At 49.4% G+C, this 144,179-nt stretch overlaps 2 protein-coding genes and 1 pseudogene across 4 annotated transcripts in view; 1 reads left to right on the forward strand and 2 right to left on the reverse strand.

Annotated features, from left to right (window-relative positions):
• The window catches only part of Cdh4 (cadherin 4), a 479,197-nt gene extending 447,156 nt beyond the window's left edge, over positions 1–32,041 (forward strand). The window contains 9 exon segments of the mRNA NM_001419540.1: positions 6,352–6,489; positions 13,992–14,177; positions 18,118–18,371; positions 18,957–19,099; positions 21,442–21,675; positions 23,533–23,766; positions 25,780–25,919; positions 26,634–26,798; positions 28,457–32,041. Coding sequence (NP_001406469.1) covers positions 6,352–6,489; positions 13,992–14,177; positions 18,118–18,371; positions 18,957–19,099; positions 21,442–21,675; positions 23,533–23,766; positions 25,780–25,919; positions 26,634–26,798; positions 28,457–28,663 — 1,701 coding nt within the window. The 3' untranslated portion in view covers positions 28,664–32,041.
• A 14,602-nt stretch (positions 32,042–46,643) lies between these two features.
• Positions 46,644–111,909, reverse strand: Taf4 (TATA-box binding protein associated factor 4). Of its 3 annotated transcripts, none has more exons than XM_087654430.1 (16): positions 111,576–111,863; positions 110,628–111,500; positions 73,711–73,871; positions 72,530–72,649; positions 70,047–70,166; positions 69,205–69,327; positions 67,131–67,220; positions 66,518–66,727; positions 63,819–63,966; positions 60,056–60,170; positions 58,039–58,208; positions 57,604–57,734; positions 56,628–56,753; positions 55,722–55,778; positions 55,056–55,175; positions 46,644–48,070 (listed from the first exon to the last, which is right to left on the reverse strand). In XM_087654430.1, the coding sequence occupies exons 1-16, from the start codon at positions 111,850–111,852 to the stop codon at positions 47,903–47,905; spliced, it is 3,009 nt and encodes a 1,002-aa protein (XP_087510556.1). In that variant the 5' UTR covers positions 111,853–111,863; the 3' UTR covers positions 46,644–47,902.
• Positions 111,910–128,067: 16,158 nt separating this feature from the next.
• Positions 128,068–128,217, reverse strand: LOC120102111 (U2 spliceosomal RNA; annotated as a pseudogene).
• Between the last annotated feature and the right edge of the window lie 15,962 nt (positions 128,218–144,179).

Consider the following 144,179-nt stretch of genomic DNA (forward strand, 5'->3'; position numbering starts at 1 on the left):
CAGACCTCTTCCTTCAAGGACTACCAGAAGTGGCCTTCAGAGGCATGGGGTCAAGGAGACTACCATGGATGCCAAGGAAGAGATAGGAACATCCACAATGTGACCTTCATTAACCTCTAAGCACGAAGGGATGGTGACAGATCCAGACAGGTTGGTCTCAGTCCCCAGATCAGGGTCTTCCTGGGCTCTGACAAGCAGCAGGGCAGAGCATAGCTTAGCTCAGGATCACCCAGTCACAGCCCACAAGCCAAGTACAACCTGTGCCTGCTTTGTAAGTTGCACCGGCACATAGCCATACATACACACACCTCCCTGTACCCATCCACAATGTCCCTCCATCGGTCCGGACACCGAGACCTTTCTTGACTTTCCCTGTGGCAATCACCAGATATTGGGTGCAGAGTGGCCAGAGCAGCCCCAGGGAGTCCACATCACCTGTTGCAGCAGGGCGTTCTTCCGTGTGGAGACTCCACAGCCCCCACTTGTTCAGATCTGAGGTCTCAGACAGGCAGCCAGAGACGACAGCCGCAGCCACAGATGGATGCTGTGTCTATTGGTTATCTCTGAACTTTGCCAGTGTTTAACCAGGAGGCTTTGTACACAAATCCTCTGGATCCTTCTAAAGCGCGGGCTCTCGCCTCTCAGCATTCTTCTCTGGAGGGACTGGGAGGCCAGGAACTGCCTGAGCCCAAATGTCTACAACCTCTGTCCCCCTGACACCACCCCCTGGCTAGCTGCACCGGGCATCGCGTGTTTACCACTGTTTGCGTCTGAGGAGGAGTAAAGGAAAGAGTGTCAGAGCAGCACCATGATCCCAACCTGAAGCAGAAAGGAAGGTGTCCTTTTGGTGACAAGTGTCTAGGCCACAGTTTCCGTGGTTTCCAATTTCCCATGCATTCAGACAGGCCCACCCTTCCGGTCTCACCCCAGATACCACACAGCAGGTAACACCTGTTCACACCTCCATCTGCCCTTTTGGTCCCTCGAGCTTCCTGTACAGACGCACACGTGACCACACTCATCTTCTCCTGTGCACACACACATGTGACCATCCTGTACACATATGTGACCATCCTGTGCGCACGCACACGCACACACACATACACACATGTGACCACCCTCATCTCCTGTACACACACACATGTGACCATCTTATACACATGTGTATACACACACATGTGACCAACTTCATCTTCTCCTGTGCACACACACACACACACACATGTGACCACGCTCATCTTCTCTATCCTTTCATGGTTTTACATCTTGCTCTGACTAATACTAGACCTGTCTTTTGATAACTCTATACCCTCAAAACTGCACTCCCCAAACTTCCTGGAGTGTGTGCGCATGCGCGCGCACACACACACACACACGCACGCACACACACGCACACACACACACACACACGCAAACAACCACATGCACATACACACATATGCTCACATGCACAAATACAGATGCACATGCACATACATACATACATGCACAGGTGTGTGCACACATGAATACACACACACACACACACACACACACACACACATCCCACCTCCCCCAGGACCTTAGTACGAACTATTCTCTCTGCCTGCCACAGTCCTCTCCAAGCATATTAAGTGGAGGTTTTTACTTCAGTTAGCAGCACATGACTACCACCCTCTGTCCATGGGCACAGACATTGCCATGATCTGAAGTGACCGTTTTCCCTTATTTACTGCTTGCTTCCTTCCTTGGAGCACTGCTTCTCGAACAATGCCCCCCTTGGGACACTACTACACTGCGGTATCTGCGATTGCTCCTAACACCCCATGGGCAGTCTATGGACACTGCCCAGTGCTCGCATAGAGCATGGGACACTGGGCAGCAGAGAGGTCCCCATTCAGAATGACCTGTCCTAGAGTCAACCTTGGAAAGACAGGAACCCCAGGAGTGGCTCACAGGCTTCAGGAGGAGAATGAAGAGGAAAGTGAAGGGCGGCAGTGTGCAGCCTGTGGTTTGAGTCAGCAGCCTGGAGGCAGCGCCTGAGAGCCAGCGGGGTGGCCAGAAAGGTCTGAGAAGGACTCCTCAGCTCTCCCTGCTTCGAGCAGGGTCATTCCTGCCACTCTAGCCTCCTTCCTATGTCATGGGTGGTGCTCAATGGAGAAGAGAGGTAGACAACATGGCTGAGAGCAGAGCGAAGCAGCTGACTCCACCCTGTGCCAAGCCTGAGGCTTGCTAGGCTGCCGGCTCCCCACCGGCAGCGGCAGTGGGGAGGAGGGGCCGTGTGCACCCCACTGAGAAGAGCTGCATTCTCTCTGCTTTTGATGCAGCAGAAAGAGCTGCCTGCTGGAAGGGGATGGGAGGGAAGCCCACTCGTGTGTCATAAAGGCAGTGCCAGGAGCAGGTGGCAGGTCTAGGCAGTAGGAGCCCCCAAGTGGTTCCGTAGCACACCACCCTTCCCCCAGACAGTGGAGGCAGAGAGTTACCACCCCAGGCTGGAGCAAGCAATGCTGAAGTCTGAGCAAGGAATGCATCTTTTGACTCAGCAGCTGGGAGCTGAAGTTTAAAGATTTATTTTTATTGGTTTTGTGTGTGTGTGTGTGTGTGTGTGTGTGTGTGCGCGCAAGGGAGAGAGAAACAGAGACAGAGAGACAGAGACAGACAGAGACAGAGACAGACAGAGACAGAGACAGACAGACAGACAGAGGCAGAGACAGAGATAGAGAGAGAGACAGAGACAGAGAGAGAGACAGAGACAGAGAGAGACAGAGATAGAGAGACAGAGAGAGACAGAGACAGAGAGAGACAGAGACAGAGAGAGACAGAGAGAGAGAGACAGAGAGAGACAGAGACAGAGAGAGACAGAGACAGAGAGAGACAGAGACAGAGAGAGACAGAGACAGAGAGAGACAGAGAGAGACAGAGACAGAGAGAGACAGAGACAGAGAGAGCAGGCCCACAGAGGCCAGATGAGTTCAATCCCTGGAAGAATCAAACTCAGGTCCTCTGCAAGAGCAGCACACACTCTGAACCACTGAGCCATTTTTCCAGCTCCAGAACCTGGTTTTTACTCACATCCTCGAGTGAGGATGCTCGGGAAGCCCAAATCTCAGGGACTAGGACAGTCAGTGGAGGTTTGCCCAAGACCCAGGCCCTTGGAAGCCACCCTTTCTGGGAGCTCTGCTGTCAGTGTTGACTGCATATGGCCAAGTCCTCGTCACCAAGCATTCATCCACCTGGGCACCCGGTGAGGTGCACATATCTTTCCCCACTCCACCCCAGGCAAGGAAAGCCCCAGCATTAGGACAGGGCAAAGCACTCTGCCACACCGTGGGGCAATGCTGCTCAGTGGTCTGCGCACACATGCATCACCTTATCCTGGCACCGGATGCAGAAGTAGAGCGACCCACAGACAGGCAGGAATGCTCCATGACTGGATTCAGCCTGATGAGGCCCTGTGGAAGCCTGGGAACTCTAACCACGTCTCCCAGCAGCCCCGCAACCACGGAGGACAATGAGCACAGAGGCCCCTTGGGCTCCCAGGAGACAGAGCGGTCCATGAGAACAGTGCTGTGTAGCCCCTTCCACGATGTCCCAAGGCCAAGGTCTGCAACCTATGAAGGCTTCCACAGGCAGCAGTGGTGTGGGGGGAGGAATGCATGCAGCCCGCTGAGGAGAGCTGCACTTTCTCAGGGGCAGTCTTCTAGTGCCAGCACCTTAAGCTGTGAGGCACACGCTGTGAGGTTCACCCACATACTGCAGTCAGCTCACCCAGGGCTACATCTGCCTAGGTCCCAGGCACTTTCATCACCCTGGGGAGAAGCCATACAGCGCTGGTGCCCCATCTACCCCCATAGGGAGCCTCTATCTGTGGGCTCGCCTGATGCAGACACATCGCCTTTGTAAAGACATCCTTGTGATTTTTCTGGACCTGGCTCATTTTCATCAGGCTCCGAGGTTCGTCTGGGCATAGCGGGTGTCGAAATGCTATTCCTTTTCAAGGCTGGGTGATACTCCACCATGTGGACACACTATGTTTCAAGTACTCTCCATGGGCTACTTGACCTTTGTGGGCGGTGCTATGTGCGCACTGGTGGGTGCCGTTCGTGTAGACACCTGTTTTTAGCCTTTGGATCCACACCCAAGAGTGGGGTTTCTGGGTTGCCTGCCAACTCTAGGTCCAACTTTTCACAGTTTCCACAGCGCCCTTGGACGCCCCTGCCCCACAGCTGGCCCTGCAAACCCCCTCACCTCACTCTCAAGCACAGAGCAGTCTCTAGATGGTGAGCAACAAAAGAGCAGCCTCAGCTACTCCACTTCTCAGTGGGGCAGGGGTCCAACAGTAGCCAGTGGGAAAGTCCAAAAGTATCAACCCTTGACCGGCACAGAACAGCCCTGAGCCTGAGACGGTCCCGAGACCCTCTCTGAAGGGCCAGCATGGCTTTGACCTCAGTGGATGATGAAGGGATTGAGGGAATGTCTGGGCTCTCGGCCTCAATTTATATCCCCCCTACTGACTGCCTGCTAGGATCAGAGAGCCCAGAATAAGTAGGAGGTTTGTCTTGTGGGTGAGGCAGTCTCAGCGTTTACTGGGGCAGCGCCTCAGGGGAAGTTGGGAGCTCCCAGCTATGGCTCAGCCTGACCTAGAGAGTGCAGCTAGCTGGGCAACAGTCCAGGGTGGCAAGGGACTCTGCCTGCCTACAGGGACACGCTGTGGAATCTTTGCTACTTTCTAGGGCAGGCCGACTGATGCATTATTGATGGGTGTTCTGCAGAATCTGCATGCTGGGCTGCAGGGATGCAGATGAAGGCCCCAGGGATGGCCGTTCTGGTTACCTTCCTGCTCTCTAACTTGAAAATGGTTGGATCACTTTTTATTGAATCCACTGGAACTCCACTGCTGATACTGGGGCCAGGTCTGGGAGCACGTGCCCTGTTCTCTATACCTAATGGGAGCTAAGGAAGGGGTGCCACAGGAAAGCAGTTGGCCAATAGGGATGAGCCCGAACATAGTGTGCCAACTGTACCCCACAGCTCCTTCTGTCTCTATGGAGGGGTAATTCAGGGGTAGAGGCTGCCAAACTCGGGTCCACAAGGACTCAGAGGCGGGTGGTAGACTCCAAGCATGGCTGGCCTGCTCCAGCTGTGATAAGCCAGGCTTCTAGGTTCCTGCAGTATTTCTCTCATCTTGCTGGACTAGCTTCCCTCCCACGGTCCTGCTGTCCAGAAGCAAGCCCAGCTCTCCCTCTAGTGGTGAGCTGCTGTACACACGCATGCACAGTACACACGTGAACCTACAGGTATGTACACACCTATGAATATATGCATAGATACGCACACAGGCGCACACATATTCCAACAGGCATTCGTGTGCACACATGCACGCGCATGTGTTCGTATATAAACATATATGTTAGAGAGAGGGATGCTGGTAGGCAGAGGGATGCATGGTTGGGTGGAGGGATGACCGATGGATAGGGAAATCCAGCTAGCTGCACTCTCCAGGTCAGGCTGAGCCCATGGCTGGGAGCTCCCAGCTTCTTCTCAGGCGCTGCCCCAGTAAGCAGGTGCTGCTTATGATTCTCTCAGAGCCAACGTCTGGAGCTCACACACACTTCCCTGAGTCATGTGATGAGAACTGGCCTCTCAGGAGAGCAGGAGTAGAGATTTAAGTCATCTGGAGGACATTCCAGAATGGTCCTTTCCACCCTGCCCCTCAGCAATGCCAGTGGGAAGTGGGCAGGGTCCCCACAGAGCTGCCCCCTGCTGGTCAGAGGCTGTCACTCCCACAGCATGCTGCCCCCTGGTCAAGAAGGGCACGTGATTCCAGTGCCTCTGCCTCTCAGTGAAGGCTGTAAGCAGAGGGGTCACGTGACTCTCTGGGTGCAGGCAGTGGGGGGGGGGGCGTCACATGACTCCAGCAGTACCTGATACAACGTATCACTATCCTTGGCTTGCCTTTCACAGACCACACCCGCGTCCAGGTGCTCACTGCTCCTTCACTGTGGAGCTTGTGAGCCCAAACCGCTGTGTCTTGTGTTTGCTAGCTTGTCGCTTGTCCCCTGACTCCAGTTCTAGCTGTCAGTTCAGCTCTGCATCAACAGTGGCATCTCTTACCCTGGCACCTTACAGACTGTCTTCTCTGTCACACTGAAGACTGTGCAGGTTCCTCTGAACCCTGACCTGCCCTTTCTGCCCTAACTAAAAGTGACTGAGAAACAGACATGGCCACAGCCTCCTTCTGACCGCCAGGCAACCGCAGGTTCCCACAGCTCCGGGGAGTCCCAGGCAGCCTGTGCCAAGGACGAACCCACTGGGAAAGCCTGTATTCCCCATATACTGAACTGAGACTGACACACTGTCTGTCCCCTCCAGAAAGTCCAGCAGTACACGGTCATCGTCCAGGCCACTGACATGGAAGGAAACCTTAATTATGGTCTCTCGAACACGGCCACGGCCATCATCACGGTGACAGACGTAAATGACAACCCTCCAGAATTCACCACCAGCACAGTGAGTACTCAGGTTCTCACAGAGATGCCAGCCCTAAGCTGTAATCCTCAGGCACTTCCCTCTCTCTCCGTGAGGGCTGGGGTGGGGGAGGAACTGGGAGGATCATGGGGAGCAAGTATCAAGGCACAGGTGACACATAAAGTGCCAGCCACTTCTAGTGGGAAAGAATCCTGTGGAGAAGGCCCTAGGAAGTTAGGAGTATGCTGTGTCCCAAGATTAAGTGACAGCTGATACATTGCTGGTGCCTTTGTAAAGTCTAGGGAAGCCGACTAATCAGGCTACCACAGCATTTGGAGAGGCTTGTGTGACTGCATCAGGTACCTGACTGGGAGACACCCACCTGGACCTTAGCTCTTGGCATGTGTGCCCTTGAAGCAAGGGTCCCTTTCTACCTTGGTCCTCAGTGGACAGGGGCTAGTCCCTTGTGGTTCCCATTAGCAGACAGGGAAACTGGAAAAGACTGGCTACAACACTGGACACTGGGACATCAGAGGTCAAGAGTCCTTGCTGAGCATGTCTACCCAACTATGGTATAGAAAGGCCACTGTGGACCTCCAGTCATGGGCCAGAGGAACAGACCCGCCATCCCACCCCACCCCGGGAGGGAAGACTCTAGAGACAGAACTGTAAATCACGTGACCCCCATTTCTCCTGGATCCCCATGGAACAGCCATGTGGCAGGGAGGGTCCCTACCTGTGAGACCCTTAGGCTCTCTTAGTGTGCAACAGACATAATAACCACTTCCGGATCTCCCAGCATTCTGTGGGGCCCTGGTTTCAGCCATCTCTCCCTCTGTATACCAGCATCTGCCTCCAGGACTCCCAATTCCATGGATGTGACCAATTCTGTGACCCAAACACTCTGTGAGCACACAGTCCAGTCCATCCCTGAAGAGATGGCAGGCTACAGGCTAGGGTGTGCCATGGAGAAGGTCAGAAGGCCAGGACATGGGATTCCAGGCACACAGACGACAGGGAGCAGCTAGGACTGAACCCCGATAGTGGCTGCTACAAAGGAGAGGAGAGAAGTTGCCTAGATTCAAGAGCCTGTCCCCATCCTGTTCTCTTGGACCACAGCGCCATCTAGTGGCCAAAGAGTAGATGACTGACAGCCAGAGTGGTTCAGGTCCCCTGCAGACTGATGCGAGTCCTGTCTGTCCCTCCCCACAAGCAACAGGTACAGGAGAAGGTTTGGCCAGTTGGCTCAACCTAGAGAAGCACTGGTGTTCCAGCCAGGGAGTCCTTGAGAAAGCTGGAGGGGCCTCTCTCTGGGTTCAGTCTGTTTGCTCTCCCTCTAGACATGAAGAAAGGCCAGTCAGACTCTAGGGAAACAGCCACTGACCCTGACATGCATGTGACAGCCCTGGCACAGACATCCTCTGCTCTGGGCCTGGATGGACAGGCCTCTAGAGGGCTTGCTGAGCAGAGCTCAGTGTGACAACCACCTTCTGTGACAGTGCAGGAACTCTCAGCTGTCAGGTTAGTGACAGGCCCAGACTGGGGCCACCCCTGGTCTAGACCATGCCTTGCCACAGCCACCACAGGAGGGCAGGGAGCTCACCCAGAGTAGCCTTGTCAGCTGAGCCAGCACCACACTCAGACACAAACCCACTGCCTTAACTAGACTTCAATGGCTGTGGTAAAACACCAGGACACACTCTGACCGCGGTGCATCGTAAAGGGCATAAACTCAAGGTGGGAGCTGAAGCATGGAGCCCCAGTCAAGTGCCATGGAGGGATACTGCTTTTGGCTTGCCTCTCGTGGCTTGCTCAGTTTGCTTTCTTACACCACTTACCAGGGAGCACCGGTCCCCCAGGAGGTGGCACTGCCCAAAGTGGACTGAGCCCTCCCACGCCAAGAAAATGGCCCCACAGACTTGCCTATGGGTAATATGGTGGGGGCGTTTTCTCCACTGAGGTTCTTATTCCTAAATAACTCTAGCTTGTGTTAAATTGGCAAGTAATAACAAAAATAAAATAGAAACAATGCCCGAGCCAGGCATTGGTGCCTTGGGTCCTGGCATTGTCATACAGAGAGCTGAGACCCTTTGCTAAGTTAGGGCTACCTGTGCTCCCAGGGATATACCCTTCTGCCCATACCAGACTGCTGGAGCACAGATATCAGGGTGCAGAAACCACACGACTCTCCCAACCTCTGGACCCCCACACCTACCCTCGGGGGCAGCCTTTGGATGGTATGGTCGCCATGAGAACCAGAGGGAAGCCAAGAGTGCAGCTTTGGGCTCCTTCCCAGCAGAGGAGATGGCACACCACAGCGGCATGAACGGCTTTGAGGAGCACTCCTTGGGAGGAGGGTGTTCCTCACACACCGATGGTGCAGGGAGGACCCAGCCTGCCTCCCAATCCCACCATGAGCCCCAGCCATGCCACATCACTCACTCCAAAGAGCACTGAGAAGGCTGTACTGGTCAGAAAGGACAGGAGACCCCCAGATGCCTTGGCTCAGAGATAGACAGAGAGCCAAGAAGCCCCACTCCTGTGTCAAGTAGATAAATCCCATCTCAGACTATCTGTGAGATTGTCTGAGGTCAAATTTAGCAGGGCCCAAGCTGGCAGCTCGGACTCCAAGGTGAGGCTCCTGCACCTCCTAGGCCCCTGCCCAGACCCTACAGTGGTGCCTGAGGAGGACCGCAGTGAGAAAGCACCCTCCCTGGTAGCTCCAAGGGAATTTCTTTCACCCTCCTGAAGATGGACCAGTTCCACCCATGGTTCTGAGCCCTGTCTGGCCTGGACCACCGCACACAATCTAACTGAACTCCATCTCCTTCGTTATGTGTGAGCCACCCCGGCAGCCCCCACGCCATCTGTGAGAAGTACATGAGCTTTGGAGAGAACAGCGGCCTTCCTGCTGGGGCACAGAAGAAACCATTCCGAGGCAGCCAGCACTGTTGCTACAAACAGGCAGCTGGTGGCTCACACCGGAACCTAAATGTGGAGTGTAACGGTGTGAAGTTCATTCCAGGGGTTGGTCCCGCCTCCGTGCAACCCATGAGGAAAGGTAGAGACCTCTGGCTCCCTGGAATGCGGAGGGTAAGGAGGGACAAGCAGGTGGCAGTCTGAAGTCCCGTGACGATAGGACACTTCTCCACACCAAGCTCACACCTCCTCTACAGCACAAGCTCCACAGACTTCTGTTCATACTCGGGCTCCTGGTGGCCCTGGCCAGGACACCATCCAGAGTAGTGCCAGGCAGGTACCCAGAAACACTGTCTCTGCTTCAGAGTAGGTTGGCCACACAGCACACACGGGCTATTTTTGTGAAGCTTAATCAAGAACAATCAGGCAAAGCTAAAGAGATGCAGGTATTTGCCAGCTCCGGATCCTACTCCCAAGTGTTAATTAAAAATTATTTTTCTCCTTGCTCTCGTGCAGCTGCAGTGCCCCCTAGAGGACAGAGCTCATAACGCATGCAGGGCCACCCTACCACCATCACTCCCCCACTGGAGCAACAACCCTCAGCCCATGCATGCCCTAGAAGCCTCCAACCTGCCTCCTGCACAGACCCCTATGGGCACAAAGGATCCCTGAGACCCAGCAACCCTATGTGGCCTTCCTCTAAGCCTTGCCCCGCCCTTACATAGCCACCCTCTAGCTACTCTTGATCCCTTCTTGCTGTGTGGCCTTGTGATGTCCAGACCTCTGTGAGCCCAGAAGACCTGTCCATGTTTTACACTCATGTATGATTGATGCCAAGACGGGGGCATAGCTGGTTCTAAGAAGCTCACACCTGAACAATAAGCATGATATGACAATAAGGGTGTTTGCTATTTGCCTGTACAAGATGATCTGTCCCTTCATAGGAGTTAACACCCAGTTAAGTGATTGAAAGAGGGTTAGGTCATGGTGTTCTCATAGGTCACCTCCCAGCCTGACAAGGGACAGCATATAGAAGGGCAGTGAGCCTCTGAAGAGCTCTTGGCACACATATGGTATTGGCTCTCTGTCCCTATGACAATGATGTCATTGGTACACAAAGAGGAAACCTCTGTTTTGGCTCATGTTTTCAGAGGGTCCCATCCATGGTCACTGTGAACCTGTGTGTATTTGGGCAGCAAATCATGGTGGGGAGCATGAAGAAGAAACTGCCAGGAAGCAAAGACAGAGACAAGAAAAGGCCAGGGTCTCCACAGCCCCCTCAGCGGCACAACTCTATCCTGATCTGACTCCCTCCCACTATCCCATACCTACCCTAGTTTCCACTATGCCCCTAACACTGCATAGTCTAGACACCAGGTCTTCAACACCTGGGAATTCAGAAAACTCTTACCCAAACCAGGTAGGTAGCAATCAGAGGCAGATGGCTCACTTATCACAGCGGAAATTATTTCCCCAGAAGCAGAAGTCCACTGAACTTCAAAGCCAAGGACCTGTAACTGTGGCCTCCAAGGTTTTGAGGTTCTTGCAGAAACATCTACCCCAATAACCAGGAGTATAGCATATGCTGTCCTCTGGAACCATCTACCTGCCTGAGAAGGCTACTCTAGGGTTAGATTTGGGCTAACCTGGGAACCTTCCATGATCTAGCCAAATGGGGCAGTGGCATCTGCCAGCCTCTCATCCTAGCAGCAAGCACTATGGCCAACCTCTAAAAGCCCTGAGTTCTCAGCTTTTCAACTAAGCATGGAAACTCAGGAGGAGAGAGATATTTTGATCCGGCACAAGTTCCTAGGACTTAAAATTTAGCATCTTAAATAGGTGGATGGGAGTGGGAGCATCTTCACAGAAGTAGGGGATAAAGGGAGAGAGCGGAAAGGGGATAATATTTGAAATGTAAATACATGAAATATCCAATAAAAAATTGGAATAGACTCTGCCCTTACACTCAGGCACAGACCATAAATCATTAATTGGGTGCTATTTCTTCATGCTCTGAGGTGATGGCCACAGGGTTGAGCCCAGAGCTTGCATCCCTAACCACCCAGTTTCACCTACACTCCCTCAACCCTCCCTCCAGGGTCCACCCTCAGACAGCGGAGGCCTCCAGTGCCCCTGAAGAACCCCACAGACAGGTCAGAATACAGTGAACCAGACCCAGGCCCTGCCTAGGAGAGGAGCCTGGTTTGAAGGCAGAGATGCAGGTGGCTCACAGGAGAAGGGTACCCAAGAATAGGGCACACAAGTCACCCCTCAGCCTGGAACCAAGACTTCAAGGTCTGTGTCCAGAAGTACTTTATGCTCTTTTGGGTCCCTGGGTCCCCACCTGGCCAAGCAGTGTGTGAAGGTGAAGGCACTAGGTTGGAAGAAGGAAGCAAACCAAGGTACCCAGTGTCATCCTGGCTACCCACTAACCAGCTGCTGGCCAGGGACCATCCCAGAGCCCACCATAACACCAGTTCCCATTTGTTCTTACCTCATTGAGCCTGCCAGGCCTGTGTACCCACCTAGATGTCTGCAACTTGATAGCCTCAGGCTCACAGATGTATCAATGGTTACATCTGTAACTATTGTTATGGTTACATCTGTAACGATTGTTATAGTTACATCTGTAACTATGATTTCACGTGTATTGTAACACATATGTTACAATAATGAAACAGTTTATCAGTGGTGAAAGAAACCAGCCTCCAAGTGGATTTAGAATCTGGAACCTAGGGTTCTTTCTGAACAGATCCCAGCAGAATTTGTTTTACTGTCGTGGCTAGAGATGCCCACTTTTGGAAAGCACGTGAGGGAATCTGGACATTCTTGAAGATCTGGGAAAACCTCTCAGTCTAAATGGACACTGGAAATCTGGCCTACAAGAGAACATCTCTCCTAGAACCTGAAAAGTCCTGGATTTAGAGGCACCAAGGAGACACACATTTGGGTGTGTTTATAAAGGAGTTCCCAGTGGGGGTTTGACTAAGAAAAAAGCCACCTTGAATGTGGGCAATGCCATCGATGCTGGGCTGGAGACAGCAAGGGCACCAGCATCCATCTTTCCTCTGCTTCCTGACTACAGATGCAAGGTGACCAGCAGCCTCCACAACTTACTGGCCATGATGACCTGAACTTTCAAACTGTGACCCAAAATAAACTCATCCTTCCTTACGTTGCTTTTGTTAGGTACTTAGCCACAGCAGTAAGGAAAATAACTAATACACCCTTAATGTGTGTGCCACTGGGGACTACTCTTCACAAGGATGTCACACAGGCTGGGTTAGGACAACCTCCAGCCTCATGCTGACATCTCTTGAGACAAGGTTACAGGCTGAGATGCTGGGGCTAAGAGCCTCAACACATAAATTTGGGTGACATGGCTCTGCCTTCAACACTGCCTCTGAGCACCTGTGATCTTCCTCCAAGGAAAACTCCCCATATCATGGGGTGCAGACCCTCAGACACTAAGGTAACCCTATTGCTGATGTGGACTGTTGGTGTCAGGAGGAGAGACAGGTCACCAGCAATGACAGCCTCACCCAGCCACCCAGGAGCCCAGTAAGGAAGCCAGACACTGGACATATGTGGTCACGACTCAGGTCTGCTGTTCTCTCTGGGACTGCCCTGTGCCCCTCTGTGCTGAATGGTGACAGATTTGAAAGTAGGGTTTCATCTCCTAGAATCCTCTGGAAACCAGCTGTGCCCCACTTACTTCTCTTGAACTCCCCTCCTAGTGCTTCCTGGCGGGGGGGGGGGGGGATCCTTCTGCAGCCTCAGGCCTCTTTTCTCCAAGGTAGCTGGGCTGAACGTGGCTTGAAAATCAAAGGAAGACGGCTTTACAGCAACCCTTCGCTTCCATCTATTGTTCCAGTGAAAGGCAGGAAGAGGAAGGTTCCAGAACTGCACTGGGGAGCACTGTAGGGATATCCTTTAGGATCCGTACAGTGGGTTCCCATCTGATCCTGAATGGATGCGACAATTATTTATCTTGCTCTAAGGTGAATTGCAAGACAACAGAGCATGTGTGCTCAGAACTTCCGAGCACAGAGCCTAGAAGCCAGCCTCAGCAGCGGGCCACAGTTGGCAGGGAGCACTTGAATTCCTAGAGCAGACACCCTCTCCCCCACCCCAAGGGGCATTCGTAGGTGCACACTCCAACCTCACTGTGCCTTAACATCAGAGAGGTGCGGGATCATTGGCCACAGTGGCTGACCCCAAGCCACCTGGGGCAGTGACTAGATGGTAGGAGGAGCCAGGGCACACTTCTCTCAGGAGCCTCTTGCAGCTGCTACTCCTAGACTCCTGCTCTTCCCACTCTCCATCATGTATCCCTCCTGGCTACTTGCCATCAATTCTCCGTGCACATGAGAAAAGCGTGAGCATAGGGAGAGCAAGAGCTAGCTTCACGATGAGGCTGTCCTGGGTAGATAGATGGGTGCAGACTGGAGCAGACGCTCGAGAAGCCAGGGCTATCCCCCTGCACAGTGAACAGCGGCTGCCCCATCCCCGTCCACCTAGGTCATCCATCGAGAGCAGAGACCCTGATGCTTGCCAGTGTTGGCAGGGAGTCTGGCTCCCCAGGCTCCATATGAGGTCCTAATGTTCTTTCTTGCACTCTGCAGTTTGCAGGAGAGGTCCCCGAAAACCGTATAGAGACAGTAGTGGCCAACCTCACAGTGATGGACCGAGACCAGCCCCACTCACCCAACTGGAATGCTGTCTACCGAATCATAAGTGGAGACCCCTCCGGGCACTTCAGTGTCCGCACAGACCCTGTGACCAATGAGGGCATGGTCACCGTGGTGAAGGTAGGTGGCTGCTGCCTACACATTCCCTGGTTTGGGAACACGAATGTCTGCTGGCTATCAGGACCAAGGATCAAACCCTTTGGAGACGGCCTCCCCAGTGTCTCTCCTAACTCAGGCTGACCTCAAATTTGTGCAGCCGAGGCTGGCCTCAAACTCCTGATCTTCCTGACTCCAATCTCACCAACCATTCTCCACCGGGAATGGAAAAATCCTGGCCTTCTCCTGTGAACAAAACTCCCCTTCTCGTGAGACCATGCACACACCCTGACATACGGTGCAGGAGGATGTGCTGTGACCCTCTTCTTCCACTTGAGGCTAGGGCCTACCTCTCCAATGTGCACTTAAGCCTCCCTTTTGGGCCAAGGGTCATTGAGGAGGGCACCTTAGTGAATATGTCCAGCACCCTAATTGAAACTGTCACTGCAAGTTTTTCTGTCAGTTTCCACATTATAGGTGTAGTTTATCTTACCTGCCTGCGGGTTTTATTGGCCAAAGTCTTTCTAGAAGGACTGGTGACAAGATTTTTTTTAGTACATCATATACAATGTGATTCTGTGTCCCACAAGGACATGAGCCAATAAACACAGAGAGACCTTTCCCTCCACAGTTTTAGGAAGCAGCCCATTAAAGCAGACTGGCCTGGCCTCTTCCTGAGGCTCCCAGGAGGGGCTGCAGGCATCGGCAGGCATTGGTTCTGCAAGAGGAAGACCTTGCCATGGTGTGGTGCCAGTTCTCGGGCCTTGGTGGCACCTGGAGTTTAAGTACAGAAGAACCAAGACTAGGCTTGGGGGAGGTTCACCTTGTCTGGCCTAGAAGCCTCCGTGAGACCTTTCAAAGGGAAGGGTGAAGGTTACTCTGCCCTGGGTGCCTTGAGAGACTTGCAGCCAGCTCAGGTAGCTGCAGGTCCAGCCAGGTGAGCCTGTGGGCACAGGTACCACCTATAAAAATGCACCTGTGTAGTGTCCGGTGACACGGTACAAATCGGGGAAGAGGTAGAGCAAGGGAGAAGAGACCAGTTCATTCCCTGACTGTACAGGAAAACTCACCGGCCATACCTGGGCCTAGGGAGTCGGAGGCACAGTCTCAGCCATGCTCCATGTCCAGTGACAGCTGGACACCGTCATGTGCCATGGAGAGGTGAGATCATACTCAGAACTTGTATATCCACTTCTCCTTCAAGCAAGTATAAAAACCAGGTTTGGGGAGAGGGAGGGCTCACCAAGGTCACCGTCAAGGAGCCAGCATTGTCTCTGCCACCCGCTCTAGAGCCTTCAAGATTCAGTGCCTCTCTTTCCTTCCCAGGCCCAGTGGCCGTATTGATTACCTAGTTTGTAATTCCTGTCCATGCATAGATAATACTCGGCATAGTGGCAGCCCTGGGCACCAATGACAGGTGCTTACGAAATCCAGAGGGAGGCCGGGTTCTGACTTCCTTAGCCATAGACCCAGGGGTCAGACCCAACACAAGGGTTAACATCTGAAGATGGAAGGCTGAAGTGGGAAGCTGGCTCCACCAGGAAAGCTCTTCCCCCTAATGGAGTTCATGAAGACTCAGGCAAACCTACAGGAAGGGGCAGTGAGTCACATGGCCTGCGGCAGGAATCCCCCAGTCACTGTCAGGCTTCACTTCTGCCTACCTTTGCACTGTTGGAGAAGTTGAGTCGTTCGGCTGTGGTTGATCCCACATTGGGATCTGATGGCATCTGAGCCAGTGTCCTAGGCCTGTTCTCTGGAGCTTCCTTTGAGGAAATTAGCCAGGAAGGTCCTTCAAGGAGAGACTGGTAACTGGAGAGCTGTGTTATGCAGCCGTATTGCTTATGGTCATTAAGGTGTGACAGCCTGCTCCTCCCACAGAATAACAGCAAGCCTCTCTGGGTGGTACACTGAGTTCTGCATCATCCATCTGCTGATGGTAACTCAGGGTCCCAGTCTATTCTCACAAGGGCCACTCTCAGAACCACTGTCTAGCACTCGCCTAAGTTCCAACCAGGTGCTTTTCTCAACATCAGGGGCACAGAAGCACTGTAGTACTATCTACCCCAGGCTCCCGTACCTGCTGCCTTCAGAACCTGTGACCAGAAGCAGCAGGGTCTTTGCAGATGTAACAGTGTTGAAGGTCTTAAGGTTTGAGTTGAGTCTGGACTATCTGGGTCAGCCCAATGCAACCTCAGAAGTCTTTAAAAGAGGGAATGAAGTTCAGGGAGTGTTTGTGTCTTTTTTTTTTTTTTTTTTTTTTTTTTTTTTTTTTTTTGGTTCTTGTTTTCTGAGCTGGGGACCGAACCCAGGACCTTGCGCTTCCTAGGCAAGGGCTCTACCACTGAGCTAAATCCCCAACCCCAGGGAGTGTCTTAGTTAAAGGTTCTGTTGTTGTGATTAAAAACAGAGCTGGAGGGGCTGGGGATTTAGCTCAGTGGTAGAGCGCTTACCTAGGAAGCGCAAGGCCCTGGGTTCGGTCCCCAGCTCCGGAAAAAAAAAAAAAAAAAAAAAAAAAAAACAGAGCTGGAGCGATGGCTCGGCAGTTAAAAGCACTTGCTGCTCTTCAAAAGGTCTTGAGCTCAATTCCCAGCAACCACACAACCATCTGTAATGGGATCTGATGCCCTCTTTTGGCACGCAGGTGTACATGCAGAGAGAGCACTCATAAAATAAATCTGAAACAAACATGTTTCGCCTTACATGTCCCAAGCATGATCTATCGTGGAGGGAAGTCAGGATAAGAACCTGGAGACAGGAGCAGATGTGGTAGAAACGCTGCTTACTGGCTAGCCCGGGTTGCTTAGTCGCACTTGCCCCGGGTGGCCCCGCCCACAGAGAGCCAGGCCCCTCCCACATCATTCACCAATGAGGAAGGAGCACCACAGCCCAACCCGGTGGCAGCTTTTCTTCAGCTAAGGTGCCCTTTCCTGAAAGGACTCTAGCTTGTGTCCACCTAAAACTAACCAGCACGAAGGAAGAGCAAGGTGTGACGGCAGAGGTAGAAGCAGTTGGAGGCAGGAAGCTACATGTGGCTCTGAAAAGGGACCGGACCCCACAAACCCCTCTCCAGAGTGGACATGTATGAGACAGGAGTCACCACTGGTCTCACTGTCGGACTCTAGCCCATTTTACTTCTGCCCCCAGAACTGCATTTAAGTTACTTTAAGTCTCCCACTGAGGACACAAAATCAGCAACAAGTACAAGGATATGTTGAAGGAGTAAAAAAGCTTAAATGTTGCTGTTCGGCTCTGGTTTGGACTTTTGAGACAGCCTCCCGGTGTATTCCAGGCTGACCTCAAGCTTGCAGCCCTCCTGTCTCGCCTCCTGACTGCTAGGATTGCAGGCCTGTACCACTGCATCCAGCAGAAACTAACTTTTGTTTGGTTGGGGGTGGGGGAAGACGTGTGCTACTCCCACAGGAGGCAGTTAGAGGACAGCTTGCAGGGCCAGTGGTCTCCTCCAACCTTCTGGGTTCTGGGGATCAAACTCATCCTCAGGAACGGCGGCAGATGCCTTTGCTCACTGACCCATCGTGGCCACCCTAAAACCAATCAACCTTTGGCCACCATTGCTGTCAACTCTCAAGACCCTCAGCTCACTTGTGCCAGCCCACAGGGTAACTAAGGCATACTTGAGAATTCCTGAAGCGGGGCATGGAGACCACACATCGGTAATCCCAACACCCAGGAAGCTAAGGCAGAAAGATCGATCCCCCAAGAAACCCAGTTTCTGCCTCATCAGAGTGTGGTGTGGGGCTACTAGCTAGAGACCATTTACCCCAACCCCTCTCCTCTCTCATTGGTCAGAAGCTAGAAGAAGCCAGAGGCAAGAGTCTGCTGTAAAGGGACAGTGGAAACCAGGCTACCATATAAAGCAGGGCAGGGAGAATCTGAGAGACCGAGCAGTGGGAATGGCCAGCCCCACCACTGTAGGACGCTCCCGTTAACCTGTCCCTTCTTCCAGGCAGTGGACTATGAGCTGAACCGTGCCTTCATGCTGACCATAATGGTGTCCAACCAGGCGCCCCTGGCCAGCGGGATCCAGATGTCCTTCCAGTCCACAGCGGGGGTAACCATCTCTGTCACCGATGTCAACGAAGCCCCCTACTTCCCCTCCAACCATAAACTGATCCGCCTGGAAGAGGGTGTGCCTGCCGGGACGGCTCTCACCACTTTTTCTGCAGTGGACCCTGACCGGTTCATGCAGCAAGCCGTGAGGTGAGTCTTCAGCACAGCCTGGCCCTATCTGACCCTCAAGCAGGATCCAGTCCTATGTACCACACAGAAGAGTCCCAGAATGCCCAGAAAAGCCTGAAAACCAGGAAACCCAGTAGAGAGAGGAGGATGGGGTACCATGTCCAGACCTGAGGTGTTGGCTTATTTAGAGGCAACCCTCCCCAGAGAATCAGCCAATAGGATAGCCTTGGGCATCATTGACCAGTGTCACCATCTCCAGGCTGACAAGTTAGACTGAAGCCAGGGCAGGTCATGGCTTCCCTGACAGCAGCAAGTGACTTGAGCAAACTGCTTAGCGTCTCTGTACCCCAGATACCCATCCACCTGCAAAATGGAGGTGATGTGGGAACAGCCTTCTGGAGTCCTCCAGAATCTGAGACCGCCCACCACAGGGACATGAGCCACTGCTGTGGCCTGTGCCTCTGTGGAAGGGGCACAGAGGTGCATGAAACCTTTGAGCACTCTGGGAGGACAGAAATGCCACTGGGCTATGGATGCTGTACCCAGGATGCTGGCTGGGAGAAGAACACTGAGACCTTGACCTTGCTTCTGGTTTCCTGTCCATAGGTACTCGAAACTGTCTGATCCCGCCAACTGGCTGCACATCAACACATCCAATGGGCAGATCACCACAGCCGCAGTCCTGGACCGAGAGTCCCTCTATACCAAGAACAATGTATATGAGGCCACCTTCCTGGCTGCTGACAATGGTAAGTCCCACTCCAGCAGCAGTGTCCTGGGGTTGTGGGCAAGGGAGGGTGCTCCTGAGGGAGGCCATAGGCACCCAGAGAGCCACAGAGAGGTCTAGAGGGCTCGGTGGAGGGAAGTCTGTACAGGCAGCCATGAACACTTAACTCTGCCCCCACCCTGTGTCGACCCATCGTGTCAACCTCAGAAACTCCAGTTACTCCCCTAACAATCTGCTTACCTGCCCGTGTTCCCACAGTGTTCCAACCGTTACACATAAACTCGCGGCTCCAGGGTGGCTATAAACCAGGGAATTTAGTGGCCGAAGGCTAGCCCAGCCTGTCTTTACTAGCTTCTCAACTTCCCCATGTATGAACTGGGGTGAACAGAACAGATTTGCCACTTCCCAACACTATTAGCTGGCACCCTAGCCCTGAGACTCTGGGAGCAAGGGAGGGCGCTAGGTGGCTGCTGGGCAGGCAGCATGGAGGAGCTTGAGGAGGAGCAGGAAGGACACTGGTCATCCTGAGGAAGACAGCACAGGTTCTCAGGAGGTTTCTGAGGGCTGTGGACCAAGAGCAGATGGGACCTATGGCCGAGAGGCCCATTTCAAGACCCACAGCACCGTGAAGTCTAGCTGAGCACTCTCATGGGTTCCGTGTATGGTGGTTAGCCGTGTGTGAAGGAGATTATGGGCAGACATCCGTCCATCACCACTGCTTTGGGAAGAGCCCTGGCCTCTCTGGGCCTCAGCTTTTTCCTCGGCAGAATGGGAGGAGCCTAATGCTCTGACGGGTATGTCCTTCATGAGGGATGTCCGGCCTGTGAGTAAGCCAGAGTCGGCGTTCTCCATGCTCTGACCACGGCTGTCCTGTCACCCACTGAAGGCCAGGCACCTACCTGGAGTCAGAAGAGACAAGCCTCACCTAGCAGAACTCTCTGAGGGCCTGGTGCTCAGACAGAGAACAAGCCCCTGTCTGTCAAAGCCTGTTTTCTCAGTAGAGGTCACTTCAGCTGTGGGATCACAGTCAACAAAACTGAGAGGGATTTTCTCTCACAGTGAGGAGACCTGGAAACCAGGGGCATAGCTCAGCGATACAGCGCTGGCCTGGCATGTCTGAGACTGAGTTTACTCCCAGTCTGCAAAGGTGTCAGGGGAGGGGAGGGGAGGGGAGGGGGGAGGGGACAGGAGAGGAGGACTTACCCAGGCCTAGTGATGCATACCCACATCCAGTTATTCAAGAGACTGAGACAGGAGGATCTCCATCTCAAGGTCAACCTGGGTTATAGAGCTTGTTCCCAGCCAGCCTCAGGAACTAAGAAAGTGAAGTCCAGAAGTCAGGGTGAGATTTGATAACCAGACCCATTGCACTCACACCATGTCCACGCTATGTCACAGCTTGGTCCAGGATGGGCACCCCAGGCATTGTGACCCCATTCTGGCAAAGAGCAGGAAGAGCGTAGTGCTCACCTGTGTTCTCCCGTGGACTTCCAGGAAGCACGGCACTAGTTCTCTTTCTCAGACTTAGGCACGGGATGGCACTAGCTGGACGTGTAACCTCCCGGTGGACAGCGATAACCTGAGCTAACAGTTAGGCTTCTGGTTCTTCTCTCTCTTTTTTTTTTTTTTTTTTTTTGGTTCTTTTTTTCGGAGCTGGGGACCGAACCCAGGGCCTTGCGCTTCCTAGGTAAGTGCTCTACCACTGAGCTAAATCCCCAGCCCCTGGTTCTTCTCTTAAAGAGAGCAGAGAAGAGAAGACAAGGACAGAGGGAAAGCCCAGGCCATTTTAGTAGCGAGAGGAGCTGGGAGGAAACAAAGGTGGTGGGAGAAGCCAGGGAAAGAGGGGGAGTTCTGCTCTTGGAAGGAACACTTGCAAAGGCCCCGAGGCAGGGCTGTATGGTGGGTTTTGGGGGGACAGAGCAACTGAAATCTCGAGAGCAAGCACTACTGTGGCCCTGAAGCTGATCCCATAGTAAATGGCTGAGAAACCTGAACCCTAATCCAACTGGCTCCCCCAGGCCCTGTGCTCCTGGTCCACAAAGTTGGCTGTGCAGGCACTGGAGAGATGGCTCAATAGATAAGAGGAGCTGACCGCTCAAACAGAGGACCAAGGTTCAAATCCCAGTACCCACATGGCAACTCACAACCATTTATAACCCTAGTTACAGCACCCTCTTCTGGCCTCTGTGAGCACTGCACGGATGTGGTGCAGAGACCTCTGTCCTGTAGGAGAGAAGGTGTTCCCTCCTACGGCAGATGGCGTATGAACTCCAGTCCGAGTGCGGCTGTGTGTCTCGCCGAGGACGTCATGCATCTGCCTGTTCTATGTACGGCCCTGTGCGATCACCCCTCTCTGTCCTGCAGGGATCCCCCCAGCCAGTGGCACTGGGACCCTGCAGCTCTACCTCATCGATATCAATGACAACGCACCACAGCTGCTGCCCAAGGAGGCACAGATCTGCGAGAGGCCTGGCCTCAACGCCATCAACATCACCGCAGCCGACGCCGATATGGACCCCAACATCGGCCCTTACGTCTTTGAGTTGCCCTTCATCCCCACTACGGTGAGGAAGAATTGGACCATCACCCGCCTAAATGGTGAGTCCACCCAGCAGTGCCCTAGCCACCAGCAGAACCAGTATCTAAGGATCTAGGATTCCATCACTGAGAAACAGTGAGCTACGGAGCTGGGAGACAGTCCTCGCCTTCCGCATGGTTCACACACAAGGCTGGAGATACAGCCCTGTTTATCTGTGCCTCCACCACAAGGCTGTCTTTGCTCCTAGCGCCTCCCTGTTCTAGAAAGAGCCTAGCTCGACCATGCTGGCAACCGTTGACCGTCGTCTGTAGCCCCTGGAGAACGCACCCCTTAGGAGGCACCGGCTGCGGTGATGTTGATGGCATTGAGGCCGGGCCTCTCGCAGATCTGTGCCTCCTGTGTGGCCAGTGCTAGGAGCCTTACACCTTCCTAGAGATGCGATGCCTGTTTATGGTTCCACCAGCAAAACTGCCGATTCTTCGGGCCCATGGCAACATAAGCCCGATAAGCAAAGCCACCGCTGTCCTCTGCCCCTGGGCTCCTGGTGGAGAGCGTTCCCATGCTCACTGAGGTGTGGGTTCCTCTCAATGACTTTGCCTTTCAGGAGAGTTGGGTTTTGGAGGTTTTTGTTTTGTTTTGTTTTTCTTTTTGTTTTTAAAGATGTATTTATTTCATGTATGTGAGTACACCGTACCTGTCTTCAGACACACTAGAAGAGGGCATCGGATCCCATTACAGATAGTATGAGCCACCATGTGGTTGCTGGGAATTGAACTCAGGACCTCTGGAAGAGCAGTCAGTGCTCTAACCGCTGAGCCATCTCTCCAGTGCAGGTGGTTTTGGTTTTTTTTGTTGTTGTTGTTGTTTGCTTGTTTTTGCTTTTGTTTTTGTTTTTGTTTTCTCCTAATTGATTTTATAGAACTCTATACATTCAGGAAATCATTTCTTCACCCTAAATACTGACTCACTTTTGGTCCTGATATGGTTGATGTTTTAGCTTTGTGTGTCACTGTATGTGTGCAGGCACACATATGTTCAGATACATGTGTGTGTGCACAGCAGGTCACCGTCAAGCTCTGCTCTTGATCCTTGGGAGATGTCCACCCTTTATTTTTTTTCAGACAGGGCCTCTCTGGCTGGTCAGCCAGCTCCAAAACTCTGCCTGCTTCTGCCTCCCCAGATCTGACTATAAGTATGCACTCTGTAGCAGGCATTTTAGATGGGGTCCAGGGAGGTACAGTTCAGATCCTTATGCTCGTGTGATAAGAGCTTGACCAATGGAACTATCTCTCAATATCTTTAACTTAATGGCGGTAGAGTGTGCGTGTGTATGTGTGTGTGTGTGTGTGTCTGTATGTGTGTGCCTATATACATATGTGTACACACACATCTGTATGGTGTGGTGTGATGTGTGTGCATATATGTACATTGTGTGCATGATGTATGTACATACACATGTGTATGCGTGTGTGTGTACGTGCATGGCATGTTGTGATGTGTGTGCATATGTGTACATCATGTACATGATGTATTACATGTATATGTGTCTACATGTGTACATATGTGTGCATGATGTGTGTGCAGGGACGTCTATATGGTATGTTGTGATGTGTGGTGTATGTGTGTATATGTGTACACTGTGTGCATGATGTATGTATGTGCACATGTGTGTGAGACTGCATGGTATATTGTGATGTGTATGCATGTGTGTACATTGTGTGTATGATGTACATGCATGCATGCACGCACGCACAGGCGCACGTGTGTGTGTGTGTGTGTGTGTGTGTGTGTGAGAGAGAGAGAGAGAGAGAGAGAGAGAGAGAGAGCTTTTCATGCCATCAATCTCAGTGCCTGCGGAGGTCTTCCTTGGGAAGGATAGCTGCCGACTGGCTGCACGTTGCTGTTTTTCATTCCAGGTGACTATGCCCAGCTCAGTTTGCGCATTCTGTACCTGGAAGCAGGGGTGTATGACGTCCCCATCATTGTCACGGACTCTGGCAACCCTCCCCTGTCCAACACATCCGTCATAAAGGTCAAGGTGTGCCCGTGCGATGAGAATGGCGACTGTACCACGGTCGGTGCAGTGGCTGCAGCTGGCCTGGGCACGGGCGCCATCGTGGCGATCCTCATCTGCATCGTGATCCTGCTAAGTGAGTGCTGGCGAGTATTCCGTATTCAACGTGTGACACCCTCTTCATGTGGGGTCAGAAACAGCCCCGCTGTGGGGAGAGGTGACTGACTCTGAGGCAGAGCTGGGCCAGCGTTCTCCTCTGCAGACACAAGGGACAGGGATGGAGAATAGTCAGTGCCCATGTGGAGTGAGCGGGCCTACCATCCAGACAGGGAACCTGCCTCCCTTTCCTGCCTGCAGGGAGTGCGAAGCCAGGGGTCAGAATACAGGTGTCCCTGTGGCCCTAACTGAGAGTGGGGCATATGGTGTGGGGGGGAGGGAGCACATCCCTTCTTCCACAATCTCCCTCCACATCTCCTCAGGTGACATGAGACACCAGCTGCACAGCTGCCTCTCCGGCCACTTGATCTGGAGGAAAGTGGCCCAAGGTGTCTGGTTTCTACTTCAATGCTCATAGAGTGGTCCTCTCACTCTCTCTCTCCAGTTCCCTGTCCACAACATGGGCCACATCAAGAGGTCCCCTGGCTACCACCTTGTTGAAAGGTTGAAAGGAATGCTATCTGCTATCTGTCACTTGCAGGGGTCTGGCCTCTGAGCCTACAGTAGCTGTAGTCTTTCTCATCCCAGCAATAAACCAAACCACCTCATCAAACTGGCCACCCTTCAGACAGCCTGCAACCCTTCCCTCCGCACAAGGTGTCTGTCTGTTGACATCCTCCCCTCCCTGTGCCCTGGACAGGCAACTCCTCCTCCATGTCTAACAGTGAAGAGATAGCAGAGGCCGCAGGGAGCACACCTGGAGACACCTTCACGATAATCGGGGTCTCCTGTCTCCAATTCACAGGAGCCCTGCCCTTAGAACCCAGGCAGGAAGAGAGACCTATCCAGGAAGACCATGCAAGCTCCCATAGATAAGCAGAATGTCCCAGACAAGTGGCCAAGGCAGATGGCAAAGGAGACATATCTACATATATTTTCTTATTTTGCACCCAAATCCCTTTGGATAAAAGAACCTCTGGGATCCCTCCCCAGTCAGCCTTTCTTCCTGGAATGTATATACATACATCATGCATACAATGTACACATATGCACACACATCATGCACACATATGTACACATGTGGACACATGTGAATATATCATGCACACAATGTATACATATGCATACACATATCACACATCACACACCTATCCTGGTGTGTGCCTGGGAATTGTGGGGGGCCTCTGGAGGTGCAGGATGTGGCTTCCTACCTGCCGGAGGCCCTTTCTGGGCTGCCCCTTCCCCAGTCTCCTTCCATCATGGGGCTATCACCCCACCTTGGCTCCTGCCTAGAACATTGTACTCTAAAATGCTCCTTTTTGCCTTCTGGGCCCAAAGCCTCACCTTGCAATAGTTCTGAGGAAGGAAGGTCTCTTAGCTCAGCCTCTCCACTTGTCCTCCTGACCCTCAAGTACTGATAGTTGTGCACCATTGGCTACATCCATAAAGAAGAAACTAATCCCAAGGGCTGTTTGCAACCCCAGGTTCTACATCTGTACATGCAATCAACTGCAGATAAAATATTCACAACGAGAACTGTGTGGCAGGGGCTGGGAGAGATGACTCAGTAGTAAGGTCACTTGCTGCAGAAGCATAAGGACCGGAGTTCGAGTCCTAAGACCCGCAGGCATAGCTAGGCACACACCTGTAACCCCAACTGTAAGGTCCAGAGTCAGGAATACTGAAGCTGACAGGTGAACAGCCAAGATCCAGGTTCAGTGACAGAGCCAGTCTCAAAGGACTACAGTGAGGAATGAAAGCTCAGGACCCAGATGCCTTCCTGCGACCTCCATCCATTCTAACGCTGGGACTTAGTGTGCACACGCATGCGCACACACCTGCTGTGCAGACGAACACAGAACCCACACGCATCCAACCATCGTATGCCCACAATACGCCCGGACTTGCACACACGTTCACACCCGTGCGCACGTATGCACAGACGCGCCCGTGTGTGCACACACTGCTCACAGTGCGGCTCCCCCTCTCACAGCCATGGTCCTGCTGTTCGTTGTGTGGATGAAGCGGAGGGAAAAGGAGAGACACACGAAGCAGCTGCTCATCGACCCTGAGGACGACGTGAGGGACAACATCCTGAAGTACGACGAGGAAGGCGGCGGCGAGGAGGACCAGGTGAGAGATCGAGAGTCTCATAGGCCCAGCTGGGCTCGTGCTGGGGCCTTACCTGTCTTGTCCCATTCCTTAGGGAAAGGTATTGCATAGTCAGTCGTTTCCAGAGGCACAGATCTGGGTACAGGCCGCAACCTCTCCCACGTGTGTGCTCAGGCCTGGGCTGACTGTCCTCATCCTCAGATCGGTCCTCCTCACATGATCCTCCCTCTCCAGCCCCCAGACCAACCTGCTGCTGTTCTGTGCCCTAAAGAAAGCAGTCCAGAGTCTTCTGGGGTCACGAACACCCACCTACTGGACACTCCCAGTGGTGGTGGGGCTCTCTGACCAGGATGGGGAGAGCGCACAGAGCTACCCCAAGGAGGGAGGCAAGGAGGGCCCAGCCCTTTTCTGTCAGTGCTAAAGGTGCAGGTGGCTGGCTGCATAGGGCTGCAGGCAGGAGGGTCACTTGTGGGGGGTAGGGAGGAGGTCCAGGTCCCCACAAGGCAGCTGGCAGGTATAGAGTCCATGGGGACCCTGAGGTCAGGCAGGGCTGGGGCAAATGGAGAAGAGGCAGTGTGGGGAAGGGGCAGGCCTAGAGTAGGGCAATCAGTGTGCTTGGAGACTGGTGTGGTGGGCAGGTGAGAAAACTGAGCATGAATGTTCTTAGCACTCTTTATTGCCCTGCCTGCTGCCCCCACACTCCAGTTTCCCTGACTCACTCTGTCTCCATCCCAGGACTACGACCTCAGCCAGCTACAACAGCCAGAAGCCATGGAGCATGTGCTGAGCAAGGCCCCTGGTGTGCGGCGAGTGGATGAACGGCCAGTAGGTGCCGAACCCCAGTACCCAGTCAGGCCTGTGGTGCCACACCCAGGAGACATTGGAGACTTCATCAATGAGGTACGAACCTCGGGAGGACCTGAGCAAAAGCGTCTCCTTTAAAAGTTAAATCCTGTCACACACACACACACACACACACACACGCACGCACGCACGCATACACGCACACGCACACATACACGCACATACACGCACACACACGCACATACACACGCACATGCACACACATGCATGCACACACACGTGTGCACACACACGTGTGTGCACATACACACAGAGCTTGTGAGGAGAGGTGGCTCAGACTAGGACTTGAGGCCAGGCCTGCCCTTCTGCTTGTGGCCGTGAGCACATTAGCTCATGAGTCAGATACTTTTAGGAAATCTAAGACTCAGCAGACGCTCAGTGGGAACTGGGGGCCATTTGGGTCACTGTGACACAATAGGGTGACAGCAAGAAGAACTGTTCTCAGAAGAAACAGACCCACTAAGCCAGTGAGGTTTCGAATGGCCATCCCAGCCCACATTGGAGTCCTGGTACCAGAGCAAACTGGCCTGCATGTCTCAGCTCCACTCTGCCACCTCTGCTCCCTATCCCCATCACGACGCGAAGATGGGCACCCAAGCATCACCACACTGAGCCCTGTCAGCGTTTGGCTGCATAAAACACCCAGCAACAAGGCCTTCACACTGTGCAAGAAGCTTAGTCTCTACAGTTGAGCCAGGAAAGGCTGGCCCCATGTCACAACACACCCCTGCCTCTTACAAAGTCTGCAAAAGGAAACGATCAGTCGATCAGTCGACTGCAAGACAGCACAGTTTGGGGGTTGATTTTGGTTTGGTTTGGTTTAGGTTTTGGTTTTTTTGTTTTTGGCGGGCGGAGACCTGGAACCTAGGTTGTGAACTAAACCTCCTCCTACTCCTCAACCCAGTTCTAGCCCTAGCACCAGTCCAAACCATAGCTATCCTCATGCTAGCCATAGAGTAGCTGTGACTCTGACCCCAAGCCTAACCTTAGCATTAACCCCAAGCCTAGCTTGGAGCTGTAACATTAATCCTACCCCAGACCTAACCCAAAATAGCAGCAGCAAGCCCTACCTTCACCCTAACATTAGCCCTAGCCCCGAGCTTCATCCTAGACCTAACCCTGTTCCAACCCTAACCCCTGGTGGGGCAGAGCACTACTCGAAGCCCAGCCCAGCCCAGCCCCCAGTCTTATCCGTGGCGAAGCTGCTCACAGCTTTGAGCCTCCCGCTCTTACACTCTGCGCTGTTGTTATTGTTTGCATTTACAGGTTTTATCTTATTTTATTTATGTGTATGAGTGCTTTGCCCGCATGCATGTCTGTGCACCATCTGTGTACAACGCCCACGGAGGTCAGAAGATGGGGTCATCTCCCCTAGAACTGGAGTTGCAGATGGTTATGAGCTGCCATGTGGGTACCGCAAGAACAAAGCGGAGCCATCTCGCTAGCACGCACACCCCCGCCCCCCCCCGTCCGTTCCTTATAAATGTACATCCTTATTTGGTCCTTGGAGGTATCCTACAGATAAACACGTGCAGCGATTACAGTGCCTACTGTACACAAGATCCTCCCTCCTCCACCCCTCCCCACCCCCACCCCTCCCCGCCCTCCCACCCCCCCAGCCCGCTCGCATGGGTCCGTCCTCCTCTGGGCTGACACAGCGCTCACACCTAACCCCCCATCTCTGTGATTTCCAGGGACTCCGAGCTGCTGACAATGACCCTACCGCACCCCCCTATGACTCCCTGCTGGTCTTCGACTACGAAGGCAGCGGTTCTACTGCAGGCTCTGTCAGCTCCCTGAACTCCTCCAGCTCCGGGGATCAAGATTACGACTACTTGAATGACTGGGGGCCCCGGTTCAAGAAGTTGGCGGACATGTATGGGGGTGGCGAGGAGGACTAACCGACCTCACCACCGTCGTGAGAAGGGCACTGGAGGCTGAGCAGCAGAACTGAGCCAAGGTGCCAGAGCCGTCTGGTGTCGAGAGATCCCTCCCCGCTGCCGTCCCCGCGCGGAGCTCTGCAGTATGGACGGACACAGGCCACCGGGCACCCACCATCGCTGCGGCATCTCGGTAGTCACAGCCACGTACCGTGAAGGGAGAGCCAGAGGCACAGCCCTAACTTGAATTTCTTACCACAAAAGCACTGTTAAAACAAAACAAACAAACAAAAAAACAAAACAAAACAAAAGTGCCTTTTGGTACATGACAGATTCCCTAACTCAGGAGTGACTGAAAGAGGAGAGACAGCCCGAGACCCCCACTTCTGTCCACCCCGCCCCACAGCCACAGCCCCATTAGGTACCTTCTGAAGGTGGTGAGCAATGGGAGACAATGTCCTTTTTTATTTTTAAAGCCTTTTATTAAGAAACAGAAAGTAGGTAACTTATTTGCAAAAACAGATCTCAACAGCTTCTGTTAGGCATAGCCAGCGTCTCCTGGGCCCTTTGGCCTCCCCGAGGCTGTTAGGTGAGGATCAGGCTTTCCAGCACCAAAAAAGCACTGGGCCAGCCCAACCCCATCAGCAGAGCCACTTCTGTGTGGACTAGGCCTTCACCTGAATGTTTGCTCTGCCCCTACACACTGTAAGTAGCTGGGGCAGGTGTGACGCCTGAAGACCTTCCCGGGAGTCCTCACCTCTCCACTTGGCCACTGCCACACCCTCAAGTCCACCATAAAGCCTCTCTCTGGACCAGCTGTCGCCCCCAATCCCACCGAAGTCCCCTTTTTGCTTTGGTCTGGGACAGTCCATTGTCTAAGAAGCTGCAGCATCCTGCAGAACCCTAGTCCAGCCATCCACTCTTCAGGATGAGACCCCGAGGGATCCCGTTGAAGGCATAGCAATCACAAACCCTCCACTCAGCGGACCCCTGAACGCTCTCAACACCCTCCCCAGGCTGTGCAGACGCAGACGCAAAAGGCAGAGCCTGGCCGGACTCCGGCAGCTGCTTGGCCTCCTTGGGCTCGGCTAACCTGAGCTCCCACCTGGTCCCATGAACTGCTATGGATGTGAGGACCTACCAAGAGGCCGGCGAGATTACCTTGCTGTGCCCCTGTGACCACAGAGGGACCCATGTTTCTGTTGTTCTCTGGAGCTGGTGGGGCACTTAACCACGGCAGCTTGAGCGTGGGGCGAACTGGGCAGGGTGACCGCTTCTGCAGGACAGCAAAGAAGCCATGTACAAGAACCTACGGGAGATGGCAAAGCTTACCTTTTCACTAGAGGGGAAAACAGACCTAGGACGTTCACATGTCTGGGCCCAAAAGAGCCCTGGGATGGGGCAGAAAGGCAGGCACCAATGAAGCATCCTGTGCTGAGTCTTCCTGGCTTACCCCATGCTATAAGATACTCCCAAGGAAGGGGTTGAAGAGTGCTGATTGCTTGGGAGACCTTGGTGTCAGAGTCTTCTTGGGGAGACAACAGAAGTCCCGGCATTGAGGAGAAATAAGTTTCTTCCAGATCTCTAACCCATACCTACAACTGAGGGGTCAGGGAGATCTCAAAAGGGCTGGGGGTCCCCAGGAGATCGCATGCTCCCTTGCCAGGGGTCTCTAATCCATGGCTCCCCTTGGCTTCTTTACTCCGTTGCTAGATCCCCTTTCCCAGACTGCTTTGGCCTCAAAGATGCACCTGAGTGAACTCACAGGTGCCCAACTCGTGGGTATGACCCATTGGATGTCAGGGTTCTTTCCCAAATCAAACCCATGCCCACCTCTGAACTCCTGGACTTGAGCTGGGTTTCTAGCTCACCTGTGTCTCCTCACTCCTCATACCGCTGTCCTAGGAGGGGGGATGAACAGGGGCCTCTGTCCCTTCCTGGGTGTCCCCCTGCCTACAGCCAGCAGTGCTCGTGAAGGGGGATGGGAGGGCTGTCCTATGCAAATTGCTCAAATCGGGTGGTGCTGAGCTTGGCATGGCCACTGGTGGGATGGACTGTTGAGGGTTAGGGCTGGGGAGTTGAAAATGATTTTTCTGGGTTTGATTTTAGAAAACCCAAGAAGGTTCTTGGAAGTGTGCATATGTTTGGTAGGCACGGGAGGCAAGAACTCTCCTGAAATCCCAAGGCTTTCTTAGAAGCCTAGGACGGGAGGTACCAAACCCATCAGTTACCTGGAGGCATGTCTCACCTGCCTCCACCTCCTTCTCCCTACCCTCCAAGGCCTCTGTCACTGCCAGGCCCCTGCAGGAGCTTGTCCCTTTCACCCTACACCCCAGTGAGCCCCTAGGGCTAGAGGAAGATAGGGTTCTACACACACCCCCAGACCCATCTTGGAACTCCGTTCCCAGGCCAACAAGTTAGCATTAGCCAAGCATACAGTCAGTGTCAAATGTTTCTCTTCTGTAGCTTGTAGATACAATGCGTCTATGGTCAGGGCCCAGCCAACCTAGGCTGGTGGCCAGCTCCGTGCAGTGTGAGGATGTGGTTTGGTTCCTTTAAGGAGAAACCTATACCACTGAGTGGCTTGGAAGAACAACACCTGGCCACGGTCAGCCTCGGTCACACCTGACTCCCCGGCCGGCAGCTTTTCTCTCTCATGTCTTTCAGCACATCCAAAATGCTGGGTCTCCTGCCACCAAAATGTCAGAGTAATGGCCAACATCAGGCCCTCAGAGATGCCTCAGTTTCCCCATAGTGAGTATGTGGTCCATTGAGACGACACCTCTGTGCTCTCTAAGGTAAACAGGAGGGGAAGTCTCTATTTCCACCCACACCGAAAGGCAAAACCAAAAACCCACAGCAGAATCTCCCTGCACAGAGCACCGGGTGTGGTAGTGCATAGACCACATACCTAGCAGGCTCTACCACACCAGTCAGCCGGTGGAAACCACCTCCGTGTACACCGGGGACGCATCTTGCTTTTCCTTCCTCTCCTGTTTTCCATTGATTTATTTTCTGCATGTTTATTTTTGAAAATGGACAAATGTGTAGCAGCCCGCATGACCGTGGTTGTTTCGGGAAAGATACCGGAGTATGATGTGCTCACACTGCAGCTCTGAGCGCCATGCGGTGAGACAGACGTTCCGACTTTTTTTGTAATCGTCAACAGCACAAATATTTTGTATTGTCGTTTGTATCATTTTGTACCGAAAAAGAAAAAAGAAAAAAAAACAAAACAAGAACAAAAAGGGAAGAGAGTTGATGTTTTTCGATGTGTTTTTAGTGCCAGGCAGTCTTGGTTCCGGAGGGAACGCAGCTTTGCGGAATTGTCGTGTCCAGGAGTGGAGTCGGGCGTTAGCACGCTGCTCCAAAGGAGGAAATAAAGTCCCCTTTGAAGTAGTTGGCCTCTGACTTGCTTGTGTTTTTCCACAAATTCTGGGATCTGACAGAGTTGGGGCTGTGGGCAGGTGACCTGAGGGCAGGTGGATCAGACACAGAGTTAGATAATCTCCGCAAATGCCCCTGTGAAAGCACAAGAAAATCCACTTAGGCTGAGAGCAGTCGGTTCTGGTTTTGGCACTGGTTGTCAAATCCAGGGCCTCTCATGGCCTACCCTCCACCCTGCCTTCCTGCACTGGCTGATATGCAAGAAAGCTGCAGCTTGCACATGGACAGATATTCCAGTCTGCACCCGGCCAATCAGCACTCCTGCCCCCAAAATCCCTTGGAGCTTTGGACAGGTTCACTTTGTAAAACAATGTTAAAGTGTCTTCTGAGGGAGCTTGTACTGGCTGAGGATAATCTGTGGCCAACAGTGGACTGCAGAAAAGCGCATGGCCCCTGGGAACTGTAGATTCTTTACACTGCTGTGGGGCATAGTCAGATCTGTCCTAAAGTGCCAACACACACACACACTCGTGCACACACACACACACACACACACATGAATGTACACATGTATGTACACATGTATGCACACATGTATACAATGCCTATGTGCAAACACACACAAGCGCATGCATGTGCATGCTCACATGCATGTATAGGTAGGCACATGCATGCACACACAGTTGCATGTATGTACACATGTAAAGGTGTGCACATGCATGTTCATATGCATATATAGGTAGGCACATGCATGCACATAGGCAGGCCTCTAGCCCCTGTTATCTTTCTGTGCAACCCATCCTACCCATTATCATGTCATCACTGACATTATCAGGAAGCTCAACCCAGATTTCCGCTCAAGCCTGAATGCCCTCAGCATCTCTTGCCCTCACTTTGAGCTCACCTTGCACCGGGCGTCCTCCTCCCTTTACCTAACTCCTTCCAGCCTGTTCCTGGGCCCTCATTTCCTCCTCAGCCTTTGCCTGCACTCTTCTTCCCTCACAGCTTCCTGCTTGTCACTGCCTTGTCCCAGGCACAGATGTGAAAGGATCTGTGTTCTCAGGATTTCCTGGGCAGGTCAGGCAGGACTCTGGCCGCCATTAAAATTCGAGGTTTCCCCTTATTAAGACAAGAACATCATGCCAACCGCACCCCTACTCTTAGGACTTAGATGGCTGACATGCCCTATAGCAGGTCTAGCACCAGTCAGTCAGCCTCCTTCCAGCTGGGGCTGTCACTCTTGGTCTCCAGAGAGCAACTTCGGGAGCCATGTCGAGGCCTCATTCTCTGTAGCTTCCAGAACTTCCCAGCATGGTGCTCTGTGAATGGAGATGCCCTACCCTTCCTCACAGGCTCCAGTCCCATCCAAGGACTCTAGAAACTCACAGCTCTGACCACCCACATCAGGCTCCTCGGTGAGCCCCACAGAACCAGCCATGGGAAGCCAGAGACTGAGAGAGGAGCACGGGGCCTCCCTGTGGCCCTTGGTGACCAGGCGAGCATCCTGCAGTCAGCAGAGGATCCTGATGGCTTCCAGCTCTAAATGACACCCACAGAGTTCACTAGAGCCACCAGCTCAGGGTTTGTTCCCACACAGTGCAGAGAGCAAACACACACCACACACCCTTTACCAGAAGGACAAAGTGTCACACCAGGGGACACAGCAGGCACCAACATGGACGCTCACGGGGATCCTGCCGGGACACCAATCTACCGGGCCCGCTCTTGGAACTGGCAGCTGACAGAACTGTGGGGATTTAGTTCCAGTCATTTCCTTATAGCCACACAGAGACAGCACCAGCACAGGAGGCCAGAACACCACCTACACTCACCAGACTGCAGCCAGACCGCTTTGTGGATGTCGTACCAGAAGAGGGGAGTCCTGTGTGTAGTGACATCCAGTAGAGAAGCAAGTGTCTCAACAGGCAGGGTCTCCCTGATTACAGTATCTCTTAACTTCCCTTCCTTCCTTCTCATCAGCACCAGCCAAAGAACCAGATACCTGAGCATCACGGAGGAGGCCAATCCTAGTATGTCTTCCAGCCCACAGCTGGCAACCCCTCTCTTCCTGGCAGCACTCTCAGGAGGGTGGGAGGGGAGGTCTTTGACCTCTCTTTCTCTTCTCTTTGTCTACCTGTTTGTCTGCCAAGCACAGAGCTGAGTGGTCAGCTCTGTGAGCACTTGATTTGGCATTTCTTTGTCCCCACAAGGACCCCTGCACAGAAATATTTATTCCCAGGTCTCATCTCTTTGAGACAAACACCAACAGGTATCTTGGCTACCTCCATGACATGTCTGCATAATCTTGGTCCCCAGCTGCCCATGGGCCACCAGTGGCTGCATTCAGAGGTAGATGGGGATTGTGGGCTGGACAAGAGAAACTGCTTGGATGTGAATTCATGCTGTGGCCCAGGCTTCCTGCGGGTACCAAACCTATACTCTCTTTTACAATACCAGGGAAAGTCCTGCAGTCCTGGGCCTGATCTTGACTGGAGACTTGGCAGGGCCTCCACTTCAACTCTTCCTCAGTTGGAAAGTCAGGGTTTAGCCACACAGCAACCCACACCTGACCAGTGTAGCCAGGTTCTTTGCCAACCCTTAGTAAGGGTGATACCCCGGGCAGGACATGTACCACGTGTTGTCATAGAGGAATCACCTGTTAGCTATAGGTGGATCTCTTCCTCTCCAGGCCCCTAACACACAAGCCTTCCCAGCTAGAGTCCCTTCTCAGCATCCTGGACCTCCCCTAACACATGACTCCACTGGGCCCACTGGAAATGCTTCACCTTCCTGGGTAGCATGGGGTCCTCCAAAAGCAAGGAGATTATCCCCCAACCCACTCCTAAAAGCAGACTGATGAGAAAATCAACATGTTTCTCCTTCAGAGGCTCATGGTGAGCACAGGCACATCCACACCAGCAGCTGTCTGTTTCAAGATGGCCACCTATTCTCCTACAAGCACAAGTATATCTGTAACTCAGGGTGTCCTGGACCTCAGGCTCACCTGGGTCTCCATGCCACACCGGCATGCCTCTGATTGCCACTGTTGGTTCCTTAACTGGCTTTGGGTCAAAGTGACTCAGTCATGTGAGCTCTCCCTGCTGGCCCAGTCAACAACAGCTTATACCTTTGGAGTCACACAACTGTGCCTTGCCACATGAACCCACAGAGATTAGACCCTGACTGGAGAGAGCTCAGAGTCTGAGAACACTGCCCCACCAGGATCGGCTGCTGGGTAATGACACCTCAGACTCAAATCTCTTCCTGAAGATGTAGCCTTCCTTGAAAATGTTTCCTTCTAGGCTCCTAGAGCAGATGGCTCAGACCTGGATACTCAGCAGGTAACACCTTTACTATCTCTGGGAAAGGGTTGTTCTTCAGACCTGAGATCAGTCTTTGCTTGGGAACAGGTTTGCATTCACAGAGACTTGCGTAATAATAAAAATCACGGGGCTGGGGATTTAGCTCAGTGGTAGAGCGCTTACCTAGGAAGCGCAAGGCCCTGGGTTCGGTCCCCAGCTCCGAAAAAAAGAACCAAAAAAAAAAAAAAAATCACTCACACAGTTAATTACAGTGCGGCTGGCAATTGCAGGAAGATTAGCCACATGTACATTTTGAGGGTGCTGAGCAGCTAACGACATTTACAACTAGGCAACTGCTCTGGCTGGGAAGGACAGTGGGGAGCGCACTCCTACAACCAACTTCCTGGGGTGCAGCCCCAGGATGTAGATGGAGTTGGAGAATTTGGTGGGGACCCTCTTCCAGGTCTGGGGAAGAAGACTGGTTAGTCCAGAGACAGAGTTTGGGGAAATGACATGTGATGTCCAGCTTAGGCCATTTTCTAGAAGCCCAGAGACTCTTACATCTCCTTAGACAAAAGTTTCTGTCTTCTTCAGTCAGAGCCACCAGCTCACAGGTCTGCACTGGGCACAGCCTCCCTAACTGTGAGATTGATTTCAGAAGAAGCAATCAACAAACTGAGCAGCAGCATATGTGATGGAGGCCTGCAGGCTGATGTGCACGCATGTGCATACACTGATGTGCAGGTATCTACACATACACTGACATGCACATGTATACACATACACTGACATGCACACGTATATACATATGCTGATGTGCACATGTATATACATACACTGATATGCACACATGTACATACACACTGACATGCACACGTGTACAATACATTGATGTGTACATGTGTACAATACACTGATGTGCACGTATGTACAATGCACTGACATGCTCACGAACCGTGTACACATGCACACACACTCTCTGCCCTCCTCAAGTCTATTGCAGGCTGTCAGGCACTGCATACCCACTGACATGCACACACACACACACACACACCCTTCCTTAGATCTACCACAGACTGATGATGGGCACCGTCCGAGGCAGTCCCATGGCTGAGAGGAGCACAGGGAGGCACTGGGTGGAACACTGGGTCACTCCATCTGAGCAGCCTCCCTTTGCAGGGCCCAGCTTCTCCTACACCAAGAAAAGCAGAATGGAGGGTCAGAAAGATCTCCCATCCCATTGTGGCAGAAGAGCACACTGACTGGCTTGACTGGAGACGGCAACAGCAGACTAGGTGCTGCTGAGGTAGTGTGGACATTTCCGGTTTGCCGAGGCTGTCCTGGTAACCACCATGGAGCCCCCTAAACAGTCATGCCATACTATAGACACAGGGGTCGTGCCTCAGTCTTTCAGGCTATGCTTCTAGTCTCCCCTCCTCCAGCTCCCTTCTCTCATGTGAACACTTGCCAATCCAGAACGCCCTCACTGACCCTGACTCCATCCACAGTTCTTGCTTCTGAACAAGATTCCATTCACAGGCTCAGGCACCCAGACCTGGCATCTTTAAGGACCATTTCTTCAGCCAGCCACAATCATCAACATACATACATACATACATACATACATACATACATACATACATAAGACCATATAGCCATTGAGATGGCTGAGCAGGTAGAATCTTGCTGTTCGGACCTGACAACCTGAGTTTGATCCCTGGAAGTCACACAGTAGGAGAGATAGAATTCACAGGGTTGCCCTTCGACCTCCACACGGGTGTCATGATATGCACACATCCACAGGTAAGCACATACATAATAATAAATAAAGTGTTAAAACAAGGTATTTTAAAGCCCCGGGACTGGGAAGATGGCTTATTTGATAAAGCGCCTTTCTACACTGGGTTTACAAAGTATTTGCTATGATTTCCTCCCACAGGCATGGGGGATAGAGTCAGCTCCCTGGGCTTAGACCCTTGACCAATGGGGCCATCTCCCCAGCCACTGGTTTTTATTTGTTAATTTGTTAATATGATTTATGCAAATCACAAACTAGGCAAAGCGATAAAAACCGTGAGGATTCAGGATTCCCACAGGGACATTAACGGGCAACAGCAGGCCATCAGCCTTCCTGCCTCACCTCTCAGCTGCCCAGGTTCAGGGCTCGGTACTGTACCATCCTGGAAGGGACTTGACTGGCTCTGGGCAACGGCCTTGGTGCCACAAAGCTGGTGTTTGCTTGGATCATTTGGCTGGAAGTGGTAGGAGGTGAACCCTTTCCCCACTCCACACCTTTGCCTGGCCAATGGGAGCCCAGCCTCCAGCTTCTCACAAGAAGGCCCAGACACTAGAAGGATAGCCTCATCCCTGCTGCCCAGTGTGATCAAAGGCTCTGTCCAGACCTCTCAGGGTGTCCCACACACACCTGGCTGTCCTACAAAGAGGGCCCAGCCATAACAGGTCAAACTCAGTATACATTCTCTTGCCCAGAAAGCCAACTGTAACTGCCACTCACTGAAGCATGTCCTACTGCCTCTGAAACCCTCCCTCTCCACAGCCGAGTGCCTGTCCATACCCCCATTTCGTGTCACAGGCAGCACAGATATGTATGATGACCAAGATGTGTTCAAGGCTCAAGGCCAACCCCCAGCATGGGGAGGCCACACCCCTGCACACCCAGACACACACACCCTCACACACTCCACATATCCCACACACTCCTCATACCCCTTCACACCCCTATACCTCCACATCCCCTCACATACCCCCACCCCCTCACCCCCCACACCCCTTCATACCCCCTCACATCCCCCACACACACCTTCATACTCCCTTATACCCCCTCCCACACATCCCACAAACCCCCACACCCTCCCACACACTTACACCCTCACACCCCCTCTTACCCCACACCCCCTCACACCGGTAGGAATCAGCTCATGACATTGGCTCCTCATCCAAATGGAGCTGTGGCCCTGAAGCTGCCCTGTGGCTTCCCCTGATGCAGTACTCACTGTGGTGACTTTTTTCAAGACTGTTTTCCTGTAAAGCTTAGATTTTTTTTAAGCTTAGATTTTTTTAAAACCTACTTTTAATAAAAGTTCTTAAATGCTTTAACCTCCCTTTTAGCCCACCGCCCACCAGACATAGTGGAAAGGAAAGGTTAATAGAGCAAAGGAAGATGTGGACCCATTTAGAAATATTTCCTTGGAGCGAATTCAATCTTCGTTGTCAGGATATCAACAGTTCAGTTCACACAAATCAGCAATGGCAGCTGGATCCACTCGCAAACACCATTCACAAATCAGCAACAGCAGGTCAGTCCAGAGGAAACCACAAGACTCTGCCAATTGGCCTGAGACCACAGGAACAATAAGAAGCTCCTAGAACACCACCAGAAAGTTCTTTTTCAGTGTGTTTCTCTCTATGAAGTCACAACAAATGATGACCAGCAGAGACTGGTAAGGCGAACCAATACCATCCAGCATCATACACTGTCCATTGGGTTATTTTTATACCCTTTCCAAACATCACATGTTCTTTAAGCATCCCCTCTAGCAAAACATTGCATGCCCTTTCTCCAGGCTCCCTCCAGAAAAACACCATGTGTCTGTTCTCAGTGAAATATTCACCCACGTGTCCGCTTCAGCAAAAACATCCTCTTGTAAGACAGTTTCCAGAAAAGCATCATATGACACAACTGAGTCTCCAAATAAACGAGAAATTTCCACTTCAGCTCCCTCTTTCTTTTTAACTGTTTTTATTTTACTTTATATGTGTGGATGTTTGCTTGTAGTGCGTCTGTGTTCTGCATGCTTGCCTGGTACCAGTGAGCCATCCCTTCAGCGCCAAGATTGGCTCCTTTCACTTTAATTTTTCCAATCAGCTGTATTGGAGATATAATGTGCCTGTAATGAAATTCACCAATTTCATTTTACTTACTGGATTCTCTAGATTCCTTTGAATGTTTTGTCTACGTGTAAGTAATGTACCTTATGCCTGTCTGCTGCCCATAGAAGTCAGTCTACAGAGAGTTCCAGGCATGCCAAGGTTACAAAGAGAAACCCTGTCTCAAAACAAAACAAAACAAAACAAAATAACAACAACAAAGAAACAAAGAAACAAAAACCCACTGAGCCATCTCTGGTGATATGAATAAAAATGGCCCCTTGTATGCCCATAGGGACTGGCACTAAAACTCTCAACTGTGAGCAAGTCCCAGTTAGCCAATCACATATTTTCCTTTATAAGACTTGATGTGATCATGGTGTTTCTTCACAGTAATAGAAACCCTAAGGCACAATCTCTACAACCCCCTGGATATTTTTTTTTAAAGACAGGATCTGTAGCCCTGTCTGTGAGGTTACCATATATCCCAGGTTGGCCTCCAACTAGCAGAAATCCTCCTGCCTCAGTCTCCTAAGTGTTGGGACTACAGACATGAGTCAGCACATCAGTGTAACACCAGTCTTATATAATAATCTGATGAGTGTTTATGGCCATGCTCTGCTGGGTACCTCTACAGTTGCGTAGTCTGTTCTGGTCTGTCCAGCATGTCCTGCTTGTGTCCCCTGCAGCCACCTTAGGCCACATTCCAGACCCAATACTGTACTTGCTGTCAGTGAGGTTCCCTGTCCCCAGACCGTCTGACCTCTGTGAACAGGACACCCCTGAGAGCTGCCCAGGCTGCCGTGCACAGCACTCCTCACTATGCTTCCTAGTCTGAGAACACACTAACCATTTGTTTCCTACACACCTGCTGAAGGACACCTGGCTGCCCCCAGTGTGGGGCACTAATGACTCAACCTCCCTGTAGTGAGCATCTGCTTGCAGTGTCTGCTGGTATAGGACTTTCTCTGGGGTGGCCTGTGCTTAACTTCCCAGTAATCCTCCCTCCATGCTGTTCCACAGTTCTGGAACACACACAGAGCTGCGCTCCTCCCAGCATTTAACCATTCTGCCCAGCCTCATTCTTCCAGTGTGCAAAGCCACCTTGCTGAGGCTTCAATGGGCATCTCCTTAGTGATTGGAGACCAAACATCTTTCTATGTAAGCTTGCTGCCATCAGGGCATCTTCTCTGATGACTTTTCTGCTCAGATCTTGACTTCAGTTTTCCTCTTTATGGTCTGGTATTTAGTGACCTTCAAACACATTTCTCCAGCCCTTCCGGGCCCCACTCTGGGGGGACACCCCACTACTCGATATCTCAAGTGACATCAAATTTTTGTGTGGTAGCCCTCTGAGAAGTCTTTCCGCTTTTGCATTTCTGCAAGCCTTTCATCCCTTTTTGAAAAAGACATTTCATTGGGTAAAACCCAGATTCCTTTTTTTTTTTTTTCAGTGTTATCTTGTCTTCGCTTGCGCTTCTCCCAACAAAAATGTCTTACGTGACTTGCTATTGCTTTTCCCTTCCTATTTCACATGTTTGAGTTTTATTGAGGCTGGGTTTCATCAAATTTGAAAAACAAAACGAAACCTCTGGGAGCTGGAGAGATGGCTCGACAACTGAGAGTCTAGTTTCCAGGTCCTCAGGAGAATTAGACACCTCTGACCTCCTCAGGCTGCTATGCCCAAGTGCCCAGAAAGACAGACACAACACACAGACAGACACATGTAATTTTTTTTTTCTCTTTTTCGGAGCTGAGGACCGAACCCAGGGCCTTGCGCTTGCTAGGCAAGCGCCCTACCGCTGAGCTAAATCCCCAACTCCTGTAATTTTTTTTTTAAAGACAGGCTCTACTGTTATCCAAACTTCTTTCTCACTCTCACCCCACGGTTTAGGAAATTGCCATTGTCCTCCTAGAGCTGCCCACACACAACCTGCTCTATTCCCGCAGTGTAATGGGTGACTCTGTCCCCTCCCACCGGTCTTCACAGTATCACTGGAACCAGCTCCTTCCAGACGCTGTGCTTCACAGAGGGGGGAGGGGGTGGGGGGTGGGGGGGGAAGCCCTTGACTGGCTCAGCCCACTCTCCGCCTTCTCCAACACTGAGACTTCTCAGTAGCTGGGTTTCTTCCTGTACCACTATACCCATCAACATTTCTAGGTCCGTTTTAATTGGCAGTTTTTTTTTTCTCCTCACTGTAGATGTTTTTGCTTCTTCAAGATGGTGACCAGATGTTGTGACGTCAACCTTTAATGGATATTTATGTCCCTGTAAATGTTCTTGGGTGTTGCTATGGGACACTTCAGTCACCTGAACATCTTCAGCCCTTTGGGAACTTCCCTCTGAGCTTTATCAAGTACAAAAGGTTCCAATGACTCCTGGGCTCTGAGTTCTGTCCCACCAGTCGGGGAGGAGCTGGGTAATGGTTATATAATGCCAACTTTGCAGGATGATCTAGGGAAACCTAGAAGACAAACCTTTGGGCTTCTCTATTGACAGGGTTTCTAGATCAGGTTAAGGTAGCAAGATCTGCTCTAAATGCCGGTAGCACCACCCCTTGAGCTGGGTTCCTGTAGTGAATCAAAAGGAGAAAGAGAGCCCAGCATCTGTTTCCCCATTTCCTGACTGAATCCAGCTGCATCCAGCTCCTGACGCCATGATGGTGCTGCCATGGCACACTCAAGACGCCATGATAGAGTACACCCACAAACCTTAAGGCAAAATAAACCCTCTGAAGTAGAAACTTCTGGTTTCTTTGGAAAGTCGGTTGTGTCGAATGATGCTTTGCTGGGGCACACAGGTGAAAGGGTTTTGCTAAAGCAGGCGTGTGAGAGGACACGTGACGTTAAGAAGGACGCTGGATGGTATCAGTTTGCCGTACCATTGTTTAACGGTCATCATGGTCATGACTCCATAGAGAGAAACACATCAAAACATCTGGGCGTGCAGGTGGCGTCTTGCCACTTCACCAGGCTCAGGAGAACTGGCAGAGAGATGCCAACTGATACAGACTCACATGGAGTTATGCTAAGACAGACTCACGCAGGGAGGCAAGACCTGGGGGAGGACACATGACATTTGGAGGAAGTATAAACAGGACCCAGCGGACATGGATGGTGGACGTGCATAGCTAGCTTTGCAACGCATCAAGTCTTCACCTCGATGATCTCTTCGTTGAGAGAGGCACAGCAGTGAACTTCTCCTGGTGTCCCTGCTGGTCCTGGTCATTCCTCCTGATTCGTGCCGATTCAGCAGAGGCCTGGCTGTTTCTGCTAGGCTGTGCCACCACTGCTGCTCTCCTGACGGTACTGAACTAGACCACGGTATATTCATGAAATATCTGTGAGTGGATGGAGCTGCCGCTGCTGACCTGTGAACTGAACAGCTGATTTCCTGACAACGTAGATTGGATTTGCTACAAAGAACGATTTCAAAACAGTTCCCTTCCTCGTAGTCTAATAACCTTACTTTTCCACTACTGCAGGTGGGTAGTGGGCTAGAAGGGAGGTTAAAGTGTTTAAGAACCCTTATTAGAAGTAGAGTTTGAAAAACCTAAACAACTCTCCCCTACTTAAACCATTTTCTGTCGTGTATTTCAGCCAATGCAATGAGAAGAGTGAAAAATAATCCACCATGTTCAGCAGCTCGTGTGTGTGTGTGTGTGTGTATCTATATCTGTGTGTGTATCTATATCTGTGTGTATCTATATCTGTGTGTGTATCTATATCTGTGTGTGTGTATCTATGACTGTGTATCTATGACTCTGTGTGTGTGTGTATCTATGTTTGTGTGTATGTATCTATGTCTGTGTGTGTGTGTCTGTGTCGGCATGCCTGTGTGTGTGTATGTGTGCCTATGTCTGCATGCCTGTGTGTGTGTATCTGTGTCAGTATGCCTTTGTGTCTGTGTCTGCATGTCTATGTGTGTGTATATATGTATCTGCATTCTTGTGTGTGTGTGTGTGTGTGTGTGTGTGTGTGTGTCGGCATGCCTGTGTGTGTTTATATCTGTGTCAGCGTGTGTGTGTATCTATGTCTGTGTGCATGTGTACATGTGTGTGCATGTGTCTGTATATTTGTTTCTGTGTCTGTGTATCTGTGTCTGCATGCCTGTGTGTGTGTATCTGTGGCAGCATGCCTTTGTGTCTGTGTCTGCATGTCTATGTGTGTATATATATATCTGTGTCTGCATACTTGTGTGTGTCTGCAAGTCTCTGTGTCTGTGTGTATGTGTCTGTGTGTGTCCATGTATGCGTCTCTGTATATCTGTGCTTATGTGTCTATATGTGTGTCTGCATGCCTGTGTCTGTATATCTGTATCTCTGTGTCTGTGTGTGCATCTGTGTATGTGTGCCTGTAACTGTGTATCTGTGTGTCTCTGTATCTGTGTCTGTGTATCTATGTGTGTATGTACCTGTGTGTCTGTGTGTCTCTGTATCTGTGTGTGTATGCATTGTTTGTGCACGTGTGTGTATGTGTGTATATGTGTGTATCTTTGTATGTACCTGTGTGTGTGTCTGTGTGTCTCTGTATCTGTGTGTGTATGCATTGTCTCTGCATGTGTGTGTCTGTGTATATGTGTATATCTATGTGTGTCTGTGTGTGTGTTGGAAGGGGTGAACACATGTCCTCAAGGTCAGAGGACAACTTGTGAGTCAACCTCCCCTTCCACCATGTGGGTCCCAGCGCTTGAACTCGAGTCAGCAGGCTTGGTGGTCAAGACATCTTTACCCACTCAGCCACCCTATCTGCCACAAGCTGTGGGATCTTACTCCTTTGTCAGGCATATACTTTCCCAAGTCTGTGGTGTGCCTTATTTTCCCAAGGATCTTTTTTAAACACATTCTAAAAGGGAATTATGCTCCCCTCTATTTTTAGCCTTTCTCAATGATACAACAATCTCAAGACACCAAGTAACATGTCACTTTTCAGAAATAATTACACTTCACAGAGAGATTCAATGTGTCCACTGTCTCCTGTTTCCACTATTTGAATTGTTTGTTATAGATCAGTAGACGCCACAAATAGGCTAAGTAAGACTAAGAAAGAGCAGCAAACAGATACAGAAACCAAAGACTTGAGGACACAGTGGGCTGGATGCCAACTGCCCTGCATATGGTGGTCATAATCACCCAGAGCCCTGTGACCTACACAACCCGCTGTGGGTAAAGGACAAGTGATCAGTCTGAGAGTCCCTCACCCATCACAGCACCATGAGGCTGCTACCATGAGGCAGGAGAGTAGGTCTTCTTAGCTACTCTAAACCCTCACCTCTATATGACTTTCTAGTCCAGACTGCAGTTCTGTAAGACTTCAAGGCACTGCTCAGTCTACCTTCCTAAGGCTGCAACTCTTTAATACATGTTACTTTGTGTTGACCCCACTATTAAATTATTCTGTTGCTACTTCCTAACTCCAACTTTGTTGTTATGAATTGTTGTAGCTGATCTTTGCTACTTTGTGGGTTCTTTTCTTTCCCACCCTTCATCCCCTAACAAACACATGAAAAACAAGGATAAGAGTGAGAGCAGACTAGGAAAACCCCTGATCTAATTTCTTTCCTTTTGTTTCTTCTTTGACCAGGGCTACTCACTGTTAGGACCTAAGTAAAATATTAAGGCCTAGATGGAATGTTAAGGCCTGGGTAACTGTTACATGATTGGCCTGCTACCATAAGAAAACTTTCTCATGTTTCTTCTGTTCCTAGGAAACTTTCCAATGCCAATATTGATTACATATTTTATTATGTTCTGTGCCCTTGGAAACCAGTCACAATAGAAGTCAGTAGAACTGTTTTGTATAGTTACTCACCGTAAGTTTGGACCCAAACCAACCACCCATCAGTACTTCCTATACATGTGTATAAGTTTGTATGATTTAAGCTTTCCCTGGAATGGACCCTAACAAAAGAAACATAAGAAACTATTTAAAATAAGACTTCCATTTTGAGTAGTAGTCAAGTAAAGTTTCAGTTCCCAAGACTTCCCTGGGAACTGACGACCAGAGTCATGTGCACAGGTAACTGACATACTGTTTGGCAAGACATGAATGTTAGACAAGTCCCATCCTGGTAAACAAGACATGAATGTTAGACAGGCAAGTCCCCTGCCACAGTTGAATATCCCAACCAATGGGAGCAAGGTAAGTGTACCTGATCCTAAGGAAGTCCCCTATCTCTAAATCCTGGTTGGCGAAACAACTTACCACAGATGTTTGTGGATTTGGGGCTTAAAAAACCCTACAGGATCTTAACTCAGGGTCATGGTTGGGTTCCTGAACCTGGACCCCAGTTCTGGGATGTCTGCTCAGTAAACTATCGCTGTCTGACTGAGATCAGTGTCTGTGTGGTTTGTAAGGTAACTCCTGGACCCAACAGTAACAGCCAGCAACCACCTCACCTCACCTATGAGGCCGTAGCGTTTACATGCCTTCTGAAAAGTTCCCAGAACACCACATGTCACACAATCACAGAAACTATCTGCAGTTGGCAAAACCACACTTCTGCTAGCACATGAGACAAACCAGGGAGCTGCTGCAGAGTCCGAAGCAGCCACACATCCCCTCACCTGGGGTTAAACCAGAACACAGTCTTGTATTTCTGTGTTTTTGAAAGAAACCAAAATTACCAAATTGTCACTATAAATTATACTGTGAATGTCTGATATGTATCCCCTGTTGGGGTCTCGACCTACAGACTTTTGGGCAGATCTTCTCAAATCTGGCGTAAGGATCTTATGATGTCATCAACATGGCAGAATCAGTGTCAACTGAGACACAGGCCTTTGGGAATGCCTGTGGGTGTTTATCTTGATTTCACCAAGACCCTAAAGTGGGTAGCATCATTCCATGGCTGGGATTCTGGATTAAGAGGAGAACAGCAGCTAAGCAGTGTTAACTCTCTGCTTCCTGACTCTGGATGGAAAAGCAGCTGCCTCAAGCTCCAGCCATCTTGACTCACCCGCCCTGACAGACTCTGAGCCAGCATAAACCCTGTCTCCTTTCAGTCACTTCCCTTAGTCTCTACAGCAACAGGAGAACACTATCGTACGTAGCCTTCACCACATGCACCCGACACGTGCTCTGTTTTGGTGCTACTGTTAACAACATGCTCCAAGTTTTCTAACCATTTGTTTTCTCGTCCCTGGAGTGTAGGATTACAACTTGGCTGCAGGCCTGAGTGTGGCACGGAGCTCACACCCCGCCTCGGCAGCCAGGCTTACAGGGGTGTCTATCACACACCCCTATACCCATCCCCACGGTGTACAGGATAAGGCCTAGAATGGGAAGAGCACAGCATCTCTGGTGTCCTCTGGGTGAACAGGACAAAGGACTGGCCAGTCCAGAAGGGGGCCTGTGCTCGTTTAAGTCCATGATTCAGAAAGACCAGAGAGAGACTCGGAAATGGGAAAAATAGGCATGACAAATACAGATAAATTTGTTTTTAATAAAGGAGTTAATTTTCTTTCAATCCTATATAAAACAATAGCAATTAAAAACTTCATTTCTGAAAGTAAAATATTTACATATTAACAAGTAACTGTGCAAAATTTACATGAAAAAATGGAAAGACGGGGATTTCCTAAAAGATAAAATGAAAGGTGTAACAGTTCTTGGGTGTCATAAAAAATACTGATCAGCGTTCAGTTCACACGTGCGAATTGAAGTCTAACATGAGAATCCACACGGAGAAAGCCAAGTATTTACAGTCATAAAAGTACTATCATAAGACAATTTAATACAATAACCTCTGAAAATATAAAGAACCAATTAGTATATTTGTAATAAAAAAATAGGTACAAAGAAGGGGCTTTGCTCTGGACGCCTGTAAGGTTGGCCACAGCTTGCATACAGTCTCTTAGCAAAATAATTATAGTTTACATAGCCATCTTATGTTATGTGCCAAAAATTATGTACAATTACTGACAAAATACACCAACCATTTCCAACACTTGATCCACACTGAGAAACAGTCTGCTGTTGATTCTTCTCAACTCTGATTTTATTTCATCTAAGTCTTCACTCTGAGCTAAAAACACAGTGCAAGTAAAATATATTTATGCTGAAAAGGTTCTCATTTCCTTCCACTTTACAGCTTCCAAACTGCAGCAAATAAAACATATTTGTACAGGTGCTGCACCCCGGCCTCCATTAGCAGAAATGGGACCCTGCTTGGAGGTTATGATCCTGGGGAGTTTCATGTAGAAGGGAGGTAAGGGACAGGGCGGGGAGGGGTGATAAATAGTCTAAAAAATCAGTTTGCTTTGCCAACTGACTGCTACAACGTAAAATAAGAGATGAGGTCATCGGCTGTAGACGGACACCTAGCGGGTGAGTCAGGGTGAGCAGAACCAAAACGCACACAGGATGAGCAACTGCTAATTATTTGCTAAGCGCTTCCATCAGTCTTTAAATATGGCTTGTTTGGCAAGAAGGCCACTCAGCCGAGGATGAGCTCGGGTCAGCTGTCCTGTGAGAGCATCCACAGGCCTTTGTGTTCTCTCTGCTGCAGACACGGTTTCTGCCGCACTGAAGAGCTGATTTATAAACAGGAGTATAAAACTGCTCCATTGTAAAGAGGTGGCTGTTTTTAAACAATATCCCATTTGCTTGTTACAAAAAGGCGTAATCTGCAAATATATAAAAACGTCCGCAAGCGTCCCATCAGAAACGCCGGCTCATCCTGTTACTTAAGGAATGCTTTGTAGAGCAACAGTGAATGGCTTGTCTCACGCTCATTTTCTAAACAAAATATGAGGTCCCTGAGGTTGACCCGCGTGATTCTTTGCCGTGTGAACTGTCTGGGGGTTCCCACGCCGGAGCCGCCTGGGACTGCTGCGCCTGGGCCTGAGCCCTAGTGAGGAGAAGGGAGAAGACACGTGCATTAGTGACGGTGGAACAGTCAGGAGGCGGAGGAAGATTCAAGTATCCCAAGAATTTGAAGGAAACAGGCATGGACAAGCCCCTTCCTTCCACTGTCCTGTTACTTAAGTCCCCACTCTACAGCACACTCAGGATACCCACCCGCTCCAGTGTCCTCACAGACTTGGTCCTGAGTGGGAGAGAAGACAAAGCCAAGGCTCTGAAGTGCCCCCACTCCCCACACACACAGCACAGTACTGCCCAAGAGGCTCAGACGAGGGGAGACCAAAGAGCACACTTGGACTGTGCCATTCCCTCCTTGGCTGCCAGAGGCACTAGGCCTGAACTCATGGACAGGGTGGGCTGCTGATCAGCTGGGGAGGCCGACTGCCAGTGATCACGGCCAAGGGAAGGGAGTTCTCTGCTCCCCTAGCTGGCTGATCTCACCACTGCCTCCATCTGACCCCTGCTGGGCTCAAACCACAAGCTCCCCATGGACTCAGTAGAGAACCAGGTATGTGTCCTGCTGGTTAAACTGCTCATGTGTATTCAAGTAACCATGCTGCAGTGGCATCCTCACTATGCCTCCACAGTCAAAGCTGAGGAAACTCAAGTACCACCTGCTACTCGTGAGGCCACAGGGGCCCAGGAGTCAGTAGACGGCAATCATAGGAAGCTGGCAGGCAGGTCAGGTACAAGTGTGCCTGCATGACCTGGCCACAGTTTCTTCATGCATATGACAGTCCAACTGAAGAGAGGGTACTTTTCCTCAGATGCGGGGAGACACCACTGTCCATCTGTGGCCCTGGCCTCCACCATCACCTTAGTAGCCATGTCGTTTCGGGTGGACAATTTCCTTGGATGTTGTTGGCAGCAACAGCTCTAAGTAGTGTTTCACCCCTGAGATTAGTGGTGCCTCTTAAAGGGCCACAGTGAAAATGTGCAGTTGGTAGGAATGAGGGAAGCTGTTGGTCTCCCAAAAGCCACCTTGGGCTGTGCTTGGGCCGGCATACCCATGAGCCTCCTTCTAGAGGGTCTTGGTGATCTGGAAAGGAGCAACAAACCAGTTTCTGGAAAGAAAGTCTATAGAGGAGGGTCTCCAACAGAAGCAGCAAGAGGGGGCTGCTGAGACCGGCAGAGTCTGCAGGTCTTGGAGCCCTGTAGCAGGTTGAGGTTGGTCCAAACTGCCTCTCCATTTTCAGCAGTGACTTCACTCTTCTTGCACTTGCTAATAAACCTGATCTAAATCACCTGACTACAGGCCCAAGAGAGAAATCCAGGTGACGATGACATGGTGCCCTGGCCCACTGAGACTCTGCCTGGGCAGCAGGGTGGTGTGTGGCCAGTGTCCAGGCTGTAGTTCATGCCTCTACTTTTAGGTTCAACAGCCAACAACAGGGCTGGGAGGAGCAGTGAACACTCATCTCAGGCACAATATTGAACAAGTTCTAAAAGTTAGAAACTGAGACAAACAGGATCAACCTGGGACCCACACTTTCTGACAAGCATTAATGAGGCCCATAGCTTCATGTAAGCACACCAGCCTGGGCTTCCAACCCGGTAGGACAGCTGTCACTGCTCAAACCTGAGGACAGCAGTCAGGTGAAAACAGGACACAGATTCTCGATTGTGTTCTGTGGGCCTTATAAGCAATAGGAGGTGACTCAGTTGTAAAATCAAAAGTGCAGGCTGAGGCACAGCACAATGGATGTTACGTCACTTCTGAGCACATTCAGGGCTGGCCACAGCAAGAAGAGCCTAACCCCCCACCTCAGAACCGTGACCAGCTCTCCTGAGTGAATGGTCCTCAGAAGACTATGGCACTTAGTGTATCCAAAACCCTCCTGGCCTGTGGGAGCACACACAAGTCATCCAACCTGTGGAGTCTCAGAGCCCCCTGGGAGTCCTTTGCTGAGGGTCGAGGAAGGGTCATGGATGCAGTGAATGTGTTCCTGGCTACTGCAATTAAAGCTTCTGCTCAGAGCCTGATACAGGGATCCACAGGACCAAGGCATTTGTCAGTACCCACATGAAAGCTGAAACCTTAACATGGTAACTACAGTTCAGAGGACTCAAAGGTGTTTCAAGGGTGAGCATGGACACAAACATGGACACAGAGACAGACAGACAGACACACACACACACACACACATACATACACACACACGTGCAGGTGCACACACAAGCACACAGACATGAACACACATACACACATGGACATGGACACACCCGATGGCAATACCAGGAAAATTCTTCCTGGTACATGAGTCTGGGCCTCCTGGGTTGTCCTGCTGTGGCTACCCACCTGGCCCCACCCGAGGCTACTGAAACAACTGAATAAAGAGGTGAGTCTACTTATCTATCTAGTGTCGTCTACTAAGGCCAGCCTGCTATACACAGGGCCTATGTAGTCCTATGTTCTAAGGGAAGTGCTGGGCTTCCTCTCGTCCCCAAGGTCACAGGGTCACAGTGCAGTAGTCTGACTCTTCTCCACCAAGGAGTCCCCTTCAAGAACAGGCGAGAGCCCTGCACCTCAAAACAGTGTGAGTGTTCCTGGGAAACCTTCTAAGACTAGCCATTAGGTCAGAGTAGCATTGGGAAAGCAGCCTACATAGGACCAGACCTATCATGGCTCCCATCCTTACAGATGGAACTCTGTCCTCAATCTGTGAACTGCCCCACAAGAGCCATACTCACCTACAAAACGTCTGAAGAACATAGCAGACGCTCAGAACTCTGCCAAGAAATGAGGTCAATTCTAAGAGGCTCAGCACCAGGGCAGCCTGGCCACCTCTCCAGTGCAAAACTCTAATGAAACTCCTGGGAGAAACTGCCCCCATGCAAAGCCAGGATGCCACCCTACAGCATGACCACACTCTCAAAAAAGTGGCTCACAACAAGTGACACACCAAGAGGACAAGAATGGACGGAATCTTGGCAAGTACCCAAGTAGTCCAAACTCAGGCAGTGAGGAAGGAGCCTTACAAGCTGCAATAGGTCCTTAGATGGCAGAACAGAACCTTCCAGACAGGAGGAACGAAGGGACAGAAATGAGGGGTTCAGGGTCTACAAAATAAGCATGCACAGAGTCAGCAGACACCAGCAGGCCCTGAGCAATCAACTACAGCAAGATTGGTATGGCCGAGACAGTTTCCAGTACTGCCAGGAGAGGGCGCCATCACCCCGTGAGTAACAAAACACCCAGGTGCCACATCTGAGGTAGAGCACACCCCCAGACAAGTTCCTGGTCAAGCAGTCCAAGGGCAGCACTGTGCCTATGAGCTCAGAGCTCAAAAGCACTGCTGTTGAAGAGTGGAGACAGAAGAGGCCGGTGTGGACACACAAAAAGGAGTTTCAAGCAAGTCCAGAAAGAGAAGAAGGAAAGTCAGAAAAGGGAAGGAAAAAAGAGTGGTAAGGGTCAGAAAGGCCACCATGCAAAAGAAGCTCTGAACTTTGTAAACTACATAAACCAAGGCTTGCAGCACAGAGAGGGCCCAGGCCACCACAACAGTGACAACAGCTCCCAGTGATTAACTTACCAAGGCAAGAGAAAGCATGGCAGGCACCTCAGCCTTTAACCAACCTGCAAGTCAGGACAGCATGATCAGCCACCACTGGATGGCAGCAGCGAGAAACACGGCTGAGTTGCTGGAAGCTGGCTTCATCTTCCCCCAAGCAGCTTAAGACACAGGTTCAATTAGCCTAGAGCTGAAAAGCAACATCTCCAGGAGGCCAGCCTCACAGGATAGCAAGTGAGAAGAGAGGCAGGTGGTGTGAAGATAAGGGCACCGTAGCATTACAGAAACCACTGTGAGACCAGGTCGTTACAAACTGTGTAAGGACAAAAGGAACCACAAGAACACAGACAAAACCTTCCTTAGACAACAGCCTTCACAAAGAAGCCAAGAGTGGCCACAAGCACCTGTTCCCTCAGAGCACCTGTTACCAGCACTTGGGAGGTGAAAGATTGAGTTCAAGGCCAGCCATGCAATCGAAAGACTAAAGAAACAGAGAATACTGGTGCACACCTTTAATCCCAGCACTCTGGAGGCAGAAGCAGGTGAACGCATCTCTGAATTCAAGGCCAACCTGGTCTGCATAGTCCCTTCCAGGACAGCCAGGGCTATACAGAGAAAACCTGTCTCAAACCAAAACAAGAACAACAAAAATAAAAATGAATACAAGGTGGGCCACCGTGGCACATGCTAGTAATCCCCAAACTTGGTAAGGAGAGTGAGGTGAGTTTAAGGTCATGCTTAGTCACAACACAAGTTCAAGTCCAGCCTGGGCTGCAGGAGCTGTCTCAAACAAAGTCACAAGCACAGGTAAAGAAACAGAAGATGCCAGGGAGACATGGATGTGTATGCACATGTATGCACATGTGCGTGTGCACTGCCTGTGCACTGCCCATGCACATGTGCATGCATGCTAGGCCACAAGTTAATGGCTACCTTATTTGTATAGTGAGAATTTTCGTCTGTTTGAAAAAGACAGAAATACTTTGGGAATGTTTTTCTTTTAATCCCAGGTGTGGGGCTGCTTCAGTTGACCACAGCAGCTATGATTTGCCTCATGCTCTAGCAAGGGTCTAATTTTGCCAGTTGCAGATGATTTCTGCAATTGAGGGACATTTAGAATTCTGGGAACTTTTCAGATCCTATAATGTCAGGATCCCTGAGAGTTAATTGTTGTTGTTGGGCTGTTGGTCACAGTTTGTTAAGTAGTTGTGTGTAAAGAAGAAATTAGAATACTGATGAAGATCAAACTTGCCCTAAGGAACTTGACGTGGGAGACGGTGTCTCACTCACTGACTCAGCTATACTGCAGTCAGCAAGCCCTGGGTTCTGTTCTCCTGCCCAGTGCTTGGACTGTGGTGCACACTACAGAACCTGGCTTTTTGTGCCTCAGCTGATAAGTTACAAGGGCTTACACCTTACAATAATTCAGCAAGCTACAAAAACACGCAGCAGAAAAAGTTCATTGGTATCTTTTAACTCCCCTGGTGTCCTTTTCAAAGTGTGAAGTTGCTACCCAAGGTTTTACTCACTTCTTGGCCTCACTTCTGTGTGAGTTTTGGAGGCCTGTATACTTGAACAGTAGACCCAGTTGCTGCAGCTTTTCAGAGAACACATCTACATAAAGATTCTGGCTGAGATTTTCTTCCTATGCCACATTCAGACGTTTTACCTACCCCTGAACTGAGAGGGATGTCCCTGTACCTCTAGGGTATAGTCTCCACACCCAAAGACTGCTGCACAGGGAGTCACTGCTGGCTCCAGGGCTGGAGATGGGTCAGCAGTCCTTGGCAGGGACAGCACTGACCTGCTGAAGCCACTACCCTAAGCTGACCCAATCTGCTTGCTTCACAGCAGGACAGAACTGCCCAAGCAAAGCAGACAGCAGTTTCTATGGGGATAAAGGCAAAATAGACTGAGGCCTGGTGGCAACACGAGAGTTCAACCAAGGTTTTAGCTAAGTTTCGCCAGGATGAAGGGTCATTCTCCATTAAGACTCATGTAAAAAATAGCCAAACACAAACACACAGACAGGGGTGCTGTGTTGTACTAGACTAGAAAAAAAAATGCCCCACGTCTGCACAGAGCCATAGGAACAGAATAAACTGAAACAAGTCCAGCCCACATTCTTCAGAGTGTGGAAAACCACCCAGGGGCCTCATCACATCTGATCAAAGATGCCCAGCATTCAGTGATAGGCACTAGACATGCACTGAAACAGGGAAAGGAGAACAGTGAGGGGAAACCGAGGCTGGAAGCTTCAATATATATGTTCAACAACATAGGAGAGTTATAGCCATCATAAAGTGGCAGACAGGGGAAGTCTGCTACTCACTAGAGGGATGCTTGCAAATCCATAGCCTATAGATAGAACATTCCTCATGCTGTGGTGACCCCAGCCATAAAATTATTTCAGTGTGACTTCATAACTGTACCTTTGCTACTGCTATGAATCCTAATGTAAACATCTGACATGCAGGGTATCTGATATGCAACCCCACAGGGGTCTTGACCACAGGTGGAGACCCACTGCTCTAGGCACGCTCAACTAAAATCAACGTTTTGTAAATGGGAACTGCACTGGAGCTCAACAGCCAACAGGAGCTGGCACAACTCCAATCTGGCCGAGGAACAGGACCCAGTCTGAAGGGCACAGAGGAAATCGGTGATGCAATGAACACGAGCAGTACCACAGTCCAGTGCATGTGTGACTGGGACCACAGCACGGTCCAGTGCATGTGTGACTGGGGACCAAGAGGAAGAGAAATGGGAACAGAGCACACCTGAAGAAAACAATGGCCAATGTGGTGCAAATGTACACTGAGGCAGTCTCACATGTGAGTCTAAGCAGCTCAGGAAATGGAAGAAACAAGTTGACCGCCCAGAGACTGACCCTAAGACACGGAAAATCTCTTAAAGAAAGGCCCCAACGGTCAGCAGTCAGACCAGATTACCACACAGAGGCAAGGACAGGAAAAGTGACAACACGCACCTGCACCCTAGAACTCTATAACCAGTGCAGAGTGCACATGCGAGTGACACATGGACCCAGCATCCTCAGCAGCAGCAGTGACGACCACTGAGTGGACACGCAGGTCTGCCACTGCTCTTCTAAATGCAAACGACAATGGTTTAAAGCATAAAGCATTAGGGCAGCACATAAGACACTCAGACTTTGGGCCCAGTGAACAGGTGAGAACTTCTCTCAGTTACACACCCTACAGATGGCCTCACACTGTCTCCACCAGAGCCAATCCTGAATTCCACCCCATGCGTTTCCGTCAGGTTGAACCACGCAGAGCCGACCATGTGTTTTAGCTCATGTTATATGCACAAAAAGGCTACTTGAAAATCAAGTGTCCAACCAAGACCACACCTTTACGGAAGGCCAGGAACTCCCCTGCCTACTGAAGGAAGGCACTCCCCACACCCTCCAGACCTCCGCCTCGTGTTCTGCTATACCTCTGCTCCCGATCCTGGCCCAGCGCAGTCCACCTTCCTCTTCTTCCTGGGCCCGATGGCTGCCAGTGCAGTGAGGTTGGCATCTCGCTGTCGCATCTGTGCCAGCTCCTGCTGCTGCATCTTCATTGGGAAGGAAACAAAACTCATTGCTTCGAGAGTCTTACTGCAAATGTAGCAACAGCTACCAAGAATTTTCTCAAGTTTCCTAAGTCATAACTTCTTTAGAGTTGAGGCTTTTAAAACTAAGGACATGTCTGTAACCAAAAATATTTACAAGACTTTTTAAACAGAAGCTTACCTTAAAATGCTCAGACAATTAGAAGGGGTTTAGGGAGCCTAATCTCACAGAGAGGGACAGGTACTCTCCAGCCAAATGCAGACAGCACAGAAAGAGCCTGGGCTGATGGGTCCCCCAAGAGGACAAAGGAGCAATGGATGCCCACACTGGCAAACGCCAGGTTTCTTTTTTTTTTTTTTTTTTTTTTTGGTTCTTTTTTTTTCGGAGCTGGGGACCGAACCCAGGGCCTTGCGCTTCCTAGGTAAGCGCTCTACCACTGAGCTAAATCCCCAGCCCCAAACGCCAGGTTTCTAAGTATTGTCTTTTATGTGGGCACCAAGCATGACCACGAACTGCAAGTGCAGTAGAGGCCAAACAGAGAAACTCACCTCCTTTGCTTTCTGCTTCAACCTTAATTGCTCTGGGTCTTCTTGTCTGGATCGAGACTATTTTTGAAAGAAGGAAAAAACAAGAGTCATGCCTTCCATGAACATTACTGAACCCACAGTACCCTGTCCATCTACAGCAGCATTTAGCCAGATGACAGAGTTCCTGCAAATTCTATACATGTTTACATCCAAATGACAAAAATTTAGGTAATAATGGGCCATGAAAAAAATGTCTTTGATACCATCCAGACGCAGTGAGAGAGTCTTAGACATATGGCTACCAGTTTGTCATATGCCTCTGACTCAATGTAGACTGGGAAAGAGCTGGGACAGAGCTCCCAGTCGTGTTGGGCTCAGCAGCTAGTGAGGCTGGCATTCAGCTACCACTCCTCCTACTGCACAAAAAGCTGACACTGGAATTAACATTTCTGGATGACTCTAATCATAAAGTTCCTATACTTAGCTCTGAATGCTCTAGACTGAAAGGCTATATGAACCCACAGGGAAGGGAAGAGGTCAGAATTCTAAGATTTAAGCCCATACCATAGTGTTACACACCTTTAATCCCAACACTCAGAAGGCAGAGGCAGGAAGATCTCTGTAAGTTCAAGGCCAGCCTGGTCTACACAGTGAGTTCCAGGACAGCCAGAGCTACATAATGAGTCCTTATTTCAAAAATAAAGCAAAACATTTTTAAAATTAATTAATTAACTAACAAAATGAGAGCTACATCTCTTCTACCAATCTCTAACTGGAGCCAGGCTTCTGCCTCACCTATCCAGCTTCACTCACAACACCCTTCTTTCCACACTTGCCAGAAATGGCGGTGAGCACAAGCCAGTGCCTGGTGAGCAGCTAGGAGGGGGCAGCAAGCTGAGCCTGAGCTGCAGATGGGGTTTAACTTGCCTTTGCTGCCCGCATCAAGATCTCCCTCTCCTGCTCATCTTTCCTCTGCTTTTCAATCTGATCCAACTGTTCAAAGAACTTGAGCTGCGCCCGGACATCACTCGCTTGCTCATATCTGTCGTCATCCTACCAAAAAAAACCCAAAAAGTTAGTACAGACACTGTCAGCGGTGGATTCGGTACTTCAACAAGCATGGATGTGCCTGGCACAGCTGGACATGGTGTGGCAGTTGCTCACATCCCACTGCTCCAGTCCCGACCTCACAAAGACAGGAAGTCTCGTCCAGTTACCAGGAACCCACGAAAGGCCCAACTTGATACACTTTGGCATTTTGAAGCCATATTTAAGTCCTTCTGTATAGAAGTGTCTGTCTATTTTTGTTTTTGAGACAGGGTCCTCTGTCCAGCCCTGACTAGCCTGGAACTCACAATTTTAGACCAGGCTGGGCTTGAACTCACAGAGATCCATCTTCCTCTGCCTCCCGAGTACCAGAAATAAAGGTGTGCACCACCAAGTCCAACTTTCGAAGTGTTTTAAAGCTGACAATTTACCACGGGCTGCTCTGAATGTTCAGACACAGACTCCTTCATCTGTGCAAGTGCTCAAGACGTATTCTGGCTGAAAACCCACTTCATATTCATTCATTCATTCATTCATTCATTCATTCATTCATTCATTCATTCATTCTCTCCCTCTCTCACGCACGCACGCACGGCGGACAGCCTGTAGTTGTAGCTTATGGCTCGAATAGGCCAGGCTGCAGGACCTGGCTCTTTAGATGGAGTAAGAGCACAAGACTCCGTAATCTCCTACGCTCACAGCCCCGTCTCCCGACGCAGGAGCACCTGAGCACACCTGCAGGTAGTGTGTGTGGCTAACAGTGAGCACAGGAACAACCAGGACAACAGGGCTTCCAGACAGCCCAGGTCACGCGGTGAGAACACGAACATTCTCCCCAGGAAAATAGCCTCATTACCTTATAAGAGAAGTTTTTCTGCTGAGCCGTTTCAGATATCTTTTCTACAAGATTCTGCAGCCTTTGCTGTGTGGCATGAGACACGTAACTCACTACATCTGGATGCAGTTCCGTGATGCCGTGCTTTTTACCTGCAGGCCATGCAGAAAAAAGCACTTTATGGTACTTACCCAGCTTCTCTTTATCACGGCCCTGGCTTCTCTCACCCACTAGTTACTGCTTTGTACAATCAAAGGCAGTCTAAGCAGGAAGCAGACTGTCACTGTCCACCTTCTACTACCTGCCAACCAACAGTGGAGTCTGTATAGGGTGAGCCCAAGACAAGGCAGTGGGGCTACAGCAGAAAGGTCGGACTGCGTCTCGCCAGGGTCATGGAACACATCAGACAGACAGGGACACTCGGCGTCCCAGTGGCGTCACCTGCTGCAGCCGTACCTATTTCTAGTATCCTCCTCTGCAAAGGCGCGGGGAGGAGGAAGGTGTCATCTTTACAGGATCGGGTCAATGTCCCCACCAACTCAGAGTTTGTGGCCAATATTCTTGCACTTTCTTCAGACAGGTTCACTCCAGCCATTGACGCAACATCATTGATGTCGTCATCATCCCTGTGAGAAGAGAGGAACATTCTTGTGGCATTAGGAAATCACAGCTCACTCAGGTGGTTCCAATTCAGTGGCATCTTGCAAGGGGCAGGGAGCAGCAGAAGGGCACTGAGATGAACAGACAGACACACACACAGTCACACACACACACAGTTACACAAACACACCAGGCTCCTACACTGGCCTTGTCCTTTGTTTGACAGTGTCTTGCTGCCTTGTTTGAAAACTGAAGTGTTCAAAGGAAGAACTGTGTGAGGTCACAGCTAAACTGAGTCCACAGAGAGCTCTGTGCCCACCGTCCACAGTCTGTCCCAAGAAAACAAAACCCAGAACACCATCTGTTGCTTTGAAGACTCCATGTTACCTGAAAATTTCTCAAAGAAAGAAGAAAATTTCTTCTCTCAGTCGCAGCTTTCAGAGGAGTTAGAAGAGCACAAAACTCACTCAGAGCCAGCACAGAGTACTACCAGCCAGTCCCAGACAGATGTTTCCTTGTGAAAATGGACTAGCCTAAAAACCTGTCCACATGTGGCCACTGTCCCAAGACCAACCTCTTCCCTGGGGAGGTCTACATCCAGCAACAGGCCCTCCAGTGTCCCTCACTGAACACCCTTCAGCCTGTCTTTAACACATACGCCCTTGGCGTAGACTCAGTCATAGGACGACAGGAGAGTCCTCCTTGAAGCCTGACCCTTGGAAGTCTTCACTGAACTGCACTGCCCGTCCCACCCTGCTGCCTGTATGTGTGTGTGCTGAGAGTGACACCCAGTGCTAACCAGTACTGTGGAAGCATCCTGAAGTTTGAACACACACACATGCAACCTTCCTATTGCTTACAAGTCAATCATAGCTCACTTCTACTCAGCCTTTTGATCCTGCCCTATCTGATTAAGTGCTGACCATCCAGATGACCAGCGCAGCCTGGGCTATAGAAAGGAGTCCAGCCCACCTCATGTCACTACCTGAGCCCTGTCCTGACGTGATGAAGTGGGCACAGCTCACACTGTCGTTTGCTTGTCCCTGCTCTTAACCACTATCCCCTGAAGGGCAGCCCTGGTCTATACTGGAAAATGGCTTCTAGTAGGTAAGATATGAGTGACAGGAATGTGCCTAGGCTCTTCCCACAGACCAATTAGGAGCCCCAGCCTCCACTGCATTCCTAAGCATTCCTCCCTGTCCAGCTGGGACCCAAGACTGCGGCCAACCCTAGCTTACCCACGTCCCTAGCTCCAGCTTCCTCATCAACACTGGCCACAGCACCGAGAAGCGGGTAGTACAGGCGTTTATGCTGTACATACACACTTAGCCTCTCTCCCGATCCACTCAGGTGACCTGTCCTGATCTGCCTGGTTGCTCCTTACCCTACAGAGCCAATATAGTTCCCAACTCTCTCCAGCCCCATTCAATAGCTTCGAGGATGAAGAGGCTCCTGAAATTCAAACCACCCCCCACTGCTCAGTCAGAGTGAAGGCCAGAATTTGGCCTCTGGTGTTTGCACACAAGAATCTCAAGACATAGTAATGTCCAGAAAGGCTGTTCTGTTCATCAAGAGTCACAGTGAGCAGGGTGATGCGGGCCATTTGTGTTATAAACGGTAGTTACCTTGGTGCACTCTGTTGGCACCAAGTCAGATGACCTGTTCTCCATTTCCACAGAGGGCATGAGGCAAGCCACTCCTCTGCATCCACAACAGGAGTTCACACTGACAGAGGTGTGGTCAGACACAAGCAGAACAAGCAGTCCTGACACTACCAGGGCCAAGAGCCAGTAGGAAAGGCCTTGTAGTGAAGTCAGCAGATAACCTGAGCCCTTCCCGTGCTCTCTAAAGTGTTCAGGGCTTCAGTTCTTACCGAAAGGAGCCTCCCCCTGGCTCCTTGAGCTTGTTTTTCTGTGCAGCGGCTGCTTGTGCAGATACAGTAGAAAGGGCTTTGGTTCCAGGTAACACGGTGGGTTTCACCACAGGGACTGCAAAGTCAAAGACACAGTGGACACAGAGGCTGTTACTGGAGAACTAACTCTGATGGCTCCACAAGCCGAGGGAGAAACTGCCATCTCTTCACTCATCACATTGACACTCTCGAAACTCTGAGCTCTATAGTGCACCTGTACTTAAGTTACAGGGCTGGGCTGCTCAGTGGTTAAATGATCGCACTGTTCTTTAGAGGACCCATGCTCCGCTCCCAGTACCCACAGCAGCTCACAACACCTGCAACTATGGCTCCAGGGATTCAAAGCTGTCTTCTGAACTCTGTGGGCACCTGTGTACACAACACACACACACACACACACACACACACACACACACACACTCTCTCTCTCTCTCTCTCTCTCTTCTCTCTCTCTCTCTCTGAACTCTGGGCACCTGTGTACACACACTCTCTCTCTCACACACACGCACACACACACACATACTCTGTGGGCACCTGTACACACAACACACACAACACACACTCTCTCTCTCTCTCTCTCTCTCTCTGAACTCTGGGCACCTGTGTACACACACTCTCTCACACACACATACTCCGTGGGCACCTTACACACAACACACACACACATTCTGAACTCTGTGGGCACCTGTACACACAACACACACACACACACACAACACACACACACACACACACTCTCTCTCTCTCTCTCTCTCTGAACTCTGGGCACCTGTGTACACACACTCTCTCTCACACACACGCACACACACACACATACTCTGTGGGCACCTGTACACACAACACACACAACACACACACTCTCTCTCTCTCTCTGAACTCTGGGCACCTGTGTACACACACTCTCTCTCACACACACATACTCTGTGGGCACCTTACACACAACACACACACACACTCTGAACTCTGTGGGCACCTGTACACACACACACACACACACACACACACTCTCACTCTGAACTCTGTGGACACCTGTACACACACACACACACACACACACACACTCTCACTCTGAACTCTGTGGACACCTGTACACACACACACACACACACACACACACACACACACACACACACACACACCCCTGGTCAGAGTGCTGAGAATGCTCAGCTCTAAACAGGACACCTTTACCACATCTTCCCTCCTCGGGGCTCAGGGATCATCACAGGAGGAGGAGGTGGAAAGAGACTGGAAGACGGCTAAGAAACTGTTTTCTAGATATGAGAGGCCCTTGCACTTATAAATTCAAAGCAGCTATGGCTGCTTATTCAACATCTGCTAAGATCAAGCCCATTAAAATCCCAGCATCGAAGGGGAAAGGAGAAATGGCTCAGTGATTAAGAGCACTTCCTCTTCCAGAGGACCTAGGTTCGATTCTAGCAACCACATAATGGCTGATACCAGTTCCAGTGGATCCAACATCCTCTTCTGGCCTTCAAGGACACCAGGCATGCACATGGAACACAGACATACATGCAGGCAAACACTCCCACACAGAAAACAATGATCAAGTTATTGTGGTGTTTTGTCTGTCTTGTTTTTAGTTCTAGCATGGATAGGAAGGGGCTCCTAGCTGTTTCTCCAAGGATGCGGCCCTGGACAGGCTGCTCCTGCTCCGGTGGACAGTCCTATACCCATGTACATAACCTGTAGCATTGACAGACTCAGAGGGCTTGGGTTTTTTTGGTTTTTTTTTTTTTTTTTTTTATTCTTTTTTTCGGAGCTGGGGACTGAACCCAGGGCCTTGCGCTTCCTAGGCAAGCGCTCTACCACTGAGCTAAATCCCCAACCCCGGCTTGGGTTTTTTTTTAGTGCATAAAATTGAGAGGGAGATGGAGGGTCTAGAAGGAGGAAGAGATGGGCAGAAGGGTGGATTTTTGTCAAAGCATGTTGTATACATGCTTACCCATGAGGAGAGAGAAAAACAGTCTTAGGAAAATTACAGTGCAAATCCAAGACAGTGCCATTGATCACGGTACAGCCCATCCCTGTGCCCTATCTGCATCCGTTCCTCACCAGCACAGACTCTACAGAAGCATTCTTATGTGTGTGTTTGTGTCATATATACGTGTGTGTTATATGTATATATGTATGTGTGCCATATATGTGTGTATTATATATACACATGTATATTATATATGTCCCATATATATGTGTGTGGTGTGCATTGTGTGCTATATATGTGTCATACATGTGCGTTATGTGTATATATGTATGCATATATGTGTGTGTCATATACACATATATTACATGTATATATGTGTCATGTGCATGTCATATATGTATATATGTATATTTATGTGTGCCATGTATATTATGTATATGCCAATATATACATGTGTTACATGTATATTTTATATATGTGTGTATATGTGTGCATCATATATGTATGTGTTATATATATGTGTGTCATACGTATATATGTATGTTTGCCATATATAGGTTGCATGTCATATACTTGTGTGTACCACATATATACATGTATGTTATATATATGCCATATATCTATACACATGTTATATGTATGTGTGTTATATGTGTGTGTCATATATATGTGTGCCATATATATATATATACACACACATGCGTAGTGTGTGTGTGTGTGCGTGTGTGTGTATGTGAGAGAGAGAGAGAGAGAGAGAGAGAGAGAGAGAGAGAGAGAAATCTCAAAAGATACAATCATTTACAAGGCTTAAGATAAAAGTTTAACATGTAGGTAATGTTTAAACCCTAAGGTTTTTTTTTTAAAGGTTTAGTTGCATCCTCCAAGCATCTACTTGCCTGTATTTCTTCACATTCTTTTTTAGGGGGAGGATGTGGTGGTGAGACAGGGTTTCTCTGTGTAGCCCTGGCTGTCCTGGAACTCACTCTGAAGACCAGGCTGCCCTTGAGTGCTGGGATTAAAGGTGTGCACCACACTCCCGACACCCTCCAACTGTTGAAATACAGGAATGACTCCTGAGAGGGACTAACAGTAAGCAGACATATGCTATATATATTTAAAGTCTCACCTAGGAGACTGAAGAATGAGAATTTCTGGAACCCAGGAGTTTAAGACCAAGGTAACACAGTGGGGCTGCCTTGGAGAAAAGGGGGTAAGGTGGAATACTGTTATGATATAAAGGCCTAAGTCTGGTGAAAAAGAGCGATACAGAATTACACTTCAGAATAAACTTTATCATGGCCAGGCCTTGAAGTGGGAAGAGACTCAGAAGAGGCAATGCCACACCATAGGCAGCATGATAGGACCTTGAAAAGAGAGAAGGCCTTCCCTTCAAGCCCCAAGAAAAAAGCAGGTTTCTGTTTTTTATGGTTTTAGAGGATGGGAACAACATTTATACCACACAATCTAGACTAACTCTAGGAATAACAGGGCGACTGGGAGAAGAGGGAAGCCAAAGGAAGGGGTAGGAGGAGAGGGAGACAGGCAGCTAGAAGGTCTAACTAGAAGTATCTAATAGATACCAGCAGTGTAATGTATATAATTCAGATAATTTAAAAACCACGTTGACAAGGGTAATGGCTTGCACAAACCTCATAAATGAAGTCACTGAGCAATGTGCATAAATTAATTTTATCACAATGATGAAATGAAATCAAGTACCAGTCCCACAACTGGCCATTTCTGGGACTAGCCAGTCCTAGGTGGCAGCAGCCGGGGCCTCACCTGGCTGCAGCTGGTTCAGTTGGATCTGCTGTGGTGTGGTGAGCATGATCCGGTTGTGAGGCTGCCGCAATGCGACCATGGGTGTCTGCGTCAAGGTCACCTGCGGGGGCCGGATCAAGGCTCCAGGCTTCGGGGGCTGCTGGATCACCTGGGGCACAGCCAGCACAGTGCATGAGCACACACACATCCTAGGGGCCACCACACTGACCCATGAAGCCAGCTATGTGCTTCCTCAGCGCTACCCCAACCTTGCCCTGCCAGAAGCTCTAGGAAGTCCAAATGTATACCTCATTCCAAATCTAAAGGCCTGGCCCAACAAGTCGCCAACAAGCCTCTGCGCACAGCTTCAAAAGATTTAGACAAAGACAGAATGGTACCACACCAGGCCACAGTAGAGCAGAGCAAGTACACGGAGCACACGACACTCAGGACCTGCAGTAGATCCCACACATATCCTAGAGGGCAACAGCAAACCAAAGTTTGCTAAGCTCAGGCCCCACAAGGAACATGACTTCTGCTGCCTGAGGGCCATATGTCGAATGACTTGTTTCTAGTCTCAGTTTTCTATAGGATCAGATTACTCTTCTATTGGAGTGAAGATGGATCTCCAAGTCCTGCCCTGACCTTGGTTCTCGTCCCAACACAGCCTGTCCCCCTCATCACTCTGAACCATACTTAGCCCAAGGGCGGCTGGTTGATATTTCAGGACCTGCTCAGCTCTGCTGTCCTGCGTACTGCCCTGGCCTACAACAGGCTCCAAGAGCCCACAGGAAGCCCCAAGATGGCCAGACCATAAGTCTCTGGGCTAAGAGCTTTCCTGGAAGAATCCTCTTTTTTATAAAGGAGCCTTTTTGTGTGGCACAATATCAGTGTCTGCAGGATTCTGAATCACTTCTGGGACTTGAACCCCAGCTCTGCTGTGTTTTTGTTGAGCACCACATGTAATAGGACACTTGCGAAGGACTGGGGTCGAGGCCTGCAACAGACCATGGTGCTCACACCACAGGATGGGCAAGCCCATGGCAACTCAGGCTAGGGCTTTCCACTGAGAAGCCACTAAGTGAAGATACAGAAAAGTGGCTCAATTCCATGGGTCCTGGGATCCTCTGGCCTCAGGCCCAGGTTTGCATGAAGTTGACCTATCTGCCTTAGCTGCACACACAGGCATAAGCAGAGAATGACGGTGTAAGAGGGGGATCAGGAAAGCACACAGCAATGACCAGGTGGCTGAACACACCATGTTCATGTTTGTGAAAAGAAACACCACTATTCTGGTATAACTTCTGACACTGATTAAACAGCCTGACCAGAAGTAATTGATGGAAGAGGTTTCTTTGGCTTACAATTCCGGGTCACAGTCTATCCCTGCAGGGAAGTCATAGAGGCAACAACGAAGACTGTCACACCACATCTATAGTCAAGAGAAACAAATGCAGCCATGTTGCCTGCCTGTGCCCTTGTGTGCAGCTAGCTTTCTGAGCTGCTACACAGTTCAGGAGCCAGGAAACAGTGCCACCAACATTCAGGGCAGGTCTTCCTACATCAATCAAAAATCAATCTCATATAGGCATACCTACATGCCGTTCTGATCTAGATGACTTCTCATTAAGAACGCTCTTTCCAGGTGATTCTACAGTATTCCAAATTGAAAGTTAAAAGTGACACAATGGAAATGGTTCTGCACGCAGTCCAGCACTCAAGGCCACAACTGAGAACCAGGACCAGAGGTGAAACCCTCACAAAGACAGCCTGCTCGTCCACAGAGCTGTCTTCCAGGTAAGTCAGTGTGCTGACTGCTGAACAACACAACTCCCGACTGAAACCGTGTGAAAGCAAAGGACACAAGGATGCCTGCTCAGGTGTGGTCCTTCAGCCTGCTCTCAACTCTCCTCACTACCCACAGAGTAGACAAAACCAAGCTCCAACAGGGCAGCCAGCACCCAGGGGTCTGGCCTCCTTACATCCCCAGCCTGCATACAGCACTGTACCACCTACGACTACTCACCTTACAACAACTCAAGTCATCCGTCATCCACCACCACCCAGAGCTATGAGTTAAACCTAAGACCTCGTAAATGCTCTACAACACTGTTCTGTACAACCAGCCCCCTTTTCAAGTTTGCCTTTTATGTGTTCACGGCAGGGTCTATACACTCTAAACGCAGCTCACAGTGGAGAGCCATCCCGCCTCCAGTGGAAGAACGCAATCAGACAAAGCCAGACCCCCCCTGCCAGCACCTCAGCTTTCCTTCCCTGAGCACCGTCGCCACCAGTCAGCTCTATCCTGGGAAGGCAAAGGCCTGACTGACCCATCTCCTTCCCAATCCCAAAGGTTTGAACACTTAGGCATCACTCAAAGTCCAGAGAGTTATCCTCCTAAGAGGCCACCAAACACTGTGTTCCTGTACAGGAAACCCCAACCACAGGTTAAGGGCCTGCCAGGAAGTGAGCCAAGAAGTTCACTTCATTCTATGAAAAGTACAATACAAAGTCATGGGCCTCAACCTCCAGCTCACACTTTAATTACTTAAGAGAACAGCCACACGTCTTTCCAGCAGGAGCTTCCTTGCCTGCTCTTTCCAGAAATGGGCTCCGAGCCAGGGCTGGCGAGTTAATGACATGGCGGCTGGCAAGAGCACCATGCCAGGCTCGAGCCTTCATACCAGTGGTGTGGGCGGTGCCTGCTTGCCAACGCCAACCTGTGTGGGCTGCGTGAGGCTGATGACCGGGGGCTGGAGGGCGCTGGTCACCGAGGCAGCTGTCTTCCCAGCTGTGCGCTGCACTGAGCTGCTCAGCACCACAGCCGTCAGTGCAGTCGTGGCCTGCGAGGCAGGCGGCTGCTGCTGCTGGCTCTGCTGGATGAAGGCCGCGGAGTCTGGGGTCAGCTGTCTCAAGGCAGGTAAGCTCCTCTGAGGACAGACAGACATGGAGGGTCAGGCACAGCTAGAACATTACTGCTTATAGTATCTTCAAAATTCAGAAGCATAATCCTTCAGAAAAGCCTTGTGGCTAATATCACTCCATCTACAGTGTTGGGTACTAATCCCCCACCTGTCACTCAACTCCAAACACACTCACTGACCAGGACTTTCTTAGAGAGAACTGGCTACAAAGTACCTAGAGGCACCCATGTCAGTGTCCCCAGGCTTATGCTGGGAGCAAGCCCTTCCCCCAGGGAGCACTGGCCCTACCTAAGGAGTGTGCTGGAGCTGGGGCGCATCTGGGGACTCAGTGCTGTCCCAACCACACCAGGTGGAATCTAATGCCCACCCTGACTGGACCACAAATACTGCAGCACAAGCTGTCAATCACCTTCAGGAAAGGCACAAGGTAAGGCTGAGGTGAAGAGTTCAGTTCTCGATATAACCTGCTAGTGAAATCTTCTGCTTCGATTTTCCCATCCTGAAAAACAAACCACATTGACATTGCAGTGATGCCACACGGCAGCTGCCGACACACTTCCACACAACCTCACGGCACACCATGAACCCCAGCACCACACTGGCCTGGCAGCCCTTCTGACAGTAAGTGTGTCAGTATGCCATTGCCCAATGTAACAGACGCAGTTCCCTAGATGCACATGTCTCGAGCCCCCTTGGACCCCAGCAGCAGCTGGTGAGCATGTCTCTAGCTGGCTAGATACTCGTCCAGTTTAACACCCTCCCACGGACTTCTCAGCCACTTGTCTTCACTTGGGTCCCACCAGGCACCTACAGTGCCAGGCATTTTGCTAGGAAACCAATGTGTTCCAGAGTGGCAAGGGCAGCTCTGCCCAGGTGGGGAGCAGGGCACCTGTCAGGGGAGAGTAGCACCACAGTTAGGCCTACCCAGCACCAAAGGAGAAGCATAAGAGTCTACAAGTAAGGCTCACAGTTGTCTTAGACTAGACTTAAGATGGGGGAGAACTAGACACCCCAAGTGGGGCAGAGGCCTAGCCATGCTGCCATGAAGAGGGGCTCCCCACACTGCTACAGCATCTGTCCAAGGTTGGCAAACCCTAGATAAAGCAGCAGCAACAGAGCAATGGCAGACTGCTGTGAGCAGCTCTATAATAGCAATCTTCGAAGAGTAACACAAAGCTGGATTTCAAGCTGGCAGGGGAGAAGGGAGGCCATCAGCACCACCAGAGCACAAAGCGTCAGCAGCTGGCCTGTGAGTGAGGAGCACACCCTCACTGGGCTCTGAGGAGGGCACAAGTGGCCAAGGTATGGCACACAGGATGGCAATATTTCTGATCCTGGGAATGACATGCACTGCAGGCAGTGAAACCCCAGTCTGACTGATGCAAAGGCCAGAGGGGGCAGCCTATGAAATCAAAGGCCACAAAGAGGTCACCTAAGAATGAGCTAGGAAGAGGCCCCACGGCCCTGCTGAAAGCTGGATGTAGCTAAGGAGTAAACAGGAGGTGGGGAAGACAACACTGGACAGGGATGGGGCTTGCTGGCAGCAGAGCAGTGCATGCCACCCCTGCCTGGCCTGCAAGCCCCTCAGAGAGGGTAAGGACAAGGAGAGCAGGGGGGAACCAACAAACTCCACCAGCCAGGAACCAGAAAACAACACTCTTACAATTTCGATGCTTCCTAATCAAAGAAACAGAAAAGAAACAGCAAGGAAGCAGATGCTTTAGGTTAGAGGGACAGAGTTAACTGCAACACAAGGTAAGGAAGGAAGCAGATGCTTTAGGTTAGAGGGACAGAGTTAACTGCAACACAAGGTAAGGAAGGAAGCAGATGCTTTAGGTTAGAGGGACAGAGTTAACTGCAACACAAGGTAAGGAAGGAAGCAGATGCTTTAGGTTAGAGGGACAGAGTTAACTGCAACACAAGGCAAGGAGCCCAGTTCAAACCCTGACCCCAGCAAGTTGCCAAAATAAAATATCCATGGGACAGCCAGGGACACAGGAGCACCAACCAATGGCAAAGTTCAGTTCTGCACAGCAGTAGCACAGGCACCTTTTAGAGAGCAGCATAGCATGTTCAAGAGGTGGGAAGCGCAGCAGGGCCGTGGGCAGATGCAGAGACCACCTGTCTACAAACTGGAGTATAAGGAGCCTCCCTGTTTCCTTCAGTTTTAAAAGGGGAAGGAAGGAGAAGGTGGGCTGCCTCATGAAGGAACACTGGCTGTCGGATGTAAGTTCTGCGACTCTCGAGCAGGTGCTTCTAAGGAGCCCTCTAACCCTTCCTTCCTCGTGCTGGCAGGTCCCCTCAGGTGACCATCTAAGTGCAGTAGGAAGTGGGGTGTCAGCCAAGTCCCCAGGAGCATTCATGCCAAGAATCCACACATCCTGGCCACAGCACAGATCCCTCTCCAGATCCTTCCACTGGCTTTCACAGACTGAACATGGGCACACAGCATGCTCTAAAGCAGTTTCATGTGGGTTTCTTACCAGTAAGTTTTGTACTAGGTCTTTCACATTAGCCGCTGTCTCTGTAGACTGTTTCCCAGAGGAAGCCAGCTTTATTAATGTAGATAGAAAACTTTTGCACTTTTTCACATTTTCCATAGTTTCCTGTATTGAAATGAAAGAGGTTTAAGTTACAGGAGATCCCACAGGGTCTCACTGCAGTGCAATGTGAACGCAGCAGACAAAGCCCCTTCAAAAGCACAAAAAGCACTACCTCTTGCCCAAGCCACAATCTCTTCAGAAGGGCGGTCAGACACTCTGAAGGCCACCAAGCCTGCATCTGTCAACCAGCCCTTGATGGTAGGCTGTATCTACCAAGACACTGTCCTTATGTCAGGGCAGGGACCGCTATGAGACTAAATGTGCACACGCCCACTAAGCCCCAGGCAGCTCCTGGAAATGGTTAAAAGGACTTGGCAAAAAACACAAAAAGAGAAGTTGCAAAATGTGGCCCTAGCTTCTCTAAAGCTCCAGGTACACAAAGGGAAAAGCAGTGAAGACAGACAGACACACAGACAAAGAAGCTGATGTCCAGACCACAGGTACTCAACAGCTGCATATATATGGCTTCCACAAGTATCTGTAGTGTCCTCCATCCCAAGCAGGATGCTCAGGGCTCTTTCCCATCATTCCTTAGTGGCTCCTCAAATCATCCCATAAGGGGAAGGCAGAGCCCAAGCTCTCACATGGGTCCCTTCAATGTGTCACTGCTCTTGGTTGGTTTGTGGGCCCCAAAATATTCTCAAGTCCCCTTGGATACCAGATCCATTCCCCACTAATACCAATGGCCAGGCTTTGCCCCTAGGGTCCCAAAGAGTTCTTACCGTGGCAGCTGTGGAGGTGGTGCTGGCCCCGGTGACTGTACGTTGAGGTGTCCCTGTCTGAACAGCTGTGGCTGTTCCAAGTGAGGCTGGCTGTGCGGAGCCACCCAGAACCAGCTGAGGCTAGAAGATCAAAACACAGGTAAATGCAGCTCAACAGCAGCAAAGCCCAGGGAAGTAAAATGGCTTCTCAAAGAGTAGGGGGCAAGTGGCTCAACAAGTGCCAGAAGTCACACGTGCTGCAGCCCCGTGAGGTGGGCAAGGGCATCCGTGGCCACCCACACCTGAGCTTCAGTGATAGCGCAGAGGTGTGTTTGTGTCTACAATTAAACCCGATGGGCTCGAACCTGCCCAGAAGCTGTCAGACGGACTGATGGTAGTCAGAGATAAGCACAGAGGACAGGATACACACTGAGCTCCCATCTCAGACACTATTCCCGAGAACCCTTTAATCTGTTCAGGGAGCCCTGGCTAAAAAGCAGTTGTGACGTTCCAACACACGGCACCTCCCACAGGGTCCGTACAGGCCACCAAGACAAAGCGAGGGTCTCCACTCCCCACAACTGCCTGCACTGCCTGCTCTGCTTTCCAAAAGTGAAGCCTGACAAGAGGCCACAGCATGCAGAGGGGCAGGCATAAAAGCTGGGGCACAGGCACTGACCCAGCTGGGAGAAGGTGCTCCTTGGCCAAACATAAAAACATCTGCAAAGCAAATGGGCACTTAGATGTCATCAGGCTCAGATTCTCCAAACCACTGGCCCTCAGTCTCTTTCCTAAGATTTCTCTCTTCTTGAATAATCACAATGAAATATTTACTGGTTTGTACGTTAGGACCTCTCCAATTTACAAGTCTAGCTGCCCACATTTCCTCACTCCAGTTTTTAAATGCTGCTCCCCACACCCACACCAAGGAGAGCTCTGGAGCAGCTTCAGGTGTCTTCAGCTCCGCAGAGCAAAGCCTGGGTCGCTGCAGCCACAGGTGCTTATGAGTGAGCTGCACAGGAAGCTAAGCAACCTCCAGCCTCTTGGCCCCCAGGTTACCCTGCAGCTGGTGACAGATTTAGGGGTGATAACTGTCTCCATATGATAAGCATGTATTGCCCACCAAACCAAAGCATCATGGGAAGATAATGTGTGAAAACAAACTAAGCACTGACTCAACAAGCCAGGGACAGCAGAACCCAGGGACCCTCCTAGACACCTTTCCTTCACTTCAGCTGACAGCTACGACCAGAACACACTCACCCTGACTGGAGACTGTCCATCGACCTCAAAGTATCTGTCACCACTAAGTATGACACACAATTTACCAAGCGCTTCACTACCTTCTAGAGCCCCCTCTTCCTCAGAGAAGCAGACACTGGAGCCAGACACAGGCAGCACTACAAGTTCCCCTCAGGAAACCCCAGGTCTCGCAGACACCAGCTTCTGAAACACACGGTCTCTCTCCTGGCTTACAGCTGCCTGGGACAGAACTGTTCTCCAAGATGTTCTTGCTCTGCCCAACTACCAAAGAAAATGGAGCTGAACTCCAAGAGATCAGAAGAGTTTAGACAGAAAAGCCCATGTGTGGACCGCCCTACAGTCCATCACGCAGCTGGGACAGAGGTATGCATATGCAGGAACTCTGCAGCTCAGATCGTGTCTAGTGAGCACAGAACCCAGCCAGGCCCGAGCTTCACTGCACAGCTCAAAGCCTTGCACTGTATGACTGCCCACAAGCTCATAAACTCAACATCAGGAGCTTTCGAGGCTCTTGATTACCCACCTGCTCCCAAATGAGTGCCCAGAGAGAGTTTCCCTAACCACGTTTGCCTCCCCAGCCAATGATATCCTCCCTGCAAGTGTTTCCCTGACCAGATGTGTCTTCCCGTCTGGGAATGTCTGCATAGCCAAGTGCAACTCTCCAAACATGCTATGTCCTGCCTGACCGGCCCCTTCCACCACTCTTAATATCTGCTTCACCCCACAGGAGTCCCTGGCGTGAAAGCTCCCCGTGGCTTCATATGCTAGAAGCTGCAGGGGTGGATCAGGACACTCTCACTACTGCTACCTAGAACATTGATATTAGGAAAGCAAGACGTGGGAGAACACCCTCCTTCACGTTCCCCTCCCCAGCTCGTCTACAAATTTGCCACAGAAAGTTGAGAGGGCACCTTGCACACATACCAGTAGCACTGTCCATGAGCATGTAATGGGGCCACAGCACAGACACAAACTCCTCAGCACAGACTCTCTCCTCAAAGATGCCCTGAGTCAAACGTTAATGAGATGACACTCCTAATTACCTTTTATAAAGAGCTTTGAGTGCTGCTAATGCTAAATAAAGGATGTAGCCTGCATTCACCGAAAAATCACTTTCTTCATTGACAACCTGAATCCTCAAATTCAACCTGGTGCCCTAAAGCCTAGTCTTCGCATTAAAGCAAAAGCATGCATTGCCAGCCATGCAGCCCTACTGATGCACTGGGCTTCAGTCCTCTTACCTGTACCCCGGGAGAGCGCTGTAGGGTTGTAGTGGGCTGTACCGTCGTCTGGGCCTGAGACACTTGCTTAATTATGGTAGTTGGGGTCACCTGCCGTGCAATAATAGGTGTTCCTGGAGCCTGGAAAATAAGTTAGAAATCATCTAAAGTGAGCTACAGTAAGTAACACAGGCACCTGTGCACACAACAAACTCTTAAAAATACACTACTGCACTCAAGTAATCCACTGCTTACTACTAACCCACAATGAAATCATTCAAAGCCCAAAATAAAATTTATGATGAGAAACTTTTCATAGAAAATCCTAAAGGCAGTCTCTTTTAGTGAAGTCTACAAAATGCCATCTTTTAAAGCAGACATCTGGAAACCCAGCTGTGGCAGTGCTCTTAGGGACACTGGCCTGAACTGAAAGTGGAAATGCCTGAGTCCTAGACAGAGGGTGGAGTAGCATGGAGATACCTAGACTCCTGAGGTGACACAGCGTAGTGTGAGTACAGACACCAAGGTCAGATGAGAGGCACCACCCACCACAGAGGACCTTCCATAGCAGTCCATATGCTTCCTCCTCAGGAAACACAGCAGCGGTCCTCTCTGCTGTTGCCTATGGGGAGCTCTGCCCTCCTCCAGCACAGACACCCCAGCTACAGGACAGAGCACAACTCCAGAGGGAGTATCAGGATTACTCCTGGCATCAAGACCAACAACCTCAAGGCTTGGGAGTGAGGGCACACCTGTACGCCTTTGCTCTCTGCCTTCTTCTTACTCTTGGCACTCCTAGTTCAGTCCTCATGACCACCTGTGCACGACCAGATATGCGCTTGACAGAGGAACCCAGAAAGCTAAATCTACTGGTGGCAAGAGGAAAAGCCAGGGTTCAGCCAAAGCAGCTGACCCCAAGTGTCTATCCTAGCCACACTCAGTAGTCAACAAGCCTGAGCACTGGCCACAAGAGCTGGCTTTCAAAAGCAGATGGTCTCTGCCAGGAGAATGGGAGACCACAGCCATCCTAGACCCTACCTGCTGGTTGGGTTTGAAAACACATGCATGCCTCAGTGTCCACTCACACAAGACACACCTTCACTCTTGCAACATCCCCAGTGCTCGAGCAGCAGTGGGGAGTAGGTGAGCTGGGCTGAGCCAGTGGCACTGCACACCAGCCTGTTCACCATGCACGCACTCACCTGCACGGTGGAGATCTGGACAGGTGCAGCACCTGTGGGGGTTGCAGGACGGGGTGCCATGGTACTCTGAGGCTGGGCCTGGGCATGGGCCTGCATCTGGGCCAGGGCCTGCTGAGGGATCATTAACAACTGCCCATTCTCACTCCGCACGAGGACCATTCCTGGGGACAAATGAGACTTAGCATCAGGAAGTGCCCCCTACTCCAGCGCAGGAAGACCCTGACAGGGAACTACTTACTACAGGAGACGTATGTACGTGAGCAGCTGCAGAGCAGCTGGCTCCTGTGGGGGGAGAGAGCACAGGATGGTGGACAGTTGTCCAAATACACTAAGACCACATCGCATCTCCTCTCACAAGGAACACACGTGGCAAAGCCAAGCTCAGTGGCCATAGCTTCAGCCCAGATGTGTGCCCTCCAGCCTCTTCAGATGTGGGAGCGCATGAGAAACGCTGCCTCTGCCTTGTCTACACTCACGACGTGGCAGGTACCCACTCACCGCAGGCTTCCAACACCGTGAGCCTGTGTCCTGGGGAGCTGCTCTGCACCTTCTCCATAACTCTCCGCTTCCACGCAGAGGTCTGCTTACAGAGCTGTGGTCACAACTCTGAGTGCAGCCCAGTTTCCCCAGCCTGATGCACCCAGAATGTTCAACCCAAACCAAACACTGTGGCCCTCTCTGTTCATGGGAATACCATTCCTGTCAGACAAAAGGGCTGTGCTTTCCCCTAGGTGACCAGGATGTACCCACGACAGAACACACATGTTCACAGGAACAGGTATACAAGAGTCTATAGTCTCTCAACCTTCAAAGTTCTTGAAACTCTGGGAAAGCAAATTCTACCAGTCAAATTTAACTAATTTTGGCTTTAAAACTAACAACTAATTGTACCCTAAGTCCTAAAAGCAACAGTAACAGTATTTAACTTCCACGATAGAACTACAAATACCTGCAGCAACAACCCAGCCCAGCAAGACACAGCTACAAAGTAACACCTGAGGGAAGGGGATGCCGGAGACAGCTCCACACCCAGGGAAACACCCGGCTTCCTTCTGCCAGGACTAAGCCAGAGCACTCCCACAGCCAGAGTCTTAATGTTGTCAAGCTCTGAGTAGACCAGAAACCGTGGCAGGGCTTCTTTGACCGTCTCACTAATTAGTTCTTAATTCAGAACGCCCTATTGTTGGCATGAAGGAAATGAATGCCCTCTAGAACTACCCTGCATAATCTGCATCAGCACACTGTAGGCCGGTGTTTCTCTGTGGACCTAACAAGGGACAGACAACATGTCCTGAGAGGTTTGTCTGACTACCCATGTGCCAACTGCCACACATACCCACTGTTACTGCAGAATGTGGTCCAGGCACATCCTTCAGAATTCCTCAAGGGCACCTCTTACCTACTGATACAAAACAGACTAAAGGGACTCTATTTTCTTAGCAGATAAGGGGTCTAAGGGGACCTCAATACCATTCCACCCTCAAGCTCTGAAGCTCCTTTGACTGCCTGGTATAAATATACCCAGTGTAGTAAGTAGGTACAGTGGAGCCTGATAGGCAAGCTTAGCCAGCCCATGGTGGCTCACAGGCCCTGCCTTGCTTGCATCCCTGACCTCTGACTAAAAGCTAACATTACCCAGTTCCTCCAGCTGTTCACCAGGCAAGTAACAATCAAAAGATCCTAGATACCTGGGACAGATCTACACAGACAAATGCATGCGTGCCATCCCTCTTTAGAAAATGCCTGCCTAGGAATACTAAGAATTAATCAGAAGGCCCTTCAATGTTGCCCAAACACCCAAAGCCTACAGGATGGACCCCACAGGGCAGGCACCCGCACCATGCAGAAGACATGGCAGAAGGGAAGAGAATAGGTCAAGAGGGTATGATAAAGTTGAGGAGATTGTCCCAGAAGCTCCAAGTAACAAGAGAAAAAGAAAGCAGTCATGAAAGATAGTGTGTCCTGGATGGTGTCCCCTGGCCCTGGAAACAGAGCTGTGCCATACCAGTAAGGAGCTGAGATGATGCCTACCCCTAGACTGCCAGGTCCAACAGCACTGACCTCTTCAGGGAAGGAAGCCCAGAACTCACATTAAGCTGGCACAACTGGAGGCTCTATAGCATACACGAGATCCTACGGGCCTGCTACTTGCTGCCTGCCACACCACTGCAACAGGAAGGAAAGCATTTCAGATGCCCTGCCTCAAACATGTATGTTCTGAAGAAATACAATGACACTAGGACTTGAAATGTATATGTACCCAAGGTAGATCTAGGAACCTCAGAATCTCCAGAGCACGCCATGCCTCAGCACAGCCCAGAGTGTGACTGAGCAAGGTCCCAAGACGGTACCGCAGAAGATCTACCTCTGCACGTAAGGCAGCTCAGGACACAGGTACCGCAGAAGATCTACCTCTGCACGTAAGACAGCTCAGGAGACAGGTAATGCAGAAGATCTACCTCTGCACGTAAGACAGCTCAGGAGACAGGTACCGCAGAAGATCTACCTCTGCACGTAAGACAGCTCAGGAGACAGGTAATGCAGAAGGCCTGGATCTACCCTCTGCACATAAGACCAGCTCAGGAGAGAGAACACAACACCATTATTCTAGAAATCATTCCAGAAGCATAGTCCACAAAGGAAAAAGTGGACAATTCACATACCCCAAACTCCAGGTATAGCTCTTCTCCAGAAGCAGAAAGGAAGTGCCGGTCCCCAACCCAGAGCAAACAGAGAAGGCAGGCGCATAGAACATGCACACTCACTGACCTCTCATATCTCAGTAAGAAAATTAAAAGTAGGCAAGAGGGGCTGGGGATTTAGCTCAGTGGTAGAGTGCTTACCTAGGAAGCGCAAGGCCCTGGGTTCGGTCCCCAGCTCCGGAAAAAAGAACCAAAAAAAAAAAAAAAAAAAGTAGGCAAGATATCTGAACAGGTACCTCCCTGCATGAAAGACACACAGCCCATACCAATGAATTACCTCAGTGTCGCAGACCAGCAAGGAAAATGCAAATTAAATCCACCATGTGCAGCTAACCACACCCCAGCTGAAAAAAGACCAAACCTAACTGGTGATATGGGCAGAGAACCCCCAGCAGCACACTGGAGCCCCTGACACTGTCCTGCCATCTTAGGCCTGCCCCATGATGGGGTGTAGCCCTCTACTCCAGGATCTGGACCTGGATCTGAACTAACTGAAGCAGTCTTATTTATGACAGCCTAACACTAGGAATAACCAAGTATACCAATACAGAGACAACATGCAAGGATCTGCAGAATGGGAAAGTATTCAGAGATAAAATGAGCCACAGACAAAACTGCACCAGCAAACTGAGACCATAGATTCCTGTATGTCAACTGCCCTCCATAAAGCCCTACACAAACACACACATGCATGCACACACACATGCACATGCACACAAGCACACAAACAAGAACCAAGTAAGCTCTAAAGATAAGGAAGCATATCCCATCACCATAACAAACAAAACCAGGCTAGGACTGTTAGCTCAGGCTGCCCTCACACATGGAAACTGAAAGCTGACACAGTAGTGCACTATGCCTTCCAGGCTCCTTCTTAATGACACCTCTCACAGTACAGCTCAGCTGGTAAAAAGTCATGGAGGATGCCCAGAACCTGAGCGTGAGGCTCCAAGTCAAAGTGCCAAATGACACTGGAGTCCTCTAATGACAGAGGCCCCAGAAATGCCCCAGGAGAACACACCTAGTAAGCCAGGCAGAGTCCACTTGAGAGGGCCAGAAAAATGGCTGTCTCCTACATGTGCCTCTTCCCTCTTCAGAAGGATGGCATCAAGAGCCCAGAAAGTGGAGATCACGGCAGGCATCTGCCGACCCAAGGAGCCCACACAGTAGGTACTAGAAGAGTCCAACCAGACCTCTTTGTCTTTCCAGCTTGCACTCTCCCTAGACTTGGGCTCTGCGATCACCTGAGAACTGATAGTTGGTTGTAGAGCAGTCTGCGTACTCAGGACTGCCCATCAAGCCCACTCCACAAAAAGACCCTCACTCAGCCTGTGGAGTTTAACTCAGCAGTGTGTGTGCACAACAGCGAAACAACACCACAAGGAAGAGCCACGCACATCAACACAAGTAACAACACTCCACAGTCCTTTCACATCTCAGGGTAAAAGAGTCAAGTAGCCAGTGTAGACTGCAATGTCCCACGTGCAAATCTGGAACGGACATGATGTCAAGAGGAATCCAGCTTTGTGCTTCACAGGTATGTCACAGAATCCCACAAGGCAATACTGCACCTGAACAGGCCTTCACTATCACTGCCTCAGCTTTCAAAACTCTCCCTGCCACTTGGGACCTATGACCCTCTAGCAGCAGCTCTTCTCTGCAGACTCTTTCCTGGTGACTCGTCCCGAACCCCAAATCTAGGTCCTGATGCCAAATCTACTCTGCTCTCTCCCAACAACTGTCCCCAGCCTTTGCTCTCCACTGAAACCACACATTTCATCCCAGCTGACCACTGCAGAGCTGCGCCTGCCCAACCTCAACTGCTCCAGGCTTCCTTGTCCCTCCTCTCCATACTCCACTGTCACACAACCAGTCAGCTTCCACTTCAGCTTCTGCACCTGCCTGAGCTGTAAGTGCCTGTCACCTGTCAGAAGCAGGTCTCCGATGCCTCCCTCCTGTGGCAGGCCTCAGCTCCAGCTGCTAAGAGCAGAGATGGCCCTCTGCCTCCTTTCTCCAAGGCAACCTCCAAGCATCAGGAGTATTTTCTGCACTCTCTCAGGCTGCCAGAACCTCTTAGTAGTCTCTGCAGACGGTCCCTCACAATCACTAGCTATGCCTGTTCTCCAAGTCGGCTCCCTGAGGGCAAGGGTTGGAACTCACAGAAACCTCTGCTCCCTACAATTAGCCACTTCGACTTACCTGCATTTTCTCCTCCTCCCACCACAAATTCTAACTGCTCTTCCCACAGCAGGATAAATATAGTTGATGATAAATTGTTTCATGCATTGGTTGACCCCCCCCAACAACCCATTAATACCATGTTTACAAACATCTAAATTGCATATTGTTCAATTGAGTGTTTATTATGAACTCTATCTGCAAGTATTAGACACGAAATGGACCTCAGAAGAGGTCTAAGCTGGGCTGCAGATAAGGGTGTACCTAGCATCTAAAATACCCTGGTTTCATCCCTCAGCATTGAGGAGGGCAGGAAGACTTTAAGTCATCTGCAGATACCTCATAAATTAGAGGCCAGCCTCAGCTTCATGAGGTCGGTTCAAAAAAGAAACAAGGTTGTTAAAGAAAAAGGGGCAGGGAGCAGGGTGATACATGTGTGCATTCCTGGTTGGGAGTGGCCTTTGGGGAAGTGCCCAGGTACTGTGTCCTTCTGCATCTCCTAAGTCACAGAACTGGCCAGTGGTTGGCAGGCAGCTCACCTCTAGCATACTCCATGATTAAAACTGAGGCTCTCTCAGATCTGAGGTAGAAGCCTACAGCCCCAGACAGGAAGCTGCTCTGCAGGAGAAGCTAGGTGTACCACTTGGAAGGGCAAATACAGTACTGTGGTCCCGTCTCCACACTAGAGCTCCCTAAAGTCAAATGTACCCTTCAAAGCATTAGCCCCTAAATTCTCTTCAATTCTAAACAGCTGACAGACTTTGGTAAGATGACTTTTGTACCTTAGTTTGTGTTTTCACAAACAGAAGTGTACTTGTCAGTAGTACAGGTTCACACTACAAACCAACCACACCAACATCCTTCCATCAATACCCACCCAGTTCTAAGTGCCATCTTCCCTACAGACAGCTGCACAGTCAAGACTGTGGTGTTGAGTCACCTAAATCTCAACAGCATCCAACCAAAGGCACGGGCTTATTCCCCACACACACTGAGCCCATGGCTACAGAGCAACAGTGGCCTGCTGTAACTGTCAGGAGCTGCTGGACCCAAGAAAAGAAACTGTACTAGCCCCTCTCCTTTAAGTTGGAAACTTTGAAAAATGAAGACTTAGAAGCTAGCACTGTTTTGCTGTGTAGACATAAACCTGGGTGAAATGAGTGCATTTGAGCGTGGGGAGCAACAGAGCAGAAGTCTGACTGGTGACCCCATGATTGACCCAGGCTCCCTAAGAAGTCAGTTATCTCAGAAGCCCTGTACCTCAGGTACACTTATGCAGGCTCCCTTCCAATCCCCACCCCCTTCCATGCTCTGCCTCCCCTTTCCTACCTCTGCTCTCTTCCTAGCACCTAGCAGATCTGTTGGGGGAAGAGGTAGCAAGAAGAGATGACCTAGAGGGAAGAACCAGAGCCAGTCAGGGTCCTGGACGAAAGCAGAGCCATGGAGAATAGGCAGAGCAAAGGCAACCAACATTAAATGTCTGGACCTAGCCAAGCAGAGGTAAGGACTCTGGCAGGCAGTACAGCAAGTGGAGAGACTGCCACACATGAGCAAACCAAAGTCCCCGCACTATAAGGGCAGAAAAGCATGAAAAGGCACCAATATGCAATACAATGGCTGTCAAGTGACTGCTAGCCTTCTGTGTATGACATTAGGATGGCCAACACAGAGCCTTCCCAGTGGGACCAGGCCACTCTAAGGCGGAAAGCCACACCTGCTCACATCAGGGTCCATGCTAAGTAAGATCAGTTAACGTGTTAGACACAGATGTTCCTTGTGGCAGTGATGACAGTTCTCCACCTCAAGCCCAGTGGCATCCACTCTCACTCACTTTCCTTTAACCATGCCTCTTCTCAGAAAGTAAGCTAAAAAGGCAGAATTGTTTCTGCATTCAAAGAGGTTGTTTCAAACTCAGCCCTAGGCCAGGCTGCAAGCAAGAAAGTCAACCAAGCAATGCAAAGGCTACAAGAAACCAAGTGGCCAAAGCCACCATGGCTAACAAAGACAGTGACATTCTGTCAGAATATGACAGCACCAAGACTTCTGCTTTCCGAAAGCTCAGGCAGCCTCTCCGTGATACCTGCTGCAGTCCACACACAAATGCCCTCCAGACCACAACAGAGAACGGCTGGGCCCTGAGGAGGCACAATGCACCTCGAATCCAGCAAGTTCCTAAATCTCAGGGAGTGACAAGCGCGGCCCCAGAACACTGAATGTTCGTGCTGTTCTCATATGTTCTCACATCACATATCCACTCAGGACCAAAGTTTCCAGTGATGTTTACAGCAACTTTTTAAAAAAATAGTCTCATGACGTAAACTAAGTTGATTCCAAACTTGTGATCCTCCTGCCTCAACCTCCACAGTACTTAGGAGCACAGGTATGCAGGCATACAAGCATATGTCACCACACCCAGCTCAAAGTTGTTGGAGATTGGTTCTAATGCTTTGATTCAATTGGGAATCTGCATGTCCAAACGCTAAAGGTCCTTGTCCCCAATTGGTTTTTGATTGATGAATAAAGATGCCTGTGGCCAATGGCTGGGTAAAGGGAGACAGGGTGGGACCTTTAAGAGCTGCTGGAACTAGGACGCAGTGGGAAGGAGAAGGAGCAATCATGAAGCAGGGGGATATGGATGGACGCAGGAGCTCAGGATTAATAAAGCCAACCAGCTATGTGAGACTTCCCCGACTGGGTCTAGGGTAGCAGGTGGAGGACTAGAAGTGCCCAACCACTACTAGACAGCATATTAATCATACGTTCATGTGTGTGCATCTTTCATTCAAGATGCAAAGATTCCCTGGATGGACCGCTGCAAGTGCAGCCCACAGAGAGCACAGAGCAGAGTAGCTAAAAACCCACACTACACATAGTAACAATTTTTGTTTGTTTGTTTTTGTATTTCAAGAAAGGGTTTCTCTCTGTGACCTTGATTGTCCTGGAACTCACTCTGTAGACCCGGCTGGCCTTGAACCCACATCAATCTGCCTGCCTCTACCTTCTGAGTGCTGGGATTAAAGCTAGGAGCCACCAAAGCCCAGCTAGTAACAATTTTTCAAAAATAAATTTTTTTACTTAAAAATTTTACTTAAAGGGACTAGAAGATAGCTCAGACAATAAAGTTCTTGCCATGCAAGTACAGAGGTCTGAGTTAGATCCCTCATACCTGTGTAAAAAGCCAGGTACAGCAGTCGGCCCTGTAACCCAGCCCTAGGAAGAGGGAGACAATGGGATCCTGAGGCTCACTGGCCAGCAGCCTAGCCAGACCCGCAAGCTTCAGGGTCAACATGACCCTGTCCTAACAAACTAAAGGGGAAAGCAACTGAAGACACCAACATTTACCTACAGTGCACACACATCTGCATGTATGTGTGTGTACATATAAGATTACCCACTTCACTAAGCTAGTGGATAATCTTGTCTACTTTAAAAGCTGGCTAAAGAGTACCACAGAAGTAACCAAGGTCAAACGGCAAAGCCAAACGGCAAGGTTGTACTGCGTTACTAACAAGCAAGCACAGCAAGTTAAACTGAGATGGCAAGTTTACCTACCATGCTAGCAGAAACTGCATTTAATTTCTAACATCTGCTTCTATTACAAGTTATGTGCAGACTGCACACAGAAGAAGCAGGCACAGGCTCATCTTACACACAGTGACTGAAGCTCTACTCTTTACAGCAGAAAGACCTGCCTGGTGTACAACACTAGCAACTGTCCCCACACACAACCAACAGGTCGTCCTAGGTGCACACTGAGTCTCATTTAAGACATAGTAAGGTGACATCTAAGTCCCCCGACAGGGCTCTGACTGTCAGAAGTCTATGTCTGTACAGTTTATGTCTCTCTGAGACCACGGGAAGACCATCAGTTACTTATTTACTTACTTACTTGAGACTTGTCTCCCCATGTAGCCCTAGCTGGCTTGGAAGTCACTACATGTAGACCAGGCTGGCCTCAAATTCACAGAAATGTGTCTGCCTCTATGTCCCAAGTGCTAACATTAAGGTGTGCACCGCAGTGTGACTGGCTAGCACTGAAAGCAGAGGACCAGGCAGGCATGATGACACACACTCCAGGTTCACAGACAGCCTGATCTACACGGAGAGCTAAGGGCTACACAGGAAGGCCCTGTCCCAAAACAAAACAAGAACATGCACTCTTCTTCCCAATTGCTCTGTGCCTCCTGTACAGCCTTGGGCTGCCCTCCCTCAGTGCATCTCATCTCCAGAGTTCAGATACACATTCCAGCAAGGAAACCTGTGGCTTGCACTCCCTCTACACAGCTGCCTTCCAACTCAGCCTCTCTTCCACTGAGTGAGCTCCTAGACCCTCAGTGCCTTGGCAGAATGAGGGACCATCTGTCTCAAGTGTCCAGGGGTGGCTACACCAGCACAATGGGCCACACACTGCTCAGTGTCACACACTGTCAGTAGTTACTGCTACAGGATCTAAGCACTTGTTCTGTCCTCTGAAGTCAGAACGCACCCAGTCGTCACTCCGACTGCCCTTTTGGCAGGAGCCAGGGAACAGAGGTGAGGCATTTCTTACTCCCTATCCCCCTTTGCTCAGACTCTCTCAGTAACCCTAACTTCTGGTATGTGTTTGAGGTACTTACTTGCATTCTGACTAAAGCAAGGAGTGTGTGAATGGAATGAAAACAAAAGCCCCAAAGGGCAGCCAGGGTCTCTGCTGCCGTCTCTGCTGGGCTTAGGAACAGGACAGGGACACTCACATACAGCTCTGACAATATCTGAACTCCTCTCCATGCAGGCAGAGAGAACCTGCCCCAGCCCCAACTACCATTCTTCTCCATTCTAGAAACTGTTGTACCATTTAGGATTTACCGTGTCTTGATACGTCTTACCTACAACTTGAAGAACACATCTGACACAGTCTGACTGGCACTTAAGGCCAGTCACAGGGTTTCACATGTAGTGACCAGTGAGTGACAGCCCCTGAGGTCCCTGGGCTCAGTAACTTTTGCCATCTGATGTCTCAGATCATCTCAGCTACAGCCTCCAGATAAAGAAGTACACAGGGCAGGAAAGCTCACTGATGGACACTTGCCTGTCTCCAGCACTGGAGACAAAGGTCTTATAGGTGAAGGGTGTATCTGTCCTTCTGCACGTTGACTTTATTTTAAAGATTTATTTACTGTATGTATGTGAGCACACTGTAGCTGTTTTCAGACACACCAGGAGAGGGCATCAGATCCATTACAGATGGTTGTGAGCTACCATGTGGTTGCTGGGAATTGAACTCAGGACCTCTGGAAGAGCAATCAGCATTCTTAACTACTGAACCATCTCTCCAGCCCTGCATGCTGACTTTTTTTAAAAGTAGCCTCTACCCAAGAAGGCTAGAAGTAGGGAGAGGCAATCTGAGAGCAGGCTGAAGAAGTTCCAAGCCTGTATTTGTGTTCTGCTTGTGGCAAAAATGAAATGTATTAAACTGGTGCTCTGTCCCTGCCACTGACAAGAAAACAGGCCAGGCTTGAGTATAATGCATTTGAAATGATGTGCACCCAAACTTCAACTCTCCAAACTTGACTCTCTGGCAACCTCACTTAACAAACAATGATAGGGAGAAGACAGCTATGGGCTTTCCCATCATCCTGACAGCCAGCACACACTGACACCTACTGTCACACTCAAGTGCCACCATGTGCCACCTCACACACATCCAACCTGCTCTGTGCCATCCTACATGCTCATTGGCTGGTCTCCAACAACCATCAGAACCCCACACATGTGGTACTCCCTTCTACAGTTCCCACTGTACCCAACCAATGTTATAGATCCCGTATCTTCTGTGTGTATCGGGAAGGACAGCTACTCTGTACAATACAGACCTCTTAGACCCCTAGTGAAGGCCACAGACAGGGTGCATAGGACCTGGCTGTTAAGAGGGAAGAAAGGAAACAAACATGAGGCTGAGCGGATGCCCTGGGACCAACATCGGGCCAAGGAGGCACACACATTTCCACTCCCTGACTACGCTAAGTCACAACCTCAGCTGCTGGGAACAGCTCTAGTGGTCTCCTGTAGCAAAGAAGGAACTGACCTGCAGGGATTGGAATGTCGGAGAAGGTCAAAAGAGAGCAACCAAGGAGGATAGAAGAGTTTGCAGTTCATATAGCACTGTTAAGATTGTAAAAAGACACAAAGAAAGCGAATAAAGCCCAACAGCCACTCATGACTACCACATAAAGCTCTAAAATATTAGATCTGGTAAAGGGTTTGCTGCACAAACATCTTGTCTATGATTCCCAGAAACTATGTAAACAGACAGGGTCTATTGTTATGATCAAACACCAAGAATACACACAACTTGGAGAGAAAATGGTTTATTTTGGCTTACAACATGATGTACAGCCATTACTCATGAGGTATCACTGAGGGAAGTCAAGGCAGAAAACTGGAGGCAGAAACTGAAGAAGCAGAAACCATGGGGGAATGGCCTAGCTTACTTCCTTGTACACTCCAGGACCAACTGCCCCAGGTGTGGCAATGCCCACAATGAGCAGGGCCCTCCCCAACAATCATCCATTTACAAACGCCCCACAGGCCTGCCTCCAGACCAGTCTTGAGGAGGAATCTTCTCAATTGAGGCTCCCTCTTCCTAAACGACTTGGACAGCCAGTCATGGCGATGTGCTTCTGTAACCAGCACCACGGAGGAGCTGAAGCTTGCTGGCCAGTCATCCTAGTTGAATTTATGAGCTCCAGGGTTAGTAAGAGACCCTGTCTCAAAATCAAGTAAAATATATAGCAATGAAAGAACAGCCAGTATCAACCTCTGACCTCTAGACACACATGTTGCTCCTAGCATGCACACTGATACACACATATATCTCAAAAAAGAGAATTCAATGTGTGAACCCAGCACTCAGAAGGCAGAGGCAAGAAGACTACCATCATTTCAAAGCCAGCCCGGGCTGTATAAACGTAAGTTGCAGACCATCCCTGAGGGAGGGGCCTGTCTCAAACAACAAACAAAACCATGCAATCAGAAACAAGGATTGATTATGTACCTCAGTGGGGTAGAAATGTTTCCATTAGAGAACACAACTGATGGTTTGGAGAGACTTGCCTAGCACACATGGGGCCCTGGGTTCGGTTCCCAACTCTGCAGGAGGCTTAGGGGGATGCGATCAAAGCAATAACCTCAACAGGGCCCAGAATAAACTTAGAGAACTTCGTGCAAGACTAACCTGGGAAAGTGTAAAGCTTACCTAGAAGTCACTGCACAAGATCCAGACTGAATGACAGCCATGCTCACTCACAGACAGGCAGACACCACTGTTCAATGGGTACTGGATTATTCCTTCACAATGTGCAATACAGCAACAACATTCCCACTCATCTGTCCTTTAAGGACTTAGCTCCAAAGCCCAGGGGTGGGAGGCTCTAGCCCCGACCTGGGGCAACGCACAGTCGACTTGGAACTTTGCCGCATAAGCACAAGTTGACATGATGAGCAGACAAGTGACAAGAAACCTCAGAGTCATAGGCAGGCCCTCCATGACAAAGCCTAGAAGAACACAGAAGAAGCGTGGTCAGTACATGCTGCACACGGAACAGTCTGGGACCCAACACAGAGCACAGGGCTCCAACACCATGAAGACTGAAGGCCTAAAACCAGAAGCAAGGGGGGCTGGGGTTTAGCTCAGTGGTCGAGCGCTTGCCTAGCAAGTGCAAGGCCCTGGGTTCAGTCCCCAGCTCCGAAAAGAAAAGAAAAGAAAAGAAAGAAAAGAAAAGAAAAGAAAAGGAAAGAAAAGAAAGGAAAAGAAAAAACAAAACAAAACAAAAAACAGAAGCAAGGGCTGGTAAGAGCACTGACTGCTCTGCCAGGACCAGGGTTTCAATTCCCATGATTCCCATGGCTCACAGGACAGCTCACAACTTCTAGTTCCAGAGAATCCACAACCTTCGCATAGACATACACGCAAGCAAGACACCAATATACATTTAAAAAAAAAGCACTAAGCCAGGTGATGAGGGTACACCCCTTTAACCACAGCGCTCTGGAGACAGAGGCAGGCAGCTGTCTGAGTTTGAAGGTAGCCTGCTCTAATTAGTTCCAGGAGAGCCATGACTACACAGGAAAACCCTGTCTTGAGGGAAGGAAAGCAAAAACTAAAATTTATAGGAAAATGCAGAGGATCCCGATGGTCTTGGAGTTAGAAAAACTTACAGGTATCTCAAAAAAGTGTTTACTACGGGGCGAAGGAGAATAGGCAAATTAAAAAACATTAAAATCAGGAATGCCTATTCATCAGAACATGCATCAAGAAATCTGAGGGAGTAGCATACATCCACAGTCCTAGCATGTAGGAGACAGAGACAGGAAGATCAGACACTCAAGGTCATAGTTAGCGCCACTGTGAGTTCAGGACTAAGTAAGACCCAAGCAAAGAAATAGAAGTGAGAAGAAGGAAAACAGGAGTGGGGAGGAGTAGAAAGAGAGGAAAGGAGTGAGGGAAGGGAGAATGAATGAATGAATGAATGAATGAATGAATGAATGAATGCGAGGATGAGCCATAAACTGAAAACCAAGTAACCAGGCAGGAAGGAAAAAATTGCTTAAAAGAAACCCAGGCAGAAAGATACATTTCTCAGGAGCCCCAGGAGCAGCAGGAATAGACAGTGTGGTGTCATTTCCTGAGCTCAGGAATGAGGGAAAGCAGAGTCCCCTGGATTTGAAGAACTCTGAAATCTGGCTATGACACAAATGCCATGAAGAGGGGGGCAAGGGACTAACACCACTGGTGCCCTCCACATGGACCTCGCCCAGAGACTAAGCCAGGAAAGGACAAAGCCAACGCCCAAGGGGATGGTGTTAGGACGTCACAGGTCATAGGGTGGAGTCTCGGGAATAGGATTCAAGTCCAAAAGGACCCCTGGCCTGCTTCCTCGAATCACACCAGGACAAAGTGAGAAGCACCCTCTGTGCACCAGGAAGAGGGCTCTCAACAGACATGCCATCTGCTGGAACCTGGTCGTGGAGTTCCAGAGTCCATGACTGAAAGGTAAGTTTCAGCCACTGCTAAGATGTAAGACCTCCACCCCCAACCCTGCCTTGGTGTTTTATCACAGCAGACCAAACAGCCTAGAAAGGGGTAAGAGAGAAATACAGAGAAAGGGCTGCTCAGGAGAACTAGAGAAGACCAAGCAGAAGTGATGCTAGAGTCCCTTCTTGTGACATCCCCGCTAGCCAGAATGGATGGGGCGAGGCCTCTATTACCAGAGTGTATTGGTCTCTAAAGAAAAGCCATAAGATTCTACAAAGGAAAGCTATAAAAATCAACCAACATGCTAGAGAGTCTGGCTGAGGAGCTAGTGAGGAGCTAGGGAGCACTGGCTGCTCTTCCAGAGAGCATCGGGTTCCATTCCCACATCAGACAGTTGACAGCTGTCTATAACTCCTGTCCCAGGAGCCAATCCCCACCCTGGCCTCAGTGGGCACAGGCACACCAGTGCACACAAACATGCACATAGGCACACACTCACACACAAGCACTCACACACATAGAAGTAAATCTTATAAACAGCAGTCAGTGAAGTATCCCTGTAACGTTTCTCAGTGCTAACAACAATAACTACAGTGACATCTAAAGCACTCCACATGCACTGTGTGAAATATGAATACATGAGCGAATAAGCAACGTGTGTTAAGGAACTATGAAAGCTATGAAACACTGCTGAGAGGAAATTTGCTTTATTTTTATTTGTAATACAATCGCACTCTACAGCCCAGGTGGACCTCAAACTTGTTATGTAGCCTATGAGGGCCTCAGACATACAACCGTCCTGACTCCATATTCTGACGCTATAGACTTGGCCTTTGAAAGAGCTGACTACGTGAAGGGAAGTGCCATGCTCAGCGGTCAGGAAGCTCAATATTAAGATACCAATTATTGGGGGCTGGAGAGATGACTCAGAGGTTAAAGGCACTGATTGCTCTTCCAGAGGTCCTGAGTTCAATTCCCAGCAACCAACATGGTGGCTCACAACCATCTATAATGGGATCTGTCTTCCTCTTCTGGCCTGCAGGCATACATTTATATACATTCTGTATATAAACAAAAAAATTATCATCAAACTGATCTAAAAGTGCAACAGGGTCCTGAACTTTTGCAGAAATTCATTCCATTAATTCTAGAGCTTACATGAGAGCAAAGAACCAGAATAGCCCCACACAGTCTTAAAAATGCAGAGGAGTAAAAACTCAGGGTCCTAGAAAGAAAGATCCTCCTCTGTAGCCAGTGGGCCACTAATGGGAGGAAACTGTTCTAGGCTGGACACACTGTGCAGAGACTGCAACCCACCCTACTTTACAATTCTAACAAGATTCTTGCAAACCAGATCCTGGAAAAGCAAAAACATAAACATTCTAAAAGAAAACTCAAAAAGAAAACCCTTGTGCTTTGAATTAGGCATAACCAACCCAGAAGGAAATCAGTAAACAGGACAGAGTCGAAAACTCTGAGGCATATGGGAAGTCAGTACAGAGGAAATACAGGCTAAGTATTGCTAAAACCATTCTACCTGTCAAAGAACTTGATTTATAGTAGTACATTTAAACAACTCTTACTAAATCCAACCAGCAGATTTTTTTAGAACAGTGGCCAAAGATTGAAACCAGTACTTCACAAAAGATGAGTCAAGCACATGAAAAGATACTGCACACCTTTGGTCTGCAAGGAAACCAAATTAAGACCACAGTACAACAGCACTCACTACACACCCACCAGGGCCAACATTAGAGGACCCCACCCACACCTCCCAAAGGATGAGGAGATCCAATCACACCCACTTGGGGAAGGTCCAGATCTCAAACAACTTGGAGACCTCCTAAATGGCTAAACAAGCACTTCTCACACACTCCTAATCCCTCTCCCAGATGGCAGTCCAAGAAAGGGAGACCATTTCTACTAAAGCATCTACAGGGAATGTTCCTGAGAGAGGAAAGCTGGATGTGATGATTGATCTTGGTCGGGAACCACATCTGGGGTCACCTGAAACAGCATCTGCTGTTTGCCTGCTTGCCCTCACCCTCTCTCCTGTTGCTCAAGCATTCCTTAGGGTATTGGAACCTACTTCTTCAGGATTCCAATGTAGACTGAAGACCAGCAGCTCTCTGGAATCCTCTGGGACTCCAGCACCAGAGTGGGGCTGCTGAGACATCCAGACTCATGAACTGAACACATGAATTCTTGACCTCTCCATGAGGAGACAGTCATTGTTGGACTACCTAGAGCACAGCCTGTAAGCCACTCTAATCTGGTGCGTGCATGCATGTGTGCCAACATCGACCCAAAGGCAGCCAGGGAGAGCACGGGGAGGAACTACTCACCACAGCAGTAAGATGACCTGAGGTCACAGTCAGTTCCCTACCTTCGCAGCAGGGGGCCAACTGAGTTCATTGCAACTCAGAGAACCATACACTAAAAATGGTGTCTCTCAATATCAACTATGCCTCAATTTAAGAAGGAAAAAGGATAAGAAGTTAACTTCATTCATGGGAATGACTGAGTTAGAAAACAGGTGACGATGTGGAGTGGAGGACTCAGAAACACAGAAGATATCCTGTGAGTTATGGAGGAAACAGGTCAGAGACTCGTCACAGGACTATTAGTCCACTCTCAGTGTTATGCTAGAGGAAAGACTATTCTCACAAGGTTCAGATGCAGGTGTCTCTAGAAGCTTAGTTCATAACAGCCAAGTGCTAGAAGTAACCCCAAGCATGCCTACTGCTGACTGGACAGACAGCTCATGTCCACACATAGAAAGCTACTCAGTACATGCAGCAACAGCTACTGATAAGACAATCAATACACAGCTGAAGAGAAGACACACAGGTCCCTCCCTCTGGAGAGCCACTGAGCTCAACAGGAGCAGGCAGCAAGCTGACCTGTGCTAATGGTGGCAGCTGGGATTCATCCTGTGAGGACAGGCAGTGGAGAGGCTGTGGGCTGTGTGAAATCTTGTGTCTTGACTGATGAGTGGTTAGACAGATACTTGCTTCTCAAAATAAATTGTACTCTGAAATGAGGACATGTTGCTGTATGTAATGTATGACCCTCAAAAAAACTGTTGTATATACATGTCTATATTTAAAGGAAGACTCAGCCCAGCACTCATCTCAATAGTAGAATACTCACCTACACACAGGAGGCCTTAGGTTCCATCACTGGCGTAAGAAAAGAAAAAGAAAAAAGTAGCCATTCAGAGCATGATGACTCAAACCTTTAATCCCAGCATTGACAAGGCAGAAAGAGTGCATATCTATAAATTCAAGGCCAGCCTGGTCTAGCAAGTTCTGGGCCAGCCAGAGCTACAAAGTAAGACTCTACCTCAAAATAAATATTTAAAAGGTGTCTAGTTGGTGTGGTAGCACCTATCTACAAGCCCATCAGTCAGGAAACTAAAACAGAAAAAATTCTAAGTGTTAAGATCGCCTGAACTATAAAATAAAGCAAGACTTTGCCTAACCCCCTCAAACTTCCAGGGACCATGCCACCTGTCCACAAGTCCACAGTGACTGTCCTAGTTTGATTTCTGTTGCTATACTAAAATAATAACAAAAACCAACTTAGGGGAAGAAAGAGTTTGATTGGCTTACATATCCCAGATCACACTTCACCTGAGGGCAGTCAGGGCCAGAGCTCAAAGCAGGAACCTGAGACAAGATAGACCCTGGAAAGCAATGCTTGCGGTTTGTCCCCTACGCACTGGCCAGCCTGCTTCTTCACACAACCGCAGGCAGCTGCTCACAGTGGAGTGGGCTCTCCCGTATCAATCGGGGCTGCCGCTTCCCAGGTTACTCTGGTTTGTGCTAAGTGGACAAATACTAGCCAGTACAGTAACTGAAGAGAAGACGACAGAAAGGGGTGCCTCACCACGACCCAGACTTCTGCAGAGGCCCACTCACTCCGCCTGGAAGCCATCACTTCCACTCTCAGACTCACCCAGGCAGAACTAACCTAACTATTACATGCTTCTGACATTAGAAAAGGATGGTATGATCTGAACTGTTTCCTCATGAAATCAAGTCTTAAGTTTTAGTGCCTGAATTATGTAAAAACACAACATTACTGAAAGCAGTTTCTTCTCTGAGTGTATTAGATATAAATTCAAAAGTATTTCAATTAAAAGGAAATGTCAGGGCTATAAAGATAGCTTAAGAGTTAAGAGTATTGGCCGGTCTTCCAGAGGGGAACCAGTTCCAGGATAACTCCAGTTCCCAAGAATCAAAGCCCCTGAGGTGCTTCTCAGAAATGCCCTCCCAAACCATGTGCTTTACAACTATACACATGGAGCACAGTCATACAGACAGACAAAACACTCATACACACAGAACAAAACCAAGTAAATCTTAACAAGAAAATGTCACCAACAACAACCTCTAAGCTATATCTGTTGAGAAAAACACCAAGGTACACATAGGTTTATTTGGTACCAATGGTAACAAGAAGACAGAGAACACAGCACATCAGATACCATGGGGCACACCTGCAATCCCAGCATCTCCAAGTGAAGACAGGAGAATTCAAAGCCAACCTACACTACAGAACAAGACCCTCTCTCAAAAGCAAACCTAAACTAAAACTAACAGGAGTCAATGCTTACATGTCTGCACATGTTTGTGTGCACATGTGCACAGGCACATATGTATATACTAACAGGAGTCAATGCTTACATGTCTACACATGTTTGTGTGCACATGTGCACAGGCACATATGTATACACTAACAGGAGTCGATGATTACATGTCTGCACATGTTTGTGTGCACATGTGCACAGGCACATATGTATATACTAACAGGAGTCAATGCTTACATGTCTACACATGTTTGTGTGCACATGTGCATAGGCACATATGTATACACTAACAGGAGTCGATGATTACATGTCTGCACAGGCTTGTTTTTTATTTTTTTTTTACACAGAAACAGTAAGAATGGCTTAGAGATTACCAAAAAAAAACATGGAAACCTATCCTGGGGGCAGGAAGGAGAATAAGGGCAGAGGTGCTTCTCAGAAACGCCCTCCCAAACCATGTGCTTTACAAATTTAATACATGAAATGAAAACAAACAACACATAGACATTTGAAACCAAGCCAGGCTAACACGGGCACACCAGATGAGCGAGTGAGACATTGGCACTCACAAGAAAGGAAACCTGAGAAGTGTCTTTACAAGACAAACTCTAAGGCAAAGATCCTCAAAGCCTTGCCTACTCTGCTCTGTTGCTAGAGCTTCAGAGCTTCACTCACATCTGCTAAGTTAAACCAGGCAAGTAAATACACTATCAGACCCTTGCAAGGCTTCCTGTAAGAGATGGGAACAATTTCAAAAGCCCTGTGGCTGAGGCTGCCAGGTCAAAAACCTAAGTAGGTAATGTTGAGCTGTATGCCCTGCCCCAGCACTATTACACTTAGGTGCTGCAGGCTCCTAGACACTCACTCCTCTGCGAGTGCAAGCACACACACAGGCACACACACAATCATCGCAAGCAAGCGTGAGCAATGTAGAAATCACATAACAGCCACAATTGGAACCAGAGAGCCTGAGGAGAAATCAAACCTGGAGTATCAAAGACACATACTTCTGCTCCGATGGAACGAAGAGACAGAATCCCAGGAAGCCTACTGATCCATGTGAGTAACTCCTCTCCACACAACAGACTCCTTCAACTCCTCAAAACACTCAATACCGTCCTTGTACAAACAAGATAGCATCAGTCCCAAGGCTGCTTTAACTGAGTCCTAAGCAGGTAGACCAAGCTTGGCCCTGAGGCACCTGCTTTCCAGAGGCAGCAGGGGGCTGAGGAGGAGAATGATGGAATGATGAGAAAGAGGAGGAGGAGGAGGAGGAGGAGGAGGAGGAGGAGGAGGAGGAGGAGGAGAAAGAGGAGGAGGAGGAGTTATTGTTGGTATTGTTGTTGTTGTTGTTGTTATTGAACCCAAATATGGTTCCAGCTGCAAACACCTTTCCTGACCCTTCAATAGTTCACAGCACCAAGAAGACAGAATAGCAACTTTACTGAAATATACTCACAAAAATACAACTCACTCACATCTTAAGGGCACAGTCTGATGGCCTAGGAAAATATGTGCAGTGACCAACACTGTTGTGATGCGAACACTTGTTCCCATACACTCCAGTGTCCCCAGGGCCACCCTGCCACCTCTCTGCTCTAAGAAAGCACTTCCACTACAGTTCACTTTAAGTTTTGTATTGTTTGGGGGGACAGGGTTTATAGTGCTAAGAACTAAAGCCAGCACTGGCACACACTAACCAAGGAGCTACCATGACTGAGCTGTGTCACCTTTTCCTAGTGTCCCATACGCACAGAACTATAATGCAACACCTGCTTTATCTTGCAGAGTCTTTTTAGGCCACTCACTCATTCCCACGGGAGGGGCACATGGAGTGAGGTAATGAGCTGGTGAGGAAGTTCTCACTTCTCATCATTATTCTCCTGCTCCCACCCTGCTGCAGGTCCCTGCAGGACGTGGGGTCCCCTCACACGGACAGTCTCTTTCGCTGTGGCAGTTAGACAAGATGGTGAAAATGTCTCTCCAAGCACTATGGCCTTCTTTTGTGTAGAGCTGCTTGCCGCCACTGCAGTAAACTATAGGAGCCCTTAGTAAAGTGCTTTGACCTGCACCCACCCCTTGCCAAAACTCTTTTAATTTTGAAGTCAAGATTACTAATCCCCTGAGGTACTTCTGATGTTACCACGTCCTGAGGCCTTTCCTCAGCCCAGTCAGAAGACACAGGAGCAGTTCACGCATCTTCCTGAAGTCTTCACTCAGCCCTGAGGCCAACATGACCCCTTGCACTGCAGCTTTCCAGAGATCTCTCCCTCTAGGAATGTCACCACAGTCTACCTTGAAGGCACAAGGAAGGAGGCAGCCAGCTCACCCTTGGGGGAAAGCTCACTGTACTCCCGCCTCCATTTCAATTAGGAAGATCACACTCTAGTGTACCACACAACAGGGTTGGCTGTGGCAGAAAGGACACCTGCTAAAGACACTGGGACAGGCAGCCCCTCCTTTCTCTGCCAACTCAGAGGTCCTGCCACAAACCAAAGGTCCTTTAGTCTATTTGGGAACCATCAGGCTCTGCTGTGATAAAGGTCATCCTGGTTTCCACATGTGCAGTGTCAAATTTCAGTTACACCAAAAGTGGCACAGTTACAGAAGCCAGCAACCAGTTTTATAAGTACTGTAACTCCTCTGAGGAAAGACAGAGGAGGGCTCACGGTGATCCTGTTCCAAGGAAGCCACTCATGAAGGGCTGCCCCAGGGCCCCTCTTCCTACCAGGTTCACTGCCCCCCACCCCAATCCTGACACACAAATTGCCTGTCCTCACACCAAGAGCTGCAACTTGAGAGGGTTCCTTCCAACTACAACCATGTCCACTAGCATCGATGGCCACCCTGGAGAGCCCAAGGAGTACAGAGCTGAGGCAGCTCCTTCCCGGGAGCAGAGCAGCACCTGCTTAGCTGAGCACCAATGGAACGGTTCTAATGTGGCACAAAAACTGCTTTAAAACCCCTGGGCTCATGCAGTGCTCGAGTGCCACAAGGACCCTAATGTGCTTGTCAATGACCTAGAAGCCATTCTCACATGGCTGGGGGAGTCTGGACAGGAACATGCCTGTCAGAGTGAACCCTCTGGAGCCCTGTAAGACAATTCCACTGAAGTGGCACCAACAGCCCCCCAGAACTACCCTGAACCTGACTTCCTACGCTATCTGACAATCAGTGCCGCTCCCCAAACCAGGCCCTGCTTCTCCACTGAGGCTCACCCTCTCTCGTGCCCTCACTAGTGTCATCTTCCAAGGCCTTTATTTGCACATAGCTCTCGGACTGCCTGCGGTGCCACTCCGGGCTACACAACCCCTCGCCAGCCACCATCATCCAAGGATGCCTGTTTTACTGTGGCTTCTCCATACACATTGTGCCATGCACCCATTTCCATGCCCACTATTTACAGTCTCTAAGCTCAATTTACAACCACGACTGCCAGCAAACTCCTGGGAAACGAATCTGAGTGCCTCCACCCTGGCCTGCCTGCTCCCACAGCAATGCTGCTGGCTTCTCATCTCCCCTGTATAGCATCAGAGCTGAACTATGAAATCCCAGCCAGGCTCTACAACTAACTGTCCAGGGCTCTCTGTGTGCTTCTTTCAGGTCTAAGCCCTGACACCTGCACACTGCTCCACTCTCCCTCCCCAGCACTCGCAGGCTCGTCTGTGGCCTCCCTCCCCGCGCACACAGGCTCGTCTGTGGCCTCCGTGTGCCCTCCCTCCCACTGCCATCTTTCACTGTGCCTCGCTCGTTTTTTAACTACAGCCTGACATCACAACTTTCCCACGAACCTATGTGGTCCCATCCGAATGATGGCTACAGCCATCAACCTCCACATCAGCACAGTGGATGCCATCTTGCTCAGTCAGACACTTGCCCATCTACCCAGAGCCACTGCCTGTTCTCTGTCCAGTCACTTGAGTACAACTTACTGAGAAGATACAACTGAGCCCTTGTGTCACACAAAGACAGGCTTGCATGCTGAGTATGGTCACAAGCACAAAGTATCTCCAAAAGAAAACCACGTACTTCCTAATTTGGGGCAATGCACAGTGTGGGTCAGAGCTCTCCATGAGCTGTCCATGAGCTTGTCTGTCTGTAGTCCTGCCTGAGAGGCCCATCATTCCTACCTTGCTCCTTTCTGCCACATGCCACGTGTACTCCCGTGCTCACAGTGACCTAGACTTCACAGGTTCTGCAGATCCCTCTTACCACTAACCTGAGCTTCTCAGTGCCCCCTGTCTTGGTGTTGCCTGCTGTCTACCTAGCAGGCAGTTCTAAAGTTCTTGCCAAAAGTACCATGAGACCTGCTAGTAGAAGAGGGAGAACCTGAAGGAAGGAACATAGGGAGCAGGGAGTGGGATCCAGGAAGGAGTGAGTCCTAGGTGAAGAGGACCCAAGTCTAAAGAAGGATCCAGGTGGAGAACAGGGGTGGGGAGGGCCTCACTGGAAATGTTCAGATTGGGGGAGAAAGCACCAAAACAAGGGAGTCACGGGCATCCAAAATAAAAGGCTTCTCTGGAGACTAGAGAAGAGCTTCATGAAGGAGGAACTACCATAGAAACACCAGAAACGACCACCACTCTTCAACACAGCCAGTGTCCTCTCCACACATCCTCACAGCCTCCACAGGGGCCACTCAGACTAGCAGGAGGAGGAAGCACGGAGGCAGGCCTTGAAGAGGTTCTTCCTCTTCCTTGGAGGGTCCATGCTCTGTATGTCCATGACAAGGTAAGGCAGGACTCGCCCTGAGCATGATATCCTGCTCGGCTGATCTGTGGCCCCTTTCACACTTGCAAAAGCTCCTGGTAAATGAGATTGTCCACACCTCAGACTAACGCTGATGCTAAGGGTCCCTCTGTAGGTGCCTCTGCCAGCCTACCCTTTCTAGAATACTCTTGCTAAGTAAGAACTCTTTCACCTACTGACCTGAAACCAGGACAGACATTGGCCCTGCAAAGCACAGGACTGAGACCCAGCTCTTGGTAGCCAGGGGCCACCAGCCAAGCTCTGCTACCTGAGTCAGTGGCTATGCCACACATCTGACTACCTGGGCCTTCTTCACTGTCTGGTCCAGTCTACACAGAAACACACACACACACACACACACACACACACACACACACACTAGTGATCACCACAGCCATGGGGACAGACAGTCCTTCAGTCCTCAGTACCCTCATGAGGAGACTGGTTGGCTCCCCACTCCATGCCCTCATACCTGATCACCTCAGAAATCACCTATCAGAAAGGTGGGACCAACTGTGTATACCGGCCTACTCTCCTGGTGCTAGTTCCTAGTCTGTGATCCTTCTCTGTCCCGCCTTTCCCATCCAGCAGTACTTCAGCAGAGTTCTGGGCAGAGGAGACCAGGGATACCCAGGGATCCCATCTACGGGAAGTCTGTACTCATGGGACAACTTCTACCCTAACCACCTGCCACTCCTCTCCTGGACAATCTTTTGTCAGAGGCCAGCCCCCAGCATCCTCGTTTCCACATGATCAACACGTCCAGGGAAAGAACAAGGCCTTGCCTGCCGCCCTATTCTTTCCACATTAGGCTTACACAGCCCTCCCTATGTCCTTCCTGAGGCCTCCCTCCACACGCCAATGCCATGAGCTCTCCCTCTACCCAACTGTGTTTGCTACACAGCATCACAAAGTCTAAGCACAAGGGGCAGCACAGGCTCACCAGAGAGGATGGAGGGCAGATGCTGCTCGTACTACACAACAGACATAGCAGTCACATTGGACAGACCGATCAGGTTGGCTTCCCCATTTGTTTGGTTTGGTGATGTAGTTTTGTTTGCTGAGATAGTCTCACCATGTAATTCTGACCGGCCCAGAACTCAGAGTCGCTTCTATCTGCCACTGCCTCAGCCGTGCTCTCTCAGATGCTTGCATATGCTTTTAGAAATGGTAATTTGCCCATGTGACCCATGTTCTGTCTCTACTCAGGAACACTGCCCCCCACAAAATTCTCCTTAGTCAGATGTGGTGATGCACATCTTTAACTCTGGCACTCCAAGGCAGAGGCAGACACCCTGCTCAAGGCCAACCCAGTCTACACAGAGAGTATTGGGCCAGTCAGGACTACATAATGAGATCCTGTCTCAAAAACAAAACAGGACAAAACAAAACAAAAAACTAAGGAAACACCCTTTGCCCCCATTCCTACAGTGACATGCTCTCCCACATTCCTTAGAAGGTTTAGGGCAAGCAAGTACCTCCTACCACACTCTGGCACCAGGCTACCCTGTGTGTCCCCCATGGGCTCTCCTGTATACCTACCTTCCTCCCCACCAGACCAGAGCTGGACTCCAGCCTGATTTTCTTGTCCTCTCCCCAACACCAAATGAAGGGCCATCCCCATGGTTTAAAAGTCACTCATCTTTTAGAAGTCCTTACCCTGAAATGATTCACCTTGTATCTGTGGGATACTCAAAACCTGCACTCCCTGTAAATGGCCTTCTCAGAAGACCACCTTCACTGCTGGACAGCAGCAACTGGACACATAAGAGACAATTTGACAATGCCCAAGGCTACACAGCTGCCTCTCTGCCATACTTACCCACCATGCAGCAAGGCCCTGGGTGATGGGCAGGGCACTCCTCTACAGAGAACAACACGGATGACAGAAAAACCTGCAGAGCCCACACACAGGAGACACCACACAGCCATGGAGACTGTGGCCAGTGAGACACCAACAACAGAAAAGCTCTTGCTCTTCTGGTCGTAAAGCAGACCAGAAGATTCAATCCTCAACGGCCACTGGTAACAAGACTCTACAATATCAAGATGAAGTACACATGCCGAGGACCACACTGAAGGCAGTTCCCATGCGCACAAGGGAAGGGAAAGCAGAGAAGCCGCTACCACAGGCCAGGACAACAGTGACATACATGCTCACCTGGGTGGGATGCCGGCTCAATCCGAGCTCTCCTGCAGACTCTATGTGAAATGACACAAAAGAGAGCAGGCCAGGCAGGGCACAATGTGAGATCCTAGAGCACACACCCTGTCCCCTGTGTGGCGTCCCATGCTAATTAATAGTCTCCTAAACACAAGCCATCAACCCTCAGCCAAGCCGCATGGCATCCTACACTCCCTGAATCACCCCTGGGACATCTCAGCCACATGGGTGCTGTGCCAGATGCTGAGGGTGTGCCACTCTGTTTTCTGTGAGCAGACACCATGACCAAGGCAACTCTCAAAAAGGACAGCATTTAATTGGGGCTGGCTTACAGGTCCAGAGGTTCAGTCCATTACCATCATGGCAGAAAGTATGGCAGCCTGCAGGCAGGCATGGCTCTAGAGAAGAAGCTTAGTGTTCTATATCTTGTTCCAAAGGTGACCAGGAAGACTGTCTCCCAGGCAACTACGAAGAGAGTCTCAAAGCCCAGCCCCACAGTAACACACTTCCTCCAACAAAGCCACACCTACTTCAACAAGGCCACACCCCTTAAGAGTGCCACTCCCCGGGCCATGCATATTCAAACCACCAAAGTGTATAAGTGTGTGGATGCTCCCACTCAGCAGACAAGACCACTACAAGACCAGCACTGAGGCAACAGGAGGCTCCAGTGGTGTATACTAGCTAAAACAGTGCAGCCACCTGGAACAGTACTTCACAGGGACTCTGCTCAGCTGGGTCTCCAACCCAGAATGACAAACTGACCCAGTGACAGTGGAGGAAGCACCAAGCTCTGCCAAGAGAAAAGGTCCTAACTATCAAGCACAAAGCTGACAGGAAAGCCAGACTAATTTGGGGGGTCAGGCTGCACTGAAGAGTCTAAATTTCATACCAAAGGCAGCAGAGAACTAACTCACAGAGCTTCCTCAGCAGACCAGGTACTTGGCAGAGGAAACACATCTTGTGCTCAAAGAGTTGCCCTACAGTGGAGAAAGAGACACCTGTAACTACACAGTGTCACCATGGCTGGAAGTACACCTCCCTGTGCTGAGGCCATTGTAAACACATGGAAGACCCAGAGCAGAAGGGAATGAAACTGCAACAGCTCCAGCGCCAGGTCTCCTCAAGAGAACCACAGTAAAATGACTGCGCAGCTCCTCGTCTCCCCGGAAGGGCTGTTTGTGAAGTCTTTTTACCTCAACAATTCTATTCACAGAAACAGCCCTGAGTAGGGAGGCCACCCTATTTATGCCAACACCAGGACATTGGTTTTGTCCTTTTCAGCCCACTGCCAGGCAATGAAGATGCCTTGCACAGGCTCAACAAAGACTCGAAAGCTGTGCCCAAGCCCTCTTTTGACTTTGCGTTTCAGTCAGGAGGAGCTCATGCTGCAGCCATGAACTCTTGATCCTTCCACACCAGCCTTTAAGTAAGTAGCTGGGATTACAGACCATGCCACTAGGTCTGGTCCTAGTGGATTTCTGTCACCTAAGAATGGTGTTCATACATCTCCCAGTACATGTGTGTCATGCACAACTGTTGCACACACAATTCTTCACATGCACGTATCACCTGGGCTCAATGCTTCATCTGTCCATACAGTCATGGTCACATGTCGTCATGAGTGTAACCCTTCTTTCTCAGGGTGGCCTTCCCAGCCTGGGAGCCAGGTCTGGGACGAGAAAGACATGGGACAATGATGCCAGGATTCTGGGAAAGCCAGGCTGAACAATGGGACTTTCAGGACAGTAACTCAGAGCCACAGAGCTGAGTCTGGCCCACAAGGCATTCCAAGGACGGAAGAGGTCATTTCTCTCAACTCTAAAGCAGGCCCTCAATCAGCCCCCGACAGTGATGGCAACAGACCATACACAGGACCCAAAGGGTAAAACGAGAACCAATTAAAGTCTAGCAAGGCCTCCAAGCCAGGAGAAGAAACACCCAGAACCAGGCAATGTAACCAGCCTAATAAGAAATTCCCTACAGCTCCTCACAGGAGCAGAACTTCACTGAGTCACCCTAAAGTTCCATACACATTCTACGATCCAAGTTCCCTCAGTGACAAACTAAATTCTTCCCTAAGTGGCACCAAAGTGGCTCCACCCACTTGCCAGGAAGTGTCAGGGAAAACTTCGCATGCCCTGTGTGGAACGCAGCTAACCAAGTGTCACTAGGATGGAGAGGACACTCGTTAGTAAACTGCACTCCAGACTACAGAGCGCTGCTGCCCAAACACACACTCCTCCACCTCTAGCACAAGGGATCGGAAGCTGAAGCTAAACCTCCCTTGGCCCTCAGACCTCCCTTCCTTCCCCACTGTACAGGTCCAATACCCCAACAGTCTCTGCACTTAGAAACAGCCAATTACCAGATTTTCCCAGCTGGAATTAGAGAAAGAGAATTAAGATGCTTCTGGGACAAGACCTCGGGACCAGGGAAGCCCCTGCCCACTGCCTGCTGCTCCTGAAGCTGCACGACCACAATAACTTACCTCACAGACACTATTAGCCAGGGAGCCGCAGCTACAACAGGAGCGGCAAGATGGGACAGAACTCAAAGAACTCAAGTCAAAGGAGCCTTGTGAAGCAGAGCCCACCAGCACCCTCACAGAATGAATGACAGAAGCCAAGGCCAGAGAACAGTGTGCCACTGCACCAAACAGGCTCCCTGACCCCCTAAGCACAGTGAGTACTTCCCCTGTGCAGATGCAGATGTCCCCCCTGTGTTCCCTATAGAAGCCCACGCCCTGCACAGATGTGTAAAGCACAAAAACAGACTCTGATGTGAACTGCAAGCAGGTCAAGTCTCCTTACAGCGTGGCCTTTGGGTCCCTGGCAGGGCATCTTCCTGCTTACTCAGCACCTTCACACAGGAAATGTCCCTACTATGAGACTTCCAAGGCCTGGAGACAGGCTGCTCGCAGACTGAAAGTTTGAGCATCAGCACACCGTGCGGAGCCTAAGGCAACAGACACAACTGGCAGCTGGGCCTGAGCCCACCCACACCAGTCACAGGGACAGACAGGCAGCACTGGTCCCCATACAAAAAAAGAACCCCAGCGCAGTGTCTGTACTGTCTCCATCTCCTACCCCCCAGGGTGGGTTCTTCATCCCTGCCTGCTTGGAAGGCCTTCCTCCCAAGCCACCCCCAGGCTTAAGGGAATCCACAGCCCATTCCAGGAGCAGGCCAGTACTTCCAGGTCAGGACATGCCTGGGAGGAGGCCTCCATAGTCTTCCCGCCATGACCATAAGGGTTACCAAATACTGGGCTCCGGATTATGTTCACTACCCAACGTTCCCACTCAGACATACGTCAAACCCTGCACATTCCACCCAGAGGGCATCCATCAGTATGGCCCACTCATCAGACTCACTGACAAGACCACCTAACCAGTCCCCAGAACCGAGGCCATAAGCAAGTCCCACTAGTGCTCACCTCACACCACCACTAGGATCCTGCCAATCCCATGTCCTGCCTCTGCCCGGCCCCCACAACAAACAATTCAGTATTCCACAGCTCACAGACCCAAAAGGGACCACAAATCAAAGTTTGATTCTGTCACTACCTTGACTAAACCTTCAACAGCTGGTTCCCAGGTGAGAAAAAAATCTCAATTCCTAGACAGAACCAACACAGCCTCACCTCCTACTACCCTTCTCCCCACACCCCTGATCTTTCCCAGTCGTTTGTTTCCTGCACAGACTGTATGGCCGGCCCATCTCTTCCCAGAAAGGTCCTCCCTGCCCTGCAGTGCCTCTCAGCCCAGGCACACAGCTATCACAGCCATCACAGCCATCACAGCCAGAAATATATTTTGAAATTCCTCTGTCAGGTGCCTGGCCCCACACAAGGGCCCTGCCAGAAGAGCAGGGTCTGCAGCTGGAGACCGAGGTAGGCGCCTCAGCACCCTGCTCAGCATGCTCATGGTTAGCATGTAGTTTTAGGTGCAGTTCTGTGAGTAAGCCATAGTAAGTGAGGTCAGCCAGTGCCAGCCCCATCCACACTAATGAGACCCACACCAGCTGAGTCACAGACATCATCAAACCACAACTACATAGACCCTATACGGACAGTATTACTGATTCCCATATTTTGGCAATACTTATCTAAGTGTAAATTGGCCTAGCCCCTGCAAAGCAATTTCTATCAAGGTCTAGAAAATGCCTCAACTATCAGAAGGGTGGGCCATTACAGCAGGTCAGGAAACCCAGCATGGGGTCTGCAGAGGCTGAGGTGCTGGCAGTGCAGCGAAGCCTCAAAAGCCAAAGAGGGCTGTGAGAGCACAGAAAAGCCCAGGGAGAGGACTGCTACACTCCGCAGGGTGGGAAGGTTCTAACTTTATGAAATCAAATAAATCATAAGAAGAGGCAGAAATGGTCAGCCCTGACAGGAATGTCTGGGCAAGGAAGGAGCAACACAAAAGACTTACTTTCTTCCCACTAACTTCACAACTTCCTATAGTAAATACAAAGTTACAATCAGAAAAGGCAGGCTGGAAAATACTAATGCCCCGCAACACTGGGGGAGGGGAAAACAGCCAGATGTGGGGTGATACATATGGATAATCACAGCACTCAGGAGGCAGAGGCAAGGGAACTGCAAGCTCAAGGCATTCTGGGTTACATGGAGACCCTGTCAAACAAGCCAGCCAGAACAACTTTCCGTCAAACACCTTCAAATAACCACTGCAAAGGGAGTAGTATTCTGCACCATTTCACAAGGTTCAGCTGAGCACCAAGTGGCCTCATCCTATGACTTGGGAGCTCGTCCACAAGGCTTACCAGTGGACTACAGAAGCAGCCATCAAGTCAGGACTCCCTATGAAAGACTCAAAGTCTCTCAAAAACTAATCTGGAGGGCTGGTTGCACAAGTGTGAGGATCTGAGTTTCAGTCCCAGTACCCACATAAACTGCCAGTGCAGCACATAAACAACCCCAGCACTAGATAGATTGGCTGGTGGATCTCAAAGGTTTGTTGGCCAACCAGTCCATCCTACTTGCTGAGTTCCAGCCAGCCAGACCCTTCTACAAACAGGTAGTCGGCACATGAGGAACACCTCCCAAGAATCACCGCTGGCCTCTCTACCAAGGTGTAAGACATACATATGCACACACATGCACACACACGACACAGTGGGGGGGGGGGCTAATTTAAAAGCAAGGGGCTGGGGAAACAGTTCAGGCAGTAAAATACTTGCTGTGCACACAGAAAGACCTAGGTTTAACCCAAAGCACACTCTAGGACAAGTCAGGCACGGCAGCTTCACTAGAGCTTCGCTGGTGAGGCAGAGAAAGGAGGACCCCTGAGCTTTGCAGGCCAGCAAGTTTAGAGCTTTACCAAGCTCCTAGGTTCAGTGAGCAACCTTGTCTTTAAGGGGGTGGGGAGACACCATATACTATGCACACACATGCAAACACAAACTGGTATACACAGGGAAAAAAACGATAATTGAGCCCCTGCACCCGTGTATTTTACACAGGAAGTAAAAAAGTAGGCTCTTTCCCTTCTCTGCCACTTTGTGAAAGGTCACCAGCCAAAGACCCTTCAACCCTGCTGGCACCTTCTCAAAAGTGCTGTCAGATCAAGAGATGCCTCTGCCCTGTGGCTGCTCTGGGCCACATTCCCCAACTTTGACCCTGCAGGATGCGCTGGGCAGTAGCCCTGGACAGGGTGGGTGGGCTCAGCTCTTTTTGCTCCTGAGCATCAACTAAGACCTCAGACCCTCAAATCAAATGCCTTCATATCCACAGAGCAGCCTCACTACTAAGGTCTCATTCTAAAGCCAGATATTCGGTGTGTCACAAGAATCATTAGTCCCTCAGAGCAGTGACTCCAAAACCTAAGGTCATCAGCACCTCCCACCTGGACGTCATGGGTGCACTCCCAGCAAAAGTCTGGGGGCCACAGAAACCAGTGCCTCCCTCAAGTACCACTCTACCACACACTGAGGATAGGACCTTAAAAAAATGGTCTCTCGGGCTGGAGAGATGGCTCAGCGGCTAAGAGCACTGACTGCTCTTCCAGAGGTCCTGAGTTCAAATCCCAGCAACCACATGGTGGCTCAAACCATCTATAATGAGGTCTGATGCCCTCTTCTGGTGTGTCTGAATACAGCTACAGTGGACTTACATATAATAAATAAATAAATCTTGAAAAAAAAATGGTCTCTCAAAACCTCGGGAAGGAGCCACAGAGATGGTTCAGTAAGTGAAGGCTGTGCTACACTGTACAAGCCCAGAATCCTGAGTGTGATCCGCAAAACCCACAGAAAGGTGGCAAGGACAAATAGGACTCTACACACTATTGTCTGTACCCACACACACACGTACACACATGATAATAATATTTTTAAATTCCAGGGACTAAGCCACTACCTAAAGACTAACATGGACTGACCCTGGACTCTGACCTCATAGGTAGCAATGAATAGCCTAGTAAGAGCACCAGTGGAAGGGGAAGCCCTTGGCCCTGCTAAGACTGAACCCCCAGCAAACATGATTGTTGGGGGGAGGGCGGTAATGGGGGGGGAGGATGGGGAGGGGAACACCCATAGAGGAGGGGATGGGGAGGGGCTAGGGGGATGTTGGCCCAGAAACCGGGAAGGGGAATAACAACTGAAATGTAAATAAGAAATACTCAAGTTAATAAAAATGAAAAAAGAAAAAAGATTTTTAAAGCTTCAGGAAGGACAAGGTTCTCCCTAGCTTCACAGACTCTCAGAATGGCAAAAGGGCCCAAGATTCCAGCAACCCCTCCCTCCCTCCCTAAGTTCCTACCAGAACATGACCATGGAGCAAGCTGCAGGTCTGCATGCAGCTCACTGGCCCCATACAGCAGCAACAGGTGCTTGGGCAAGCATGGTAACAAAAGAACAGGAAAAGGGTAGATCCTAACTGTGCAATCTTAGCTCTTAAAGATTTTCAAAGGGCTGGAGAGATGGCTCAGAGGTTAAGAACACTGACTGCTCTTCCAGAAGTCCTGGGTTCAATTCCCAGCAACCATATAATGGCTCACAACCATCTGTGATGGGATCTTCTGGTGTGTGTGAAGACAGCTACAGTATACTCACATACACTAAATAAATCTGAAAAAAAAAATTTCTCCAAGCTTTTTGTCCTTGGTGCAAATATTCAAAAGAATATAAAAACCAAAACTTTCACAGCCCTACCATAAAATACAAAACTCCTAATTCTTAGACATAACCTTGCAGTGCCTGATCTGCCTTGCAAAACAACACTGCCAAGCAAGATGCTCTAAGAGAATTGGCCCCACTGCACTCAAACCAGCACCCAAGTAACTCTGGCCTCAGCACAGGCACAAAGCTGCACAGCACCCAGCCTGCCTATGCAAAAGCCCCCTCTTCTGTCGTCCTAGCTTAATCTAGCAGTTTATGGATAGCCACGGCCTGACTAAAAGACTGTGGCAACAGCCCTGAACATCAGCTGGGTCCCAGGCCAGGCCAGCAGAGGCCATGGGAAAGCAAAGTTGTTTCTTCAGACTGCACAAACCGCTTCTGACCTGATGGAGCTTCTACAAAACTTTACATCTTTGCTTCAAGATTTGCAAAAAAAAAAAAAGCTATTATGATTTAATCAACCCGGATATAACCTGCTATTTATAAAAGCTGTTTCCAAATTTATATTGTAGGTGGAAGAAAGTGCACATTTACACAGAGGCAGACTTTGAACATCCTGAACACCCTGACTTAAGTACCACCTACCAAGCCACTCACTCCATTCAGGGCAGGGGCTGAGTGAGGTAGGCACTCAGTGGCAACTCTGGGGCAATTGTGAGGAGGTTTCCCAGCGACCTATGTACCCTACCTCTTCCTAGCAGCCCTAGTATACAGGGCTCTCTCTGCACAGAAGTGCAGTGCATGTATGTGGACACCAATGAGCCAAATCTGACAGACATCACACTAGCACCCAGGAAGCTGGAGCTGAAGGACCTCAGGCAAGGCCTAAATGGGCTACAGAATGAGAGTCCCAGACAGACAACCTAATGAGAGAGACCCTGCCTCAGGAAAACCAAAACAGAGCTGAGCTGAGATGATGTGTTCTCCCTAAGCTCAGAGCCTTTGCTTGAACACACAGCAGTGTGGATGAGACCACCATTCTGAAATGTTCACAGGCGCCTCTACTACTACCAAAATACAGTGCTGAACAGCTCCAAAAACACCTGCAAACTCCAGCCATCATCTCGTCACCACACTGCCCAAAGATGATAATGACAGGCCAGCTGTGAACCTCATGGGGAAGGAGACCCACCCCTAGTCTTCCAAAGTGCACCACTACCCGAGTTATGATTACCAGAATGTTTCTCCTCTTCCTCCCCCTCCTCCTCCTCCTCCACTAGCAGCAGCAAAACTACCTTACAACCTTTGGCCTAAAGCCAGGCCCTGGTGAGGTCCTCCCACAGGTAGGTAGCATGTGGCTCTGTGAGTGGTGGCCACCCCAGCATGGGCCCATTGTTCCTTCCACTGAGAGCAAGACAACCTGCCCCAAACCTATTGTCCACCTGGGTAAGAATTTTCACTGGAATAAAACTAATCTTCAGACTGATGTTTCTACAGCAACACCACCCCTAAAGCAGGGAAAGGATCAGGGATCTAGGAATAAAGAGCAGCTGTGCCCATCCATGTCTCATTCTGACAGGATTTCCTCTTCACAGTCAGTCACTTTACAGTCAAACTGAGGCTCCATAAGCAATGAACTTTTCCCAGGCAAACAGCAACTGTGACCTTAAGTAAGAAAAGCTAAAGTTCTAAGAATGTCCCTTTGGTTGCTGCTAACAAAGTTGGTGTCTAGAACCCCAGCCCATGGAGTCCATGGGCAGCTCTCGGTCTAAGCCTGAGAATCTGCCCAAATGTAGTGACCCACTAATCCACAACCCACACATGTGGGAACCAGCACCTGACACCTGTGCTCACTCCAGAGCCACAGCATCCAGGACAACAGAAGCAATGTTTTCTCTTAGACAGAGAACCTATGATTTAGCCAAGTTTTAGGGCAACACAGAGTAAATTCAATATGAAGGTAGAATGAGCACACAAAAGAAAATGCTAATTGCCATGGGGTGGGGTGGGGGGACAGGCAGGACAACATCCTCCACCCAGATCTTTCAAAGCCACAAAAGCACACACTAATTCTGAGGTCCTCTCACCTGCCCTTCAGCAACTGTAGTCAGTCACACTGTGGACTCCTCCTGACATGTGCACCTGCCATCCAGCCCTCTCTAAAGCTGTGGATCAAACTTAGACTCTGGCACCAGCAAACCAGCAGCAAATCACAGGCACAGTAGCAGCCCTGTGCCTTTACACACCTGTCCTGACAGGGAAGATCAGGGCTCCGCTTGCTAAAGAAAACAAGTTCAACATGATATTAGACGTTCCTATGAACTGTCAAAGTCCTCAAGACCTGTGTTCCTCCCCTCCCCCAGCATGACCTCTATCGAGAGGGCACTGGGAGGGACTCAGCCCCTTTCACACTCCCCTCCTCTGCCAATGGTATGCTAGTCCACTTGACACCTATGTGTAGCCTTGAAACCTGCCTCCCCTCTCTCAGCCTTACCCTGCAAAGGCTGCTATTGGCTAAACAAAGTTCTATTAGAAACTGTTTTCTCCTTTTCTGAATATATCTCATTATGAAATGTATCAGTAGAGGAGGAACACCAGTTAGAGAAAGTCCTGATTGCTCAGATACAGGGAAGACCTAGTATGTTTGCGTCCTCTAACCATGTCTCCCTGTCCTGTTTTAAAAAGAAGTTGGCTTTCCAGCACTGGTGGTAGTAGTTTTAAGCACCAAACATTAGCTTAGCTTTGGGTGTTTTTAAAGTAAGGTTCTCCCTCAATCAGCGTTCCTTATCAAAACAGCCACAGGAGCCAGACGGTTAGGAAGGTGGGTATGGATGGGCCTTCTCCTTAGAAAGCATGTGCCCACTCTGAAGCAGAGCGCTGGGTGTCTGCCACCCAGAAGGCAACAGACTCTGCCCTACTCTTGGACACAAGCATGGGGCTGATGCAGACGTAGAGAAGTGCGAATGATGGACCTATTTACTTTTTCCCCAAGGAGTTACCTTCTGCTCAAACACCAACCCTGAACCTGACCTGAAAAAGGAGGCAGTTGTGATGGAGACGGCAGCCAATGCCCTTTGCAAATGGCATTGTCATTTCTCCCGGGGAGATGGACTTTACTTGTACGGCACTCAAAGGCAATGGAACCAGGGAAAGTCAAGACGCTATGGAAGGATGTCATGGCACCTGACTACGACAGCTTTCCTGATAAAAGGACAACATGGGCACATCCTTGCACTGGGGAGTCTATTCGAATAATAGACTACAAGCACAGAATGAATCTTAAACTATAACATCAGCCATATTTTCCACCCAAAGGTCAGAGTGAAGATAATGAACAAGACCTTTCAATCACACACACGCACGCACACACACGCACGCACACACACACACACACACACCCTGCCCCAGATGTGTGGCAAGAGACATCTGCAGCTCCTAGGCCTTATGTCACACCCAGCGCCTCCTCAGAGCATGGCAGCCCCTGCAACCTCACTAACTATTCTGGGTCCTGTATCCCCATAGATAGGGCAAGTATCTCTGAACCTTTTCGGAGCCTTCCTGGTCCTCACTGACCTCAGCAAAACTGAATTCTAAAGATGCTTTAGCTCTTTCAACGTGACCCAAACCACTTTTCAGAAAGCAGGGGGACACAGTAGCAGCATGTTTTCTAATTCTCTACTACTGCCACCGCGGTGGGCGGGCGGCGCTGCTACTACTGCTTGCACATGTCACTGTGTAACACGGGAGGAGCGGAGCGCTCAGTGCTCGCTCCGGCCCAGGGTTCAGTGGGAACACTTCTGCAGAGGACTCTCAAACAAAAGCAGTCTACAAGCGGGGAAAGGAGTCACTCATCAAACCCAAGGGCCCTGAGGAATTCGAGGACAACAGAGTCAGAGCCTACATGGAATCTGCAAGCTCTGAGACAGCTTCTGAGCCCCAGCATCCACATCTCCATGATCTCCTGCATCCGCAGACCCCTGCGCAGTGAGTGTCCTGCTGACCTCCAGGGATGGCAAAACAAAAACACTCAGGGTCCTCTTTCAGGCACCGATGACCACTAAACCCCTGCTCCCTGCATGGAGTCCCTAACCAGCTTCCCTGACAACAGGGAAGCCCACGCCTTCCACACAGACTTCACCATCCTGCCCCTGAGTTAGTTCGCCCTCTCTTGACCTCACCTGAGGAAGGAGAAAGAAGGGCCCCTCGACCACACAGTGGTAGCCCATAGCACCCCAACGGGACACCAGAGTTCCCTGAGGGCTCTGGAGCTCCAGGACTGGGAAGCCCTCAAAACTGTCAGGTCACCTGGGCAGAGGCCGCCCCTCGGCTTCGCGTGCCACCCTGCCAGGACACAGCCCCAGAATGCAGCCCAGAACTTCCTGGAACGCCAGGGCCGCCTGGTGCACCCGCCCTCGCCTCCCGCCGCGCGCTGCCACTCACCTGGGGGCAGCTGGAAGTTCTGGATGTTGGTCGGGTTCTGCGGCGGCTGCGGCAGGCGCGGGGCCAACACGGTGGGCGTCAGCGTGGCCCGGATAGCGCCGGTGGTGGCCGCCGGCGTCCGAGGCAGGCTGGGGGTCGCTGCGGCCGCGCCCTTCGCCAGCCCCGCGGGGGTCCCGGGAGCAGGCCCCGGCAGCGCGCCCGGCATGGCGGGCCCGAGCAGCACACCGCCCGCCGCGCCCCCGCCCGCGACCCCCGCCGCCGCCGCCGCCGCCGCCGCCGGCCCCGGCCCGGGCCCCGGTCCGGGCTTGGGCGCCTCGGCCTTAGCCCCCTGCGCGCCCGCGCCCGGCTGGCCCAACCCCGCGGCGCCCCCGGAGGCCGCGGCGGGGGCAGGAGCGGCCCCGTTCTGCGCGGCGGCGGCGGCGGCGGCGGCGGCGGCAGCGGGTGACACGGGGGGCGCGGGCGCGGCGGGGTGCCCGGGCGGCCGGGCTGGCGCGACGGGCGCTGGAGGCGCGGGAGGCGGGGGCGCGGCGGGCGCGGGCGCGGCGGGCGGCGAGGGCGCGGCGGGCGCGGGGGCCGCCTGGATGACAGAGCCGGCGGCGGGCGGCGGCGCGGGCCCGTTGTTGACCGGGCTGACAGCAGGTGCGGCGTGCGGCGCGGTGGGCGGCGCGGCGCTCCCATTCAAAGTTTGCGCGGCGCCGGGGCCGGGCGGGCCAGGCGGGCCGGGCTTGGAGGCGCCGGGGCCGGCGGGCGGGACGGCGGCGGCGGGATCCGGCCCCGCGGCGGCGGCAGCGGTGGCGGCGGCGGCGGCGACGGGGCAGGGCCCCGCGCTGGCCTCGGGCGGCGGCCTCAGCTTGGCGGGCGCCGGCGCGGGCCCTGCGGGGACAAGCAAGCGGCGCGGTGAGCTGGAGCCCGGGCGCCGCGGGCCCCCACCCGCCGGCCGCGCTCTACCTGCGGGGGGCGGCTCCGGCGCCGCTGCGGGCGCGCCCTCGGCGGAGGCGGCCGGCCCTGCGCCCGCGGCTCCGGCCGGGCTGCCGCTCACAACATGGTTCCCGAGCGCGCCGGCGGCCGCGGCCCGCAGCTCGGGCGTGCGCGGCGCGAGGTGGTGGTGGTGGGCCGCGCTGGCCGCCAGCTGCGACTCGAGCGAGCCCACCAGATCGCTCACCACTTTCTCGTCCACCTCGCTGTTGAAGAAGACCTCGTCCAGCAGATCCGAGCCCGCCGCCATCTTTCCTCCTCGCCGCCGCCGCCGCCGCCGCTCGGCCGAGCGCGCCTGGGCAGGAGGAGGTTCCAGCGGGGCGCGGGGCGGGCGGGGGGCGGTGCGCGGGGCGGGCGGGGGCGCGGCGCGCAGGGAGGGGGGAGGGGCGGCCTAGTGCGCAGGCGCTCCGACACGCACCGCCCCCGCCCGCGCCTCTGTGGCCTCTGATTGGCTGCGGCCGGCTCTTAAAAGACGCGGCCAATGGCTGCGAGCGCCAGAGGCCGGGGAGCAGGCGAGGTGTTGGGTGCTGGTCGGCTGTTAGAGCGCTGGTGGGAATGGCAGCCGGGCGGGGAGAGCGGCGGCGCTCGGTGCCGGGTGGGTCGCTGCAGCCGGCTGCGGGGTTCGCCCTTTGTCTGCACCCTTCCAAAATGGCTGCGGCCAGGGCGGGCGGCGACAGCTGCGCGGGCGCTCCCGGGGCCCCGGCGGTCAGTGAGGAGCAGGAGTCCTGGCAAGAAAACGCTTTCGGGGCGGAGAGGTGCGCAGAGGACGCCACGGACGCCACGGGTCAGCTCCTCTGACTTACAGCGGTTAGTAAGAGGGCCGTGCACACCGAAGCTGGACATCCGGAAGCTGATTTGTTCTTTATTTACTTTTCTCGTGGGGGAGGGGGTAGTAAATCCTCTAAACTGATGCTTGCAAGCACTTTGTGGGAACGTTTTCGTTACCATTTCGCCCCTTTCTTCCTGGGTGTTTTCTTAACCAAAAGGCCGTCTTATTGAACGTTGCTATGATTTCGTCTTTCCATTTTTTGAAAAGGCCCCAAAAACAAATTCCAGATGGCAAAGCTCCTTGTTGGGACCTCACTGCAACTGACCCTCCCAGAATCATCGTCACTTCTGAAGAGACTTGCCACAGTCCGCACAGATCCAGCACTGGGGAATGAGGAATGTGACATTGTAATTTTTTTTTCTTTCGTGCCTTGAAAGAGGCGTTTCCTACCAGCCCGTACTACCTATACACACCATCCCAGCACTTGGAAAGTGAAGGCAGATTAATAAGGAGTTCAACCTTGGTTATATATTTAGTTGGAGGCCAGCTTGGGGTCTCATGAGACACTTATATCAAAAAGGTGAGGTGAGGACTCTTCCTCTCTAAAGCAGGCTGCTCTCTAACTCTCAGCCTGTGTGCTGATCCTGTCCCAGCCTTTTAAACTAAGTGAGTTATAACTGCTATACAACAAACCCCACCCTACCCCAGCTGTTCTCTAAGCAATAGTCTATCTAAGGAACTGTACACGTTGAAACCCCCACCCCCACCCACCCCCAAAAAAACAAAACAAAACAAAACACAGTGCCCTCACTTGCAAAGTGTGCTAGGGAACCCTTAGACAACAGAAATTTTGTTCTTGAACATCAGCCTCCAGGTTTGGAAAGCCAGTAAAAAGGAGGAGACAATGAGAAAGCAGGTAGGGTGCTACAAGCCAGTGTAGGATTGACACCAGGAACAGAAATTCACAGTTGTGAATAAAACCCAAGCGTCTTCTTCTGACACAGGAGAACACACTTGGGGCCAAGAGCATCCTAAGCAAGTAGGGCACCACTTAGTGACAACCCTCCAAACCCAAATCGGAATTTTTCACTCTTGATGGTTTGAAGATTTTAAAATGGACCAAACACTCAGCGGGTTCTTAGTCATCCACTTGATGCTGGTTAATGGGAACCACCAGTTAGGTGTACAACAGCCTGTACCCCAAAACCCTTAGGTGACAGGAAGCAAAACAGTGAACACCTATAGCAAAGCCCAGACTCTGAAGCTCACAGGCCCTCGGGTGACTGTTGATTCCCAGTGCCATACCCCTACCCTGCATGTCCCTTGCTGCCATGGTACTAAGATCTTTCATGAGAACAGGCATTGTCCTCTCCATAGGCTTGCCAGACACATCTCCAGTGTGGTTCCAAGCCTCTAAAAGAGAATGAAGCCTCCTTCCATGCCTAAGCATCTGCTGATGACACAGCCCCTGAGCCACCAAGACTTAAGTTATAGGTGTAGGTTTAGGGTCTGTGCCACCAAACTCTTCACTCCTTGCTGCAGTGCCCAGTATGGGAGCCACAATGCAGGCAGCTGTTTTCAAGTACACTGCCCTTAAGACTGGAGTGAGTGGAGCTGAAAAATCTCCCCTCCTCAAAACCTATATATATGCAAGGGACAGTAGACACTATTAGAGACGTAACCTTTGTCACTCTGGAGACAAATTTCCTTTAAATGTCTCTCCCTCTGATACATTGTCACAGGCCATTACGACTTCCATAGTTTGAAGCTGACAATCCCAGAACTAGCGTTAAAAGAGAAAAGGAAGAAGAACCACTAAGTATAAAGTAAAAAAACACCTCATTTTGGGGCTGGGGATTTAGCTCAGTGGTAGAGCGCTTACCTAGGAAGCGCAAGGCCCTGGGTTCGGTCCCCAGCTCTGAAAAAAAGAACCAAAAAAAAAAAAAAAAACCACCTCATTTTGATAGAAGCAGAGGACAACTTTTAGGAGTAGGTTCTCGCCACCGTAGGTTCAAGGGGTCAAATTTATCTCAGGCTAACATGGCAACTACTTTAATCTGCTTAGCCATCTCACTGGTCCTCAAGATGTTTGTTTAATAAAAAAAAGAAGAAGAAGAAAAAAAGACACAGCCAAGGGATAAGGTGAAGTGATAGGATATGAGTTGAATCCCAGCACCCACGTGAAAATGCTGGGTGCAGCAGCATGCATCTGTAATCCCAGCTATGGAGAGGTAGGGATCACAGTATTCCTGGGTCTCACTGGCCCAGAAAGTGTAGTGAAACACCCTGTCTCAAGAAATAAGAATGATTGAGGAATACACCTTTATACCTGATGCTGACCTCTAACCTCCAGGCACTCACACATACCAGAGAGAGAGGGAGAGACAGACAGACAGACAGACAGACAGACAGACAGACAGACAGACAGACAGACACTAGATGGTAGCTGGAGGCCTGGAGCTGGTTCCTGCTTTCTAGGTGAATGTGTCAGGCACCCTTATCTCGTGGTGGCTTCAGCCATCTCTGGACTCACCTGGCTATGGTCTCTCTTCTATTTTGTTTTGACACAGTGTCTTGTGTTGCACATGCCAGTCTTGATAGGCTCATTCCATCCTGTCAACCTGTCACATAGCTGATACCTCTGATCTTCGAATGTCACCAGTCCCTGGATTTGGGACCCACAAAATTCCAAGATGATTTCAAAAGGTTTTTAACACATAAGAACTCCAAAGATATCTCCTCCAGAGAAGTTTATTTGTGTTATGAGTGGGTGTGAGTTGAGGGAAGGGCCATTATTCATCCCTCTACACCGCTGTGACCCTGTAAGAAGAGAAAGCCTTAAAGAAGCCAGAAGACACTTGTTGGCCTATCCAGTCTCTCATGCTTGCACAGAAGCCTGAGGCAGCTAGAGTAGGACACAGGCCTAAGCATCTGGACCAGAGTCCTCTTGCTGTCCTGCATTCCCAAGCAAGTAACAGCATTCAAGTATGCCCTAGTCAAGACTCCTTTGCTTGGAACCAGGCTTGGGTGGCCACCAGTCTTAGGACTAAGGCATTGCGTGCTCTCTGCAAGGCCAGAGAGGAACTAAGGTTAGAAGGCTACGTTCATGGCTGGGTCTCACAAGCCAAGTCTCGGACACTAAAGTCCCTGGGCACTGGCAGCACTCTGTTCTCATGCTGAGGTCAGCCATCCTTCTGTCCACATGTCATACACAAATGGACATCATGGGGCTGGTGCCTGCTCCTCCTGCTTTCTCCTTCTGAAACTGACCCCAGTCTCCAGAGCCAGCTGTCTACAAAACTCCAGAATGACTCATGACAACACTCTCTTGGCTGACTCCCACAAAGGACTAACTATAGCTGCGTGACCGGGTTTACAGTTCAGCTCAGAGGAGCTTACTCAGAGTGCATGGGGGAGCCCAGCCTGACAGCATGCCTGCACCTGCCTTCCCGGGCCTGCACCTCCCCTAAGTGCTTCAGCATCAGCCTCACTTCACAGAGAAAGCCAGCCACACCTCCTGCAAGGTGCAGTGTTGGTCTGCTCTATCAGATGGTTTCTAATACAACTTGCCCCCCATTCAGCTCATGTGTCCAGTTTATAAAACCCTAACTCAATCTAGAACAGAGTACAGTGGTGTACATCCCAGCACTTCAGAAGTGGAGGCAGAAATTGTTCGAGACCAGCTACATAGTGATGTGGAGAGCAGCTGGTCCACAAAGAACTCTTGTCTTGAAAGATAAATAAAAAATAAACAACAGAACCCCAGCAAAACTCAGCTCACGCCCCTGAAAACCTAGTGCCATTACACGTTGAATGATCACATTCAAAGCTTAGTGACTGTCATGGCAGTGTTGGGAAGGACCGGGAGCTAGTGAGATGCCTAAGTCACTGAGGATGCACCCTAAAAAGAGCTTCGCCTCGCTGTGACAGAGGGCCTGACAAAAGAGGCTCAGTGAGGAAGAGCTTACTCTGGTGCAGCATGGTGGAGAAGACATGGCGGAGAACAGCCCATGGACTGCGGTGTCCAGAGCCTGAGGATGCTTGTAGCCCACAAGACAAGAAGCGAGGCCTGGCTGCCATACTTGAAGGTCCACCCTCTGAGCATCTACCTAGACTCCACCTCTGACAGGCAGCAGCGACTGGGGACCAAGTGTTCAAATGGTCGGCCACTTAGAATGTGAAACGCAAGTTGAGTGGTGACTTGAATCCCAGCAGAAGCAGGCAGGCAGACAGGGTACACAGAGGACCCAGTTGCATGTAAAATAAAAAATAAAAAGGGGGGGGTGGGGATTTAGCTCAGCGGTAGAGCGCTTGCCTAGCGAGCGCAAGGCCCTGGGTTCGGTCCCCAGCTCCGAAAAAAAGAAAAAAAAAAGAAAAAAAAAAACTCAATATGAAACGAATGAAAGACACAAGACCCATAGTCAGATAATCTTAAACGTAACTGAGGTAAGTTGGAGGAGAGCCGGGGAGATGCCTGAGTGAGCCAGGTGCTTACCCGGCAAGCTTGAGCTAGAGTCCAGATCTGCACAAAGCCAACCAGGCAGGTGTGGCAGCCACCTGTAACCCCAACTCGGGAAGCAGACTAGATTCCCAGATCAAGCAGGCTTCCTCCTAGCCAGAATTGGTGAGCTCAGGGTTCATCAGGACAGCATGCCTCAGTGAATGAAGTGGGAGGCATCCGAGGAAAGCATCAACTTCAGGCCTGCACACCCATGCAAACATTTACACTGTACACAGTAGATACCTAGAGGGACATACCAAATTAAAGAATGAGAAGTCTTATTGTAAAAAAGGTCATTTCTCCCCAGTATCAGCTACAGACCTGGTACAAACATGCAGTTTAACCCTCAATTGTTTTGCTTTTTTTTTTTTAAATCATTGATCACAAAAGTTGACAAGCTGGGCTTCTGTTTCCCATTTGGCAAGACTAGCTCTCCCTTGGGTCACACCTCAAACTCCGGGAGATATAACATTTGCCCAGCTTTCCAGAGCACGACCTCGGGTTCAGGTTCTAGGAAGGAGCCAGCACTTGTCTGGGGAGCCACTAAGGTCAGAGCATGCTCCAGGTCACTTAGGAAGAAAGAAACTCCAAATTGCTGGATGTCAAAGCCAGATGTCACCCCTCTCCAGAAGGTGCAGGGCATCCTAGAAAAGAAAAGGCTTGCGAAGGGGAGATAAAGTCAGGCTTACGAGTGCTGTCTCCATCTCCAGTTGGACTCTGAGCCATATACTGGGGAGATTCCAAACAGCACAGCTCAGAATAAGATATGAACAGCTGTCCCAGTGACAGATGAGGACTTGGGTCTCAGTCCCACAAGTCAGCCATCAGCTGACAAAACACTGTCACAATGTACAGGCCACAACCACGTTTAAAAAGATTAACGTTTTAAAAAATTGAAGCTATACGTGGTGGTTCATACCTTTAATCCCAGCACTCAGAGACAGAGGCAAGTAGATTACTAGGAGTTTGAGGCCAGCCAGGTCTATATAGTGAAACTTTGTTTCAAAAAGACAAAGGAATAAATATATTTTTTTTAATTCTAAAAGTAAACAAACTCATAATCCAGTGCTGGGGAATTGGAGACAGGAAGATCCTTGGGGCTCACGGGCCAGTCAGCCTAGCTTAAGATGTTTTAGATGATGGAGAGACCCTGTCTTAGAAAGACAAAGGCTGGGTTGGAGAGATGGCTCAGTGGTTAAGAGCACTGACTGCTCTTCCAGAGGTCCTGAGTTCAAATCCCAGTAATGTGTTCTGGTGTGCCTGAAGACAGTTACAGTGTACTTATATATAATAAATAAAATAAATCTTTTTTAAAAAAGTGTGTCCTGCCACAGGATGGAGATGCCATATTAAAAAAAAAAAAAAAAGGAAGAAAGAAAGACAGACAAAGGCTGAAAGAAGTCAGTGGGTACAAGTGCATGCTATGTGGGCATGAGACTCTGTGTTTGGATCCCAGCAGCCATGTAAAAAGGTCAGGCATGGGGTTGGGGATTTAGCTCAGTGGTAGAGCGCTTGCCTAGGAAGCGCAAGGCCCTGGGTTCGGTCCCCAGCTCCGAAAAAAAGAACCAAAAAAAAAAAAAAAAAAAAAAAAAAAAAAAGGTCAGGCATGTCCCCATGCACACCTGTGCTGCAGTGCTCTGAGGGACACAGACAAGATGGCCTGTGACCTCCCATACTAGATCTGGGTCCAAACAAAGTCCTCCTCTGACCTCTGCACACCTGGGCATGTAAGTGTGCATATCATAAACACATGCGTGTCTCCATGCATGCAAAGAAATTGTCCTGAAGTTGCCCTCTGGCCTGCATGTGTATTTACACACACACACACACACACACACACACACACACACACACACGTGAACATGCTCCTCTGCACACATTTTTTTAATATTATTTAAAAGCTAGACAGTACCTGAGGAACACCTGGAGTTGTCCTCTGTCATACCCCTTCACAAATATGAACACAATTAAAATCGAAGTATAAAAGGACTGCTAAACCAATATCTGGCATAAAAAAAAAGTAGGCTTTCAACTAATGAAAGGTTTTTTTCACAACATAAGTAGAAACTATTGTAAGTTTATATTCTGGAACTGAGATAAAACTCAATGATTAGACCATGTATTGATAGAACTCATCTAATCTGAAAAGGAGAGATAAGCAGTTGGGGCAGTATGACCATGTCTATGTGTGCATTGCTGTGTGACAGTGTTTATGTATGCATTACTGAGTGATTATGTGCACATTGCAGTGTCACAGTGTCTATGTGTGCATTGCTGTGTGGCAGTGTCTGTGTGCATTACTGTGTAACAATGTCTATGTGTGACAGTGTCTATGTGTTCGTTACTAGAATTACAGAGAAAACAGGAGAAGGAGATAGCCCTGAAGGGAATCATGGCTGGAATTCTGTCTAATGAGAGATATACACTTACATTTTTATAAAGTTCTCCGAACTCCCACAAGAATAAACTCACAGGAAACTAGAGGTAAGTGTAATATGCTGAACTGTGTACCTGATCTACATACCAAGTGCCAGGCCACTGAAGACTGCACAATGAGACCTACCTCAAAAGAACAAAACTAAAGTGTTAGAAAGATACCTGTTGGCCAATTTAGATATATCAGACCTTGGAAGAGTGAGAGTAAAGTTGCCCCTGGTGGCACTGACCTGGAATCCCAGTTTAATCCAGCTCAGGCAGGGAGTCTATAGGTTTAAGCCTGACCAACTTAGTAAGACTCTATCAAAATAAAAGACAAGTGTGGGGCTGTGAACAAAGCTCAGTGTGAAGCACTCACCCCACGTGTTCCATCCCCAATACGGGGGGCGGGGAGGGGGAGAATGAGGCTAAGTCACCACCAGCAGACCCCCCAAATACTCCAGGAAACTGTTTAGACACAAATGATTAAGTCTCAGAAATGCTGAATATTAGAATAAGCAAAAATGACACTTTTTCTCCTCACTTTTTTGAAACGCACTTGCCTTTTTAAAGCAAAATCAGCAGCAGCAAATTATGGCAATTTTGCAGTGATGACATGAACACCTAAAATAAAAAGGGGTCCTTCCATACACCTCTGTCGCCAGCCTGAAGAAACCCACCCACTTTCGAACTTCCCTTTGAGTAAAGCTAGATCCTGGACTGTCAGTGCAGAAAAGGAAGTCAGGGCCATGTAGCTTCTGATGAAGCAAAGTTATCGGGTGTAGGTTTCATTAAGTATTTAGACCCAGAGACACGTAGGAAAAAGGACTGTACACACCAAACATATGGCTGCAGGCTTCTACAGTTGCATTCCTCTCTGTGTGTGTGTATGTGTGTGTGTGTGTGTGTGTGTGTGTGTGTGTGTGTGTGTGTTACACATGCCACAGTGCACATGTGAAGGTCAGAGGACATCTTGTGATCCTTCCCACCTAGTGGGTTCCCAAGACAGAACACATTCGGAGAGAGAGAGAAGGCAAAATGTAATGAAGAATGTTTTAAAATCTGTTTTCAGAGCTGGAGAGGTAGCTCAGCCGTAAAGAACACATCCTGGGCTTGCAGAGGACTAGAGTTCAGCTCCCAGCACCTAAGTTGGGTGGGTGGTTCACAACCTTCTATAACTCCAGCTCCAGGGGCTTCTGGCCTACCTGGTTACCTGCACACGCATCCACATATGGAAGTAAAGTGGAATATTTCTTTTTTTTTTTCTTTTTCTTTTTTTCGGAGCTGGGGACCGAACCCAGGGCCTTGGGCTTGCTAGGCAAGCGCTCTACCACTGAGCTAAATCCCCAACCCCGGAATATTTCTTGAAAGGCAATATCATGAGACGTGCTGCTTAGACTTAGGGACTAGGGGAGCGTTAGCCGTTAAGCTGCGGGTCACACACACTTCTCACCCAGTGGAAACACGGTCTGCTGTTTTTGTCATGGTTAAGATGTCTCTAGGACAGGCACTATCGCTGCAGTTTGTAAGATCTCTCTCTCTCTCTCTCCCCGTGTGTGTGTGTGTGTGTGTGTGTGTGTGTGTGTGTGTGTGTGTGTGTGTTCGCTTATGTGTGCTTCTGCTCGAGCGTGTGCATGTGCGTAGGTTGGGGGGGCTCTTTTTCTGTAGCATCTGTGTGAGGTCAGGACAATCTCAGGGTCTGTCTTCCCTATTCACAGTTTTTGTTGTTTGCTGCTCTGTGTGAGGTTCCATGGATTCTCCTGTCTCCACCTCAGCACGGGAACACTGGGATCGTACACATTCTCAGCGTGGGAGCACAGAGATTGCAGATGCACACATTACCAAGTCTGACTTCACTGGGTTCTGGAGTTTTAAACCCAGGTCCTCTTGCCTACGTGTTTCATCTACTTAACCACCTTATAGGCCCTTTTATGCCTGTCGGATTCCAATAAACCCACGTCTAGTCCAGCAACTGGACATATACCCAACAGACATGCATTTTTCACACCCTGATAGCCACACACTGGGAACAGCCCAGGTCTCTGCCAGCAGTAAAGACAGTGGAGAAACTGTCTGCTCAGCCTGTGGTGAGGGGTTTCCTTCTCCTAAAGATCATTTGTGTGTACAGTTTTGACTGTGTAAGTACAGTTCTCAGTGTGTTTGTGAGTACAGTTCTCAGTGTGTTTGTGAGTACAGTTTTGAGTTTGTGAGTGAAGTTTTGAGTTTATGAGTGCAGTTTTGAATGTGTGAGTGAAGTTTTCAGTGTGTTTGTGTATACACTTTTCAGTGTGTTACTGTTGGATGAAAGTCACTGTAGGCTGCAGCTCTTCTGTGCAAACTGGAAAAGTCAAGAGCTGGAAAGTCAAGAATAAATTCATTTTGTAGGAAGCAGAAACCTGAGCCCTGAGATGAAACTGGCCTTTGGCCTCCAGAAAACAGAAGGCTATGACCCAACCCGAAGCTTCAGGATTTGTGGCCCACAAACTACTCTCCTCAGTGGTACAAATGTGTGTCAGTGGACAAAGTACCCACTACAAAAGTGCAAGATCCTGACCTTGAACCCCTAACACCCATTTAAAAGCCAGTGATGGATACAGAGTAGAGTCAGGCAAATACCAGGGGTTCACTGCAAGCCAGGCTCAATGACAAAGCCTATCTCAAACATGAGGCAGAAGGTCGGAGAGATGCTTCAGTGGTTCAGATCACTGGCTGCTCTGTCAGATGACCCACGTTCAGTTACTGCACCCATGTCAGATGACTCACAACTACCTGTAACTCCATCTCCAGAGGATCTGACATTCGTCTGGCCTCTTTAGGCATCTGCACATACAATGAGACACACACATACATAATGAAACATAAAAAAACCCTTAAAATATAGTATATACACAATAGAATGCTCTTCAGCATTATGAAAAAAAGAAATTCTGTGAGTGTAACAACATAGGTGAGTCTGAAGTGTGTCACGCTAGCTGACAATATACCAAACACAAAAGGACAAAAACCACACAGTCTCACATAGATATGTAATGTAAAGACAATCAAAAAGGTAAGTGAGGACCGTGGAGGAATTTCCAGCACCTGGGAGTGAGAAGGGACTGAGAGCAGAACAGCCAGCTAGAGCAGAATCCACCTAGGCAGGAGGTGTGAGTCCTGGTGACCTGTGACCAGGATGGTGACCACAGTGATGACCAAACCACAGGCCAGACATGGTGGTCTGTCCCTGTGGTCCCAGCACTGAAGTACAGAAATCCATTAATTCTAGAGCTTACATGAGAGCAAAGAACCAGAATAGCCCCACACAGTCTTAAAAATGCAGAGGAGTAAAAACTCAGGGTCCTAGAAAGAAAGATCCTCCTCTGTAGCCAGTGGGCCACTAATGGGAGGAAACTGTTCTAGGCTGGACACACTGTGCAGAGACTGCAACCCACCCTACTTTACAATTCTAACAAGATTCTTGCAAACCAGATCCTGGAAAAGCAAAAACATAAACATTCTAAAAGAAAACTCAAAAAGAAAACCCTTGTGCTTTGAATTAGGCATAACCAACCCAGAAGGAAATCAGTAAACAGGACAGAGTCGAAAACTCTGAGGCATATGGGAAGTCAGTACAGAGGAAATACAGGCTAAGTATTGCTAAAACCATTCTACCTGTCAAAGAACTTGATTTATAGTAGTACATTTAAACAACTCTTACTAAATCCAACCAGCAGATTTTTTTAGAACAGTGGCCAAAGATTGAAACCAGTACTTCACAAAAGATGAGTCAAGCACATGAAAAGATACTGCACACCTTTGGTCTGCAAGGAAACCAAATTAAGACCACAGTACAACAGCACTCACTACACACCCACCAGGGCCAACATTAGAGGACCCCACCCACACCTCCCAAAGGATGAGGAGATCCAATCACACCCACTTGGGGAAGGTCCAGATCTCAAACAACTTGGAGACCTCCTAAATGGCTAAACAAGCACTTCTCACACACTCCTAATCCCTCTCCCAGATGGCAGTCCAAGAAAGGGAGACCATTTCTACTAAAGCATCTACAGGGAATGTTCCTGAGAGAGGAAAGCTGGATGTGATGATTGATCTTGGTCGGGAACCACATCTGGGGTCACCTGAAACAGCATCTGCTGTTTGCCTGCTTGCCCTCACCCTCTCTCCTGTTGCTCAAGCATTCCTTAGGGTATTGGAACCTACTTCTTCAGGATTCCAATGTAGACTGAAGACCAGCAGCTCTCTGGAATCCTCTGGGACTCCAGCACCAGAGTGGGGCTGCTGAGACATCCAGACTCATGAACTGAACTATGGGATTCACAGCCTTTCCGTCATGAGGCAACCATCATTGGATAACCCTGACCACGGAAAGGCAGTATAATAAATCATATATATGTGAATATATATATATATATATTATACCTACACACATATTCAATCAATTCTGTTCCCTTAGAGAAACCTAAGGAAATTCATATGTATCCCTCTGTGTGTGTGTGTGTGTGTGTGTGTGTGTGTGTGTGTGTGTGTGTGTATTTAATTCTGGGGGTTCTTCACCCCTTTATGCCCAGATAGTGATGGCATTTCTACAGACTCTTGACCATTTGGTTTAGCTCCCCAATAAATGGCACAGAGATCTAATCAATTTATTAACAAGCTGCAGGCACTATGCTGGCCAGATATCCATCTGTTATAATGGGGCTGTGATGGCTGCTTCCTCTTCCCAGCCCCATGGCATTGTCTGCCATCTCTGTCTTGCCCTGGCTGTTCTACTCCAACAGTTCTCCCCCAGTGAAGAACCCTCTGGTTCCTTCTCTTTCTTCTCTCCTCTGTTTGCTTGGGACCCCCTGACTTCGATCAGAAGTCCCCCCCCCCATTCTCTTCTGCCCAGCGATAGGCTGAATCAGCTCTTTCTTAGCCAATTAGAGGTGATAGAAAAGAATTTTTACACATCACTGAGACAGGAGACACTCCAGATATCATGACAATGCCAACGTCCTGGGCACCGCAATCAGCATCTGAATACACAGTGCAGGAAAACATCCCCCAACCGAACCCCAGGGATGGCAAGCATAAGAGACGATCATCTGGTTAATTAACCTCACTCAATCATTGTGACCTCCTAAGAACATGCAATTATTATTTGACGATTAAAAATACAATAATAGAATTTTAGATGCTCAACACGGCCCGGGTTTTGTCCTTCCCTTGTATGGGAGCAGGGGATCAAATACCAGACCTTACCGGGTCTAATGGCCCTACCGCTGAGGCTAACTGCCACCATGAGGGTGATAAACTCTCTGTACATTTATCACAGTTTTATATTGTGGAGGGCTGCGTATGTGTGGGATGTGAGCCTGGCTGAATGTGCACCTGTGGGCGTTAGCGAGTTGAGGTCCAATGTTGACAACAGGTGCCTATCCTCGATCGTTGTCTACATTTGTTTTTATTTCTCTTAGATACACTTTATAGTACGTATACAGGTGTTTTGCCTGCATCTATATCTGGGTACCACGTGCATGCCTGGTGGCCATAGAGGTAAGGAGAGAGCACTGACTCCCTGGAGCCAGAGTTATACACGGTTGTGAGCTAACACCTATGTACTAGGAATCAACCTGGGCCGTCTGCAAGAACAAGTGCTCCTAACCACTGAGCCATCTCTCCACCCCTCCACTTTTGTTTGTTTGTTTCTGAGAAAGTGATTCTCACTAAACCTGATGGCACCTCTTTGAGCGGGGAAGGCTGGCCAGCCAGTGAGCTTAAGTGGTCTAACTTTTTTCTCCACCCCACACTAGGATTACAGACACTAGCCACTTTGCCAGGCAGACCCCCCTGCTCCTCCAGATTCGACCCCCCATCCTCATCCCTAGTTTTGTAACAGACCCTCTGCTCACTTTCTACTGCCATTCCCAGGGGACTAAGCAGATCCTGATTCCCTCCCTCCTGAGGACCCCCTCAGTGTCCCCCTGATCCCATCCCTATTCCTAAATGTCAGCAAACATACAAGCACATTTTACATGGAATCCCCATTGGCAACACCTCTAAGGATCCCAGAAGAATTTCCTACCAAGCAACACACAGCCATCACACTCTCCTAAGACAAAGTGGTCAACAGAAACCAAGAAACAGGGACTGGAGAGATGGCTCAGCGGTTAAGAGCACTGACTGCTCTTCCAGAGGTCCTGAGTTCAATTCCCAGCAACCACATGGTGGCTCACATCCATCTGTAATGGGATCTGATGCCCTCTTCTGGTGTGTCTAAAAACAGCTACGGTGTACTGTAATAAAATAAATAAAATAAAATATTTTAAAAAAAGAAAAAGAAACCAAGAAACAGACAAACAACAACAACAAAAACACCCAACAAAGACTAGATGTCAGTAACCAGAATTACATTCATCCCAACACCAGATGCCCAGCTGCCAGCAAAAAAACTTAATCTACAATTACGAGGACACCATGTCTCTGCAGACCCTGAGTACTCTAACATAGCTGAAACACGAGAAAAAGACCTTAAAATAGCCTTTATGACTATGACAGAGGTCCTTAAAGAGAGAATAAATCCTTTAAAGAAATCTATGAGAACAAAACCTGTGGAAGGAAATGAATTAAAACTGTTTAAGACCCAGAAGTGGAAATAGAATCAATAAAGAAAACCCTAACTGAGAGAAATCTGAAAATGAAAATATATCCAACCTAAAGAAGAAAGTGCCTATCACAAAGCTCAGGAACCATACAGAATACCAAATAACTGGATGGGGTAAGGGGGAAGAAAGCCCCCTTGGCACATAATAATCAAAACACTAAACACATAGAAGAAATAAAATATTAAGTGCTTAAAGGTAAATAGAACAAGTAGTTTATAAAAGTAGGACCCAGGCAGAAGTTTTTAAAACTCTTAAGAGACCACAGATGCCAGGCCTGACTACTATACCCAGCAAAACTTTCCATCACAACGAATGGCGAAAATAAGAAAAGCCAAATTTAAGCAATATCTGCCCACAAATCTAGCCCTATAGAAGGTTGTAGAAAGAACAACAACCACACCCAAGAAAACACAAAAAAATAAACGGGGAAATCAAGAGGGGAAACCATACACACCATACACACACACACACACACACACACACACACACACACACCAATGAGGATCAACAAACACTGCTCACTGATATCTCTAAATATCAATGGTCTTTCCACAATTAAAAAACGAAAGTGAAGGGGCTGGGGATTTAGCTCAGTGGTAGAGCGCTTACCTAGGAAGCGCAAGGCCCTGGGTTCGGTCCCCAGCTCCGAAAAAAAGAACCAAAAAAAAAAAAAAAAAAAAAAAAACGAAAGTGAAAAGCTAACCTATGGATGTGAAAATAGGAGCCATTCTGCTGCATCCAAGAAACACACCTTAACATCAAGGGTAGACATCACTTCAGGGTAAAGGAGTTGGAAGGATATTCCAAGCAAATGTACCCAAGAAGCAAGCAGATGTAGCCATTTTAATATCTGATGAAATACACTTTAAACCAAAACTAATCAGAAAAGACAGGGAAGGATACTATATACTCATTAAAGGAAAAATCCACCGAAAGGACATTTCTATTCTTTTGTTTGGTTGTTGGCTGGTTTTGTTGAGACAGGCTTTTTTCTGTATAGCCCCTGACTGTCCTGAAACTCATTCTGTAGACCAAGGTATCCTTGAACTCACAGAGGTCTGCCTGCCTCTGACTCATGAGTCTTGGGATTAAAGGTATATGCCACCACCCATCTTGTATTTTAATTCTTTTTTTTTTTTTTTGGTTCTTTTTTTTTGGAGCTGGGGACCGAACCCAGGGCCTTGCACTTCCTAGGCAAGCACTCTACCACTGAGCTAAATCCCCAACCCCCTTGTATTTTAATTCTTAACATCTATGCATCAAACACAAAGGCAGCCAAGTTCAAAAAACAAAACAAACAAAATACCCCACTACTCCAGCTTAAATCACATATTGACCCTTACACATTAATAGTGGGAGACTTCAATGTCCCACTCTCACCAGTAGACAGATCATCCAGACGAAAGCTAAACAGAAATGCTGAAGCTAGCAAACGTTATAAACCAAATGAACCTAATGAATATTTATAGAACATTTCACCCAAACACAAAAGATGATCCCAGTTCTTCTTAGGACCTCATGGAACTTTCTCCAAAGCTGACCACATACTGGATAGAAAGCAAGTCTCAATAGATAGTAGGAAATTGAAATACCCTCCTGCACCCTATCTGACCCCTACACGTTAAGGCTGGATATCAACAACAGAAACGATAGAGAACTTGCAAACTCACAGACTCTGAACAACTCATTACTTAATGAAAAATGGATCAAGAAAGAAATTAGAAACTTCTTAGAATTGAATGAAAACGGATACACAACACCATGCCCCAAACTTATGGGGTACAATGAAGAGGCAAGTTCAAGTAAGCAAGTAAACAGGGCTAAGTACCTACATTTAAAAAAAGTGGAAGCTAGGCATGGCAGCACATACCTTTAGTCCCAGCACTGAGGAGCCAGAGGCAGGCAGATCTCTGTGAATTCAAGGCCAGCCCAATCTAAAAGCGAGTTTCAGCATAGCCTGGGCTACATAGTGAGATGCTATCTCAAAAAGAAAGAGAGAGAGAGAGAGAGAGAGAGAGAGAGAGAGAGAGAGAGAGAGAAGAGAAGAGAAGAGAAGAGAAGAGAAGAGAAAATCATTGAGCGGGGATTGCAGATTAAAAGATGCAGACTACTGGGGCTGGGGATTTAGCTCAGTGGTAGAGCGCTTACCTAGGAAGCGCAAGGCCCTGGGTTCGGTCCCCAGCTCCGAAAAAAAGAACCAAAAAAAAAAAGATGCAGACTACCAAGGCACTGCTCCTTTCTCCAGTTCTACACTTGATCTTAGCCAAAAGGCCGAGAAGCGATCCTTTCTCCAGTTCTGATCTGATCCTGTGCCAGGGTCTAATCAGGCCTGTGTCTTCCTGCCCCCTGGGTATACCAGAGGCCTCATCTAAACAGCCTTCCTGCAGTAGCTCTCTTCTAGGTGGCCAGATGGGAATCCCAGACCCATGTTATTTTCTAGGACACAGGAGCCAAGTTTATTGGTGCTAGGGCCACCAAAGTTGGTGTGGCTAGATCAGGGACTGTCATTGGAACAGTATTTGGTAGCTTGATGAGATTGGCTATGCTAGGAACCCATCTCTCAAGCAGCAGCTCTTCTCCTATGCCAGTCTGGGTTTTGTCCTATATGAGGCCATGGAGCTCTTGTTTGACAGTTGTCTTCCTCATTGTCCTCCCCATGGAGGCTCTATAGGGTCACCCATGCTATCTAGGCTGCTGTGACTCCATGCCAGTCCTGGTGATGCAATGCTCTGAGCTTTATCATCAAACAACATTTCTCAGAAGGAAGGAAGGAAGAAAGGAAGGAAAGAAGGAAAGAAGGAAGGAAAAGAAAGGAAAAAAGAAAAATTGGACAGATCTCATACCTAATAACACATCTGAAAGATCTAAAACAAGAAATCATACCACAAAGGAGTAGATAACAAGAAATAATCAAACTCAGGGCTGAAATCAATAAAATAGAAACAACAACAAAAAATACCTATAAAGAATCAATGAAACTGAGTTAGTTCTTTGAGAAAAATCAGTAAGATTGACAAGCCCATATCCAAATTAACTAAAAGGCAGAGGGAGAATATCAAAACTAGAAATGATGAGAGAGATGTGGTATCAGATATGGAGGAACCCAGAGAATCTCAAGGATGTACTTTAAAAAAAAAAAAACCGTACTCCACCAAATTGAAAAATCTAAAAGAAATGATTAATTTTCTCAACACCATTTACCACATAAAATCAAAGTCAGGGGGTTGGGGATTTAGCTCAGCGGTAGAGCGCTTGCCTAGCAAGCGCAAGGCCCTGGGTTCAGTCCCCAGCTCCGAAAAAAAGAAAAAAGAAAAAAGAAAAAGAAAAAAAAATCAAAGTCAGATAAACAATTTAAGCATACCTATAACCCCTAATGAATATATGTAGCAATTAAAATCTCCCAACAACAACAACAACAACAAAAGCTCAAGGCCAGATGGCTTTAGCAAAGCAAAGAAATTCTACCTGACTTTCAAAGAAGAGTTAATGCCAATACTCCTCAAATTATTCCACAAAATAGAAACAGAAGGAACATTGCCCAATTCATTTTATGAGGCCACAGTTACCCGGATACCCAAACCACACAAAGACTGTACCATAAAGGGAATTATCATAAGGGACCGATTTCCCTCATGAACATAGATATGAAAATTCTCAATAAAACATTTACAAACCAAATCTAAGAACACACCAAAAAGATTATCCATTATGACCAAGTAGGCTTCATTGCAGAGATGTGGGGAATGGTTCAAAATACAAACATACATGAATATAATCCGCCATAGAAACACACTGAAGGACGAAAAACACACGATCATCTCATTAGGAGCAAAAAAGGCCTTTGACAAAATTCAACACCCTTTCATGATAAAAGTTCTAGAGAGATTTGGGAAACAACAGACATAGCTCATGATAAAGGCAGCTTCAGCAAGCCTATAGCCAACATTAACTTAAATGGAGAAAAACTCAAACCAATTCTACCAAAATCAGGAACAACGAAGGGGTGTCCACACTCTCCACACCTATGCTATTCAGTATTTGAAGTCTTAGCTAGAGCAGTAAGACAACTGAAGGAGATCAAGTGGCTACACATTGGAAAGGAAGACAAAGTATCTTTATTTGCAGGTGATATGATAGCATATGTAGGTGACCCTAAAAACTCTACTGGGAAACTCCTACAACTAACAAACACTTTTAGCAAAGTAACTGGATACAAAATTAACTCCCAAAATTCAATAGCTTTCCTAGATACAAATGACAAAGAAACTGAGGTGAAAAGCCAGGGATTAACACCTTTCACAATAGCATCGAATAATATAAAATGTCTCAGGATAACCCTAACCAAGCAAGTGAAAGACATGTAGGATGAAAACTTTAAGACATTGAAGAAGACATCAGAAGATGGAGAGATCTCCCATGCTCATGAACCGGTAGGATTAATATAGTAAAAATGGCCACACTACCAAAAGCAATCAACAGATTCAATTTAATCCCCATCAAAATTCCAACACAATTTTTCACAGATCTTGAAAGGCAATCTTCAGTCCATATGGAAAAAATCCAAGATAGCTAAAACAATCCCAAATGATAAAAGAACTGCAGGAAATATTGCCATCCCTGATTTCAAGTGGTACTACAGAGCAATAGCGATAAAGGTGTATGGTGTTGGCATAAAGCCAGACAAGTTGGTCAAGGAAATCCAACTGAAGACCCAGACATAAGTCCACACACTTATGGACACCTGACTTTTTTTATAAAGAGGATAGAAATATATGGTGGAAAACTGAAAGCATCTCCGAAAAATGGTGCTGGTCTAACTGGATGTCTGCATGTAGAAGAATGCAAATAGATCCATATTTTTCACCCTGCACAACTCAACTCCAAATGGATCAAAGACCTCAACATAAAGCCAGGTAGATTGAACCTGATAGAAAAGAAAGTAGGGAATACCTTTGAACTCATTGGCACAAGAGATGACTTTCTAAACAGAGCACTGTTAGCACAGGTGATTAGACCAAAAATTTCTCATGAAACTAAAAATCTTCTGCATAACAAAAGACACTGCCATTTGTACACTGTGGTAGGCTATAAAATGGGGAAAGTTTTTTTTTATCAATTACTCACCTGATAGAAAGGTAATATCCACAATATATAAGTACGCAGAAAACTGGATATCAAGTAAACAAATAATACAATTTTTAAAATGGGGTACATATCTAAACAGAGAATTCTCAAAAGAGGTACAATTTTTAAAATGGGGTACATATATAAACAGAGAATTCTCAAAAGAGGAAATTCAAATGGCTGAGAAACACTTACAGAAATGTTCAACATCCTTAGCCAACAAGAAAATGCAAATCAACACTCTGAGATTTCATCTTCCAAGGGTTGGGGATTTAGCTCAGTAGTAGAGCGCTTGCCTAGCAAGCGCAAGGCCCTGGGTTCGGTCCCCAGCTCCGGAAAAAAAGAAAAAGAAAAAGAAAAAAAGAAAAAAAAATATTTCATTTTCCAGCCATCAGAATGGCTAAGATCAATAAAACAAATGACAGACCACACTGGTGAGGATGTGGAGTAAAGAGAACACTCCTCCATTGCTGGTGGGAGTGCAAACTTGTACTGCCACTATAGAAATCAGTGTAGTGGTTCCTCTTGAAGATGGGAATCGATCTATCTCATGATCCAGCTATACCATGCTTGGGCATATACCCAAACGACACTTCATCCTACCACAAGGACACTTTCTTAACCATGTTCTTTGCTGCTCCATTCTTAATAGCCAACATTGGAAACAGCCTAGATGTCCCTCAATAGAAAAATAAAGAAAATGTAGTACAGTTACACAATAGAGTATTACTCAGTCATTAAAATTAAAGAAAAAAAAAGAAATCATGAAATTTTCAGATAAATAGGTGAAACAAAAAAAGAAATCATCCTGAGTGAGGTCTCAGACACAGAAAGAGAAATATGGTATATATTCACTTATAAGTGAATGTTAGCTATTAAGTCAATGATAATCAAACTCTTAGAAACACAGAGGTTAGGTAGAGAGTAATGGACTAGGCTGGGACAGACAGATCGCTCTAGGAAAGAGAGATGGAATAGTTACAGCTGGATGGGAGGAATGGAAGCTGGGATAGGAGGAGCAAGCGGAGAAGGGGAGGAGCAAGTGAGGAGGGGAAGGAGCACGTGGGGAAGGAGAGGAGCAAGTGGAGAAGGGTTGGGGCAAGTGGAGAAGGGGAGGAGCAAGTGGAGAAGGGGAGGAGCAAGTGGAGAAGGAGAGGGGCAAGTGGAGAGGGGAGGGGCAAGTGGGGAAGGGGAGGAGCAAGTGGGGAAGGGGAGGAGCAAGTGGGGAAGGGGAGGAGCAAGTGGGAAAGGGGAGGAACAAGTGGGGAAGGGGAGGGGCAAGTGGGGAAGGGGAGGGGCAAGTGGGAAAGGGGAGAAAAGGGGGATGCCGAAGGGATTACATTCTACCATTACATATGGTAATATGGTAGAAGCTTACACACACACACACACACACACACACACACACACACACACACGACGATCCAATTAAGTTGTTGGCCAAAGGGGCCCCATGAATCCCCAGACAACCCAGGCTATTGCCAAGATTATATATTGCTCTCTTACAAACTGCCAATAAGGTTCCATTGCTGAAGACAACATCTACACAACTCATTGAACGTGGAGAAGTTGAACTAGTGCCTACACAGCCTTCACCACCATGTCCTAGTGTCAAGAAGCATGCAAGAAGGTTAATTTTTCCTGCTACCAAAAGAAGGTCAACACCGACTTAGCCATACCTTTGATCAGCAATGGCGTTTTGCTTGAAAGATAACGTGCTAGTGGCACAAAGCCTGTGGGAGTAACCAACCAATAACTGATTTGACTTACAGCCACTCCATAAGATGGAACCCACACCCAACATGGCGTGGGGTGACCAAGAACCCAAGTCTCGGGATCTGGGGTAAAACCAAATGCTACTGTCCTAAAACAAAAACAAAGACACATAGCGATACAATGACTCGTGCTGAACCCTGATGCACTCACAGGTCCGTACCCTTCTCAGCCACCCTCAGAGAAGCTTCCTCCTGCGCCAGGTGGGAACCAATACAGAGACCCGAAGCCACACATTATGCAGAAAATGAGACAGCTTGGAACACTGTCTTAGTCAGGGTTTGTATTCCTGCACAAAACATCATGACCAGGAAGCAAGTTGAGGAGGAAGGGGTTTATTCAGCTTACATTTCCACATTGCTGTTCATCATGAAAGGAAGTCAGGACAGGAACTCACACAGGGCAGGGACCTGGAGGCAGACGCTGATGCAGAGGCCATGGAGGGGTGCTGTTTTCTGGTTTGCTTCTCCCGGGTTGCTCAGCCTGCTTTCTTATATAACCTAGGACCACCAGCCCAGGGATGGCACTGCCACCTTGATCACTAGTTGAGAAAATGCCTTACATCTGGATCTCATGGAGGAATTTCCTCAAGGGAGGCTTCTTTCTCTGTAATAACCCCAGCCTGTATCAAGTTGACACATAAACCAGCCAGTACAAACACTCACTCCTAAGTGGGGTGTCTCCATCAAATTCCTTCCCTCGAGGCTCAGGGAACCCCGTGGAAGAGGAGTCAGAAAGAGAGCGGAAGAGATGGAGGACACCAGGAAAATATGGTCTTCTAAATCAACGTGACTAAAGGGCATCCATGGGGACAGAGGCCACATGCACAGGTCCACACCATGTATATTACGACTTCCTGTTTGGTGTGTTTATGGGATTCCTGAGTGTGCACATAAGTGGGTCTCTGTTTCTTGTGCCTTCTCTTGGGCTGTTCCTTCTTGTCCAATTCTGACATGTTTGTTTTTGTTTCATCTGTTTATTACATTTTATTATTATTATTCCTTAGAAGCCTCGTTTGTCTTCTAATGAGAAACAGAAAGATATTGGAACCAGATGGGAGGGAGGTGGAGAGGTATTGGGAGTAGTGGAGGGGGGAAATACCATAATCAGGATATATTATGTGGGGGAAAAATCTATTTTCAGTAAAAGAAAAAAATAGAAAATAATAGAAATAGAAAATAAACACTGGGGTTGGGGATTTAGCTCAGTGGTAGAGCGCTTGCCTAGGAAGCACAAGGCCCTGGGTTCGATCCCCAGCTCCGAAAAAAAGAACCAAAAAAAAAAAAATAAGCACTGAATGTTGAAGTAAAATAAACCAATCACCAAGTCACACACACTGTGCGATTTAAAGATCTGAGGTCACCAGATCCATAGAAACATAAAACAGCATTGTGATCCACAGGGACCAAGAGGAGAAGAATACATACATACATACATACATACATGCAGCATACATGCATGCATACATACATGCATGCATACAAACATATACATGCATACATACATGCATATATACATTCATACATGCATACGTACACATACATACACACACATACATACATACACACATACATACATATTAAAGTCTCCAAGTCCTAACTCTGTTATCCATGAACAGGGGCTTGTTTGGAGATACTGTCTGTATACATATTCTTGCAAATTTTACTCTGTTTGCTTTGTTTGACACAAGGTCTCAAGTAGCCAAAGGTGCTCTCAAACTCACAGCAATCCTCCTGCCTCTGCCTTTCTGGGACTAGAATTATAAGCATTAGCCGTCACACCTCATTTGTCAATTTTGAGATCGCTCATGTTCAGTCCAAGCAGTCTGCCGGTGGTGATCCCGGTCACTGAGTCTCTAGTTTGCTTCCTGTAAAAGCCTCCAGTGCAAAGAAGGTCAATGTACCCAAAACCTGAGTAAAAGCTGCTCCTATAAGGAATGTGGCACGTATCAGAAGCATCGGCTTCATGAAATGACCCAAGGAATATGGATGCAGAGTGGTTGTGGTAGGCCTGGAAACAAAGCTAATAAAAAAAAAAAAAAAAAAAAGCCCAAAACTACAGAGAAGATCATGTCCAGACCAACTGCAAGACCCAGAGATGCTGGCTTCAGAGATGTGGTGCTTGAAGTGTGGGAAACAGAGAAAAACGGTCTGAGTGATTCAGTTCTAAAACTTTCGTGTCGTCTGAGGGGAAAATGATGAAGCAGGAGGAAAATTACTTGTTAGAAAATAGGGGGGGTTGGGGATTTAGCTCAGTGGTAGAGCGCTTGCCTGGGTTCGGTCCTCAGATCCAAAAAAAAAAAAAAAAAGGATTATTGTTAGTTATTTTAAAGGAGTTTTGTAGTGGACTGGAGAGATGGCTCAGCGGTTAAGAGCACTGACTCTTCCAGAGGTCCTGAATTTGATTCCCAGCAACCACATGGTGGCTCAAATCATCTGTAATGGGATCTGATGCCCTCTTCTGGTGTGCTGGTGTGTCTGAAGACAGCTACAGTGTACTCATACACATAAAATAGATCTTTTTTTTTTTTTTTTGGTTCTTTTTTTTGGAGCTGGGGACCGAACCCAAAAATAGATCTTTTTTTAAAAAGTTTAAACACACACACACACACACACACACACACACACAGAGAGAGAGAGAGAGAGAGAGAGAGAGAGAGAGAATGAATATCAGCTGTCCTTATAAGAAAAGGGATAAGATTAACAGGGACTTCAAGGAGTGTCCCTACCTGAGTGGTTGGTGGTTGGTGCTGGGGGACTCAAGGAATAGCTTCATGTTGAAATTTTACTAATAAGCATGCAGGTCATATAGGCACATAAACATGTAAGTAAACATTAACTATTGGTTGGCATTTCTTGAGCACCTCTTCAAATTCTCATGGCCACACCCTGCATTCCCCTGACAGCTGCACAGGACAACTGAAAGCAGACTGCTGATGGTTTCTCACAGCTGCAGCCTCTAGTCCTGCTGCCATCGTTTCCTACCCTGATTCCCAAACCCACCCGACACGAGACCAAAGTGTAACTCAGGTGCCGCATAAGATGGGAGGTGTTGGCCAATGGGAGCTGGAAGCCAAGGAATGACACGTCAGTCTGGACTCTTTGGATAAGATTCCCTGTATGATTTGAACAAACCATTCCATCCTCCAGCTGGTGGGCAACTCAGCATTCACCTATGCTCTCCCATCTTCCCTGTCCGTTCCATTATTCCTCAGCTAACACACTCACAGAAAAGCTCCTGACTTGTATCTCTGGGAGCCGTGACTAATAGATACTCAATAAACAATGATGATGATGACCACATAACAGAAGGTGAGGGCATCCGGGAATGAGCCGGGTCTACAGTATATCAAAATAAAGGCATAAAGGTGGTATGATATGATAGGGTTTGTATTAGTTGGTGTTCTCTAGAAGAACAGGACAATAGAATGAACATCTCACAGAGATTTATCAAGCTGGCTTCCACACACGACCTGCATAGTCCAACAATGGCTATCTGCATGCTGGAGAGACTGAGGATCTCCTCAGTCCACAAGGCTGGGTGTCTCAGAGGTCCCAGGCAGGTGCTAAAGACCTACAGCTGGTCTTTGTGGGAAGGCTGAAGAAGCTGGGCTCTAACTTCAGAATAGAAGCAGGAACAGGAACCCTTTGGGAGGCGGTTTCCTCCTTACTTAATCCTTCCAGAAATTACCTTCCCATATTGTTCTTACTTCCTTTCTGGTGGCTGTGATTAAACACTCTGACCAAAGGCACCTTAGGGAGGAAAGGGGTTATATGGTTTATTTACACTTTGAGATCCCACTTGAGGAAAGCCAGGACAAGAACTCAAACTCAAGCAGGAGGCATTCTGCTTGCTGGCAAACTTTCTAATTTAGCCCAGGACTGTCTGACTGAGGAATGGTGCCACCCAAGGTGGGCTGGTCCCTCCTGCATCAATAATCAAGCCAGTGCCTCTCAGGCAAGCCCTCAGGCCACTCTGCTCTAGAGAATTCTTCTGTTGAAGCTTCCTTTCCCAGATAACTGGAAGCTATGTGAGAATGTAAGGAAATGTACTGAGTTCTCTTATTTTCCAAGTCAGGGCTTCTCTGTGTAGCCCTGACTGTTCTGGAACGTACTAGAGAGACCATGGTGGCATGGAACTCACAGAGACCTACCTCCCTGCTTCTGCCTCCTAAGTGCTGGAATTGAAGGTATGGCTAACACTTCCTGGCCAGACGTCTCTTGGGTGTGCTTGCTTGAGTAAGCATGGCCACACACCTTTCTGCAGAAATAAAACTTGTCTTACCAAATACTTTGGTTTGTGTGGTCATTTTCTTGAGACCCCAGAACCATTTCTTAGAGCTGTGTCAAGTTAACAGTAAAAGGTAAACTAGGGCATCTACCCTCCAAAAGCTATGTCTTTTAGTCGACTTTTTAGTCTTTTAGTCATAACTCAAGCAAGATAACAATCACCGGGTTCCATCACCGGGTTCTTCAGAATAAACAGGAGACCCAGCAGCAGAAGGGGTGCAATCTGAGTGAGGCATCCTTAGATCGTTTCTTTATTGTGTAGATGCTACCGGATACATAAGGGGTGTGTGTGTGTGTGTGTGTGTGTGTGTGTGTGTGTTGTGACATATATTCCCAGACATTAGGCTAACCCATGATACTGAGACATGTCACATATATGGATACATGAGGTTACTGCTTATATCATATCCACAAGCTATTTACATATTTAGTTTTTATACAAAGGATGTGTGCTAGTGGCAAAATGTGCAGTATAGTAAATTATAAACCAATGTTTATTATCATTATCAAAGACTAGGTACTGTACCAAATTACATGTGTTTTTAATAGCCAACGTGAAAGGTCTAAACCACCAGAAACTTGAAGGATGGCACTGTCCTGTGATGGTTATGATATCACTGGGCTGCAGGGATTTTTCATCAACCCTATAGTCTTATGGTACCTCCACTGTCCATGCAGCCCAACCTTGACCGAAGCTTTTTTGTGTCCCTGACACTAGGCATAATGAGGAAGTGGTTTGCATGTTTATGGAGGCAATGTTCCATGAGCCTTCAGCTGCAGGGGAGGAGCTTAGCCTTGCCATGCAGTCAATTCTCAGAGGCTGTGCTTACAGGGTGAGAACTACCGACTGGATGAATCATGATCCCAGAGTAGATGTGAGAGGACATCATGAGGACAGGATGAAGCAGGAAAATAAGTGAAAATAAATTGGTAGTTTCATCCACTCAACTCTGGGCAGCTCCCTAAGTATTCGAACAATGAAGGATCTTGAGGTGGCTCAGTGAGGCCCGAAGGACAAAGGACTCAGCCTGTGGGGCCAGAAAACATGACCATGCTGGTCACCTTGGCTTCCAGAATACTCAGGGTATCGCTTCTCGGCCTTTTGGCTAAGATCAAGTACAGAATACTCAGGGTATCTGAGGCAAGTTCAGGTTCAATGAGGACAGGAGAGCTGAGTACGAAACATAAAAGGTGAATGGTGGAGAGACGTCTCCTTGGTTAAGAGCACTTGGCTCTTGTAGAGGACCTGGGCTCAATACCTAACACCCACATGGTGGCTTACAACTGCCTGTAACTCCAGTTGCAGTAGATCAATCCCTTCTTCTGGCCTCCATAGGCACCCGGCACATACGGTTGCACAGACATACATCCAGGCAGAATACCCATATACATAAAATAAAAACTTCATTAAAAATACAAAATAGAGGGGCTGGGGATTTAGCTCAGTGGTAGAGCGCTTACCTAGGAAGCTCAAGGCCCTGGGTTCGGTCCCCAGCTCCGAAAAAAAGAACCAAAAAAAAAAAAAATACAAAATAGAAAAGAAGTCAAAGGACCAGGGGGTGGGGGGGGGTAATGTCTCGGCAGGTAAAAGGGCTCGTCATGCAAGCCGGATGCCCTAAGTCTCAATTCCAGGAATCCATGAAAGTCAGATGCTGTGGCTCATGTCTGTAATCCAAGTGCTGCTGTGGAAAAATGGAAAGCAGAAACAAAAGAATCCCTTAGAATCTTGTCAGCAAGACTTGAATACATATCTCAGCAGTAAACAAGAGAGCCCCCACCTCAAACATGGTGGAAGCCAAAGACTTACACCTGAGGTTGTCCTCTGACTTCCATGTGTGCCATGGTATGGATATATTCTGAAGCAGGAACACACACACATGTGCACACACATGTATACATGTGCAAACACACGTGCACACACACACGTGCACACACAAACACATACTATTTCATTAAAGAATCCATGAGGGTCTGGGCATGCACTCAGTTGCGTACTAGCCAAGTATCACGTAAACTCAGCTTGGTGGCACACGCCTGTACTCCCAGAATTTAGGACACAGAGGCAGAAGTTCAAAGTCACCTTCAGCATGTAGTCAAGCAACTACTGACTGAGACATCCCATCAGCCCTTAAGTAAAATCTTCTTGATGAGCTACCTAATGTCCAGAGCTTTGATGTTCGGTGGGCAGAGAGGGGCCCAGACAGGACTTCTATGCCAGTGAATGGGGTAGGCAAAAGGGGAAGGACCCCAGTGAGGAGGGCCATCCCTGAAACACCACGTGAAGAAACAGAGACAGGAGCCCCTGTCCCCGAGACTACGACAGCCCATGGCTGTGTGACTAAGAAGAATCCAAGGGAACAAATCTTTGTAAGAATCTCCCACTCCGGGGGTTGGGGATTTAGCTCAGTGGTAGAGCTCTTGCCTAGCAAATGCAAGGCCCTGGGTTCGGTCCCCAGCTCCGGAAAAAAAGAAAAAAGAAAAAAAAAAAAGAATCTCCCACCCCCTCACCTGTAGTGAGAATTCTGGTTTCTTTTTTTTTTTTTTTTTTTTTTTTTGTGCTGAGGACCAAACTCAGGGCCTTGCGCTTGCTAGGCAAGCGCTCTACCACTGAGCTAAATCCCCCAACCCCAGAATTCTGGTTTCTTAAGAATGTGTTTTCATTTTAATCCCAGATGTGGAATATGGGGCTGCTTCAGATTGTGCACAGCAGCTGACTATGATTCGCCCAGTGCTCTAACAGGACTGCAATTTTGCCAGCTACAGATGTTTGGAATTCTGGGAACTCCTCAGAAAGTATGTGATGCTAGGGCCCTGAGAGGTTGTATCGGTTGCTGATTGGTTATAGTTTGTTAAGTAGTTGTGCACAAAGAAGAAACAAGAAAGAAGAATTTAGATATCCTGATAGTGAAGATCAAACTTGACCCAGGAACTTGACTACCCTAATCGTAAGGAAGTAGTCTTTTTGTTCTCCTATCTAGTGTTTAGAGGTTGAAAGGATGGAGAAGGGTATAATAACAAAGAACCCACAAAGTAGCAAAAGTCTGATTACTCCCACCCACACCCAGAGGGGCAGAGGCCAGGTCAATGTAACTTGATGTAAACAAAAGTGAGGTTGGAGCCTTCCCTCGGATGGGTCCACGTGATTCTGGATACACATAGAAAGCCAGACACTGGGATTTCCTCGTCTGGAGAGAAGAAAAGGTAATGAAGACAGTTCAGGGTCCTTATTCTTGTATTATTCCCCTCTGTACCAGTCATAAATAAGAAGCCTGCATCCTGGGAGCTGCAGGGCTGTCTGCCCACAGGAGAGATCTCTCAGCAAGCATCAGGGCCAGGTTAGGACAGGGTACCATGTTCCAGGGAAATCCAAGGAGGAGGAGAGACAGGGCAGCCAGCAAGGAGAGGAAAAGCATGCTTGGGCACCCTCTCCCTCCCCAGAGATGGGCTTAAGGGGCTTAGCATCCTGGAGGTCACTGGTAACCTTGACAGCTATATCTGTCTTAGTAGAAGCCTGCTTTGAACAGTGGAGGTGTGTGGGCAGTCACAGAGGAGAGCCGTGTGTCCTCTGGAGGAGCACTTCTGTAAAGGAATGAGAGAAATGAGGCAAATTAGCCAGGGAGCAATGGGAAAACGTTTGAGTCCCAAAACTGAAGGGTGACTGTGGAGAAGGGAAGCTGGAAGAGCTGGGAGGGGACACATTCATGGTAGGAAGAGAGAAAAAGGGCTTAGCCTCGGACAGGCGCCAGGCAATCCAAGAAACGGTGCCACCACATACCTAGGTGTAACTTAACTGAAGCTCACCAGAACCAAATGGTAGCCTGGGACAAAACCAAAGGCAATGTCACTTCACAGCCTGTGAAAGAGAGTGCAGCTTTCTTCCAGTCACCAACTTCTCCCAGCTTCTGAGATACACAGGTCACCCCACGTGCCAGTCAAGGAGGGCTTCCTGGAAGAAGAGAGACTGCCCTTCCAGACAGGACCATGAGCTAAGCAAAAGCCCCCAGTGGAAGGACTGGGGACTAGACAGACCAGTTTAGGTTGTGGGCAGTCCTAGGCTGGGTCTACAGGTTGCCTGTGCGAACAGAGCTAGATATATTCAGTGCCTCTCCTCAGCTCTACAGGCAAAGTCTCTGCATATGCAGGAAGAAAAGGGTATCAGTGACCACCTGCCGGTGCTAAGCTGAAGGAGACCTGCTTGCTGGGGCACCTTGCTCCTCCTTGTGAAGTGTTTGCCAACAGGTGCTCTGGGGCCAGTTCTGGGGCCTGTGGATCGAATTCGGTATAGTATGCAGAGTCCTTAGCTCGTCTGTTAAGCTTTGTTCGGGGCCCCATCCAGCCTGAGACTAAGTATAAACCTTCTGAGGTCCATTATCTCACATCTGCTGGCCACCCTTGTTCCGGCTTAGAGGTCCCAGAGCCTCACGCAGCTTTGAATATTCCTTGGATTGGTCTCTCCCAGGCATCTGGGTTCCCAAAGAACCCTGTGAAGAAGCCCTTTCGCCCCTGGTTCCTTCCTCAGGAAACCCTTTTCAGGTATCCCGATGAAGGACACCCCCCACCCCATTCTGCTTCCACCACTTTCCTGCTGGCTGCATAATCCCTTCAAGTAATACAATCCTCGGAGAGCCAGATGCTTGTGTATGTCTTTGACACTATCATGATCCCCCTCAGCTGTGCGAACCCCTGGGTGAGCGTCCACAGTAGGCGATTTCAACCGCCAACTAGACTAGATTTGGAATGACTAGAAAATATACCTCTAGGTGTGTGCTGTGAGGGCATTTCCAGAGAGGCTTGACTGAGTAGGGGAACCCCATCGTGCGTGTGGTTGGCACCATCCCATGGACTGGGCTCGCACACTAAACAAAGAGGAGACTATGAATTGAGTGACAACATTTTCTTTCTCTGCTTCTCAGGTACCTTTGCCTCAGGTTCCTGCCACCATGACTTCCCCACCAGGATGGGGGAAGTCAGAGCACCCACGCACGGAAAAAATTCCTCCTGAAGTAGCTTAAGTGATGGCACAGAGCTCCTTCGCATTTCCGCGCCTGTCTGCTTCCTTCCGTGGGGACTTCACATTCGTAATCCCATTTTTTTAACCCTGTCCCTGTAATCCCATCTTTATCTGGTTAATATGTTAGTTTGCAACTCCGCTATCACATCCGGGCCACCCTAGTCAGGATCAGGCCAAGGTGTGCTCCTGCTCTTTGCTCTCATACCAGTCACTTAGGTGACCATCTGCTTCCTCCATCTTTTTCCCAAACTCCTCTCAACTAGACCCAACCCCCTCCCCAGGGCAGTCCCAGCTTGCTCTCCCCGACTCTGTGCCCCTGAGGAAAAGAGAGAAAGCGTGGGCTGGATTCTGCTGCTGTCTGGCTCCTGGGCCAGGAGTGGGGATGGGGAAGGGGAGGAGCGAGGGGAGGGTCAGGATGCTCCACGCTCTTGCTGAGCCCTGCCTTCCCAGAGTCAGGCTCAGGTCTGCTTCTGACCCTGATTCAGCTTCCGAGAAGACAAAGAAAACACTTTGGCGATTTAGCTCAGTGGTAGAGCGCTTGCCTAGCAAGCGCAAGGCCCTGGGTTTGGTCCCCAGCTCCGAAAAAAAGAAAAGAAAAGAAAAAAAAAAAAAAAAGGAAAAAAAAAAAAAAGAAAACACTTTGGCGCTGAATTGACCAGAGTTGTAGAGTTCCATGTTAAAGAGCCTCTGAGGTGGGCTGGAGAGATGGCTCAGTGGTTAAGAGCACCGACTGCTCTTCCAGAGGTCCTGAGTTCAATTCCCAGCAACCACATGGTGGCTCACAACCATCCGTAATGGGATCTGATGTCCCCTTCTGGTGTGTCTGAAGACAGCTACAGTGTACTCATATACAAAATAAATAAATAAATCTTTAAAAAAAAAAAAAAAAAAAAAAAGAGCCTCTGAGGTGTTGGAGGTATCCGTGGTTGCTGAGGACACAACCCGCCCTGAGAAGACAAGGAAGGGCCGGCTTCCCCAGGGCAGGCCATTCAGATCAGGGAAGCTCCTGTTAAGGTGCAATGGAGCGGGTCTTTACAGATTTCACTGAAAAACGCCAAGCACCCTCAGTCCTATGACCAAACTAGACCTCAGACCCAGGTGCCAGAAAACAGCTCAGGAATGAGAAGTAGCAGCCCCAGATTGGGCAAGAAGAACCAGCCAGGGAGACACCATCGTCTCCCGCTCCATAGGGCTTCAGGCTCAGGTGTTGTTTCTGACACCAATAAGAAGTATACCTTATTGAGTTTCTCTTCTTCTCCAAGTTCCCAACTTACAAAGACTAAGACACAAGAAAGAAGGCAAGACACCTGCAGAGGACAGGATCCCCTACGCTGAAAACCCCAGGGAAGTGGACCTGATGCAGCAGGACTATCATCCCAGCTAATCAGGAGACTAACGCAGGAGGATTTCAAGTTCAAGGCCAGCCCAGGCAACTTAGTGACTTGGGTCTCAAAAGCAAAACATATATATATATATATTTTTTTTTTTAAAGAACCAGAAATATAACTCAGTAAGATAGCACTTGCTTAGCATGCTTGAAACTCTGCTGTTATTGCAAAAGGAGGTGGAGGGTAGTGTCTCAGTCAGGGTTCCTATTGTTCTGAAGAGACACCACGAACATGGCAATGCTTCTATAGGAAAACATTTAGTGGGGATGGGCTTACAGTTCCGGAGGCTTAGTCATGATGAGAAGCATGACAGCACGAAGGCAGACATGGTGCTGGAGGAGCTGAGAGCTCTACATCTTGATCTACAGGGAGCAGGAGGAGACTATGAGACATAGTAGGCTTAGCTTGAGCATGTGAGATCTCAAAGTCCACCTCCACAGTGACACACTTCCTCCAACAAGGCCACACCTCCTAACAGTGCTACTCCTATGGGCCAAACATTCATGCACATGAGTCTATGGGGGCCATACTGTTCAAACCACCACAGGCAGGCAGGCAGAAAGGAAGGAAGGAAGGGAGGCAGGGAGGGAGGGAGGGAGGCAGGCAGAGAGGAAGGGAGGGAGGGAGGAAGGAAGGGAGGGAGGGAAGGAGGCAGAGAGG

The sequence above is a fragment of the Rattus norvegicus genome, chromosome 3, assembly GCF_021556685.1.
Source record: "Rattus norvegicus strain SHRSP/BbbUtx chromosome 3, alternate assembly SHRSP_T2T, whole genome shotgun sequence".
Classification (NCBI taxonomy): domain Eukaryota; kingdom Metazoa; phylum Chordata; class Mammalia; order Rodentia; family Muridae; genus Rattus; species Rattus norvegicus.

What these genes read in the sequence shown, in the direction of transcription:
- Taf4 (XM_087654429.1), bottom strand. Translation starts at nt 111,852, where the DNA reads ATGGCGGCGGGCTCGGATCTGCTGGACGAGGTCTTCTTCAACAGCGAG. An exon ending in AGCGCTCTCCCGGGGTACAG is followed by an intron (nt 70,167 to 72,529) that starts GTAAGAGGACTG and finishes TTGATCTTCTAG; the next exon opens with CCTCAGCTGGTTCTGGGTGG. An exon ending in TCTTGATGCGGGCAGCAAAG is followed by an intron (nt 55,779 to 56,627) that starts GCAAGTTAAACC and finishes TTTCAAAAATAG; the next exon opens with TCTCGATCCAGACAAGAAGA.